The sequence below is a fragment of the Paramormyrops kingsleyae genome, chromosome 8 (genome assembly GCF_048594095.1).
Source record: "Paramormyrops kingsleyae isolate MSU_618 chromosome 8, PKINGS_0.4, whole genome shotgun sequence".
Lineage (NCBI taxonomy): Eukaryota > Metazoa > Chordata > Actinopteri > Osteoglossiformes > Mormyridae > Paramormyrops > Paramormyrops kingsleyae.
In genome coordinates this window covers 10,202,492-10,344,455 of record NC_132804.1, presented here as the reverse complement: position 1 = coordinate 10,344,455, position 141,964 = coordinate 10,202,492, and the positions used below count along the sequence as shown (strand labels likewise).

Sequence of the window (141,964 nt, the reverse complement as noted above, 5' to 3'; positions counted from 1 at the left end):
CTAATCTGTGTGTGTGTGTGTCTGCCCATCAGAGGAATGCAGAGAGGTTCCGGAATTCCACCTCTTGACCTTTCCTTAGAGTTCCCCTTCAGCTGGGATGCTGGCAGGCGGAAATGCAGAGTCAGAAATAGACGCTCACGGTAATGCAAGACGATCTGGCCTTGAGACGCTCGCGCGCCATGCACACAGAGTAGGTTCTGCGTATGCACACGCACGGCATGGAGAACAGACACAAACAGATCAGCTGCATAAAGAGGACCAGCAAACATTGAGGATTAAACGAGGACTTCGACTTTATTTATTAGTTTAATCTTCATACTTTCACTTAGTTAATCTTGCAGTACGCACATTTTTTTCAGCCAGTCCTGACTTTCTTGTTTTGTAAGCACAAACACGCAAGAAGGGCAGAATGAGGTTATGTCTGATTTGTTTACCTCTAATTTTGACTGTACCTGCAAAACCACAAGCCTGTTTGGTTGGACAGAAAGATAAGAGTGTCACAGGTACCTCCTTTCACATGCAGACTATAGAGTGTGTTTTAGAACAGTGCTGGTTTATGACAAAGTATCTGCATGGGCTTTGCCAAAGTTTAACGGCGCTCACTGTGCCTAAGGTAACAAGGTGGCAGCCAAGATCGTTCGGTGGCCTCCCAGGAGTTTGGGATTTAAGAACGAGTTTGATGGGGAGGTGAGAGCCCTGTGGGGGAAGATGCACCCATACAACAGCAGGGAAACATTGGCAGCAGCTCTGTGGATTGTCTTCTCCGTTGTGTGTTTTTTCTATTTGGCTTTAACTATTAAATATGGTATCAGATTAAATATCTTGCACGTGTCCCCGTGACCATATTTAAGGGCTGATAATAATGCTGCTGCACAGGAATCAGACCGGATCAATACATTCCAGAACATTCCAGAATCCCAGAATTCCACAACATTCAAGGATCGTTTGGGTTCTAGTCTAAGCATTAATAATCTCCTAACAATGAGTAGCAGTAGGGGGTTAACCTGAATATGAAGGAGTAAGTTCCTTTGCATAAACTGATAAGCTAAGTGACAGAAAAATACAAAACCTGTGATGTTTGTAATTTGTTAGGGGAAGAAAGCAGCGGCTAACTTTTGACCTCCAATGCGCCACTAGTCTGCATACTGATCAGGCATTATGGGTATCAGGCCTGTAAGGGAAGACACAGCTCCTGCAGACACAATAGGAGACATAAATGAGCCTCGCCCTGCGTGACAGGAGAGGTGACAGGAGAGGTGACAGCCATGACTGGCAGGTCCAGTTGGGCTGGTTACAGGGGACAGGCCCCGAGGATCGCCTGGAGTCCTCAGCTCAGATATGAGCCTAATGTTTCCACTGAATCGGCGGTGCCTTGCACATATGTGAACAATAGGAGGCTTGGTCTCTGACTGGGACCTTAATGCACAAATGGGTGAATGCATCAAAAAAAAAAAAAACGGTCAAAGATGTGGAGCTGATTTGGGGCTGCCCCCCCCCAACAAACCACCCCCCTCACACACACACGCGCCACCACCATTTTCTCCAAAATTGACAGGGACGCGTCTGTCTGTCTGTCTGTGGCCACGCCGGCTGGAGGCAGCCACGGACAAAGTTCAGAGGCTTGTTGCTGTTGGTTCTGCTGAGAAACGCCTTCCAGAAACCCACGTGGTTTGTGCAACCTGCGTCCTTGTGCAAACTAACACTTTGGCATAGACAGGCTGGTGCCAGCAGGCCATAAAATGAGGGATAAGGAAGTGCCCTGCCCTTCTCAAGTGGGCTTTGCTATGCCATTTTCCAGTGCACCTCAGCTAACCAGTGAGGTACAGAGCTGTATGTGGTGTGTAAACAGTAGTGCAGTGTGGTTGCGGGGTGCGTACTCACTGTAATACTGTCAGTAGCAGGTACACAGTGGTGCTGTGCTGCATGTAAAACATACATAATGGCAGGGTCACAAGTGGGTAAGTGCTGTGCCGACAGTTAACATCCATGCAGGTCACTGCCACATGACAACTGCGATGACACACAGCTAGCAGCTAATCAAGCTACCCAGCCTCAGCTCCTTTGAGTCTGGCTGCCCTCAGAAAAATTATGTAAGAGGAAGGAAAAAATTGTGACCTGAGCTGTCAAGGGAACCAAGCACCTTGTCCTGCCTCATCCTGAGCACTGCCTTCTATTTTCTTTGTTGTGAGTAAAGTGCCTTGCATCTGAGCTTAACCCCCCCCTAGCAGACCAGCCTTTCATCTTGCCACAACACTGTAATGCTGTATGTAGTGTGTATGCAGGGGTGCAGTGATGTATGTAATGTGTATACGGAGGTGCAGTGATGTATGTAATGTGTATACAGAGGTGCAGTGATGTATGTATCATGTACACAGTGGTGTGGTAATGTATGTAGTGTATATACAGAGGTGCAGTACTTTATGTAGTGTGTATAAAGAGGTGTAGAGCTGTATGTAGTGTGCATACAATAATGCAGTGCTGGTTGTAGTGTGTACACAGAGATGCAGTGAAGTATGTAGTGTACACACACTCCAATTCTGTATGCTATGTGTATAGAGAAATGTAGTTTTGTATTTAGTGTGTACACGCTCTAATGCTGTGTGTAGTGTGTATACGGAGGTTCAGTGCTGTGTGTAGTGTGAACACAAAGGTACAGTGATGTAGTGATGGTGTGTGTACCCACTCTATTACTGTATTCAGTGTGTATACAGAGTTGCTGTGCTGTATGTAGTGTGTACACACTCTAATGCTGTTTGTAGTGTGTATACAGAAGTGTAGTTCTGTATGTAATGTGTACAGACTCTAATGATGTATGTAGTGTGTATACAGAGGTGCAGTGCTGTATGTAGCCTGCACGTACCATAATACTGGATGAGTAATTTCAGCAGTAGTGAGTGCACTTACGGTAAAGAGTGTCTGACTTACCATCCTATTAGTAACACTGCTTAACGACAGCGGGGCTGACGAAGTGGAAGGATCAGGCCTTGTCTTTTTACCCCCCCCCCCCCCCCCTCTGCCAGCCACTGAGCGATGATGCTGTCCCCATGGCAACATGTAAAACAAACAACGAGGGATTGTGCGTGGGTGAAAGCCCAGACCGCCAAGCAGGGCGCCCAGCGGCATCTTGGGGAAGGTGCCTGAAGTCAGTGAAGCAGCTCACAGGCCTTATGAAATGGGGCAAAACCTCAGTGTGTAAACAAGAAAAGATAACATGGCTGGAAAATGAGTTGGAACTGGATAACAAATTAAAGTCCATTTCAATATTTACTGAAATGTGATGCTGTGTCAACACTGTTCATTTCTCCATACGCCGTCTCATAAATGTGTTTGTGGCCTTGCTACCCTATTCCAGTCAGTGGATTGGTTCAGGGCTCTGCATCCTCTGCATCCTCCATGCCTTAGGCTACTCCAAGCGAATTTCAGTCACTGTCGTTCCCAGCCATACTATGGCTGCGCAGCCTTTCACTGAGCCATTTTGTTGAAGTGTTACTCGTAACTGCTTTTGTTTTCTGGTGGGTCTGTAAAACCAACATAAGAAAGGCCAAAGTGGGCAAATGGAACAGACTTCCCTGAAGAGTTAATCATTCCCTTCATCACCATAAAGAGAGTAGCGGTAATTGTATTTTGAAAAAGCTTGTCATTCACTAAATACTGAACAGCAGTAAAAAAAAAAAAAAAAATCTAAGCAAACTGAACCATAAAGCACTTGGCTCTATGTCAGCCATCTTTGCTTGTATTTATCTGTACTTTTGGGTATAATTAACAAACAGAAACAGGTTCTCACATATTTACATGCAGTAATCTCTCTTAATTCAGTTCTCAGTGCCCCCACACAAAAAAAAAAAAACAACCAGGGCATGTTTCATGATCTTTTTAATCAACTGATTGTGAGGTCCTTGAATACCTGACTGAAGCATGGGGGCAGTGGAACAGAATGTAAATGTGGACTAGCTGAGGGGGACCTGTGGAGTGGGCTGAGGACCTTTGCTTGTGCTTCTAATTGTGAGGTGGACTTCTTCACTGGAAAGCAGGTAGAATACAGACATCATGTGAAAGATGGATGGACAGAACTTGAGGAGGGCATGACAAGGGTGTGAAATCATACTGAGGCATCAGCCCTCGTAAGGGTTAGGTTTAGGGTTAGGTATAGGGTTAGGATTGGGGTTAGGGACCCCTAGGAAATGCCATTTTCTACAGCGTTTTCTTCATTTTTACCTTCAGGCCTCCTGCATTTATGAGCCCTGCTTAACAAAAGTGACCTTGCTCTGTTGTAACTGAACGTTCTCTGAAAGTCTGTTTCTCTGAACAGGGAGCCTTGCCTTGCATTGATCTGACTCTCCTTCTCGGCCTCCCTTCCATGACTCGGGGAGCAGCAGGGCAGTGAGGCGTGTACAGGTCCCACTCAGCAGCTGGCCCATGTACCTGCTTCCAGGGTCTGTTTCTTCCGTAAGCAAGCTCTGGGTGGCAAACCCTCTCTGGCTACTGAGTAACTAAATCCCAGTGGTGTTCCTTGACCTTTTCAGCATTTCTGGTGTCTGCCCCCCCACCCCCCCTTCTGACCGAGTGCCCCCTGTTCTTTTACACCTGAGAGCAGGGCTTTGTTTTTGCCCTCATCCTTCTTTGCTTACAATTTTGAGTCTAGGTAAAAACCTCTAGAAAATAATTGATCGGCCTTATCGCTCTGTCTCTCTCTCCCAGGGAGGGGCTGTTTACATTAATGGCTAGGAAGTCACAGACTGTTCAGGGAAGCAGGAATTACGATGTAAACAATCCAGGGTGAATATGACTTGTTTGGGAAAACAGTGCTGCACTCCTAGCTATCGACGTATTTATGTACTATTTTATGAATAATAAGCATCACATATCCTGTTTTATCCTTGGTCACGTTCTTTGTCTTTCTGTTTGTTTTTCTACTTTTTGTCCTTTGGTAATATTAATGTTATCGACTGATACATTCATTAAATTTGCCCACTAGACATTAAGGTCTGAAATCTACGGTAGATTACAGAGAAGACACTGGCGTAATTATTTCCAGGGCGTTATTAAGCAGATGAAGGGATAATGCATGGACTTACTCATAGTCCAGAAAGAAATCCAGTCCATTTTGTGGAAGCTGCATCCTCTTTCTTCCCGAGCTCTCCCTCTCTTCAGGGCAGATGGACATTTTTTAGCTATGAAGTTTAATATGAGTCAGGAAGACTCCTCATCCAAGCTAATTGTTGCAATAGATCTTCTAAAGATGTTTTCAGCTAATCATGTTTGTTACTTTTGGACATAATATACACTATAATACACATCATAACCATTATCTTAAATATAATAGACCTGACGAATGCATGAGACATATTTATTGAAATGCCATGAAAACATGTCCTGTCATTATTTTTAGGTTATTGTCATATTTTTCTAAAAAGCAAAAGGTAGGAATTGTGCACATGTTGTTTTTTTCTATGTGTGTGGGCGTTCCTCCACGGATGTATAACTGTCAACACTTTGTTCTAATAGGTGCTGTTCCCGGGTGTCCCATTGCATCATGTCCGACACCAGAGGGAACAGCAGGGAACGGTACACTTACGTAACTCGCCTGTGTGACAGGTGGGGCAGGGGTGGGGATGTTCGGCAGCAGGCGAACTCCACCTCTGCAGCTATAGGTTGTCAGGACTCGGACAATGAGAGAAAAATACTGCGCCGTACAGAACAGCAGTAACACATGTAGCCATATTACTGTATTGGTAATGACAGTATATGGATGTGCAAGATCTGCCCTAATCAGAGAAGTCTGACCTCAGCATATACAGCTCATAAAATAGAGCAAGGCCAGGGTAGAAGGGGATATGTGCAAAGTGATTAGGAGCCTGAAGGTTGCAGGTTCGAGTCCCATTATTTGAGGTACATAACCTGAGCAGCCCCAAAAAATAATCCATGTGCTTTGGACAAACACATCAGCGATGTCCAAACAACAATAGTAGCAGTAAGACTAAGGGTAGATCTGTGAAGGGTGTATAGCGATCAGTCTATCAGTAATACAGAAAATAAATAAAATAAGATTAATCTGAAAGGAACGTAGGAACATGCTGACGGCTGAGCAGCATGTGTGTGACCCGGAATGTGAGCTTACAGAAAGGAATTCAAGTTAGTTCTTGTTTTTTTTTTTAACTAGCATGACATCATCAGTCAGAGTTTTTGGGAATTTGCTGCCCCGCTGGGGTGGGGGGGTGGGTGTAAGGCTATCAAGTACACAGACATGGGGAGCCGCCTTTTCCTGCATGTTTTGGTGACTCTGTTACCGGGAAGTCGTTTACAAGTGATGTGGCTCCCCCCTCCCCACTCCATTTGAAGGATATTTCCTAACTGCCAAGGGGGAGGCTTCTGAAGAGGATTGCATTGTTCACCTAGAGATTGTCTCTGTTGGTCATCACCCCCCACCCCGCATCCTCCTAGTGAGTTCATTCATGACACAGCAGCGAGCTCCTCTCTCATCTGACTGGTTTCATCGCTGTAGAAGTACATTTGTTATAGAATTTTCAGTAACACTTTCTATGAAAGCTATGACTATAAAAGTCTAAGAACACATTCCTAACACATTATGATGTATTCAATAAGCATTATAAACTTGGGTATAAGTATTTATTGAAAGGCATTATAGCAAGGTTTATTATGCATTATGAATGCTTTATGAAACTCATTTATAATGCACTATAGATACCTTCATAACTCAGTACAAAGCATCCTGCATTCTTATACTGACCATTATAATGCATTATGAAAGTATCTATACTGCTTTATAGATGTGAACTTCATTGGAGCTCATGAAGTATTATAATCAACACTATAATGCCTTATGACTGTCCGTAGAATATGCTGTAATGCTTTATTAATTCTTATATGGCCATTATAATGCATTATGAAGGTATCTATAGTGCATTATAGATGAGTAAGGTATTACCAAAATTTCTCCACACACTACCAAAGAAAAAAGGATGTGCAATGTAGTGCAATGATAAAGATTTTAATGATCACCTTGGGTAGCCTGGTCACTTGTTCCTCTCTGTATGCCAAGACCAGTATAGTTGGACAGGGGAACTTAACAGGTGATTTATTTAAACCCTTGTGAGGATGAAGGGGAAGGTTAGGGAGAGACAGGAGGTAACGGTGTCTCTCTGCACACTGAATTATTGTCTCATGTGTCTCTCCATGTGAGAGTGGGAAGATTTGCTGGTTCGGCTCTGCGAGTGTATGTTTGAGTACCTGTTTGTGTCTGTGGTCCGTGCAATTAATCCAGAAAAAATGTCTCCGCTTCCGATCCGTCTCTCGTTTCGTCCTCTTCCGTCTAGCACGGGGACGTCAGTAAGGCACACAGACGCACTCTGTCTTCATAGCTGGCACAAGCTTCGCTCTGGGGAAACAGATGCTGTTGTGTTTTCATTTCCCCAGGCTATTGCAAAGACGCTGTCTCTTGCTTTTCACACACTTCCTCACATAACACTATTGGCCTTTGTTTGGAACTAAAACAACTCATGTGTCACTGGAAATGCTACTTATCCCTAATGGGAACAACGGCAGAAAATCTGCAGTTAGGTAAAGTTTTTCATGTTAATAGTCAGAATACCTAATCAGACTGCATGAAGGAAAATATCACCCTGTGCCAACTTGATGGTCGCCTTTTTATCTGTTTTATCTGGCCACAACTTGCTGCTTTTCCAGGTGATTTTATCCATTTTCAGGGTAGAGGCAGGGGGTGGGGGTGGAGTTGAAACGGCGGTGGTGCATGCTTGTGTTTCTGGCACATTTTCACTCACCAAGATTTTTAAATGTGCCCATGACAAAATGGACTTTCCTATTCAGATGCCCTGGAAGTCCCACTGTGGCCCGGTGCTAGAACGGAACTCCTCAGTAACCACTGCCGAGTAAAATCACATGTGAGTAAAATCACAAACAAAACCCAATGTTCTCCCGGAGCCGTTCCTGTGGTTAGCCTAGCAGACATATCTGGCTCCTGCTCATTTAAGTTAGTGTGGTGAAAGTCGCCCGACTTGCGCTGGACTCTTGACATCAAGCACATGTGTTGTGTGTTTGTTCTGCAGAACACATACACAAGCAAAACAGGGCAGAGTCTCTGTCAGAGTATTTTAACCTAATGTGACCAACAGCCCCCGGAATATTTGGCAAACTATAAAATGGGACGTTTATCGGACAAAATGGGTTTCGACACAGCATGTCCCTCATACTCCTTTGCCTCTGTCTCCTGGTCAACCTCTGCTCTTTGAGAAGGTATGAGCAACCGGGGAGAGGGGTCACTTAGTTATGGTAAATGTAATACGCTGTCTTTGTGTGGCATGGAGCCGATCCACAGCCCATAGCCAACAGGCCTTCCCAGGATTCCAAGTGTTCAGACAGAAAATACACAAACACATTTTATTCCAGCCTGGTTGGGGAGGTTCCAGAAACATCTTTTTGTGTTTTGTGAACATTTTCGCATGTTTTGCTGCAGGGGAATACTAGGACATACTGGGGGGATGTTACGACATTAAAACACTTGGAAGGCAAGGTAGACAGCTCAGTGTACAGCCAAAGCAAGACATGGATTTGGGGGAGCATTGAACAAAAATGTCTTGAATTATCCTCAAATTTTTAAAAACTCTTTCACAAAACAGTTTAGATTCACATTGACACATAAAAGAACTTCCTAGACTCTGTTATAATTCTGGTATTCAAATGAATATGCATGGACAATTATGTAATGGGTCTTTATGTGGAAAATGCTGTGTTCCACTGGTTCTGGGAGAGGGATTCGGTTTGTGAGGAGTAAGAGCTCGTTTGGGTCCGGAAGCCGCTGGAATAATTGGACTGAGGTTTTAATTAGCTTATAAGACGGCACCCTGGAGCTCCAGCAGGCCTGGGGGAGCCTTATGTGGCAATCTCTGCAGTTTGATTTCTGGGGGGGGAAACAACAGCAGATCAGAGAGGGAAGAACATCAAAAAGAGAAAAGCGGAAAGTTGGGGAAAGCTTTCTTCAGAGTTGAGGTGAATGCAGGGCACGTTTATGAATTAAGAACAACATGGCCAGGAGTGTATCTAAACATGAGAGGTTTGAAAGATTTTATGGTTTGAAATATGTAAAACGGTTATGACATCAAGCACGCTGAAGGAATTATATTTCTCAGAAGGATACTGCCAGTGAGTCAAATGCCTGCATGTTTGAGTCCAGAAGTTCATATTGCGAGGTATTATACATTATATGAGGTATTACCACAATAAATATGTACAGGAGAACATTTCAGCGTGTGACCATCTGGAACATCTCACTGCAGGGTGTCTGTGCATGATATTGCAGCTACAGCCTTTGCTGATGGAGATGTGTCACATCCTGTCCCACCTCTGTAACCCTGCGATCCAATGTCCAGCCCTGCATATGGAAAACCAGTTCTGTTTGGTGCAGTTTCACACCTCTTGACCTGGCAGAGAGATGTGGGTGGGGGGGGGGGGGGGTTGGTTAAAAACCCATGCATAAACAGCTTCGCCTAACAAACTCGGGCTGAATAATTACATCCTCGGTCAACCGTATCTGTTCCAGACGGGCTGATGTGCGGAAGGAGGAGGGGGAGGTGGGCAGGGAGCAGCCGGTGCCTCATCCACACAGAGCTGAGGTGAGGCCTCTCTGCAAGCCCTTTAACAGATCTCCGAGCCCAGGCTGTAACCTCGTTAACCTGCCTGGCCGCATGATTTACCACGTTAGGAAGGAGTGAGGGGGGGACGGGGTCACAGCAACAGGAGGGGGGGGGGGGGTCATTGAGGCCCCCGGGGCAAATTCTTTCATACCGCCCACCCAGGGAGGTGCATTTGGGATGGCCTGTAAGTGCTGCTCCATAGAAGAACCATTCAGATAATGGGGTCTGGTTGTGTGGGCCAGAGCTCAGAGATTATTGTGATATTTTAACTGGGAATCTTAATGCATTAAGAATGAATTCCAGAAAAAAAACCGCCCAGTTTCCCATCAGTTCACAGATACTTGTATCTTTATAACTTTTCAGGCTTTTACTCGATTAGGATGGATGTATATGAATGTGTGAACTGGTGTGAGTATCTGTATGTGTGTCCATAAGCAGGAACCTTTTGTTTGTATAGCATATCTGGGGCCATACTGGGTCCACATGTGCACTTTTATTCTTGTATGTGTAGAGGAATATTGTTTAACCTTGTGTTTTTTGTGTGTGTGTGTGTGTGTGTGGATTATGTTTATACTAAAACCTGTTGACGTTACGGGGACCATTTTTCAGGTCCCCACAAAGATCTGTGAATGCAATCAAAAAACTAAAAATGCCAAATGTCGTGCACTTTGTTTGGTTACTTATGGTTAAGGTTAGGGCTGGGTGGGGGTTAAGGTCATCATGTTGGGATTAGAGTTTTCCCATAGGAATGAATGGAGAGTCCCTGCAAAGACCTAATTACAAACCAATGTGTGTGTGTGTGTGTTACTGTATTCTCAGAGGTTGGAGGTGCCACAGGTGATGGAGATGGGAGGCAATGGGCTGTAGCCAATGAGAAGTTGACTCCGCCCACGCAGACGCCGCCTCCACACAGCGTGGGCCTGGCGTTCCAGCTGGGTGGGAGTGACAGCAGGCTGATTTACATCCTGTCAGAGCTCTAGTGCTGGGCTGCTGGGTAGTTAATGTCTCCTTCCTCTGCAGGAGGCCCGGAAAGAGAATCCAAATAAACGGTTCCTATGTATGTTTATTTTACAGATGCCCCCCTCCCTCCCCCCGCCACCCCGACAGGAGTCAGCTGCGGCCAGAACATACTTTGCAATGACTCCTTTATGTTCCAGCCAGCGACGCAGTGACATGTTTACATTCTGTAGATACGTGGTCTTCACACAAAGCAGAAGGACCTGTTTTTCAGTAGCTGTCTCATCATGGGTTTCCTGCCATGTTAAGGTGGAATTGGCTTATCATTTAACCACTTCTCCTGCTTTGCAGAGACAGCAGGGCCAAGGGGATCGTGCAGGTGTTTGCAGGTTTGTCTGCAATTGCACTAACGCTACAGTCAGATCCGGAGGGCCAGAGCGTGGCCTTCAACATGACCTCGACGCTATGCTAATTCTTTTTTTGGTTAAATGAGCAATGATTCAACAACATTCTAAAAACATTCTGACCACTTGATTTTAAAAGAGATGTAGTGTTATTCTTGAGATAAGGCCCACTGTTTTTAACAGACCCAAAGTAAACTTGCGACCCTTTCCGAGGGCTCGACACCGGCAGTCACCTGTGCGATGAGCACTGCACCCGCTGTAGGTCCTTTCGCCTGAACGCCTGGCTGATTTTTTTCTAAGTGGAAAAAAGCTCAGCAAGTTTCCAGGCCTGTTTCGGTGCGTGCTCAGGCATATCAGGACCTGCGGCACCGATCATTAAACACGCTTCCCCACGCTGACTGGCACCAACAATGCTGTCGGGAATTAATGTAATTGCCCTTATGCATGCCGATGACTGTTCAGCACAGACTTCTCCAGAGAGGAAGATTAAAGTGGTGCCCCCCCCTCCCCCCCAGTGATGTACACCCGTGATTCAGCCGTTCTCGCCTTTAGGACTGTACTTCCTGCGGCGCGTTGCGGGATCTGTCCTGGGCCTTGTGACATCCTCCGCAGCTGGCTTGTCGCATCAGGAGGACAGTTAAATGCTAAGGCAGGGGCGGCAACGGAATGGCAGCAGCCGTGGAGATCTAGTGAGTGCAGATCTGCTGATCACGCGCAGCACTGTTGCTGGGGTCAGTTTAGCTCAGTCTTCTGTTGGCATAAAATAACGAGGAGAGCTGATGCGTGGTTGAAAAGGTCCTCTCTGGTAAAATTAAAAAATAGGTGAAACTCATGGCGGGGGCAGGAGAAGAAATAGATAAGGGGGCATAATAAAATGGAATTCCAAAGACCACCCATTAGGAACCTCAGTATCACTGGTACAGTTCCTTAAGAATCAGAATATCAAAATGAGAGATGGTCGAAACATGACCTGGAACTTTGTGTAATTGTGTATGTCCCTGCACTGTTTAAACAGGATACATATTACAACATGAAGCATGAGGAAAGCCTTGTTTTCATTTCAGTTTGAGTGCTGTGGAGGTATCCACAGGCTCGACCGTGGTCAAAAATAAACAAACAGTGTGTTTAAATACAGCAAAGTTTAAGTTTATTTTAGGATTGTCTGACCATGGTGAGCAGACCTTAAACAAACCTGAAACCTTTGCAAGTCATCGCTGCATGTGTAAGAGGCCAAACCATCCATGTGAGAGGGGTACACATTTGCAGACCTTCTGGGGTAACCTGAACTAACGACACATCATGAGAAGGTGCTTTTGACATGTTTGAGGACTTACTCAATACCCACACAAATCCTTTTTCCTTTTTCAAGATGGCTGGAGTAGATGATGAGGGAATAGGGGAATACAGGGACCACGGCTCACCATCTCTAGTCTGCCACCCATCATACTTCATCCTGTTCACAGGAATGAACATCTTGCAGCTTCCCAGAGACTCCCAAAGAAGCACCAGGAAGCCTGGGAATCTCATCAGTTCCGTGCCGGAATCGTGGGCTCGGTGGGGACCACGGATGTCGATGTTGAAGGAAGAGGCGTCACCACGGAAGCAGAGGAGTGAGACATCTTCACTGTAAACCAGCTGTTCCTTCATCTCTTCAGTGGTATTCTAGTTTATTTGGTGCTGCGTATGAAGAACCAGTGTATACACAGTAACAATCACTGCAGTAAAGGCATGGTGCATGCAGGGTAATCAGGCACACAAGAGCCACAGCAGCATTAGGCAGTAAGATTGTTTGAAAGTGCAGTGGAAGGGAGTGCCATGCAAATTTACAGTACAGTACATATTTTGTTTATTGTTATTATTTTTCTGGATTAGAGTCCGATAGTTGCTTGTCTCCTTGTCTTGCGGTGGTGTGGATGTTCATTAGCAGGCAGAGTGAAGTCAGTTACCTTCTCAGTAGAACAAACAACGCACAGCAGTTTGCCTTTGCAGTAAGCAGACGCAGCACCAATGCAGAGGGTGTGCGGATGCTTTCCACGGTGTCCCCGCATAGCAACACCATGATGGGTTGGGTATTCTCGAATTTCGCCACCTGGCTCACAGGCAACACACCTCGCGCCATACGTCACGGCAATGACAAAGATGATGTATGCTAAACAATGTCAGTGTATTGCCAGCCTCATTTCCAGGCAATTTCAAGGATTGCACATCACGCCGGGCAGGGATTGCACATCACACCGGGCATCACGTCGGGCAGGGATTGCACATCACACCACTTAACCAGACCATCACCTCATACTCCTCATACTCCTCATACTTTTGGCATTTATTCAGACATTTTACTAGAATAATTCCTGCTGAGGGGCACTATTGCAGCCCCCTCCCCGCCAAAAAAAATGAGCAAGCAGCATTTGGGGATAATTTTTTTAGGGTAAACCTAGAAACAGACTATGCCCCCCCCCCACTCTTGATTTTTTGTTTGACCCATTAGCAGTATCCACAAAGTCGGGTGGGGGGGGGGGGGTCTCAGTCCCTCCCCACATCCTGAGAAAGGGCTTTGAAGCTAAACAAAATCAGCCCTTGGGGCAGAGCAGTGTTTTCTCGACACGGCATTCCAAACGCTATGACAATATTTTGTTGTGGCCCACACTGTGCACACAGACAGTATTCCCCTGCCTGCTTCCCGTAGCTGCTCATTAATCTGTATCACATGCTGGGCCGTGTGCCCTCAGCGACGGACACGCACTCGCTACTCGTGCGACGTGCCGCTCATGCAGCACAGAGTGCTAACCGGGAACTGATTTCCAGTGACTTGCGGCTTGGCATGAACCCTGAAGTGTTGGTAGGCACACACCCTGCATCCAGGAGATTCCCCTCTGCCCTGTCAGAGCCGACCGCAGGCTGGGCATTCCCCTGTAATGTCAGACTGCTTAAGAAAGTGAAGCAATACATCTAAATCTTTTTTTGTTTGTTTGTTTGGGAAATTTGCAATATCACAGCTTCTGAACCTAGAGGAATTGATTAATACTCAGAAATTTGGGGAGCCTGGATCCTCAGCGTATGATCTATGATTATATTTTCTTCCATGCAAAAAATGGCTTCCTGCTACAGTGGAAACAGTTCTGTGTTTCCAAGGCAGGGGAGCACAGACACAGACCTGATTAACTGCTACTATATGAATTAAATGGCCATTATATGTCTCAACTGAAAATACAACTTCTACCTAAACATTGTTTTCTTTTATGTGTAGCTGATCATGTGATGTATTACAGCTGCATTATACCAGATCAGCTCAAGACTGATTCACCGAAGCAGACAAATACCTTCCCCGAGGTGAGATGAGCAGCGACCTTTAAACCAACATACTTCAGTGGACAATTTTGAGTTCTTTAGTCAGCAAAACTTAGGGAAATGCCTTTGTCAGAATGGGGGAAAAGCAAAAGCAATTCCCCTGACATGGGAAGGTAGGGTCAGCAGCTGCCTTTGACAGAAACTCAGGAACGGGAAGTGATCTGACCTCCAACCACCACCCTCAGACCTCCAGGCAGACAGACTGACGGACATGATCCAGATGTCTGACACGTTGGCCTGAAGGGGGCGTCCAGCCCCAGATGAATCCCTCATGTTAAATTCATTGTGGCGCCCTCCCCCATGCGTTACGCGTCAGGCCGTGCCGCGCATCTGCTCTGTTCTGTTGCCACTACCTCCAACTGGAATTGAACAAAAAGCATGGCGATGAAGCTCTAGAGGCACTGGCAGCTGTTTGTGTGGGCACTACCAAACCCTGCAAAGCGCTACAGCACAGATTCCTGCTGCCTCCCATTCATAAAGTTAGAATCACTCAGCAGAGAATTGAGATAAACCCAGTGCATTAAGTATACATGTCCCATCAAGAACAAACTGCTTTCTGTCGTGCCGTGTATCTTACAGGCTGGGAGTGTGAGTCGTTTTTATTGACATGTATCTCTCTGGGCAAACTTTGATCTTGGGTCTAAAAAAAAATGTGCGTAACGTAATTGCGTCAGCGGGTGAGGGCTGTCTGATAGCCACCAACCTATCCCCGCAGCGCCGATGCCTCCCTTTCCGTTCGCTGCTTTTTTTCCCCACCTCACTACCTGGAATCCTTACTAAGAGCTGGGATCATTTCCGACACGGAGCATAGCTTAGAAGAGGACACTCCCAGTGCTGACTTCTCTAGAAGTTCTTGATAAATTTTGTCTTTTCAATATCTCATTGGAAGAGATGTCCCATCATAAAGGAATGAGTTTTTCTGTTGTTGTTTTTAATATGATGCCGTATTTGAATGGTTTTCTTTCTTTTTTGCTCATTCAGCTTAAAATTTATAAGTCCAGTCTCTCGGATGAAAGTTGTGGTGTGGATGGGGTAAGTCCCCTCCCTGTTGGGACCAGCCCCTGGTCAGCTGCCCCGCCCTCCCGCCCCCTTTCCCAACCCCCCCCCCCCCCCCCCCCCAATTCCAAGCTCATTTCTGTCTGTCTTTTTAAGGAGCTTCCTGTGGTCACTGACATCATCACGTTAACCGGTGAAGCCGCGCTACAGCGGAACAGCCGGGGGCGGAGGTTGTGACGCGTGCAGAGGAGAAAAGTTCATGGCTGAGTTACTTTAATCGCAGGGCGATTTTGGACCGGAACAGCCCCGGTTTTTTCCGTCTTTCTTCTCTCGCATCGCGTGCCTATTAATGCCAGTCTGCAAGAGATCGGAAGAGTTCTGCGCGAGTCTAACGTTGTGCCCCGCGTGGCGGTGCCACCCGTGGAGCAGCGCGCGAAAGAGCATGTTGTGCTGCCTGCTCCATCTGGCCCCGAAGAATAGAAGAGATGAGCTATAAATTATGAGCGGGGAATAGGGAAAGCACGCCGCGTACCCAGGCAAAGCTGTCTGCAGGAATTTGCGGCTACACAAATGCTCCTTTTGCAGTCGTGTGTTCCATCTTTACTCATTTCCCGACAGGAATTGGAAACGTGCTGTTGTGATCTCACAGATAAATAAAAGCATTGGTAATATCCAACCTGATGTAACCTTAAGTATTCTTACGTGAGGGAAGTTAAATTATCTGGCCAGATTTCAGAAAATGGACTGTTACAAAAACAAGTGTCAGTGAAATGTTTTTATTTAGGAGTGGCAGAACCATAGTCATATTAAGAATGTACAGACTTGACATGATTAAGTAATATTACCAGTAACAATTCTGAATGAGAAGATTATTTCACAGTAAGTGGTTTGTTGTTTTTTTATTCAAACCTTTGTTTTATTTTTGAAACACATGTATTTCTAAAGGAATTAGATTGAATTGTGTTTTCTTAATGCGCTGGACAAACATAAAGCAACTTGGCCGAAAGCTGTAATCTTTGTTGCTGTACTAACGGAGGATATCGGCAGTGCTAATCTAACACAGAGAGTGTTTATTTGACTCCAGGCAAGACTCAAATAAACATTTGGTGCTAACAATTCTGGTTTAGTTGTGCATGCAGTAACTGTAGGGGGACCATATTTAGTAAAAGGATGTCAAGCAGTTGAGTTAGCATCCGAGCACAGAGATGAGAAATCTAGAGTTGTCACCATTATGGAGAAAGGGTGTCCCTGAAAGATGGCTGTATTTGCCGTTCAGGGTGGGAGCAGGTGACACTGAGCCTCGAAGGACTGGGTTTTTCAAATAAACCGAGGATGTTTTTGGCCTTGTCGTATTACTGAGAACACCGTGTTACTTTTACATTTATTTTATTTAGTAGACACTTTTGTCCAAAGTGATGTGCAAATGAGACACACGGCACATTACAAACATACAGCTGTTGAGCAGACATCTGAGGTTTTACGTATGAAGTCATATATTGACATTACTGCTGCAAAACAGTGGATATGGATGGATATGACCAATATTTGCAGAAACAAAAGCTGCCTTGCACATGCAAACAGAGCCTTGTGTTTTGCAAGTTTTTCAGTAATAGGGTTTCAGTTTAAGGAAGGTTTTCGCAAAAGTCCTAGAGATCACACCATCATATGTAATTAAGTTACATCTTAAAACACATCAAGTGTATCGTATTCTTACCTTTATTTTGTATTTCCCTCAATGAGACCCCAAGTGCATAAAATGTCACTCTTGTATGTAAGGTATGCCTACCCATATCTATGTCTTGTTATGCGAGTGGAAATTGAAATACAGATATTTGTTCTCCGAATATTAAGGATATATAAAGGGGTTAATCTCAAACTAGAATTTAACTCAACAGTTAAAATAAATCATGCTTCGCCATATTTTTAAACGTCTAGACGAAGACCCAGATTAATTCCCCAATGACGTGTGTAATATATCACAAAAACAACATCAGCAGCAGGTGTAAATCAGTCAGGAAGAAGTAGATGGATGATAAAGAATATCATTCACAAAATTTCGCTTGTCATGCGTACAATTTACCAACTTGAAATTCATGACCCATCAATGAGGTAACAGCTGTTCGTAAGCAGAATCGCTGGTCCCAGCAGCCTCCAGACTGCACTGTGTCTTTAAGATGCGTTAAGGGCGGAGTTTTGCCTTTTCACTGTGATCCCTCTATAAAGAGCATCGCAAAACTGTATCCCAAAGTGAATGAGTTTTGCGCAACACGGAGTTTGGAGTACAGCAGTAAAACTCAGCGCGCCTTTAATTGCACGTATTACCGGGGCTTGACAGAACTGACAGGAGACACCGTCGGCTAAACATCGCGAAAGCCAAGGAAGAGTCTACGGCAACATGGGGGAGGCCGTGGGAATAGTGAGTGCGCATTAAATACCGTCCGCTTGTTTTAGGTGAGCATTGATAAAACGCGAATGTAAAGTCTGCTTTCTGTGTATATGTGTGATTTGATGACGACAGCCCAGTATACTTTCGTTATATAGGCATCTGATTGCTTTAAGTATTTTCTTGCCATGTAATTGTGTACGGACGATTGTGACTACAAACGTTGCGCGAAGCTAAAACGTGTTATAGCTTACACGGATCGTTCGGATATCCCACGTTTTGTTCTTTTTTTTATATCAACCAACTGTATTTTCATCGAATTATAAGTATCCGTTTCAAGACTTAAAGCATAAGCCGAATGCATGGTTTTATAGTAAAAATTATGGATTTGCCCTATTAGTTATTTTTTTCTGTAACCGAGGCTGTTCGCGTGAGTACGAGATTGATGGCAGAAATATGTATTGATATTATAAACATATGGTCATTTATGGCTTAAATGTGATCGTACAGAGATGTTGATGTGCTGTAAATGGACAATAATGAGTCCACGTCGGTTATTCTGTTCTTTTATGCTGTGGCCTAATTTCAGGTCACTTGTCAAGGCAGCAGCATTGGAGGGGGTAATTGTATCCGTTTTTAGGGGACATACCCTGCATAGGTCCGGTAAAACCTCCTCGGTCGGTGAGTCGGGAACAGCTGGTTGCCGGTTCGCGCCCCGCGGCGCAGGTACAGCGGGTCTGGCTGCTCGGAAACCGCTGTAGGGGCGAAAGAGCCGGGGTGTGTTTTGCTTCTTTTCTTAATCAGATGTGCAAATCTGAAATGGTACGTTTATTTTATTACCTGCTCCATGCGTGTACCATTTACATACACGGATTAAAGAATGTGGTTCAGAGATTATACACATTTGTGTATAAATATATTGTGCTCTCGTCTCTGTAATACTTTGATTAAATAGCCTATATGTAGAGTTTTCATTCAGATTTACTAGCAGCCACGTGTGCCTGTCCAAAACTGTCATTTTAAGGCTATATTTAGACGCAAATACGATTTATGATAAATAGTAACCCTTTTCATTCAGTTATGGGTATCTTACTGGCAGGCCCTTTTGTAATGCATATTAAATTTGTACATGCGAAGCACTTCAAATGAACGCTTTCACACACTACAGGCTTAACGAAATGCGTCGAGATTAAAGGCAGGTTTAAAGCATTTGCTATTAAGATGCATATGTCGGCTGTCCGTAAATCTGGTCTCCCGGCTGGAGAACTGTGGTTCCCGGGCTCAGATCTGTTTTTGCACCTGTTGCGAAGGCAAAGACGGTTCCTTGCCCGGCTCTGGCCGACGTGGACATGGTCTGAGTTGAACAGACGGCTGACTCCGTGGGGATTTACTGTGCGCTAATCGCCGCAATGTGGCGTTTCTCTGGCCGATGCATTCAAGTTCACCCCATGCGGACGATTTCGTTCAATATTGGGTCTTCCAGCTCTGGCCCCTGGGGAGACAGCCGCCTGGGTCTCCCAGAATTGGGGAATGCGAGAGTTTTTATGCACAAAGAGCCATTCATGAATAAAAGCGGCCCCATTTATGCGTATCCCCTTATTCATGCGCTGCTGGAATTAATGATTGGTTTCTTACATTTGAAGAAGGTCTTCTAGAATTGTAATAAAGTCGCAGATTTTATCGTTATCTTTGCTGCAGAGGGATATTGAGTCATTTTTTTAAGTGTTGCAATCGAAGTTACAGTTCTCTGCCTTTTCTCTCTCTCCCGCTCTTTTACCAGAGGCCACCAAACAGTCTGCCATTGATTGCAGTGACACGTCAGGGAACATTTCGTTCCTGGCTCGTGGAATCTTTCTTAAGCACCGAAAAGATGCGTGTCTGTGTGTGTCTGTGTGTCTGTGTGCGTGCCAGTGTACGATCGCGATCCTCAGTGTGACGGGAAAATGGATCTATATCCCTGCGGACTGTGTTGTCCCTAAACAAGTGCACATAAGTCTCTTTTCTGGAGTGGTCACAGTAATGAACATGAACATGAACATAATTTGCTGTGTGTGTGTGTGTGTGGTTTTTGTCATGTCGTAGTTAATGTGTGCTAAAGATACCGATATGTTTTATAAATGGAATAAATGTGTGAACAAATCATACTTGCATAAGTATAAAGTTTCAAATGCTGCTCATTCTGATATTGCTTGGCTTTGGAAACTGCCAGATAAACAGCTGGATGAGCTATTAAACTCACCCTGTATAGGTTCACTAACATTTGCATCAGCAGTAACATAGCTGTCCTGGTCTTCACCCAGCAAATCGAGTCCATTTACTTTTTAAAGGAGATGCTGATGGATAAATGACAGCATACCTTCATGCCTGATGCAGACACCTGCCGCTTTTCTTCTCACCAATAGTCCAACTTTAATAAGTGACAGGTGTAGGTCACTGGCAGAGCTTGGCAGTGTCACCGTTTCTGAACTCTCCGGAGAAACTGTGGGGTAGCTGTCATACATGATGGGAATCCTCAGGCTCCTTCAAGCTGTGTGGGATGTCAGTGCTGCTCGTATCAACTGGATCTTCTTAATGACGCCGGTTTTAATCTTAAAATGGCCATAAAGTTATGTAATGGTGACACCGCTTCACAGCTGGGCTGCGGCTTCAAGGTCACATTTCAAATTTGGCAGAATTTGCAACAGATGACATTTGATGGCGAATTCCGGTCGCTTCTGTCTGGTTTAACCTGAGATGTTTCCAGCAAACCTGCACCGTTCACTGTGCTGTATCCCAAGCAGGTTCATGTCATGGAGCCCTGCGTGTCGCTCCGGCCTTTCTCTGAACCCTGCATCCCTTCTGCCCTCTAGGCATGCTGCTGGGTGCCCGATAGGAGCGCAGCGTCCCGTGGTTTGAACGTGACCTGAGCGCGGCTGGACCATGTCCACCGCGGGCCTTGCTGCACAGGAGATCCACCTGCCCCCAGGGAGCCTCCATCTGCGGGACATGGCCGGGGCCAAAGCGTCCTGGAGTCAGCACCACGACTTGGACAAGTGAGCACCTCAGGGCGCTTTTTAACTGCGCCTCAGGGCGCTTTTTAACTGCGCCTCAGGGCGCTTTTTAACTGTGCCTCGCCCCGGTCCCTCGGCCGCACTGCGTAGCGCGCCGCTGGGGTTCGCTAACTCGGCCGTTATCTGCTCTCGCAGTTTGTACTTCAGCCTGGACGCCACGGCGATGGAGTACAGCCTCCGGGTGCATCAGCTGAGCCCTGCTGCTAGAGGACCAGAGAGTGAGTACGCACACACACGCACGTGCGCACACGCACACCCCCCTGTCCCTCGTCCCACATTCCCTACAGTGTGCACCCCTCCTGGGTGTGTGTCTGCGAGTCAACAGAAGTGACGCTGTGTTATCTGTGCCACTGCCAGGCCCTTGTGAGTCCTGCCCTGCTCTAATTTTAGCCCCTGAAGAATCCCCCCCCCTCCCCCCCCTCCGGCGGCCTAAGGGCAGTTCCTCTAACCTGCTGAGGTGTATCTGCGCCCCCTCCCATGTGTGGCCCCTCACAGTCGCTATCACTCCAGTGTGACGTCAGCCAGCCAGACGGTCGATCTGTCCTTTAGGTCTCAGAGGTGTTCAAACTGAGACTAAGCTCAATGTTCTGTGTCACCTGTTGCGCTGGGTTGTCTCATATAGTCTGACTTATGAGTCCTTTCTGCTTCTGCACAGGACAGCGCCCCCTCCCTCACAAACAACACAGCTCTGGGGCTCAGCGCCTGCTGTCCAGGAAGTCACACCCCCTGAAGATAATTCTGCCAGGCGGAGCGGAAACATCCAGCCCCAGTGATGGCGACCAGGTGGTGCCCTCCTTCCAGCGCCTGTCGGTGTACGAGCGTACCCCCCCTCACACGCCAGCGCGCAGCACCCGGCCCCTCCCGCCGCTCCCAGGGTCTGCGGGTCTGGACCAGGTTGTGGACAGTGAAGTAGAGTTCTTCACCAGTGCCGATGACAGCCGCTGCCTCGTACCAGAGGCAGCCCCCAAGTCCTCGGCCTTTCGGTACGGCGCACCGGGCCGTCGCAGCTACAGGGGATGTGGCCAGATCAACTATGCGTACTTTGATGGCCCTGGGGGGTCTTCCGTCCTGGAGCCCGAACTGGAACCCGCTCCAGAACCGGAGCAGCCGGCCGTGCTGGGTGGACCAAAGCCCCAGCGACGCCTCCATCGTTCCCACTCGGGCCCGGCGGGGTCCTTCAACAAGTCGGCCTCACGGCTGTCCGGCCACCCGCGTGCTGCCCACGCCCAGGGCAAGCCGGAGGTGCCACCCCGCATGCCTCTGCCTCCACGCCCGTTCAAGTCCTCCGACTCCTGTCGCCGTTGGTCGGCAGAAGTGTCTTCTGGTGGCTACAGCGACGATGACCGCCCCCCCAAGGTGCCTCCCCGTGAACCCTTGTCCAGTGGTGGATCTCGCACCCCCAGCCCCAAGAGCCTCCCCATGTACCTCAACGGCGTGATGCCTCCCACCCAGAGCTTTGCCCCGGACCCCAAATACGTGAGCCGGGCCCTGCAGAGACAGCACAGCGAGGGATCCCCCTGTATCCTGCCCATCATGGAAAACGGCCGCAAGGCCAGCACCACACACTACTTCCTCCTGCCCCAGCGGCCTGCCTACCTGGATAAGCTGGAGAAGTTCCTCAGGGAGACGGACAGCGATGCCGTCCATGATGAGGCCTCTGGCCTGCAAGGTGACTGTCTGGCCAAAACTAAGCTGCCCTTGGACTTTGTGTGAATGTGTTGTCAATCCGATCAGAGTGCGATGGGGGGTGAACGTCTACCAGTGATGCAGCAGCGCCCCCTGGGTTCATTTGACGTGCTGCTCGCTCGCCGCTCTCGTCCCGGGGTTCAAAATGTGAGCGGCAGACTGGCCTGGCTGCTGCGGATTTCTTTGTTCGTATCGAAACTGGCTCGTTTTCATCCACTCTCTTTAGTACATCTACTCAACACTGTCTTTTGTGGGATATTGACTAAGAATTATTTTTGATAATATTACTGTAACTTTTCACTATTATTATTATTATTATTATTATTATTATTATTGTTATTACTATTTTATTAATATATAGGACATGATAGTGTCTTGGTATGAGCTGGTCTTGTACCTCCTGTAATTCAGTGTTGGTTTTTTTTTGTTTTTTTTTCTCTCAACATGATGCAGAAAGCTACAGGCTATAGGTGCATGTTGCTGTTATCTTCAGATGTGACCCAAGATGGGATAGAGCATCAATTTAAATAAATAAATAAATAAATAAATGATGTGGTTGTACAGACTGTGCAGAGACAAAGATTTCTGAAAAGGATTATGAAGGATTTTTCGGCATTTTTCCCTGTTGGTTGCACATGTCCTTGGAAACGTAGCATCCCATTTGGAAGTCCTTTTGGAGAGCTGATCTTCTTGTGATTTTAAAACGACTTCATTGTAGTTTCCCCCCAGAGCTGTTTAGCCATGCGTCATCTCCTCTTTACAGAAGAGTGTACGCATGCAGGCGTGCGTGCATGCGTGCGAGTGCGTGCAAGGTATCGTGAGAATGTTGCAGTGTATTGGTGTGAGGCACGGAAGGACAGTGAGTTTGTGTGTCTCGGTGCTTGTCCTGGGCAGGAGTCACGGGGTGTCTGTCTACGTGCTGTTTGAAGTGCGTAAGTGTAGTCACTGGTGTTTTGTGTGTGCACCCCTCTGGTGTTAGAAAGCACAATAGCACACCCCAACATTTTAAAAATGAAGGAGGATTTCCCCAGTTCATCTGGCTTCTGATCAGTGAAAACTACCTTTTTATAAATGTGAAACATACCAGTTTTGCTTCAGAAAGCTGTTGTATGTTTTGGTCTAGCTGTCAGAAACGGGACTCTAGTTTTGTCCCAAATAGATCTTCAGAATCCCTTAATTGCTATTTATTCAAAATGCTGTTTTATTCTTTTTCATGGTCTTGTATTAACTAAAACCTCGGGAGGTGAATTTTCAGACAGTCCCTGAGCAGATTGCTCAGACCAGGCCCAACCAGTTTTACCCCACAGCGCAGACAGCGAACAAACACCTTCCATCCCACACCTAATCTGTATCTCTGGTATTTGTTCATGTTGTCCTGAAGTGAAGGGATCAACAACCTTGGTCCAATGATTGGGTCAGTTACAGGCCAAAGATAAACACACCAAAATCTACCCTACTTTACCCCCAAGGCTGCTTACACAAACTTGCAAATACGTCTTTTGTTGGTTTTTGGGTTGCTAAGTGTGGTGACACTGGTATCTTATGCAGGAACCCCATGCAGAGAGCTAAAGCTAGACCAGCTTATGACTGAAGAATTGCAGCATGCTTCTCTGGTCCATATCATGGCTTTGAGGAGCCTTCAACTCACTTTCAGGGTATCTGTTTTCACAGATCTTTCAAAGAAGACTTCACATAGTACTTGGTTCTGGTCTGCCAAAGTTCTTCTTGCTTGGTTGAAGATCGTTCTATTGGGAGGGCAGCTTTGAGACACATCCCTGGCTATATGGCTCTGTTTGGTCCTTGCAGCTTCTCTCGTATTGGAATATTCTAGAAACCAAAAGGTCTGTTGTGACACTGCAGGACAGCTTACCATGCTTAATCATACCTTTCTGCTGAACGACGCCGTAGATAGTATAACCTGGATTTGAAAGATGTTACATTGGTTTTTAAGTTTTGTGTTATGGAGGTCTTGAACACACCAGTGGGGTGTAAATTTAGAATGTATTTTTTAAAAACATCCTGACATGCACCATATCATAAAAAGATCACTCACTGTGCAAATACCATGTCTTATTTTTTTTTGTCAGAATATCAGAAAACTGTTTACATTAGAAAACTAATATATATCTATATATATGACATTGTGAATGATTTCATTTTGAACTGTCTCTATGTCTTATTGAATAACTAAATGAAGGCACGTTTAATAATTTGACATTCTTTGTTGTGGTAGAAAATGCACTGATATTACAGTATGTAATGTGTACAGTATTTTACAGAAGTCATGTTGTATTGAAGAATGTTGTACTTAATATTCTGTCTATAATCTTGAGAAAGAAATAATAAAATGACTTATTTATGAGTGAGTCTGGCAGTTTTTCTGAGTATACCAAGAACACTCATATTTGGTGTGTTCTACCTGTGACAGTAAAGTTTATTGTTCCAACATGATATATATTGTGAATATTTCCGTTCCAGCCCTGCCCAAGTATTACATCATTACACCTGGGTTTTTTTCCAAAAAAAGAGATTGGTAGAGACTGGCAAACGGTGTACTGAAAAGAGTCACTTCCTGCTTTCTGCCCGCCAACGATGACGAGCTGGGGCAATCAGGACTTCAAGCAGGTGGCTGTGCTTGGTCTACTGTGAGGTGACGGACCCTTGGAAAGCGGAGGCAGACACATGGCGTGTGCCTCGTTTTGTCATTACTCAAGATTGAGTTAATCTGTGGTGACTCATTTACACTCCCAAACTGACACTGCTGTTCCACTTTGAAATTGTGCCCTCATTAGTCCACCGACTTGTTTGGCAGTGTTTGCGAACATAAATCACAAACATTATTATTTTTATCTGCCACATAAAACCAACCAGTTGGATTTTACTTTCTGGACCTGAACTATTCACCTCTGCACATGGACATCTGTTGCTTTAATACTATGCATCGCTGCCACGTCAAAATAATTCTGTGATTAAATCCACTGCCAGGTGGATCACCCATGAGTAAAATAAATCAATAAAAAACAGATAACGTTTAATGTCTTGCTTTCAAATTTAGAAGAGAACTGGTATGATAATACTGGCACCAAATCCTAGACAAAGCACGAGTAACCTAAAATCAGGACTAGGAAGTCTCTCTAAGTATTTAACTCATCACAACTGAGCCTAATATCACTTTTAAAAAACCCACACTTTAGAGTCAAACTCTCAAACTAAATTTGTGTAACTTTTAGATACCTATTGCCCTTGTATTGCAAACATAGACCATCCTTGCTTACATTTCTGTTTCTGGGCATTACTCAGAGGTGGGGTGACACTAACCTGATTGGAGAAAAAGAATTTCACCTCGGACATGTTTGCTCCTAAACAATAAAACGCCTCTGAGGGCTGGTTGTTTGCTTAAATGAGGCAACAGCCAGTGTTACTGACCCAAGGAATTTACTGAATAAGCTATATTTGGATTTAACTTTGTCTCCTATGCCTGTACTCCATCTTGTACAGTCAGTGTTTACATAGTATATTCCAGATGTTGGGTATTGTTAAAAACCACAAATTGTCCCCAATGTCTGTGATTGCTACACAGTCTCAGACATTTCTCAGCTGCCAAGCCAGTGACCCTAATCCAAATGTGAATAATCACACGGCACATTAAGTGCTCATGCAACACATGTCTTACACTTTGCCGAGAATCACTTTAAAGTAGCTAAAGTGAAGCGCCTCACTTAAATCTACAGCGAGATGTGTCCGAAATGGAATTCCACCTACTGTACAAACCAGGGATTCTAACCTATAACCGCTTTTTGAGTTTCGTAGACATATAGGTCATATAGATGTAATATAGACATGTAGGTCACACAGTAGCCCATGAACCATGTAATAGGGTGTGGTGACACGTAGAAATGAAAAAAGAACTATTTGCATGCAATGATTAATAATAAACACCCCAAAGCACGTGAGAAATTAAAGTGGTCATTTTATCTACAGGAAGGACATAGCGCTTGATGTAACTCGCTACGGTGCTGACTCAGTTTTAAAAAGCATTGATTCTTCTCTTGCCTTTTCCTGAGAACAACCCCCAGGCAATCTCCTTGCTCCACATTAACCATGGCCAAACTGGCCCCGGCCTCTCTCAGGTGAACGACTGAGCGTGACAACCCAGGAAGAGTGCGTGGGCTGTGGCCATGACAACGGTGACAAGGGGCCGTCCTGCTACTCACGTCTCTTAGGGGACTGATCCAAAAAAAGGAAATAAAAACAAATAAGGCTGATGTAGCCTGGAGTGCTGTTTTGAGATTCTGTTGTGCATGAGAAGGTAGCAGACAGTTTATCTTTTCACGTAATTTCTGGTCTACGTATAATTTTACAAAATATCACTCGATTTTTGAAAGGAGGAACAGTGTAATGCATTTCCCCAGGTCCCAGTTTTGACCATCTTCCTTTGCTTGGAGTAACCAGGTGATGTTTTTTCTCAACCAAATAATCACTTTAGTTAATCAGCTGGTACACCATGGAAACCCAAAGAGATCCTTCCGGCCTCTTAGGACTGGATTCCCCAGCATTGTCCTGACTTTGTGTCACACGGTTTTTGAGTCATTTGCACAATACTGTAAATACTCCCCCAAAAGCCCCAAAATTATTCTCTCAGGTGCCGCTGGTTTCCCTGAAACTGACCCAGTCTGTCAGTTCACCTGCTTTGTAAGACCTTATTGTTGGGTCAAGCATTTACAGCAAAAGGCTCAGAGGTCGTCATGGTATAAAAAGATTTCTGAGGCTTCCATCGGAGCACAGTCAAGTGGACCCTTATGCAGTGGAAAATATAAGGTACCACCCAGAACCTGCTGAAGTATTTCCATAATCCCAAAACTGAATGACCGAGCAAGAAACTCAATGGTCATTGAAGTTGCCAAGAAATCAATGAAAACTGTGTCAGACTGCGCCAGACAGAGTTCTATGGCTGAAATAACTATTATTACTCAAAAAGTGGAATGGGCTGTGTAGATCAAAGGTGAAAGGGAAGACAAACATTTTAAGGCTGCTGTTTCACGTCTCAGGGGAATGTGCCTTCTGCTGCTGCAAGCTTGAGAAATATTGTTAAACAGGATTGCTGTAGCACAGTGTTTCCCAAACCATTTCTCAGGGACCCCAATTTTTTGTTCCCGCCAAGCTCCCTGCCAGACGGTCCACATTTTATGGGACAGATAAAAACATCAGATAATACATATATCACAACAATCTATGTCCAAGCTAAAATACATGTGTACCTTCTAAGTGACATGGTATGTATGCATATATGCATATATGTATGATGATTATTATTATTATTATTATTGCCTGCTGATTGCAACAGACTGATTAGAATTCATAACAAGGAACAAGCAAATGGAGATTTATTTCTATTTTCATAGAAAGTTCCGTAAAAGAGCCATGGATTTGAGTGTCCTCTTTACCGTTTTGAATGAAAACATAATTTCCGATCGTTTCGACATGCAAGTAGTGGGCGCCATCAGGCGGCAGAAGCTCAAAACTACACCATGCGTACTCGTGTAATTCATTTGCGCTGTTCTTATAAACGTTTTCAAAAGCTTGCAGAACTGTGCGTTTCAATATACCTTATTAAATACACTGCAAAATACATTCAAATTCATAAAATGCATGTTTCACCATTTTAAAGAATATGTTCTCGCATTTAAATCTCTTTGTGCAGTATAATGCGGCTGAGCATCCGATGAAAAGTCTGGTTGTGGGAAATGAAGACGAAAGACAGTAACGTCTTTAAACATCAATTTATGTAACACAAGTTAAAACACTTGCAAATGTATAAAAAAAATGCACGTTTTATAAACTTCATGCATAATAACATTTCCGCGTGTAGAAAACAGTTCATTACTTGCGTTTTTAATTAAGATCTTATACATAGGCCTACATATATCTTTTAAACCACTTACTGAGTACTGAATCATGGAAACGTTACATTGTAAATACTATAGAAATTAATATGCGTGTACTCTGCCTGATTTTCCCCCAAGTCACATTAAAATCATACTCAGGCATCGAGGAATCAGGTATAGTCTTGGTGGAACCGGAAAGACTCCTCTTTCACTGATGACTGTCTTCTTACACCAAATTTGCTGGTATCCCTAAATGCAATAACAAATATTTAGTGCGATTAAACAACTATCTTCCCATTGCATTACTGTTCTCTACGCTCTGCTGGACCCACCAGAATCTTGTCTTTCTCTTCCTGTTCCAATAAATCCCAATGACCATGCCAATAACGAGTAGTAAAAACAATCCGGATGCAAGTACCCCGAAGAGCACGCCGTAAAACTGTGCAGTCCGCTGGTAAAACTGGCATTGCGCCCCATAGTATTGACCCAGCTGTGGTTCAAAGCACCTATGGCAGGAAACATGGGAGTGGATTTTATCACGGAATTATTTTGACATGCAACTTTTGAATCAGGGCAGAAGAGACATTGTGCACATGCTTATTGAGGACTTCCGCACCCTTTTAAGTGCATCACTAATACATATGATCTGGCCTCATGTTGCATAAATGTAGCATGTTTTTATGCCGAATTTTTTTTTAAACTTTTGAAAATTTAATGTTCTCGTGATGCTTCATTCATGGTGTACTTAAATATTAGTTTTACAAATTAATGCATTAAGAACGTATAAACAAAATGAATCTGATGAACAGTTATTTCAATTATATGATTAGTTTAGTGAAAAAAAGCATTCTAATCAGCTATAGAAAACAAGGTGTCCTTACTTGCAAATTGGCCCGGTCTTGGCGTTGGAGCACTCCCCCTGGTGGTGGCAGTAATCAGGGCTGTTGACACAAGGGCTAACACATTGCCAGCTTCCGTCAATGATCTCTGGTGTGTAATTGGCAAATCCCACATCACAGCTAACGAAGGGCTTTAAGTCCTTTATACCTAAATAGGAAAAAAAGCCAACCAGGTCATCTTTAACATTAGCTTGAAGTAACAGACACACTATTCTTGTTAAGCAGTGGTCTCATGTCATTCAACATTTATGGTCATCTGTTCTTCCAGAAAGTCTTTCTAATACAAAATTAAGGTATTTCTTTGTGGGAATTAAAATTATATACAGACCACTGACAACGTACTCAGTATCACTGGAGGTTGAGGGTAGATGTTGATCACGTTAGCAGGAACTCCCCCGAGGGCTTGACTCAGATTTTTAAAGCTGTCTGTGTTGTTAAAAATAGCCTCGAGTGTGGACACTAGGTCATTGTTCAGGAAGTTAATTTGTGACTGATTGTTGGGGTAGCTATATTGGGCAACAGTTTCTGCAATGATACTTCCATTCCTGTGAAGGAAATTATATTAATTGTAAATACAAAGAAAAACACATATCCTTGGTTAACAGGTTGTATCAATGAAACTAACCTCAAGTCAATGATTTTCACATCCATGAAATTTTCAGGGCTGGCCCCTTTACAGAGAAATTCCAGCTGCCAAAACAAATTATGTATGGTTAGAAAAGATTTAGTCACACTTTACATGAAGTACACCTGCATAATGCATTTAACATGCGTTTATAGAACATTAATTGCACCTTCATAATGCATTTGTAATGCATTCATGGAATGTTAATAAGCTGCATGTAAATATTTCATAAAGGTATACTTACATAGTGCTTATTAATGTTCTATGAATGCAACGTAAATGCATTATGCAGGTGCACTTCATGTAAATTGTTACAAAGATTCTTAACTAAATGGGTGAATTGCTATTTTTCAGTTGTTGACATATTTCACAGTGACGGAAAGCTTTTTAGATTTGTATTAGTCACATTTTCAAACAATCCAATTAATATTTCATACCTCATGAATTATTATGTTGATAAACTTCTGTGATTCGGTGGACGTCAGGCTTTTAAAAGATAGATCGAAATTCTTCATAATTCTCAAAGAGATGTTGAGTTTTCTAGTGGGTGTTACATCTGTAATTATTAACAGAAAAAATGCTGAACCAATGCATTTAAAATATCATGGCAACGTTTATAAAAAATTTAACATCTTCCATAAGACAATAATTGTCATCTAGGCAACATTCCGTAGTCATTGAACTAACTGGAGATCTTTCAGATATCAAGCTATCACAGCGGTATTCTGAAAAATCAATTTGAAATTAATTTGAAAAAGGACTAATGAAAAGGAAGCTCTTACCAATGATGACTGGAATATTGTTTCCCCCAAACTCACAGCTATTTCCAAAAGTGGAATTGTTGCATTGACACTTGCAGTCATTTGAAGTGACATTGAAAAAACAGGGAGCCCCGTTACACCTACAGTCCTCTGCAGTGCAATTTACTGTAGTACTCTGAGTTGAGGAAAAATGTGTAGAAATTGTTGATGAATGGCTGATGGGGGACACACCTTTCTGGTTTGTCGTTAAAACATGAGCTGCTGTAGTTTGGCTGGATAATGTTAAATGGTGCACTTCTGTAGTATACATTTTGGTGGATAGGATTGCATTTGAAGAAATGGTAACACCAGATGATGATGAAGTTAAATTTCTGAATGATGTTGATGTGGGAATCTGTGACATGGAAGATAAATCTTTCGTTACACTTGATATAGAAGCTGCTGTGCTTTGCATTGAGGTATACATTTTGTCTGTTACTGTAGTTATATTTGAGGGTAAATCTGTTGATCCTTCTGGTGTACTCATAGCATTATTTGTCAAAGTTGATTCTGTGTTTGCACCTATAGTTGATTTTGGTAGTGATGTCACGTTTGGTGTTTCCGATGTAGAGACCACAGGTTCTTCCGTTTCACCTCCTGTGGTCGTCTCTGTTCTTTCTGTTGAAACCTGTTCGTTAGTCATGGTAATTTCAGGTGCACTTGTTTCCAAACGGAAAGGTGACGTCAGTGACTCTCTAGTAATCGCAGAATTTGGCATCGAAAATGGTGTGGAATCACTGATTGCTTGGGGAGAAGACGTAGTTGGTTCTTGTGGACTTTCTGATGATCCTTCTGGTGTACTCATAGCATTATTTGTCAAAGTTGATTCTGTGTTTGCACCTATAGTTGATTTTGGTAGTGATGTCACGTTTGGTGTTTCCGATGTAGAGACCACAGGTTCTTCCGTTTCACCTTCTGTGGTCGTCTCTGTTCTTTCTGTTGAAATCTGTTCGATAGTCATGGTAATTTCAGGTGCACTTGTTTCCAAACGGAAAGGTGACGTCAGTGACTCTCTAGTAATCGCAGAATTTGGCATTGAAAATACTGTGGAATCACTGATTGCTTGGGGAGAAGATGTAGTTGGTTCTTGTGGACTATCTGATGATCCTTCTGGTGTACTCATAGCATTATTTGTCAAAGTTGATTCTGTGTTTGCACCGATAGTTGATTTTGGTAGTGATGTCACGTTTGGTGTTTCCGATGTAGAGATCACAGGTTCTTCCGTTTCACCTTCTGTGGTCGTCTCTGTTCTTTCTCTTGAAACCTGTTCGTTAGTCATGGTAATTTCAGGTGCACTTGTTTCCAAGCGGAAAGGTGACGTCAGTGACTCTCTAGTAATCGCAGAATTTGGCATCGAAAATGGTGTGGAATCACTGATTGCTTGGGGAGAAGATGTAGTTGGTTCTTGTGGACTTTCTGATGATCCTTCTGGTGTACTCATAACATTATTTGTCAAAGTTGATTCTGTGTTTGCACCTATAGTTGATTTTGGTAGTGATGTCACGTTTGGTGTTTCCGATGTAGAGACCACAGGTTCTTCCGTTTCACCTTCTGTGGTCGTCTCTGTTATTTCTCTTGAAACCTGTTCATTAGTCATGGTAATTTCAGGGGCACTTGTTTCCAAGCGGAAAGGTGACGTCAGTGACTCTCTAGTAATCGCAGAATTTGGCATTGAAAATAGTGTGGAATCACTGATTGCTTGGGGAGAAGATGTAGTTGGTTCTTGTGTACTTTCTGATGATCCTTCTGGTGTACTCATAGCATTATTTGTCAAAGTTGATTCTGTGTTTGCACCGATAGTTGATTTTGGTAGTGATGTCACGTTTGGTGTTTCCGATGTAGAGATCACAGGTTCTTCCGTTTCACCTTCTGTGGTCGTCTCTGTTCTTTCTCTTGAAACCTGTTCGTTAGTCATGGTAATTTCAGGTGCACTTGTTTCCAAGCGGAAAGGTGACGTCAGTGACTCTCTAGTAATCGCAGAATTTGGCATCGAAAATGGTGTGGAATCACTGATTGCTTGGGGAGAAGATGTACTTGGTTCTTGTGGACTTTCTGATGATCCTTCTGGTGTACTCATAACATTATTTGTCAAAGTTGATTCTGTGTTTGCACCTATAGTTGATTTTGGTAGTGATGTCACGTTTGGTGTTTCCGATGTAGAGACCACAGGTTCTTCCGTTTCACCTTCTGTGGTCGTCTTTGTTATTTCTCTTGAAACCTGTTCATTAGTCATGGTAATTTCAGGGGCACTTGTTTCCAAGCGGAAAGGTGACGTCAGTGACTCTCTAGTAATCGCAGAATTTGGCATTGAAAATAGTGTGGAATCACTGATTGCTTGGGGAGAAGATGTAGTTGGTTCTTGTGGACTTTCTGATGATCCTTCTGGTGTACTCATAGCATTATTTGTCAAAGTTGATTCTGTGTTTGCGCCTATAGTTGATTTTGGTAGTGATGTCACGTTTGGTGTTTCCGATGTAGAGACCACAGGTTCTTCCGTTTCACCTTCTGTGGTCGTCTCTGTTCTTTCTGTTGAAACCTGTTCGTTAGTCATGGTAATTTCAGGTGCACTTGTTTCCAAACGGAAAGGTGACGTCAGTGACTCTCTAGTAATCGCAGAATTTGGCATCGAAAATGGTGTGGAATCACTGATTGCTTGGGGAGAAGGTGTAGTTGGTTCTTGTGGACTTTCTGATGATCCTTCTGGTGTACTCATAGCATTATTTGTCAAAGTTGATTCTGTGTTTGCACCGATAGTTGATTTTGGTAGTGATGTCACGTTTGGTGTTTCCGATGTAGAGATCACAGGTTCTTCCGTTTCACCTTCTGTGGTCGTCTCTGTTCTTTCTCTTGAAACCTGTTCGTTAGTCATGGTAATTTCAGGTGCACTTGTTTCCAAGCGGAAAGGTGACGTCAGTGACTCTCTAGTAATCGCAGAATTTGGCATTGAAAATACTGTGGAATCACTGATTGCTTGGGGAGAAGATTTAGTTGGTTCTTGTGGACTTTCTGATGATCCTTCTGGTGTACTCATAGCATTATTTGTCAAAGTTGATTCTGTGTTTGCACCGATAGTTGATTTTGGTAGTGATGTCACGTTTGGTGTTTCCGATGTAGAGATCACAGGTTCTTCCGTTTCACCTTCTGTGGTCGTCTCTGTTCTTTCTGTTGAAACCTGTTCGTTAGTCATGGTAATTTCAGGTGCACTTGTTTCCAAGCGGAAAGGTGACGTCAGTGACTCTCTAGTAATCGCAGAATTTGGCATCGAAAATGGTGTGGAATCACTGATTGCTTGGGGAGAAGATGTAGTTGGTTCTTGTGGACTTTCTGATGATCCTTCTGGTGTACTCATAGCATTATTTGTCAAAGTTGAATCTGTGTTTGCACTTATAGTTGATTTTGGTAGTGATGTCACGTTTGGTGTTTCCGATGTAGAGACCACAGGTTCTTCCGTTTCACCTTCTGTGGTTGTCTCTGTTCTTTCTCTTGAAACCTGTTCGTTAGTCATGGTAATTTCAGGTGCACTTGTTTCCAAGCGGAAAGGTGACGTCAGTGACTCTCTAGTAATCGCAGAATTTGGCATTGAAAATAGTGTGGAATCACTGATTGCTTGCGGAGAAGATGTAGTTGGTTCTTGTGGACTTTCTGATGATCCTTCTGATGTACTCATAGCATTATTTGTCAAAGTTGATTCTGTGATTGAACCTATGTTTGAATTTGGTAGTGATGTCATGTTTGGTGTTTCCGATGTAGAGACCACAGGTTCTTCCGTTTCACCTTCTGTGGTCGTCTCTGTTATTTCTCTTGAAACCTTTTCGTTAGTCATGGTAATTTCAGGTGTACTTGTTTCCAAGCGGAAAGGTAACGTCAGTGACTCTCTAGTAATCGCAGAATTTGGCATTGAAAATACTGTGGAATCACTGATTGCTTGGGGAGAAGATGTAGTTGGTTCTTGTGGACTTTCTGATGATCCTTCTGGTGTACTCATAGCATTATTTGTCAAAGTTGATTCTGTGTTTGCGCCTATAGTTGATTTTGGTAGTGATGTCACGTTTGGTGTTTCCGATGTAGAGACCACAGGTTCTTCCGTTTCACCTTCTGTGGTCGTCTCTGTTCTTTCTGTTGAAACCTGTTCGTTAGTCATGGTAATTTCAGGTGCACTTGTTTCCAAACGGAAAGGTGACGTCAGTGACTCTCTAGTAATCGCAGAATTTGGCATTGAAAATACTGTGGAATCACTGATTGCTTGGGGAGAAGATGTAGTTGGTTCTTGTGGACTTTCTGATGATCCTTCTGGTGTACTCATAGCATTATTTGTCAAAGTTGATTCTGGGTTTGCACCGATAGTTGATTTTGGTAGTGATGTCACGTTTGGTGTTTCCGATGTAGAGATCACAGGTTCTTCCGTTTCACCTTCTGTGGTCGTCTCTGTTCTTTCTCTTGAAACCTGTTCGTTAGTCATGGTAATTTCAGGTGCACTTGTTTCCAAGCGGAAAGGTGACGTCAGTGACTCTCTAGTAATCGCAGAATTTGGCATCGAAAATGGTGTGGAATCACTGATTGCTTGGGGAGAAGATGTAGTTGGTTCTTGTGGACTTTCTGATGATCCTTCTGGTGTACTCATAGCATTATTTGTCAAAGTTGATTCTGTGTTTGCACCGATAGTTGATTTTGGTAGTGATGTCACGTTTGGTGTTTCCGATGTAGAGACCACAGGTTCTTCCGTTTCACCTTCTGTGGTCGTCTCTGTTCTTTCTCTTGAAACCTGTTCGTTAGTCATGGTAATTTCAGGTGCACTTGTTTCCAAACGGAAAGGTGACGTCAGTGACTCTCTAGTAATCGCAGAATTTGGCATTGAAAAAACTGTGGAATCACTGATTGCTTGGGGAGAAGATGTAGTTGGTTCTTGTGGACTTTCTGATGATCCTTCTGGTGTACTCATAGCATTATTTGTCAAAGTTGATTCTGTGTTTGCACCGATAGTTGATTTTGGTAGTGATGTCACGTTTGGTGTTTCCGATGTAGAGACCACAGGTTCTTCTGTTTCACCTTCTGTGGTCGTCTCTGTTCTTTCTGTTGAAACCTGTTCGTTAGTCATGGTAATTTCAGGTGCACTTGTTTCCAAACGGAAAGGTGACGTCAGTGACTCTCTAGTAATCGCAGAATTTGGCATTGAAAATAGTGTGGAATCACTGATTGCTTGGGGAGAAGATGTAGTTGGTTCTTGTGGACTTTCTGATGATCCTTCTGGTGTACTCATAGCATTATTTGTCAAAGTTGATTCTGTGTTTGCACCTATAGTTGATTTTGGTAGCGATGTCACGTTTGGTGTTTCCGATGTAGAGACCACAGGTTCTTCCGTTTCACCTTCTGTGGTCGTCTCTGTTCTTTCTGTTGAAATCTGTTCGTTAGTCATGGTAATTTCAGGTGCACTTGTTTCCAAACGGAAAGGTGACGTCAGTGACTCTCTAGTAATCGCAGAATTTGGCATTGAAAATACTGTGGAATCACTGATTGCTTGGGGAGAAGATGTAGTTGGTTCTTGTGGTCTTTCTGATGATCCTTCTGGTGTACTCATAGCATTATTTGTCAAAGTTGATTCTGGGTTTGCACCGATAGTTGATTTTGGTAGTGATGTCACGTTTGGTGTTTCCGATGTAGAGATCACAGGTTCTTCCGTTTCACCTTCTGTGGTCGTCTCTGTTCTTTCTCTTGAAACCTGTTCGTTAGTCATGATAATTTCAGGTGCACTTGTTTCCAAGCGGAAAGGTGACGTCAGTGACTCTCTAGTAATCGCAGAATTTGGCATTGAAAAAACTGTGGAATCACTGATTGCTTGGGGAGAAGATGTAGTTGGTTCTTGTGGACTTTCTGATGATCCTTCTGGTGTACTCATAGCATTATTTGTCAAAGTTGATTCTGTGTTTGCACCGATAGTTGATTTTGGTAGTGATGTCACGTTTGGTGTTTCCGATGTAGAGATCACAGGTTCTTCCGTTTCACCTTCTGTGGTCGTCTCTGTTCTTTCTCTTGAAACCTGTTCGTTAGTCATGGTAATTTCAGGTGCACTTGTTTCCAAGCGGAAAGGTGACGTCAGTGACTCTCTAGTAATCGCAGAATTTGGCATTGAAAAAACTGTGGAATCACTGATTGCTTGGGGAGAAGATGTAGTTGGTTCTTGTGGACTTTCTGATGATCCTTCTGGTGTACTCATAGCATTATTTGTCAAAGTTGATTCTGTGTTTGCACCGATAGTTGATTTTGGTAGTGATGTCACGTTTGGTGTTTCCGATGTAGAGATCACAGGTTCTTCCGTTTCACCTTCTGTGGTCGTCTCTGTTCTTTCTCTTGAAACCTGTTCGTTAGTCATGGTAATTTCAGGTGCACTTGTTTCCAAGCGGAAAGGTGACGTCAGTGACTCTCTAGTAATCGCAGAATTTGGCATCGAAAATGGTGTGGAATCACTGATTGCTTGGGGAGAAGATGTAGTTGGTTCTTGTGGACTTTCTGATGATCCTTCTGGTGTACTCATAGCATTATTTGTCAAAGTTGAATCTGTGTTTGCACTTATAGTTGATTTTGGTAGTGATGTCACGTTTGGTGTTTCCGATGTAGAGACCACAGGTTCTTCCGTTTCACCTTCTGTGGTCGTCTCTGTTCTTTCTCTTGAAACCTGTTCGTTAGTCATGGTAATTTCAGGTGCACTTGTTTCCAAGCGGAAAGGTGACGTCAGTGACTCTCTAGTAATCGCAGAATTTGGCATTGAAAATAGTGTGGAATCACTGATTGCTTGCGGAGAAGATGTAGTTGGTTCTTGTGGACTTTCTGATGATCCTTCTGATGTACTCATAGCATTATTTGTCAAAGTTGATTCTGTGATTGAACCTATGTTTGAATTTGGTAGTGATGTCATGTTTGGTGTTTCCGATGTAGAGATCACAGGTTCTTCCGTTTCACCTTCTGTGGTCGTCTCTGTTCTTTCTCTTGAAACCTGTTCGTTAGTCATGGTAATTTCAGGTGCACTTGTTTCCAAGCGGAAAGGTGACGTCAGTGACTCTCTAGTAATCGCAGAATTTGGCATCGAAAATGGTGTGGAATCACTGATTGCTTGGGGAGAAGATGTAGTTGGTTCTTGTGGACTTTCTGATGATCCTTCTGGTGTACTCATAGCATTATTTGTCAAAGTTGATTCTGTGTTTGCACCGATAGTTGATTTTGGTAGTGATGTCACGTTTGGTGTTTCCGATGTAGAGATCACAGGTTCTTCCGTTTCACCTTCTGTGGTCGTCTCTGTTCTTTCTCTTGAAACCTGTTCGTTAGTCATGGTAATTTCAGGTGCACTTGTTTCCAAGCGGAAAGGTGACGTCAGTGACTCTCTAGTAATCGCAGAATTTGGCATTGAAAAAACTGTGGAATCACTGATTGCTTGGGGAGAAGATGTAGTTGGTTCTTGTGGACTTTCTGATGATCCTTCTGGTGTACTCATAGCATTATTTGTCAAAGTTGATTCTGTGTTTGCACCGATAGTTGATTTTGGTAGTGATGTCACGTTTGGTGTTTCCGATGTAGAGATCACAGGTTCTTCCGTTTCACCTTCTGTGGTCGTCTCTGTTCTTTCTCTTGAAACCTGTTCGTTAGTCATGGTAATTTCAGGTGCACTTGTTTCCAAACGGAAAGGTGACGTCAGTGACTCTCTAGTAATCGCAGAATTTGGCATTGAAAATAGTGTGGAATCACTGATTGCTTGGGGAGAAGATGTAGTTGGTTCTTGTGGACTTTCTGATGATCCTTCTGGTGTACTCATAGCATTATTTGTCAAAGTTGATTCTGTGTTTGCACCTATAGTTGATTTTGGTAGCGATGTCACGTTTGGTGTTTCCGATGTAGAGACCACAGGTTCTTCCGTTTCACCTTCTGTGGTCGTCTCTGTTCTTTCTGTTGAAATCTGTTCGTTAGTCATGGTAATTTCAGGTGCACTTGTTTCCAAACGGAAAGGTGACGTCAGTGACTCTCTAGTAATCGCAGAATTTGGCATTGAAAATACTGTGGAATCACTGATTGCTTGGGGAGAAGATGTAGTTGGTTCTTGTGGTCTTTCTGATGATCCTTCTGGTGTACTCATAGCATTATTTGTCAAAGTTGATTCTGGGTTTGCACCGATAGTTGATTTTGGTAGTGATGTCACGTTTGGTGTTTCCGATGTAGAGATCACAGGTTCTTCCGTTTCACCTTCTGTGGTCGTCTCTGTTCTTTCTCTTGAAACCTGTTCGTTAGTCATGATAATTTCAGGTGCACTTGTTTCCAAGCGGAAAGGTGACGTCAGTGACTCTCTAGTAATCGCAGAATTTGGCATTGAAAAAACTGTGGAATCACTGATTGCTTGGGGAGAAGATGTAGTTGGTTCTTGTGGACTTTCTGATGATCCTTCTGGTGTACTCATAGCATTATTTGTCAAAGTTGATTCTGTGTTTGCACCGATAGTTGATTTTGGTAGTGATGTCACGTTTGGTGTTTCCGATGTAGAGATCACAGGTTCTTCCGTTTCACCTTCTGTGGTCGTCTCTGTTCTTTCTCTTGAAACCTGTTCGTTAGTCATGGTAATTTCAGGTGCACTTGTTTCCAAGCGGAAAGGTGACGTCAGTGACTCTCTAGTAATCGCAGAATTTGGCATTGAAAAAACTGTGGAATCACTGATTGCTTGGGGAGAAGATGTAGTTGGTTCTTGTGGACTTTCTGATGATCCTTCTGGTGTACTCATAGCATTATTTGTCAAAGTTGATTCTGTGTTTGCACCGATAGTTGATTTTGGTAGTGATGTCACGTTTGGTGTTTCCGATGTAGAGATCACAGGTTCTTCCGTTTCACCTTCTGTGGTCGTCTCTGTTCTTTCTCTTGAAACCTGTTCGTTAGTCATGGTAATTTCAGGTGCACTTGTTTCCAAGCGGAAAGGTGACGTCAGTGACTCTCTAGTAATCGCAGAATTTGGCATCGAAAATGGTGTGGAATCACTGATTGCTTGGGGAGAAGATGTAGTTGGTTCTTGTGGACTTTCTGATGATCCTTCTGGTGTACTCATAGCATTATTTGTCAAAGTTGAATCTGTGTTTGCACTTATAGTTGATTTTGGTAGTGATGTCACGTTTGGTGTTTCCGATGTAGAGACCACAGGTTCTTCCGTTTCACCTTCTGTGGTCGTCTCTGTTCTTTCTCTTGAAACCTGTTCGTTAGTCATGGTAATTTCAGGTGCACTTGTTTCCAAGCGGAAAGGTGACGTCAGTGACTCTCTAGTAATCGCAGAATTTGGCATTGAAAATAGTGTGGAATCACTGATTGCTTGCGGAGAAGATGTAGTTGGTTCTTGTGGACTTTCTGATGATCCTTCTGATGTACTCATAGCATTATTTGTCAAAGTTGATTCTGTGATTGAACCTATGTTTGAATTTGGTAGTGATGTCATGTTTGGTGTTTCCGATGTAGAGATCACAGGTTCTTCCGTTTCACCTTCTGTGGTCGTCTCTGTTCTTTCTCTTGAAACCTGTTCGTTAGTCATGGTAATTTCAGGTGCACTTGTTTCCAAGCGGAAAGGTGACGTCAGTGACTCTCTAGTAATCGCAGAATTTGGCATCGAAAATGGTGTGGAATCACTGATTGCTTGGGGAGAAGATGTAGTTGGTTCTTGTGGACTTTCTGATGATCCTTCTGGTGTACTCATAGCATTATTTGTCAAAGTTGATTCTGTGTTTGCACCGATAGTTGATTTTGGTAGTGATGTCACGTTTGGTGTTTCCGATGTAGAGATCACAGGTTCTTCCGTTTCACCTTCTGTGGTCGTCTCTGTTCTTTCTCTTGAAACCTGTTCGTTAGTCATGGTAATTTCAGGTGCACTTGTTTCCAAGCGGAAAGGTGACGTCAGTGACTCTCTAGTAATCGCAGAATTTGGCATTGAAAAAACTGTGGAATCACTGATTGCTTGGGGAGAAGATGTAGTTGGTTCTTGTGGACTTTCTGATGATCCTTCTGGTGTACTCATAGCATTATTTGTCAAAGTTGATTCTGTGTTTGCACCGATAGTTGATTTTGGTAGTGATGTCACGTTTGGTGTTTCCGATGTAGAGATCACAGGTTCTTCCGTTTCACCTTCTGTGGTCGTCTCTGTTCTTTCTCTTGAAACCTGTTCGTTAGTCATGGTAATTTCAGGTGCACTTGTTTCCAAGCGGAAAGGTGACGTCAGTGACTCTCTAGTAATCGCAGAATTTGGCATCGAAAATGGTGTGGAATCACTGATTGCTTGGGGAGAAGATGTAGTTGGTTCTTGTGGACTTTCTGATGATCCTTCTGGTGTACTCATAGCATTATTTGTCAAAGTTGAATCTGTGTTTGCACTTATAGTTGATTTTGGTAGTGATGTCACGTTTGGTGTTTCCGATGTAGAGACCACAGGTTCTTCCGTTTCACCTTCTGTGGTCGTCTCTGTTCTTTCTCTTGAAACCTGTTCGTTAGTCATGGTAATTTCAGGTGCACTTGTTTCCAAGCGGAAAGGTGACGTCAGTGACTCTCTAGTAATCGCAGAATTTGGCATTGAAAATAGTGTGGAATCACTGATTGCTTGCGGAGAAGATGTAGTTGGTTCTTGTGGACTTTCTGATGATCCTTCTGATGTACTCATAGCATTATTTGTCAAAGTTGATTCTGTGATTGAACCTATGTTTGAATTTGGTAGTGATGTCATGTTTGGTGTTTCCGATGTAGAGACCACAGGTTCTTCCGTTTCACCTTCTGTGGTCGTCTCTGTTCTTTCTCTTGAAACCTGTTCGTTAGTCATGGTAATTTCAGGTGCACTTGTTTCCAAGCGGAAAGGTGACGTCAGTGACTCTCTAGTAATCGCAGAATTTGGCATTGAAAATAGTGTGGAATCACTGATTGCTTGCGGAGAAGATGTAGTTGGTTCTTGTGGACTTTCTGATGATCCTTCTGATGTACTCATAGCATTATTTGTCAAAGTTGATTCTGTGATTGAACCTATGTTTGAATTTGGTAGTGATGTCATGTTTGGTGTTTCCGATGTAGAGACCACAGGTTCTTCCGTTTCACCTTCTGTGGTCGTCTCTGTTATTTCTCTTGAAACCTTTTCGTTAGTCATGGTAATTTCAGGTGTACTTGTTTCCAAGCGGAAAGGTAACGTCAGTGACTCTCTAGTAATCGCAGAATTTGGCATTGAAAATACTGTGGAATCACTGATTGCTTGGGGAGAAGATGTCATTGGTTCTTGTGGACTTTCTGTTGGTCCTTCTGTTGTACTCATCATGTCAATTGTAAAATCCGATTCTGTGTTTGAGTTTTGGAGTGATGTCATGTTGTCTACATCTTTTGTAGAGAGCATAAGCTCTTGCATTTCACCTTTTGACGTAATCTCTGTCGTTTCTATTGAGACATGTTCTTTGGCCATTTCAGACAAAATCATTCCATTACTCATAGATGATATGTTTGATTCTATGCGAAATGCAGCATTTGACATTGATATTGCTGTAGTTTGACTTCTTTCTGGGTCAGAATCTGTAGAAGTTTCTTGGGATATTACACTTGATCCTTCTAATGTACTCATAGCGTAAGATGAATAAATTGACTCTTTGTTCGCTGCTATTGTTGAGTTTGGGAACAATGCCACGTTTTGTATTTTTGTTGTAGAAAATACAATTCCGTGTGTTTCACTTTCTTTAGTCTTCTGTGTTGTTTCTGCAGAAAAATGTTTATTCGTTATTCATTGTAATCAGATTTGTGTCCAAGGTGATTTAGTGATTTGTGTGATTGTTACCTAATCACGAAGTATGACATTGATAGCAGGAAAGCAGTCAAAATACCCACTAAGACAATGTTGTATTTTTTCTGTACTGTTTGGTGCACACATAGTATAGTCTGTTTGTGTATCAAACACTGTACGATTATTCAGTTATAATGTCTGTTGTAGCGTTTTGCTAAGGTATACTTAAATGCAGCTTAGAAATGTCAAATGAATGCATGATAAAGACTTTTTGAAGGTGTAGTTAATGCATAATGTGAATTGTTTAGTACTTTTTTTGCTTAATATCTTTTTATTTCCTGACTATAATGGCTTATACAGTTTTCCTGCATTTTGTGAATCTTCTTCCACCAGCCAAACACATGCACTTAACCTTATCAAAGTCTCATTGTCCATTGGTTATACAATTATACATGTGAGTGTTGGTGTTTATGTGTGCTGCAAATCCACAGGCATCCTACCCAGGGTGTACTTAATCCTTTTGTCCCATCCATGTGCCTGATCAGGATAAGCAACTATAAATAGATGGATGCCCATATTTTAGCAGCACTGTGTAGCAGATATAAAGATCCGTAGTCTTTTATTTTAAAGTTTTTCTATTAGTCTCTGGCCCCAGTGGATCATGCGGTCATGCTTATCCAATGAGTAGCGTTGGTGGGCGGGTCTCGCGCAGTGAGGCTTGAGGCGATTGAGAGCACGGGTTTTTTTTTTGGAGAAGACGGTTGAGTAACGGTGGACGGGTGCAGTGGGAACAGAGTCGTGCGAAGTTTCCAAAAGGAATCACGGTTGTTATACTTCGAAACCGAGCGACCCAGGTTTGTTTTTGTAAGGACAAAAGTCTGCATTTTTTTGAGTTAAGAGTTATCGAGGCTAAGCCGTCTCAGGCGGAGAGTGTGGTGAGCAGTCCGGTTTACGTGTGCTGGGTGCCATTTTGATCTGCAGCGGAGGACAGCAACGCAGTGGAGCTGTTTGGGTGTGGTCGGTGACAGCGGGTGTGACGAGTGGTATTTTCGGGAGTTCGAGTCATATTTTGGCATCGAGTGGAAGTGGAGGAGCCGAGGAATATCGTTCAGGAGGGCATTCGAATTAGTGATGGGCAAATGAAGCTTTCTGTATTTTTTGACCTCACTAGATGGTGCTCTTGGCTTGCTTTGGGGCATGTTTTGAGCCCTTTTTTTGAACAGACAGCACCATCTAGTGGAGTAAAAAAATACAGAAAATGGTTCATAAGTATCATTTTTCCCATCACTAATTCAAATTAGCGGTGCTGAAGTGGAGGCTGCGTGCGCCATTTTTGAGAGCCTGGGCCCCGGAGCTGTTTTACACAGACAGATACTCGGGCGAGTTCGCTGCGAGAGTGAGTGACCCTGCCATACAGAGGCCGCCTCCTGCTTACCCTTTCGCCCGGGTAAAGGACTCCGCAAGATTGCAGGTTTGGACAATTGTATGGATAAAGTGTGTGTTGAATGTAGTTGTTACGTGCAGTCAAACGGTAATTTAAAGTGTTTGTTTAATGTCATTTATGTACTGGATTTTCAATAAGTAAACGACGATCGGTATTGTGCTATGTTTTGCTGAGGTATTGTAACCCTGAGATGCTTTTCTTCTTGAGTTAAACCTGGTTTTTCTGTTATTGTTGGTGATGGGACAAATTGTGGTGAATTGCAAAAAGGGTATGTTTGAGTTATTTAATTTCTTTTGAGTTATTGTGGCCTAATTCAGCCTTGCGTTCTGAAGTATTTTCTTTTATGCCGTGCATTTTATAGCCTACTGTTTAAGGTTGGAGGACAACGGAAAGACAAGCGACCTTTCCGTTTACAATAAATTGCTCATTTATGTGTTTATTTTGTGTTTCGGGTGATTTATGCGTTAGAACGTTGTGTAACTATCTGGGGGTAGGAGCGTCCCACTTGACGTGCTGGGTCTTGTGAGTGCTGGGCTGTCGGCAGGTTATATCGATACCTGGCCGAAAGCGTATAAACTTAAGGGGGCCACCGTGTCCATTTTGTTCCCTGAACCTGCCTTCCAACACCCTACCACAGCAGGTCAGGTGAAACATATTTGCACACGCAAATACTGGGAACTTGTGGTTTGGGGACTGAGATCCTCTCACTGCTTAGTCTCCCTGGACAGAATAACAGCCGGTTTCCCCCTACCAAGGCGGGGCGAAATCCCCCTGGTACAATTGTCAGTTCATTTAGCATATGAAGTAATTTTGCTGGTTTCTTCCTGCTTCTTCCTTTTCTGGCCACTTTTGTGTAGTTGAACCATATTCCTGGCAATGCTCTTAGTCACACCTTAAGCTCTTTCAAAAGCAGTTTAATCTTTGTTACACTGACAGATAAAACTTAAAAACAACTTCAGATAAATCCATACCAGAAAAGGGTGACACGGTAGCACAGTGGTTAGTGCTGTTGCCTCCCAGGTTCTTTCTGTGTGGAGTTTGCATGCTCTCCTTTTTTTGCCAAGAGCTCTAGGTTCTTCCCACAGTCCAAAAGCATGCAGGGCAGGTTGATTGGTGAGTCTAAATTGGTTGTGTGTGTTGGTTCCTGCCTGTGCACCTTGTTCCTGGGATAGGCTCCATGTGACCTCAGTTGGGATTACGTGGTGATGGATGGATGGTCTCCTCATTAATCCCTTGTATTGCAACTGACATGCCTCTGCATTTTTTTTTTTCAGATTTTCGAAGAATAAATTGATATTAACTAAGTCAGGTAGACCAACATTTGTAATATATGTAAATTAACCAATCAATTCTTATTTACTTTGGACATCATTAAATGCATATATTCTTTCCTCTTAATTTTTATGCTGTGTCTCAGGATCAATATATGAAAAATTATCAGAAATCACAACAAGTTTTGAATTAAATTTTGCCCTCCATTTAAACAAGCATCCACCCTCTCAACATCCATTCTCAGTGGAGACTTGGCACACATTTGAGAGACTAACCACTTGTCCTATACAAGGTTACAGGGAATCTTGACCCTATCCCAGAGGCTACGGGTGCAAGGCAGGGAACATCCCAGGATGGGGCACCAACCTATCACAGGGCAGAGAACAACCCAGGATGGGGCACCAACCTATCACAGGGCAGAGAACAACCCAGGATGGGGCACCAACCTATCACAGGGCAGAGAACAACCCAGGATGGGGCACCAACCTATCACAGGGCAGAGAACAACCCAGGATGGGGCACCAACCTATCACAGGGCAGAGAACAACCCAGGATGGGGCACCAACCTATCACAGAGTACACTCGCATATGCACACCTATGCGCAATTTGGTAACTCCAATTAACCCCAGCATGTTTTTGGACTGTGGGGGGAAACTGGATTACCTGTGGGAATCCCCATGATGACATGCAGAAAACATACAGACTCCACAAACATGGCACCCTACTGGAGACTCGAACCCAGATCCCAGAAGTGTGAGGTGACAGCCCCCTCCTCCTCTCCTGGCTTGTATCATAGAAATTAAAAAGTAGTAATGGTGTCAACACCACGATGAATTCAGGTAGAATTAATTTTACCACAGATGTGATATCTACAAATATAGCCTATCTAGTTTCTTTTCTTAATCAAAATGTTTTGCCATGGGCACGTTTGTCCATGTGCATACAGGTTGACGATTCCTGGTGACAGGTCCCTTCATTCACCTGTGTCTCTCCCATTGGTTTATTAAGCACAATACCCCAATGAAGTCCCTAATCTGTCCTCCTGTCTCTGTGGATGCATTCACAGTTCGGACCAAAGCAAGTGTTATCAGTTTGTGCTATTTATGATTCAGACATCAAACATGTTTACTGAAAACTTGACAATGTAATGACCTCAGAGCTAAAGTGTCACTTATAAAATTATTATTAACTAGACAAGTGACATATTTCAGTGAAAGAGATAAGGTTGTCATGGAGGTACTTTTGATGAGGTAGACTCAGCCCACTGCAGGGCACACTGCCACACTAAAGGCAGTACAGACGTCCCAATTTGCCCAACTGCATGATTTTGTGCATAAGTAACCCATTGGACATACATGCAAAGTGCACACAAAGACCAGCAGGGGTGGGAATTGAATAAAACATTTTCAATCATTTGTTATAAATAGTAAAAATTCTGATATAATTCAGCTGCAACTACAAGAAAAAGCTCTATCTCCTATGTATTTAGTATGAGATTATTTCCAGACAAATATAATTTATATAACATATACAGGTTGTATCTTTTCATGTTTGTGGCAGCTGAGAATATCACACATTTTATATACAGAAATAAGTGACTGTAGAGCATAATCAGCAGATTGTGTCATAAACAACTTGTTGCTTGACTTCAAATCATACACAGAATGGGTACTTACCAGGCTCACACAGCACACATATGGTGACAGTTAATAAGACGAACAGTGGACGGGTCTCTAGGAACCACAGATTAATGGACTCCCTGTGTCCCACCTGGGCTTCCATAGCATCTCAGAATCCAGCAGCCTAATTATAGTTTATAAAAGCTGCGCACAATAAACACAAAGCAAAGTAAAACCAATGAAAACCCCAAAATTTTTGATATCTCCAAAATTCTATGAAGTCGGAGTGACGCCTCTTTCCTGCAGGGCTCAGAGGGCACGTATGGCCGGGGGAAGCTCGCTCTGTCTGCTTCTAGCGACATGAGGGAGGGAGCGCAAAAGGGCACACCTTTTGTAAACTTGATGATCAGCATCAGGTTGCCCTCTTCCTAAGTCTGCTTTTCCGCTTACATGCATGGCTCTTTTGGTAACTTGATCTTTGCTTTTGTGTGTTTTTTTTTTTTTAATCCCTGAAAAAAATATCTGTGAATAATCTTAAGATCTTCGATTGCGAAATTAAGCTTTGACTTCAGCCACATGACCACAGTGTAACAGTACAGGACGTTTTTGCCTTACACCATTTATGGTTTGGTTGAAGCATAAGGATTCTGTAGATGTTGATAAAGGCATTGCGCATGCATGTTGTTTTTATGTCATTTCTCTCTCTGTTTCCCCTTGCTGGTCAAGGCAGAAGTTGACAGAGGGTCACACAATAGTTGGACGCACTAACTGAAACCCGAAAGAGGGACCTGGACTTTGGAAATTTAGGCTGAGAAATAAAATAGGAACTAAAGGTGCTAAACAGGAATTAAAACCAACACAGTAAACTGAACAAACAACAAATAAAATCTACTATGCTCCCTCTCCCCACCAATTGCCCCTGCTTTTCTGACCAACTTCCTCTTACATCATCTGACGTATTTTTTCCATCTGAGGCAGCTATTCAAACTGGCCAGTCCGTCAGCCACTCTCTGTTAATCCCAATGAACCCACTCCCCGGCTTAAGACGTGTCATAGTAGGTGGCAAGAAATTTCACTTGTAGGGGACAATTGGCTCCACTTGGCTGGTGACGCTGGAGTCAGGTGCCATGATTCAGCCTCCTGGTATGTGATTCATTTGCAACTGGTTGTCACTTCTACTGATTGGACCAAGACACTAATTCTAACAGACCTTAACAGCTTTAATATACATTTATAACAAACATTATATAATAATACAGTTATAATGTTTGTTATTATCATGTAATGCTTGTTATTAATGTATATTAAAACTGTTAAGGTATGTTACAATGATATGGTATACTTACATGCTGCTTATGAATGTTCTATGAATGCATTATAATTTTTTTATTATTATTATTATCTATAGCAATTTGTGTTGCATGGTGTTTATAGGAAAAGTACTATTTAAATAAAGTCTGATTGATTGATTTATTTTTAAATGCATTATGAAGGTGCACTGAATGTTCTGTGCTGCTCTGAGCATGTCATCACATCCAGTTCACCATCTCATTCAAGCTCCTCTAGTTTAATGGAAGCCATTAGGGTTGGTGCCCTCATATTTGCATATCTGGGACTCAAACCATGAGTCCTCCAGGGTACAGCTGTTATATGGGTGCCAGAAGTAGGTTAAGAACTTGTATGTGGCTATGCTAGTAGTAGCATTCTCAGGAGAGCCAATGAGAAGGACGCTGCTAAAGGGAGAATGAGATGTGCTTCTCCCTATAGATCAGGGGTGTCAAACTGCAGTCCTGGGGGGCCGGAGTCCTGTGTAGCTTAGTTCTTTCCCTGTTCCAGCACAAATGATTCAGCTCAAGAGCTGTGCTGTAATTAGCACAAGGAGTTGAATCAGGTGTGTTAAATGAGGGGAAACCAAAACTGTGCAGGGCTCCGCCCCCCCAGGACTGCAGTTTGACACCCCTGCTATAGATCATTGCCAGCTATACTTGCTAATTTGTTCAAATAAATACAATAGCTAGGAAGAGAATGCAGGTCCTTCAGAAACTTATCTCAAAATATAACCACAAAACAGGAACTAATGTTACTAAACAGGAAATAAAATCATCACGGTGAATACAAGAAAAAACTGAAATCAATAACAATCGTGAAATTCTCACCAAGCACCCTAGTGCCTTGGCCTTCTCACCAGCATTGTTGTAGCACCCTTGATGTATTTGTTTCATGTTACAGGACTTGCTTAACCAGTTAGTTGCTCACGTTTCATGAGTTGGCTGCAAAGTGCTTCTTAGCTGTAACAAATGGACCTTGTAAACGTGTAAAGTATCTAAGTTCCTAGTTGGAAATTTCAACTGGAATGCCCCCTGAAGTCAGAATTCCGACTCGTAAATTTGGACGGTTCACTGCAACCCCAACCTCAGAATTCAAGATGGCTGCACCCTTTAGCAACAGAAGTGAAAGCTGTAGTTATATACTGTTTATTAGCACGTGTCTTATTTGTGTTTCATTAAATTGGTCGTACACACGGTGCTGTCCGACTGCTATCTGTGGACATGTTGCTTTGGCATTTGTGTTGAAAATACCGTGTAATGTGTTGTTATCAACTGATATTGCTAACAATGGCTAACAAATAATGAACATGGCTAGAGTTGGGATCTGTTTCAGAAATAGGATTTCTTGCTTAGCCAGATAACTTGTTAGATTTAAGGTAGCCTGGGCTAAATGCAAGTGAACGAAAATAAAGACCATTTGAAATGGGGTACCTTACATTAAATAAGTTGTCCAGCTAAGCAAGAAATCCTGCTTTTTGAAGCAGGTCCCTAGTATTGCTAAATGACTTTCCGACTTACTGGAATGAGGTTAACTCGGATGTGACGTCATTCTCAGCGCTGACTTCCGACCTCCAAAGTAAATGGAGCATTATATCACCGCCAAAGAAAATATGTAATTGAATATTGACTATGAGTGAGATCCAAATACAAAAAGTGGTGAAAGAAATGCCTACCTCAGTGAAAAGTATTGATTGTTGATTATATTTTAACTGTATGATATGAATATTAAGGAACAAAAGGAATCATAAGCAGTATCAAAATCTAGAATGCCCAGTGTTTAAAATAACTTTCGTGTTGAAAGGTGGGATCATTTCAAAACTGGCAGCATACATTGGGGGCCGCCATAAACTCCTGTGTAAACACTTCTAGTACATTTGCTCGATTACTCCAGATTGCCATTGTTACATTTTGGTTAATTGTGTGTACATTCGGTGGAAAAGGGAAGAAATGTACAGGGATTGATAAGATACATTCAGCACTCGATAACAGCTCGATACAGTACCAATTAGCGGATTACATTAACTTATCTTTGTCAGTCAGCGCAAACAAATAAAAAGCATTTTGAAGTTTTGGAACAGTTATCATTTGTCTGACTGCAACATGAAAGTCATAAATGTGAAAAGAATAACTTTCTATAGCTCATTGATGTTAAGAATTCTTTAAGACCAATGCGAATACCAAATGTCAAGTGCTTGTGGTACGATGAGCAAAACTTGTGTTAGACTGGCCACCTTATCTCTGTTTCATCTGCAAGTGCTCAGTAACAGAAGTATACAGGTTTCGTGTACGATAAATGCTTTGAGAAAGAGAATAGAAAAAGAGTTCAAGCTCATAAACAGGAAGAGGTGTAAGCGATGGACAGCCTGTCACGCCGCACAATCGCTCTAGTGGCCCTGCTTACAGGAGTTTTTGCTGGGTTTTCACTCTCTTCCAGTTCCTTTATGTCACTCCTAATCAGTCCTCATATGTTCCACCTGTGTAGCTCCTTATTTAAGTTGGAGTCCCTATTTAAGATGTAGTCTTCCCTTTGTTTGTGTCGAGCACTGGGTTTCCTTTGGTAAATCCCGGTATGTCTTTACTCTTGTCCTAGCCCTCTCCGCTCCACAGGCTTATCCATTGGTTACTATATGTCTGTCTTATGTTCTTGTTCAGGGCAGTGCCAAGTGGTTTGGTTCTGTTTAATTACTTGATTAAAATTCCTCCTCACTGATCCTGTGAATGCCACGATAGAATGCTAGAGCATTAACTTGTGGATGCACTAACCGTTTCCCTCAGAGATGAGGTTTTGACTGGCAGCCAGGAACTGCAGGAACTGAGCTGGTTCACCAGCAGGAGTTGATCTTGGCTCAACACTAAGAGACACTGAACGTTAGCAATTCCATTAACAAAGTTAATGGAAAGTAGTTATCAAAGTATGAGGGACATTTAGCCCCATCCAACCCACACCATCAGATATTCCTGTGGCAGTGCCAAGCCCAGCCCCCACTCCATCCATCCATCCAAACTCCATCCGTCACCCTGCCTGAATGCTATGATGGGTGTGCCAAAGCATGCAGGTGCTTCCTTCTCCAACTTGACCTCGATATTGTCCATCAGCCCCCACGCTGGACCGGTCCCGGGTCGCTGATGCTATCTTGCATCTGTTGAGGTGGGCACTCGAGTGGCCGATGGTGGTCTGGGGACATGACAGTGAGACGGTGTCCAGGTATAGTGGCTTTGTTTGGCCTCAGACGTGAGTATTCTGCCGAGGCTGGGGCTTGATCTGGAAGCCTTCTGATGACAGGCACAAAGGCTGCCCATCCCACCTGCCCACCGCCCTCAGACACTCACCAACCCTGCCCTGCACTTGACTTCCACAAAACTTGCATCCCATCTCCAAGAATTCTAGCTTTCCAAATGCATGTACATAATGACACAGTATCTCTACCTGTACGAGACACATAGGTGTCACTATAATATTGGCATGAAACAGCATTTTTAAAATGTGCTGTGTTTTAGGGACAAATTGGACAATTCAGACAAAAATATTTTCTACACTGGACAACAGATGGGTAAAGGCTTTTATTCTTGTTTGTGAACATATGTGTATTTGAACTGGGTGTTTTGATAAATTACGATTCAGATTTAGCGTTATACCCAATATGACATTTTTCGATTACCTTAATAGTCATTCCCCTTGTGGTTAAAGGGCAGCACTCCTGTGCATTACAACAAAATGAAGTGTCTTTGATGTGTACACTACCAGCTTAATGCCATCGGATTCCACATAGCACATAAAATTATAGAGTTTTATTGTCATATGCACAGAAAACAAGCAGTTTCGCTGTACAATGAAATTCTGACTTTGCACATCCTCCTTTAAGCAAAGAAAATAGAATAAGAATATAAATTAACATAAATATGCAACAAAGTCTGCAGGCAGCAGGCAAGGTGTCTCTGTGGGTTTTCAGAGGTAGAAGTGGTTCGTGTTGTTTATAGTGCAAAGTCATTCACAAGCCTGATTGCTTGTTGGTAGTAACTGTTTAACAGTCTTGTTGTCTGGGACGTCACACTTCTGCAGCCCTTCCCTGAGGGTAGAAGCGTGAACAGGCTGTGCTGGGGGTGTGTATCGTCCCTGATGATATGCTGTGCCCTCCTGATGACTCTGGTGTGATAAATGTCCTGTAGTAGGGAGAAGGCTGCTCCTGCGAAGGACTCACCTGCTGGACAGCTTTCCTGTCCTGGGCAGATTTTCCGCTGCTCATACTTTTACTGAGGTGTGTCCCAGTTGACCTAGAAACACCTGATTATATCCAGAGCAAAACAGCCAGAGATCTGACAACAGATCCTGGAATAAGAAGGAAATTGAGTCACATTCTGACTCAATGTTTGAACCTAATATGCAGTCTGTTCTGTGGAAATGGGATTGTTAGTTTTTTTTTTAAAAAGAGACTAATTGTCTTTTAATGTCAGCAGCAAACCTATAGACCAAACACGAGTTTGATTGATGACTATGTATTTAAATCCCCTGCAAAATTAAATATCAGAACTGCGTTTTTATGCCGTTGGTAATGATTAGCTTAAGTCAAGTTACGTATCTAAGAGACATATAACACAAAAATCCACAAGCATGACCTGATGTTAGCAATGTTTTCGGCGGGAGGCTTTGGGCTCAGCAGGACGTGTAAGTGCAAGAGGAACCTTGCATACATGTCAGCCTAGCCAGATTGAAAACAACGAGATGGGTTAATTAAAAACTGTGCAATTAGGTGAGTCATGAAAAAAGAGGTACTGGTTTGACTCCAATAACTGGGGAAAAGGGGGTGGGGGAGGGGGGTAAAGCATGCTGGTCTGATTAATTCTATCAGGTCCAGTCTGCAGCATGTTGGCATTTTATCTTTGTTTGGTTTGGCTGCAGGACCAGTTTAGCCCAGTTGGCAACATGGACTAAAAATGTGAGTCTCACAGATAAACTTGACACCTATGAGGTCATGACTAGTGGCAGTTTTATTAATACTGGCGTGAGAGACACCCAGCATGCACAGGGGCAACTTGGTATGTTTTGGGTGTCTATTTGCACCTGGATGAAAAGTCACATGGCATCTATTCTGCTATTTACGCCTCCTCACTCCCACCCCCTGGCTCCAGAAAAAATGTAAACACTGTTTTACATGCATGATTGCTGATGCAAATAGCACCTGCCTAATGTGTGAGTAAATCTGAAATAAACATTGTGCTTTCTGGATCAGAAAGTGATTCCGGTATTGAAAGCAGGTCACTGAAATGTTGTTTAGACATTAATCATGCCTGGGGTATAAAACCACTCAGGTTTAACTGGCTGTTTGAAAATCAGAGCAATTCCTGCTGCAGGATGTTCAAACTTCCTTATGTCGTACCAGAAGCATTGCAAATGCTATTGTTTGGGAATTACATGGAGTTATTTTTTTTTTAAACTTGGATTACCTATTGGTGCTAGGATTGTTTCAGTGAACAGATCCAAATAGACAAAAGGTATATCATACTAGATTTTAAACAGAAAGTTTGTTTTAATGACTAATATTGACATACAAGAACCAACTGTTGAAAATGATAAGTAATCCATTAATTGTTGTTAAATGTTCAAAAAAAATGTGGCCCTACGACACTAGAAAATGACTCAAAGGCAGGTGTAAGGAGAACAAAAAGGGGTTTTATTAAACCAAAACAGGAGCAGGGAAACAAACAGGACCAGAAGGGGGTCAACACGGAAAGAATAGCACTGGGAAGTGCACAGGTAGCAGAAGGACTGACATTAATGACTGGACTGGAGAACACAGAACTGGGAAGCACGTACACACATGACTAACGAGGAGCTGACACAATGCAGGCGTGGATGGCTAGCACAGTAGGATTTGGGATAACAAGCAAGACACAACCGGGGAGAACTAGGGGGGATCCGGAGAACCAGCAGTGACCATTGCTAGTCATACTAGGGAAGGACAGGACAGGTTGCAAAAGAGTGTGCCCCCCCCCCCCAAAAAAAGAAAAAATCATGCACACCATGCACGGGAGACACCACCACCACAACCAGGACTGGACAGATGGGACCAAAGATAATACAGACTAGGGCCAGGACAACAAATCCCCACACCAAGGAGACACACAGGCTCAGGGAAGACCAGATGTTTTAGAGGATCAGGGACATGAGACAAGACACTTGGCATGACTAGGAGTGAGAAACAAAGGCAAGGCTAGGGACCAAAGGGACAATCGAAGGGATAAACATGACACACTGCAGAAGAGGGCAGACAGGTAAAGGGACAGCAGGTCTATGAGCAGGTTGTCCAAGAAGCACCGTGGAGTAGGGATGAGAGGCCCAGATACCAGGAGGCTGGGTGCAGGGGAAGAGTGCAGGCAGAGATGCGGAGTTCAAGGGGCTCCCTGGAATCGCAGTTTGTAGAGTCTGGTCATTCTGTCATCACATAAGAAAGTAAGGACTCACGGGCAGGCATAAGGAGAACAAAAAGGAGCTTTATAAAACAAAACAAACAGCAGCAGGGAAACAAATAGGACTACAAGGGATCAAAAGGGTAAGACTAGGACTGGGAAGGGCAGGTAACAGGAGGACTAACATTCATGACCAAACTGGGGAACACAGGACCGGGAAACACTTGGATAACGAGGGTCTGACATGATGCAGGTGTGGACGGTGAGTGCAGCAGGGTTGTGGATAACAAGCAGGACACAACTGAGGAGGGATTTGGAGGACCAGCAGCGTTACATACCAGGAGACAGACCAGACAGGTTGTGACAGCTGCATGTCCTATTTTGTTTGAACTTGTAAGTTAATGGTGTGAATCAGTAAGTCAAAGATCCGTCTGTCTGGAAGGCTGTGGGTTTATTTATTTACCTTTATTTAATATGTTTTTATTGAGAAAACTCGGCATGTCATCCTGATGGCCCCAAATACCTTGGAACTGGCCCTGACTGAAGGCAAATAGGTGGGAGTCATCCTGTACCAAACAGGCACCAGGGTATATGACAGCCAAGCCACAACTTCAGAGAGGGAGGACAAGGAGGAGGCTGAGTGGTGAGCAGATGCAGTGTCAGTATTCAACAGCAGAGCCACCACAATGGAAAACCTGACCTGCTGGAGGTGTGAAGAGAGAGGGTGACGTACAGTGTGATAGTGCCAAGAACCTCCAGGGGAGAGATGCGGTGGGCGGAACAATACTAACCAAAGCCACCCCCATCCTAAGTTGCCCAGTTACACCATGGGTTGGTTAGGTCAGCTCTGGAACTCCTGCTTCTCCTGCTACATTGATGGCATAATTTGTACGAGGTCCACCATTTCCATCATGCAGAAGGTGCTGCTACCTAGTACATACTGTCAGACTCCAGCAGGTGGGATGGAATCATTGACAAGCCTGCAGCCATTGACAGGGGAGGTTGTGCAGATGTGGCTCATCAATGGAGACCTTTCCAACATGGCTTTTGGGTTAATTCAAACGTATTAAGTACATCACCTCCCACATCTGAGAAAAACGCATGTGAAGGGCAACGTCTCTTTCTTCCCTTGCATAAGCTATCCATATTCCAAAAAATGGCTATAAAAGGAATTTCAGCTGACTCAAGGGAAGGGCTGGTTTACACTTATTGCAGACGTGCCACAGTGTGAACATCATGGTGCCAGGGTCGTCCACATTCCACGCCAGGGCTGGGGTGGCACTGTAGAACAATGTATTGTTGTTACATTAAGTAGCATTTATGGTAAATGGACTGCATTTATATAGCACTTTTCTACTCCTACGAGTACTCAAAGCGCTTTACAATTTATGCCTCACATTCACCCATCCACACACACATTCACACACCAGTGGCGAAGGCTGCCATGCAAGGCGCCAACCAGCTCACCGGGAGCAATTTGGGGTTCAGTGTCTTGCTCAAGGACACTTCGATGGGGTCAGGAGGACCCGGGGCTCGAACCTGCAACCCTCTGGTTGCTGAACGATAGCACTACCTCCTGCACCACCATCTTTAGATGCTATAGGGTATGGATGTTATATTAAAAATAAGTATTTTACTAGAACTAATCATGCATTTTGTACTTACAGTAGGCAAGGATATTGACAGGTATATGGCATTGCAATTACAAACATGTATTTTATTTTCGTATGCAACCATCTGGGAGTATTTTATGATGAAATTAGGAGGAATCAAATCCGCCAGCCATTTGTTTTCGGTCTGATTAAGGGAGGGTAGTAAAGCTGTTTAAATACCATCTCTGGCCAGATCTCCCGATTTCCTGCTACTTTTCGCCTGACCAATGAACAATCAAGGCGCATTACAGTCACAATATGGACTTTCCATGTTGTTTCGAGTATCATGCATCCTTGCGTGCAGCCCCAAAACGCAGCCTCTGTGCTCACCCCTACGACGATAATTACGTCACAACAGACACATGAACCGGCCCTTAGCCTTCATTTTCAATATCGCTTAACATTTTTGGTTTACACGTAATCTGCAAATTCCTGTGATCTTTCGGCAAGCTCCAAAAAAATTCTTATTTAACTGTTCATTGCCAATTTATAACCTCGAATGGCAAATTTGCAGATCTGGAGAGGTGACTGTACTCGCGTAAATGTAAATTTAAAGAATTAACAATAGGAGTAAAATGTGGGAAAAAGTCTTTTATAATGAAAGTTATCCTTAGAGTGAAATTTAATGCTGATGGATGTTCATTATAATTATTAACTCTTTTCATTAGATTAATTTTGCATACTTAGAGTTGACGTTATACTCTATAATATGTTTTCTGAGGTAGTATTAAAATACACTACTAGAGTTCATTTAAAACAGAATTTTACTGCATACATTATAAATCTCACAATGCATTTCATATTTTAACATGCAAAGGCCAAAGCGTCCTTCAAAGCATTTTGGAAGGGATGAGGAAATGGCTGCAAAAAAAATTCAAAAATCAAAATGAGGATGTCAACATATACAGAAGAGTTCAGACATTTTCGTGGACACATGCCCAGACTTGGTGGTGGTGGATTATGCTTCTTGCCGCTGCTCTTCTTTGCCCTGTCCCTCCTCTGTTCCACTCCCAGAAGCCTCCTGTTCCTTCTGTGCGGCCAGCTTCCTCAGACGCTCAGCTGCGGTCACAGTCATGGGATGGAGAGGAAAGAACCCAGCCAGACCTGTAGGAAATGCCATATTCACCAACTAGGAACTGTGTTGCAATTCTGTTTGCAAACTCTTAATACAAAATGTCCTACAATCAACAGAAATCCTTGCACCTGGTGTGTAATCAGCATAACCTGTTATATTTACTTTGGTATTTATCGGCATAATCGTAACTTGATGTCAAACGAATTTGGATTCTTTACGGTACTGAGTCACAGATAACGCAGTACTTGAGGGGCGCTCGTGCCAACATAGCGATATCGTGTAGTAGCACCTACCTAGGAGTTTGGCTACGGGTTTTGTTGTGTGGGCGCCACAGCCGATCCAGTATTTGATCCTGTCATAGTTGAAGCTGACAAGCTTTTCGTTGTATATGTTGGGAAGGGGGTCGTATGTTCCCAGTTGCTCGATGTATTTGCTGTCCCGCGCCCGTTTGTTAAAAGCTGCCACGATGCGGTAAAATGGTCGGTTTGTGCAGCCACCCAGCGCCAGCCTAATGATGACAAGCCCCCCGTGGTACCGCCTCAGAAGAGCAGATGCTGAATGAAAAAAAGACACAAAAGGAAAACGACCCTGGTTGGCGACTAAGCCAAATCATACGAAGAGACAGGTGGTTATCTCATGCATCGGGGAGGAAACGGAAGGGAGGCAAGATAAGATGCACCAAGCTGACCCTCTTCACTGAAGTACCCAGCTGCGTAAACCACTATGACAGAATACAGTCACCATGCAGTGGCCAACTACATATGCCCCCTATATGCAACAATATTTTCGGACAAGTATGAAGCAGAGGGGGAATTGCCGTTAAACATTTAGACCAGAATAATTCTGTGTGATCTTAATGTAAGTGTAATCGTACCAAAATTAAGCCAGCGGAAAAGGCATGTGTGGCATGATCTGTGAAAATAGCTAATTTAAACTTGACCACGAACACCTAAAATAAAGCTCGAAACCATTCGCTATGCGTGAGCAATACTACGATCTATTAATAAGAATAACAGAAGACTAACCTATACATGTTTATAGTTATTAAAAAACTTACAGAGATGCACCATGGTGGATTAATGTTGCACGAAACCTGAAAACAAATAACATAATTTGATTTCAATCCACTTTAGAATTGCGCATTTGCTTCGCCACTAAATACATCGTATAAATCAGAAACATTTAGGAAAAAATAACCTGCAGTGTACTACCGTCTGGATACCTCCAGTGTTAATTCAAAAATATTAGCTCCCAGGTTTCTTCGAAATTAAACTTCAGCAGCACAAGAAGTCTTAAGAACGTGACATTGCAATGGAGGCAGCCATGTTTATTCCCTTCTTCCTCTGTGTTTTTATTACGCGGCCATGCGCACAAAATGCTCATACTGCCCCCTAATGTACGGGAATATAACCGCGAGAAAAGAAAACGAATCGTGCGCAAATCATTTTGGGCGTAATCAACATACATTTTAACAAGATATAAATATACACTCACAGACACACATACACTATGCGTACAAAGGTATTGCGACGCCTGGCAATTACACCTACAGGAACATTTATGACATCCCATTCTAAATCCATCGGCATCAATATGGTTATGGTCACCCCTTTTTCCCCAATCATTCAGAAGAGTATCTGTGAGGTCAGGCACTGATGTTGGATGTGAATGCCTTGCTTACAATCTCTGTTCTAGTTCATACCAAAGGTGTTTCATGGGGTTGAGGTCAGGGCTCTGTGCAGTCACCAATCTCACCCAACAATGCAAAGGCATGTGGGAACAGAAAAGGGCCTTCCCCAGACTTTTCCCACAAAGTTGGAAGCATATAATTGTTCAAAATTAAGAGTTCCCTTTGTTGAGACTAAGGAGCCTAACCCAACCCCTGAAAAACAGCCCCATACCATTATCCCTCCTCCACCAAACTGTACAGTTGGCACAGTGCAGTCAGGCAGGTAACATTCTCCTGGCATCCGCCAAACCCAGACTCATCCATCAGACTGCCAGATAGAGAAGCATGATTCATCACTCCACAGAACATGTTCACACTGCTCCAGAGTCCAGTGGCAGTGTGCTTTACACCACTCCATCCGATGCTTGGCATTGTGCTTGGTGATGTGAGGCTTGCATGCAGCTGCTCGGCCATGGAAGCCCATTCCATGAAGCTCCCAGTGCACAGCTTTTGTACTGGAGTTAATGTCAGAGGAAATTTGGAATTCTGCAGTTATTGAGTCAACTGAGCATTGGCGACATTTACGCACCTCCGCACCTGGTGACCCTGCTCTGTTATTTTACGTGATCTGCCACTTCATGGCTGAGTTTCTGCTGTTGCTAAATGCGTCCACTTTGAAATAATACCCCATACAGTTGACTGTGGAATATCTAGCAGGAAGGAAATTTAACAAACTAATTTGTTGCAAAGGTGGCATCCTGTGACAGTACCATGCTTAAATTCCTTGAGCTCTTCAGAACGACTCATTCTTTCATGGCTAAACGCTTGATTTTAGACACCTGTGGCAATGGGTCTAAATCAGGGGTCTCCAACTCCGGTCCTGGAGAGCTACTATCCAGTAGGTTTTCTGTCCCACTTGGCTTCTGATGAGCCACACCTGCTCCTGCTATTTACCTGAGAACAAGTGTGGCTCATCAGAAGCCGGGTAGGATAGAAAACCTACTGGATTGTAGCTCTTCAGGACCAGAGTTGGAGACCCCTAGTCTAAATGAAACTCCAGAAACAGGCAATAGACTCAGCACAAGGCGCAGACATACCATTCACACCTATGGACAATTTGGGAACTCCAGTTCACTTTAGCATGCTTTGGGACTGTGGGGGAACCCGAAGGAAACACCACCACGACACGGGAAGAACAATGCAAAATCCAGAGACATACAGCCAGGGCGGACACTGGAATTGTCAGGAGTGTGAGGCAACCATGCGAACCACATCGCCACTGTGTCATCCTTGAATAAGATCATTTAGAAGAAGATGGTCCATTGAACGACAGACAGCAAATTGTTGCCGTGTTTGGACGGCTCGATAATCCAAAGCTACAAGTGAATCTCACATTAGTGATAGGAAAGAAAGTTGTGCAGTACCAAAGAAGTCGTAATTTCACCTACGTCCGCCAGGCGGAGTCAGCGACCTATAAGTCTGACTTTCAGTTTGTGCGTTTTCTACTTATGGATTGAAAGTTTTTTGTTTGTTAAATGTAGTTTTACTCTGTGAAATGGCTAAGACAGACGTTAATTGTGCATTGTAGGCCTACAATTCTGCGTTTGTACTGAGACTTTTTCTATCTGCAGGTTTTCTAAATTGATGAAGTTCTGAGTCGCGAGGGGCCCTGCGCCTATTCCAGACAGCCCAAGGCTGGGGTGCACGCTGTACGCAGGATACCCACGTTCTGCAGGAAATTTAGAGACTATAGTTAGCCTCATTGCATGTGTTTGGGGTGCGTGAGAAAGCCCATACCACACAGGGAGAAGATGTAATATTAGATACACATAGAGTGTGGGGTGACATTTAAGGCACTAGCCATGATGCCTGGAGGTGTACAGCCACCGAGCCCCTGTATTGTCCATACGTAATGACGTCTGGCATGATTTCATAAAGCAATTTCTAAAACCACAGAATATTTTTCTCCAAAATCATCTGACAGATTCCCTGTTGCGAGAATATCTTACTTGTTTGACATATTCCCAACGTCAGAGTACGGGTTAAAAAAAAGTCCCATAACAACGGGGTTAAAAGTGAAGTCTTGTTTTGAACGTGTGTGTGGTTAGACATATTTAGCATCAGGACTGAGGAAAGTGCTCAAACTCAGCTTAAGTAGTTTGATCATTTTTATCGGAACAAACGAGTTTGACTATTAATTTGTCCTAATAAATCTGTTTGTTTTTTAATCTAAATTATGATCCCCATCACTTGCCTGTAAATGAAGTTATGAGCCCCCATCGCGCGACTTAAATCCTTTTCGGACAATCATTTAGCAGAACTTTGCGGACTTACGACCATTTTCGCTTTCTGTGTAGCATTTGCATGACGTCATGGTCGCGGTTAATTAGTTGGGTTCGAAGGTTTGCGGTTCAAATTCTCACAGAAACATTTTGGTTTTACGGTCTGATATGTGTGACTTGTCTCGTAAAAAAACCGCTATTTAAAAAAACGATAGATTTCTTAAATGTGTATTTTGATTACTTCAGTTCGGGTGTAAATAACCTAATCTAAATGATACTCCAAAAGTAGTAGAATTCTTTTTAACAAAGAAATTTGACAATAATTATATTCATTATATAATTGCATTTTCAAGCCCCGTTTAACCATGTATAAATTGTTCTGACTCTAAGAAGATAAGAGAGTGTATATTATTGCATCTTTTGTTAGCTGTTATCGATTTTTGTTTTAGCTTCGGTATTGCTCAGTTAAATCTAAGACACGGTATAGGAATACCTAAAATATTATCTGACAAGCATCCTTAATAATCATACTTACAGAATAAATGTCAAAAATAAATAAAACAGATGATATCGACGATCTATTGGATTAGCAAATAATTTACAGGGCGTACATTTTTTTTGATATGTAGCCTAATAATATTATTGTTAATTCTGTATCTTGAAGAAGATGTCACATATCGAGAAAGCTGCGTTAAAATGACACACCGGCTTCTCCTGATGATGAAGGTCATCCAAAGGCTTGGTTCGCACCCTCCCCACATAAAAGTTCTTCCAAATTTTCGAGATTCCTGCGGCACATTTTCACAGCGGTCACCTGCGCTATGAGCGTCACTTACGAATCAGTCACTTGACAGGCTTTAAGCGCACAGTAAATTCAGAAAGTCAAAGTAATTCTCCCTTTTGAAGAAATATTTCCTATCCATATAAAAAATAAAAACAACTAATTCAGGACAATAATAACAATAATAATAATAATAATTATTATTATTATTGTTATTATTGTTATTATTATATTTTACCATTGTTGCTTCATCTGTTGACACCAAGATTTATTTTTTTTCAATACAGCGCTGGTCAAAATGATCAACAGTGGGGGGATACAAACCATTACACTCAATAAAACAGTGTGAATTCTCACCATTTTCACATGTCCATAATTATTCAATTAATTGCCAAACTGCCTTGTTAATTAGCTATGAATTAATCCGGAGACATATGGCTCTAGCAGTTTGGGTAGATGCTTTATTAGTGAGAAGGCCTCAGAAGCTCCATTTTTGGGCAGCTCAAAACCTAATTTTAGCACATAGACGTTGTAGCGAGAAACGGCTGGAAACGTTATCCTCTTAAAAATGTTGTGACAGCATGGAGCAAGCATCAGTGGAAAACTGGCGGAAGAATATTGGGTTAATGTGTATTTCGTGTGGCAAATCTGTGGCCCGTGCTTCACGCCAGAGGCAGGTCGCACCTTTGCAGAGTCTCTGCTAACCCTGATCCCCTTCACTCCACAGGGAGCCACCCAAACCATAACTGTCCATGACAATACAAGTTAGGGATGACCTGATAACTTACCATCAGCAGGCCGCTCTCCCCACAGACTCCGCCCCTCCCCCCCCGTGTCTTTTTTGCAGAATGAAATTGTTGCAAACAAACGTGTCATGCATTGCCTTATCAGTTATCAAGAAAACATTTCAGAATAAATACGAAAGTTACCAAGTTTTCTTGTTTAATCCAGAGCCGATGGACTCCGCAAATATCTCGTCTCTCGCTAACAATGCATTTACATCAATAAATTGACCAATATTGTTGTGTTATTCTCTGAGTTTTCAGTTTGTGTGGCTTGCTGTTTCTTTCAGAAGCTGGTGCTGAGGTAAACTTACCCATAGGTGGTAGTCCATACGGCTTTTAAGTCATATAATCACAAGTCATGCATAATACACAAAGTGCATATTAATATCAGCTAGACTGTGAAAAGATTAGTGATTCGTAGAAGCAAAGGGATATCAGTCAAGTTATTTCTCGGCAGAAATAAACTGCAGCTATGGCCGGAGGAACATTCTAGATCATACCACTTGTTGACGGCCCTTCTTGGGCTCCAGTGATGGGAACTGTGTCAGGTGCAGAGGGGGATGCGGGGGCCATACCACTTGAGAAAGTTTGCCCTTCCAAGGGGTGCTTCTGAAGATAGAACCGCAAAATTAAAAAAAGCTGAATTTTACCCATTGTCAAAAGGTGCTGAGTTACATCCTGCTGTCTCTGTGTCGAATGTACATTTTATATTTCAGATTATTTAAGAAAATGGACTGGTACAGGTAGCTGAACAGAGGCATCATAGTACCATGACATCCAGCCCTAACAGCATAACTGAGGTACGTTTGCTATGGGAGTATTTCATCGGCTCATCCTGCTAATATGTAAGTTTCACTTTTTTTCATTTGTTAAAGAAACATTTGTTTCAGGATCAGTCCCTGCCATGTCCTGTCTGTTGTTTCCCTCTTTGGCCAGGAGGTGTCGCTGGCTATCCTAATGTCAGTGTCCTTTGTCTTTAGTGATTATGACCCTCACCTGTGTCTTGTTATTCCTAGCCCTAGTGTTTGGATTATTGTCAAAAGCCTGCACCTGTTTCTTGTTTAGTCCTCTTTACCTGTGTATATATGTGCCTGCCTTTGCTCTGTCTTTTGTTGGTTATTGTATGTGTTACCTGCCAGTGGTTTGGTGATTGTTATAGGTCAGGGGTGCCCAACTCCAGTCCTGGGGGGCCTTGGGTTTCCCCTCGTTTAACACACCTGATTCAACTCCTTATGCTAATTACCGCACAGCTTTTGAGCTGAATCATTTATGGTGGAACAGGGAAAGAACTAAGCTACACAGGGCTGCGCCCCCCCCCCCCCCCCAGGACTGCAGTTTGACACCCCTGTTGTAGGTGTTTAACTTGCCATGACAAAATTTGTTAATTTTGTATATGTGCAAGCTCCTGTTTGGATAGCTTGTCTTAAAAAGTTCTGAAAACATCAAGTCTATTGAATTGAATTGCAAGGGGACAAATTAATATGTATATTAATATCTATATTACTATATTATTTACATAATAAACTGCATACTTTTGTAATGCTATAATTCTTTTTCAAATAAAGACTGCTTACCTGACAGTGCATGTGTTCTTGCAAGAATGAACATTTGAATTAATTTTCCCATCTGCTGTACTGTCTGTTCCACATTTTAAATTGCATTTTTTTTCCAATTGATTCTTTTAACCGAAGTGAATTAAATATCAAGCCATTCCTCATTCATGCTACAGGAAATTTTAAAACCAGACAGATTAAGCTCTCACTTTTTGTGGTGGTGGGGGGGCAACAATCCTCTTCCAGTGATATGACACCCTTGGTCCATTTCCAGAAATACTACCTACTTCCATTGTGTAAAACTACAACCATGCACATTTTTAAGGTCTCTCTGTGTCAATGTCCAAAAATGAAATTAAATCAGTTGTCATGTCTTGGCCTCCTTAGCAGAAATGAGCTCTGACCCTGACTGACGAGCCAGAGGCACAGGCACTGGGACACCGGCAAGAGGCTAGCCATCGAATTATCCCCCTGCACGGGCTGGCCTCGCGGATCAATTTAGTGAGACTAATTTGGATGCCGTGTTAAATGTAAACCATGTTCTTATATCTTCATTCAACTGAGTTCTTTCATTCGTTTCTTTTTTTTTTGCTCTCAAAGGAAGGCGACTGTAACCTATTAAAAAGAAATCAGAACAGTCAGTCCCATCACATGCTATTGAGAGCTGAGGACTGTGCTGTTTAGAACGCAAGACATTAAATGCTAATATCAGCTCAACAATCGGAGCTTAAAAACAAACACACACACGTTCTGAGTATGACCCCAAGGTACTGCTATACTAATGTAGTTTCTATGAAGGCATTTTTTGAATTTTGTCATCATCTGGAGTGACATGAAAAGGGGAAATTCAACCAATGCCATTATTTTCATTTGGTTATTTCCAAAATTTCTTTTAAAAGATTTCCCTTGAGTGGTATTAAAACCATGGGTGGTATGGAAAGGTAAAAAGTGGTGTAAATTTTGTGTGACCAACGTGAAACACATTAATTATGAAAATGAGTCTTAAGCAATGTATGGAAATGAGTCTTTAATAAATATATAGAAATGAGTCTTTACATAGAAACAGCTGAACAGGGTAGAGAGAACAGCTGGGAAGATCATCAGATCCCGTCTCCCATCCCTGCTGGAGATCTTTAACCAATGGATTATGGCCCCACAACCATCCTGCTCCCAGCCTGTTTTCCCTCCTGCCAACTGGGAAGAGGTACAGGAGTATTCGAACCAGGACCACCGGGTTTGGAAACAGCTTAATTCCCCAGACTGTGAGGGCAATGAACACTTCTGCTCACCCCCACTGAATCACTGACCTTCCCACTGTACCAGGAACTTCTGGTCACTAGTGCAATCTTTCATTTGCACTTTTCTTCCTTTGTACAGATAATCTACAATTGATTTACTTATTATTTCCCAATGCATGCTGCAGCACCCTTAAAAACACACTATAACACTATAAAAGAGATGTGTTGCTACAAAGGTTTCTTGATGCTGCTAATCCCTCCGAAATGCACCATGGATCACCATGGATACGGGTTGTTTGTGTACCATGTGTATTGTCTGTGTATGTTACTTCTTAATGCTCCCCTAGTTTTTATTTTGTTATTTATTTACACTGTTGGTCTAGGAGGAATATCATTTCATCCTTGATTGTACAGAAGTGCATTATAAGATGACAATAAAGATCTATCTATCTATCTATCTATCTATCTATCTATCTATCTATCTATCTATCTATATCTATATCTATATCTATCTATATCTATATCTATATCTATATCTATCTATCTATCTATCTATATATATCTATCTATCTATCTATCTATCTATCTATCTATATCTATCTATATCTATCTAATCAATCATTAACTGGATCCTGTGGGAATTTCACTGGATTTCCCACATATATTTCATGCAGTACTTCCTGTTCCCCAAGAGTATTTCAGTAAACGTGTCTCGAAAACTTTGCAGCTATGCCGCTGTCTGTAGCCGCTGTCTGTAGCCGCTGTCTGTAGCCGCTGTCTGTAGTGTCCCTGACTGGGCGCTGCTTCCTCTGCCAGCCGTCAGACACAGACACCGAAGAGGCCCCTCGCACAGCACTTACGGAAGCAGCCCCATCCCTTGGGTCGTGAACTCTTGACGCTCTTTACATCAAGCTCCCACCCTGAAGGAGAGGACGACCTGAGATTAAGGAGATGGCCCAAGTAAGCCTGGCATGAATAACCCAAGCAGTGCATGGAGCGTGTAGGGTGACAGAGAAATGACCGTGACTCCTGAGGACCGCAGCGGCACCGCCTCCCATAATGCAAGTCTAGCCTGTAACCACTGGTCTGCTTCAGCCTTAACTGGGCCATCGACAGCTATGTACACGTGATCTCCTGCTTCAAACCTCATCACTCTGTGTAGCAGGACCTAGAGCCTCCTATGCCCCACTGCTCTGTATCCTGTCCGTCACTCTTACGTGCCGAGTAATTGTGCACAGGTAATAAATACCAAAAACTACAGTTTTGAATAAACAAACTTATTTTCATGCTACCTGTTACATGTTACCTTGGCTTCATGAAGCATCAGTCCTTTTTATTCAGAATTAGAAAGCAGGAATTATTTAGAAACTCCTCATACCAGCACCAATTCTACTTGTTAAAAAAGTCCAATCAGGTATCAGGCTTAACCAGAGGGCACGGTACAGTTTTATCGCCATGGTGTTAAATCTTAACCATGCCTATAAATGGCCAATGACAAGCAATTCTTATCTTTCTGCATTTTCAATAAATGTAGGCATAATTTCAAAAATGATCTTTGCTATGAGAAAGTGAAACGATGAAAAAAAAATAGATCTGGGTGGGTACGTGTTTGTACAGGTGGCTGGTTAGTCGGTGCCTTGCCGTGCCCACACTCTGCACAGTGCTCTTCTGGAACATTCCACTCCTCACCCTCGAACCCTGCTATCGCCAAGGGCTGTGAAATGTGAGCAGCCTTTACCCTGACAGGCAGGGGAGGCAGATCGGTGCTGCTGTGTAGGTGTTTGTTTTGCAGAAACTGGAATTTGTTGCTGATTTGAACAAATATTAGAAGACTTAAGGTTTGTGTAGATTGCCGCTTCCTCTGAGGCCAAGCTGCTTTCTGCTGGTACCGTTACTTCCATAAAATTGCTTTCGAGTGGATTAGTTCAAACAAGTTACATGCAGGATTTTGACGTACTTCACAGGCAGTCGACGTACGGAGGAGTTTGGCCGAACTCTGCGGCCCTGACCACTATTAAGTTCGATCCCTACGGCCAAGGTGAGCATTTCAGGTCAGAGGTCAGGGTTACCGCACGGCACCTCTGTCATCCGTGGGCCCCAAAGACTCGGGGGCCCGCTATCTCAGCGCCCCAACCGACTGCGGGGGCAGAGTGCAGTAATCCCAATCGGACACAGAGCGGCGGATCAGGCTCTGCAGGCCCCCTTCCCACACTTCCCAGGGTAGCAGAGAGTCCCGTCCAAGGCGCCTCCCCCCTCAGTGGGGAGATCAGCCTCTCAGCCCACACTCTCGCCAAGTGTGGCCCCCGCCGACGGCATGAGGATTACGGCGCAATACGGAAGAGCAGATCAATTATGCAACAGTATCTATTTGCGGCGATGCCTGTGCCAAGCAAACTGAAACCCCCCCCCCCCCCCAACCCCCTTCCTATTCTTCGCTGCACCTCCCCGGGCTTTGGGGTGAGAGGGTGAGCTGCCTGGGGTGTCATTAGCACTGCCTGGCTCTGTTGGGAGAAAGGGGGAGAGTGTATAACGTGAGCAGACAGGTGAAAGCTGCAATCAGGTGATAATGGGCTTGGATGAGGAGACGACATCACCGCCACCCACATGGCTCTCCCGCCCGGCCCCTCGACGCGTCAGCAGGCACTCAGCAGAGACTCCCCGCCAACAAGCCGCTCCTTCGCCTGCTCCCAACCAGCCCATGTGCTGCCAAAGTGGGTCCAGCCCTGAGCTGGACATGGCCGATCAAGCAGGTCCAAAGATTGCAGTCTTTGCACTGAGAGACATTTGGGTCACTAGCAATGAGAACGTTTAACCAGTGTTTCTCAACCCAGTCCCCAGGTACCCCCCAGACAGCCCACATTTTTGCTCCCTCTCATCTCCCAGTGCACCTTAATCAAAGGATGAGGCGATCAAGGACACCAAATCCTGGTTTCTCCTGCATTGGGAGAAACACTGGACTAGATGGATGGATTCCTAGTGCAGGTACAACACTGTCTTTTCATTTGCTGTGTTTACTGTGTTTATCAAAGCAAGTGAACGTCATGAAATGTGTCATACCATCTCAATCTGTGGCCCGTCATGATTCCACCAAATTCAAACATGGCTGCTCTGGGATTTACTGGTTGCCTCATCTCATAAAGAGTGTGACAAGGGCACTAAGTGCTGCCCCCTGCTCTGTCTCTCCAGAAACCGTGGTGTCCCCAGGGCTGGTGTCCCCAGGTCCCCCCCCCTCCCCCCCCCCAGAGGTCTGCGCTCTGCTTTAACACCCCAGTATCACTCAGAACAGATGCACGCAGGCTTTTAAGGTAAACGAGCATGGGTGTGGTTGTCAGCGTCCCACAAAACCCGGGGGCAATATAAAAGCATTTCTAATTGACTGGAAACACTGGGAATCGTCTTCTGAGCAAAGCCTGAAGTCGACGAGTGAGAGGCGTGACAGCCGTCCCAGGTATCTTCTTGCAGGCATGAGGTCAGGCATCATAAGTAAAGAAAAGTTTTTAATACACCGCCGGGCCAAAAATAAGTGGCACACTTTAATATTTAGCTTTGATTATAGTGCACATTCGCCAATGCATTGTTTCCATGTGCTTATGCAACATCTCTGTATTTTTTTCATCCAGATTTGCATTCATTTCTCTGCGAGATCTTGTATTGATGACAGGTGAGTTGAACCACTTGGTAAAAATTTCTTCAGCACATCTTAAAGACTTTCAGTGGGGTTGAGGTCAAGACTCTGTGGTGACCAATTCATGTGTGAAAATGATTCCTCATGCTCCCTGAACCACTCTTTGACAACTCAAGCCCTATATATCTTGCCATTATCATCCCAGAATATGCCCGTGCCATTAGGAAAGAAAAAACCCATTGATGGGATTAACCTGGCCGTTCAGGAGAATCCGGAACTCAGCTGACTTCACTTTACTACTGCATAACAGGGCCGAGCTGTAATAATGATCCAATCATTGGCTCTTACGTATTTGCTGATTTAAATTCAAATGGAGACTCTTTTGGCCAGGCAGAGTATGTTATACAATAGCTTATAATAATTAATAAATAATACTATTTTCTGATTTTGATCATTCATCCTTGCACACATGCATAATAAACTTTGGTCTGTTCATTTTGAATAAAGAATATTCGGGATGCATTTCCTGCTAACAAACAATCTTAACAAATGTTGAGCAAGATAACTAACGACATACACTATATGGACAAAAGTATGGGAACAGACCTCTTGAATGAAAACCAACTTAAGTATCATGCAAGGTGTCCCCTCCTGCTGGAAATTGCATATAATTCTGCACATGGTTCATTATTAATGTGGTCACTGCGGGGTCGATTCTCTCATGCACTTAAGTCAAAAATCCGCATAGCTGCATGCTTTTTCGACTTGCGCTATTCTCCCATCGGCTTAAGTCTGGGGTTTAAATGCATTTAGGCGATTTTTCGCTCTTTGGGTGGAGAAACACCAAAATATGGGCGTGTCGCATGTAAATGACCCTTACGCACATTCTGCCAGTGACTTAAGTGCATTTTTCGATATGTACTCCGGAGAGATGCATTAAGTCACGCGCCTCTACATGGCCAAATGCAGTACTGCAGTTTTTAGAAAGCCAAACAAGTAACAAGATGAAACATTTTACATGTATTATACACATGGAAGTAAATGTTACAGTCCAAAACACAACTGAATTGTTTGTTTAAATATATAAGATAAAATATAGAAGAATGATATAACAAATAGCATATAGAAATATATCAGTTTATTACCATTAGGCAGGATTCAAGTGATATCTGCCTTGTCAACAAAAATCTTCACCCAGCTGCGAGGCAGCAGACAGGAGTCCTCGCTCCTCTCCACAGGAGCAGCTCTGCTGCAGCCGCCCGCAGGACGGCTCCAGGCATCGTGAAGGGGGTGGGGGAAACCCCTCGGAAGCCAAAACTGCCAAAGGGCTAATAGGGTCAGGTGTGGTGCCAAGCTGCACTGTGGGGGAGCGTGGTAAACTCCGCATTTCAGTGGTGGCCCTCTCTGAGGTACCCACACCTACTTTTGGTCTGGTCATTCTGATGGCTGCCATACTCAGGGAGTAGCTGTCGCTGCGGTGGATCGGCTCCTCCTGATGGTGTCCGACGTCACTCCTTTCAACAAGCGTATTATAAGACTCAGATTAAGGTGATCTCTGGGTGTCTTGTCTGTTGTCTCACTGATGCTCTGACCATGGTGAGAGATATTTTGATGTGGGAGACATTTTATTGGGTGGGTGTCCATAGCGAGACACTCCTCTGTTTATGGGTGACTTCACTGCGACCACTGGCACTGGCAGGGCTGGTTTTGAGGGCTGTGTTGGTTCCCATGGGTCAGGAGACCGTGACGAAAGTGGCTCTATGGATCCTGGTTTGACTTTATGTCAGACGAGCGGGTTGCTCAGGGAGTCCCAATTGAGGCACATTACCTGCATTTTGAGGGAGCGTCAGTTACAGCACTACAGCCATGTGGCACGATTCCCTGAGGGTGATCCGGCTCACAGGACCCTCACTGCTAAGGATCTGAGCAGCTGGAGCAGGTCAAGAGTGTGCACATGTAACACCCGACTGCAGCATTTCCAGAGGGTGGGACTGCACCGCATGTTGGCCGGGGGGGGGGGTCGCCAACTGGGATCCCAAGGTGTTCTGTTATATGGTGGCCACAGCTATTCAACCTCCCAGTGCTCCCTAACCTGACCTGAACTGGCACAAGTTAAGGGAAAGTCAGTTGCTCTGCACAAAATATGAAGAATGTCTTTCGCTATAACATTTGACTTTTTCTCAAAGGATTGTCACATTTGTGAGAATGACCAAATATAAGCGTAGTAGGATTCCGCCATGCTCTCATCCTCAAAATAAACGAGTTTCTGCGGATTTCAGTTAGGTTCACAATGTCAATGAAACAGTCCGTGTTCCATGGTTTGCTTGCTGCCTAAATCATCGAGGGCATGACCAGCTTTCCTTGTTTGATGAAATAATTATACTTCTTGAACGGCCATGTCTTCTCTTTCGGGTTAAGTGTGGTGGACTTGTTCGCGCTGAAGAGGGAAGAATATACTTATAATTCACACACTTAATTTTTTAAGGGCTTTTTTGACTATGCGCTTGAATGGAGAATCATGTATGACAGACGCCTGCATGCACAGATTTGGACGCAGTAGGTTTGCTGAGACTATGTGCCCAGTGGCGCAGAAACGGAGAATTCTCAGAAGCAAAATTCTGGTGTGTCTCTCTATTTAATTCATCCTGCACCAGGCCAAGGAGACTCATTATTTCAACCCAGGCCAGCCTGTACTTCTTTATTAATTGCTTATTACTGAGATATTCCAAGAGGGTTCATGTCCTCTCGCAAAACAGCATTTTGACAAGTAACTTGACTTCTTGGATGGCGATGTCTCAAATGCGATTCACCTTCCCACCTTAAAAGATGTGACTGAATACTTAGCAAGTTTGATTTGTTAGCTCATTGTGTACCAGGGTTGTACAAAATTCAGAATTTATGAATTATGCCCTATTTCATTCATTAATTACAATTTTGATTTAATTAGTCGCATCGCATAGCATGTTAAATTGGAATGACAGGACGAAGAACTTAATTCGTGTAAATTCCAAGAATGTCTCTGAAATCACACAACAGAGAAATGTCATTTAAGGTTGGTAAACATAAATAATTACGTTATACATTTACTTTCTTGGTGGTAGAGTCGTATACTGCCTCTCACTTTATTCTTCCTCGCTTTATTCTTCCTCGCTTTATTCTTCCTCGCTTTATTAGGTAAACCTTGCTAGTACTGGTTTGGACCCCCTTTTGCCTTCAGAACTGCCTTAATTCTTTGTGGCATAGATTCAACAAGCTGTTTGAAATGTTCCTCAGAGACTTTGGTCCATGTTGATAAGATACTATCACACAGCTGCTGCATATTTGTCGGCTGCATCTTCATGATGCAAATATCCCATTCTACTGCATTCCATAGCTGCTCTATTGGTTTGAGATCTGGTGACTGTGGAGGCCGTTTGAGTTCAGTGAACTCAAGAAATCAGCCTGAGATGACTTTAGCTTTGTGACACGGTGCTTTATTCTTGCTAGAAGTAGCCATTAGAAGCCGGGTAGCTACACTGTAGTCATAAAGGGATGGACATGGTCAGCAATAATACTTGGGTTGGCTATGGCATTTAAACGATGCTCCGTTGGTACGAAGGAGTCTAATGTGTGCCAAGTAAATATTCCCCACACCTTTACACCACCAGCAGCATGAATTGTTGATAAAGACTGGAGGGATCCATGTTTTCATGTCGTGTATATCACATTCTGACCCTACCATCTGAATGTCACAGCAAAAATTGAGACTGATCTGACCTGGCAAGTTTTTCCAATCTTCCACTGTACAGTTTCGGTGAGTCCATGCGCACTGGAGCCACAGTTTCCTGTTCTTAGCTGTGGTTTTCTGCTGCTGGAACCCATCTGCTTCAAGGCTTGACGCTTTCAGAGATGCTCTTCTGCATACCTTGGTTGTAAGGAGTGGTTATTTGAGTTACTGTTGCCTTTCTTTCAGTTTGAAGCATTCTTCTCTGACCTCTGCCATCAACAAGGCATTTTCGCCCAGAGAACCACTGCTCACTGGATGTTTTTTTTTTTCACCCCGTTCTCTGTAAACGCTAGAGATGGCTGTGCATGAAAATCCCAGTAGATCAGCAGTTTCTGAAATGCTTATACCAGCCTGTCTGGCACCAACAACCATGCCACGTTCAAAGTCACCTTTCTTCCCATTCTGGTGTTTGATGTAAACATTAACTGAAGGTGCTAGCCTGTATCTGCATGATTTCATATATTGTCCTGCTTGAATTCTCAGTTTAGTTCTGAATGGTGCACAATCCTGTTATGTACTAAAACTGTTTACATTTTGGGCTACAAAAAAAAAAATCATTCTTATGCTAAAGTATACCCTACAATATAATTTTATATTATGAGATTGACCAATTAATAATAATTATTATTATTATTGCAAAAAAGAGCGTCAGTGTATTTTTTATCTATTTAGGGCGACCTCTGTGTTTCTGCGACAGAATAGCATGCAAACCTTCAAATAAAGAACGACGTGGAAAATAACGAACTTGATTGCGAACTAAGTTAGTTACCAAGGGTTTCCGGAAATAATCACTAATTATCGAATAAGGTAAAGAGTATTTAGTGCTACAAAGCTTTTAGGAAACGCACCCCAGATCAATTTCAATGAAACATATGCTAATTAAAACGTACGTTTCATTTAGTGCATATTGTTCTACAATCTGTACACTACTGATCTTTAAGCATTTTACAGATGTATATAAATAAGTCAATTCGCACTGTCATTTTCATAATAAAAACTAATTAGGCCTTCTATAATTACAACATTGTAGTTTTTTTTCTAAACGGGGCTTATTATCAGATAAAAGCTGACATGCTGATGGCCCCATAAGGACTTAACCTGTTTTTGTACTTATATTGGCTTTTGGTCCCGGTCCGGCCAGATTCAGCGAGATTGTACCGCACGTTTGTATTTCCTCTGACTGGAATCTCCACGCAGGACCCCGTAGAATCAAAAACACCTGCTTGCATATTTCTACGAGTTTTCTCTGTTTTGGTGCGTTAGTCGGCCGCACTAAGATGTTTGGCTGTCATAAATGTCTAAGAAGTTTGCTCTTCTGCATGTGTAAATGCTGTCGGATAACCCTTACCTCCTTAAAGGTAAGTAAATAATGGACTTTTTTCTAATTACTGTGATATGTTACTTTAAATAGCATAAGTGAAGACAGCCTTCTGGGTCTTTTGAAGTCTCCTACTGTTATTTTCACGTTTCTGCAAGCATTGCATCATTTTCCCGCCTTCTCTTCCTTCCAGTCTTAGCATTAAACGGTTTACACTCAAAGTGTGTTCTCTCGGTTTTATTTTATTTATTTTAAAAACTAAAGTCAAAACATCCAGACGGCAAGTGATTTTAAAGTGAGATTTGGCGTCGGACTTGAAATGGTGTCTTTCTCACCTTGCAGCAGAAACTGCGGAATCATAATTAGCATGCCACGAACTAGCGGAGGCTATTTAGTAAGTCGTTTGAAGAAAGTGTCGCAGATGGAGATAAGATTGAAGGCCGCTCAAAGAAGGAAAGCACTTTGTGCCCAAGCCCGTAAAAAGTTTAGGCAGGACCCCGAGGGTGGGGAATCACCCTACCCAGACTATGTCTCTTATATAACGCACGGGCCATGTACAAGAAACATAGATTAAACGCATTCATGGTAATTAAAACGATGTTTTCGATTATAATTAACGTAGCCTAATCTCTTATTGTTAATATTTAAAGCTGAGGGGAAAGGACCACTTGCTTCTACCGGCAGATAACAGCAATAAAGAACAAAATGGTCAGGTCAACAAACACACCGAGGCCGAGAACAAACATCACAAAAATCAGTCGGTCACGGTCATCCAACGGAACAAATACACTTTATTTTAGGGCTCCGCCTGCGTTAAGCGTCTATGAATGTACGGCGCACTGCGGCTTTCTGTTGACTTTACACTGGAGTCACACGTTTATAACTCTTGGGGATTAGCGACGCCCCCCGGTGGACTTTGCATCGCGATTTATGTAATGGATACTTGTAACATAAAATATTGGCATTGTGTACGTGTAGCCAAATGCTCGGTCCTATTAAGTTGTTAATGTTATAGGAACGTTAGACTGAATCTAGAGTAATTAATTTCAGATGTATTAACATTTACACTTCATAATAATACTGCATTTTAATTATATAATTTAGAGTAGGCTATTAAATTCTGTGTACAGGATCGATTTTGGACTATAATCTGTTTTACAAGGAAGTTGTCGCAGGAGTAATTTTACATTTGTTAGTTTGGTAACAGTAAGCATTAATTTTACTTTTATAGGGTTTGTAAATAGCGATGCATATCTTTTGTCAAACATACTGCGCCGGTAGCGATTTACACACTTTTGCCGTCGTCACGGACGGGATGTGTAAACAAACATATTGTGGGGAAAAAACGGGCATCTAAAACACATTTAAACATATGTTTAAACATGCAAAGAAAGATGTTATACTAACAGCATTCGGTATCTTAATAGGCTTCGGCCTTTTGATTAATGCTCATCACATGTAACAATATCCAGTTCATTCAAAATGTTACCACGACAGTTAAAGTATGCTAATAACGATTAGACCAAATTATAGTTTCATCCTAAAAATGTGAGATTAACGGAGTAGCATTGCAGTGCTGATATTTTATAAAATATTACCCATAAAGCAAGCCAATAACAATACTTTTAGTTTTTTTCCCACCATTTCATTGATGTACACGGAAATGTGTTTGATCATTAAACTGCAGTCACGTAAAAGAATAATTTAAAGCTAAAATTGGTAACGTATATGTCAATTACAAAGAAATACGCAGCATATGAGGATTTCTGAGAGTGTTATAGTTCCCGGGGCTGATCCCGGCTGTGAGAAATCGATTTATTACCTACGATGGGTTCAGTGGGAGACGCCTGACGCACCGACAACTTCTGCTCTGCGTTATTTTGCGTTTGGTTTGTTCTTAAAGACAGCTGAACAAGCACGGTTTGACTTCCGTGAAGTTTAGGAATGGCTCCAAATGAATGTACCACTGTAACAGCTACCTCTGAGAGAGCAGATAACAACAGGTGATGCAATGCTATTGCAACGAGACCGCCGGTTTACCGCAGCATCAATTCAGAGAAAGGAAGCCGTTCGGGAGGGGGATTTAGGCTGGTGTTTTAACATATTCCACCTGTTTCCGAACGGAACATTTAAGTGTTACGTGCGGTTCCATTTGCAGAGAAACTTTAAATGAATTATTAAGTTTGAGAAGGAGCTGTGAGTGTAAATCTGGGATACTAATTGATTCGTAGAATAAAAAGCAGACATGTTATAAATTATGAGGCTTAAAATGTCCATATTTAATATAATACACATTTAGAACCTAACATTCCGATTTAAATAATCTGCATAGACAGGTAAAACCGAATAGCATTGCATATTCGTTTCCTGTCCATTAATCATCTATTTTGGTTTGTCAAATAGTTTTAGCCGGACGACCTGTTTTCAAAAGGTAATCCTATCTCCATACTGCTTTTTACAGTACACAAAAAACCCAACAAATAAGAATCTTGAAAATGATAGCTCTAGTTTAAATTGTTTTTGAGGATGTCGTGCCTTGTACTACGATCGGAAAAGACATTCTGTATAAAAAGGAGATATACAATTTTAAGTGCTGAATGTCTGAGTACATCGAGCCCCCTTACATGGAATTTATTACGACGCATTTTCGCGAGACTGATGTATCCGCCGATCAAAGCTTCTATGTTTTTCACAGGAAGGTGGCGATTACATTATTATACCGTGAAGGCAACATTCTGTGATTTCTTTTCAAATGTGTTTAGCATTTAGCTAAGCTACCGTTTGCCTTGACATAACCTCTGTTTGACTGACCTTCTTCAGAACCTTGGGGGCTCTTGCACTTCCTCTTGTCCCGCGGTCTTATTCAAAACGGCGATTGCAAACAATTCAACTAGTGGCCTGTGACAGTCTCCAGGCGCCCTCTCATAAGCTTGCCAGCGTTAACCCAGTTGACTAAAGCATCAAGGGGTTAACAAAGTTAAGGAAAATGATCTAATTTACCCGCTAAAAATCAAACGCGCAACTTTTTCATTCTTTGCTAATAGTTTTATTCAAATTATTCGTCCCATGCTTCAAATCATTAAATGTTTAACAAGCATATAAGATTTAAAAAAAACAGTCGTCTTTATTAATTATTCAAAAACATCTCTTAAATTGAAAGAGATTACTTGAATTAAGAAAATATATATATAAACACAATTCTCTGGATTAGAAATCAACGTTGTACCGTCTCATATTGCGTGAGTTTTTATGTTTTAACTTTAATTTTTGGTAAGGTTTGCAATAAGTTAACACAAAAGAAAAAATAACAAATTTATTTTAACGGTCTATATTCAGTTTTGTAATACTCTTAAATGATTTTCCATCATTATTGGTACTTGGACAGTTAACTGACTTTTAATTGACTTTTAACAATGTATACAGTTCTCGTTCTCTAAGTCCAGAATTGTGCCTAATTAACATCAAACGTATATTAAAAAGTCAAATGCAAAAAAAATCTAAATTACAGAGAACTGATGTGTATGTATAATAATCCATGATTATTAATTAATCTTGGAGTTTGTGGAGACGTAGGTCTATATTCTCTGGTTCTGACTACGAAATCACTCCGAATCCTTAAAGGAAACAAAAATGAGCCGTGTGCTAACGTTTAACTTAATCTACAGCGCGAAGCAAGCCATTTATGCCGGATGACTCTGGTTTCCTGATGAAATTACTCAGTTGAGCTCTCGAGTTGTTAGTGCCGGCCAACAATTGATACCACACTTGGGTTTGAGGTCAAGTGGTCCCAAACACCACCAAACCCATACTTGACAGAAAATGTGTGCATTTAAGAAGTTTATTAATGAATTTATATGATTGTTAAAAGCGTTGACATTAAAAGATACGGATGAGTGTAACTATGTATCTACTGTATGCATGTGAATCAACCGGAGACCATGCAGTTCCCTGTATGTGTGAACATAGTTGGCCAGATAAACCGCATTCTGTTATATGTTGTTATTGTTTCGTCAGTGTTGAATTAGATCAGTTGGATATTCTTAGCTGATTAACTGAACCCCCTAAAAAGGTGAATGTGCTTTACATAGCCTATAAATGTAGCGGTGGATTACTGCTTAACCAGAAACGCACCATATACATTTTCTTTTGGGATGTATAGCAAATTTATTTACGAACCATGTAAAACTAGCCTAGTTTTGTATCGTGAAAGCTCAGTATTAGCAACGTGCTTTCTTAAATTCTCCGCAAGCTGTTTTTCTACTAGTATTTTCATGGTGTTTTGTCGGTGTCGAACATGTGAGTGTCGTTCTTCATTTTTATGTGTACCCTACCAACTAGCTCACTGAGTTCCCAAACTTTTGCAGAGCACGTCTCCAGGTAGCTTGTTGCTCCAGGTCCGTTGATACATTTCTCACAAATTAATAATATAACTTTCAGTGCGTTCGATCTTGGCTTTTGCTTCAGTGGATTCTACCTGAAGACTGATATGTATATATATATATATATATATATATATATATATACTGTGTATGTATATACTGTGTATGTATATACTGTGTATGTATATATGAATAATATATATTTGCAAAAGGAAAATCTAATTGGTTCACCATGAAGTAAAGTTTTAAGCAGCACATCTACAATATTATCTAGATAGTTAAATAGTAAATCAATAATAAAACGAATTTAACAGCAGGTCTATACAGTACATCCACCACTTAATAATTCTAGCCAAGTGTCCTGCTGCTGCTTAGATATTGTTTGCTTGTGTATTAAGGCCTCCATAACTGTTCCTACCTGACAACATCGAAGCAGATATTTACCCATGTAATGCGCACAGACTACTTCACAATGCTGTGGGGTGTCCATCGCACCGTTTTCTAGAAACGCATCTTCGGGCATCCTATACGGCAGTGGTCAGCAGTTGAAGGACGGAGTGGACTTTGAGCTGAGGATGGAAATTGGCCCTCTGGGTAAAATAGTTGGAGACCCCTGCTATAGGGTGCAAAGGTTCACCCACCACCTACCTGGGAGGCGCTGAAGACACTATGGTTCGTCAGCTCACATGAAGCAAGACACTCTTGCCAAGGACGGATCGTAACTTTGAGGCAAGCTGCCCGCCGTGTCTGCATGTGAAATTGCCATTTCATCCCTCCTTACACCCTAATTGTCGAAAAAAACTATTTGTGAAATTGCTCTTCACCAACGGTGGAGTCGCCGCACAATGGCTAAGTACGGCAGACTCACCAAAAAAATCAACAGCGCCCCCCCCACCCCAAAAAAAAAAAAAAAAAGAAGAAGAAGAAATTAAATACGGCAATTTGCTCTTAAGATAATACCAATACCTGTCATCAATTCAATTAGAAGCCGCTCTTTGGCTTGAACAGATCGACTCTTGAAAATATTGACAATATTTACAGCTAAGGGTATTCATTTTATAATCAGCCAATTGTTACGTCTCTAACTAAAGACGGTCAGTGTTGCTTAATACTCTTGGGATGTTATGCGTAAGCAATTTTCCACAATGACACTGTTATAATGCCTGTAATATTCGTTTCTACAATTAGGCTACAGTATATGTCACTTAATGATAGGGGGGAAGGCGCAGGCGCAGCTATAACGTATACGCTTATAGTCTGGCACACAAACGATCGATTTTGGAAGAACAGCTGCATGCTGTTCCAGGGCAACTACCCGTTCTAGAACCGTCGTAGTCTAGTTGAAATTGAAATTCATATTCCTATGAAAAACAACTAAACGCTATGTCAGATTTGCTTTCTGTAGCTGAGTAACTCGCCTTTTTGATTCGTTAAGCAGCGGTGTGGCTGGTATTCGAGAATTTGTTTTGAGAGGTCTTGACAGCCAGCTTTCACCTGTTTTAGGCCCCTCTAGGCAGTCCATAAAACATCCACCTGCGGACGTAGGTCTATGCGGCAAAGTCAGTCTTGCATTTATTTCTCTCTCCAGATTGCGTCACAAAAGATTTAAATCTCACACAATCCGTTTCTGTATGCTACTTCTCAGGCGTAATTGGTAAAGGTGATATTTATTTGAATATTCACGCAAAACTTTGAATAACCCGAAAATAACCTCAAGTATTAGTTGACAGCTTATGCTAGACTGAGGGTCGATTCTCTGTTTAAATTCAGACGTTCAGAACCTTTAATTTGCGTGACGACACCAGATTTCACAACTTTTGGAACCTCGACCAATCGTTTCCTCGCATTGTTTCTCCAATTTAAACATTTTCGTGCGACCTATTGAAACAATGAATGTAGTAGGCTATCGTTAATGAGGGGAAAAACTTACAAAAGGAAAATAAAAGAGCGCCATCCTTATAAAACATATTAAACAATGGTAAACAATGTGCGTGACGGAAACTGGGAGAGCTCACTGACTCTGATTTTTAATTAATTATGTTGTTGTTGATTATTATGGACAGGTGGATAAAAGACGACAGTTCCTGAAAGTTTGTATGACGAAAATACGTTTTTAATTAGGGGTTAGTGGGGTTTAATTAAGTTCTTCCCGAGTTCAAGCGACACTGAAGGTGGGAGTTCTCCAAAATTAATGAAAAGGGTTAAATGTGGATTGGCATCATAGCCTGCTGTGATAGGCTACTTTTTCCACAAAAAAAACGAGATAGATTGTGAATCCATGCCAATCAGCGGGTGCCAGAATACTATCAAGTTGATTAATTTCATACTATTTGAAACACCAGAAATTGAATTTGAAATATTTTAAAAGTCATTTCTGACGCGCTTTTATATAAAAATTTTAGACTACGTTTCACATCTTCTGGTTATTTGTTTGATTTAAGTTGCCTCTGTTCATCTGCGTAGTGTTACTGTTATTCTACAAACGTCAGTAATGAATCAGCGGTATGACAGACTAACCGACAAGAATTGAAACAGCTGGACATCTTTTTTGCAATATCGATCGATATTTTACGTTTACGTTTGGACACTTTATGAGCCTTTTGAAATGAAAATATACCCCCATACTGAAGTTTTTATAATCATATTTAAGACTCAATAATATATCTTTGATAAGCGACGACTTCCACGTGCATACACAACGGAAGAGCTTAAGTTTAGTGCTGACCTAACTTTACGCATGCTGACATGAAAAGTTAAATACATTTCATCTGTGTTTTTTTCCGCAGATTTCAGTTGAAAGCGCGCACGGCCACGGTATGAATTAAAACAAACGGAATGCGCGTTCCCATCCCACGCCGTGCGCCCTGATTGGACGGCGGGCCAGCGGCTATTCCCCTTCTTCCCTTCATGAATAAAAGAAAGGCCTTGGAACCTATCGCCGCGCGCTGCTCCCACCTCCTGTTTCTTGCCTGAAAGTTCGCCACTTAAACTACCCCCAACCTCTGGCGTAGACTTTGCCATCAAAACTACGAGACCTAGAAGTACAACACGACAGAGAATATCACCTTTGCCCACGTCTGCCTAGGAGTGCTATATACAATCTCCCCCCTCCCCACCCCCAGCGTTACTCAAACACAGCACCTTGCATTCAGCGGTTGTTATAATTTTTTTCCAATGCCACCTGCCGTGCGATTTGCCAAGTGTTTTCTATTTTCCTCCTTTTGTGGGGCGTAGTGTTTTTTTTCCATTAAGCCTAATCGGATCTCTTCTGATTTTTTTTTTATTTTTTGAATTTTAAAATTATTGCAAATCTAGTGTTTTTTCCCCCTCTTATTTCCAGGGCATATAATTGCAAAATACGGACCTGTCTGTGTGACTAAAACTTTACATCGTCAGTGTGATTTTTTTTTTCGGTGTAGCTACGATGGCTACGTTACCAGGAACTGTTCCTCGAATGATGCGGCCGACGCCAGGGCAGAATTATCCTCGGACAGGATTTCCACTGGAAGGTAAGTTTTTAAAAATATATTCTAGCTTTTTAATTGACAAATATGGCAGGCGTTTAGCATCTAAACGTATTGATCCCGTTTTTAAAAGTATTGATATATATATAGCCTAACAGCTTAATGTTTCAGAATTCACATCCGAGAAACAAAAATTTCACTCGCCCAAAACTTGAAGACATCGGTCTTTCATAAAACATGTGTTTTGACTGTTTTTGTCAACCTTTAAAACTTTAACCTCAATAGTTTAGAAACATATAACATTAATCCAGCAGTTCAATGTCACTTGAAGTAGTCGATTTCTAGTACATGAGCTGATCACCCATTACAATTTGTAAATGTCATTTTTATCATTCTCTTTATTTTGCAACATCAGCGTTCAAATGTGTCGGAGACTTTGCAAAGGCCTGTTTTTAAGCGCGGCAAAAGATTTATGTTAAAGACTATTCATGGGAATATCCAAGCGCACCGCATAAATAAACCTTTTTATTTTTATGTACTGCGTTTATTCGGTTTGAGTCCTTCCGACACACGACGTCCGTGCTCAAGTATCTGATACACAATTGTCCAAAAAGAGCGACGATAGTTGCCCATGCTGCTGGATTTGCTGAAGTACTTCACAGGCGCAAATCAAAACAAAATTCGCAACAAAGAGATGGCTCAAAGGATCACATCAATATTTGTATAGCATGACTAGGAATAATGGAGATGGAAACAATCTCGCACTTCATCTCATCTTGAATGCAAAACCGGCCACTTAAGTGTCATCTCTCTACAATGATACTTGTAGCAAAATTCTCGCCAACTCGACCGGGTTAGTACGTTGTATTTGAAACGCTGAAATTGGGCGGCAGAAGACGGAGATATGCGTCTAGAAAATGACATCAATTAATTCTCATTTCTAGCAAGAACAACAGCTGAAACGTGTGTGTGATGCGTGCCAAACATTCTTAAATCCGTTCTCTTTTCAGATTTAAAAGTTTTTATCAAGAAACAACTGTCCTGTCTATGTACAGTAATTTCAGCCAAAAATAATGAGTTAGGGATGCATGTTGAAATTATTATTATTATTATGTTGTTGTTGTTACTATTGTTATTGCAGTGGTAGAGGGAAAATTCCTGTACACTTACTAAAGAGGCCAGTAGTATCAATAGAAATCATATAAAACTATTACTAAAACAGTAGCTACAAGATCAAATGTCTTTTTAATGTATTAAAATCTAAAATATTAAATCAACAAGTATATTTTCTGAAGGAAATACTTTTCAGATTGGCTTGATTTATGTTAATGTAAAAATTATATATGTCTAATAATTTTATAACAGTTCACAATTGGGCAAAATTGAAAAACAGTCCTAGTGTCTGTGATGTAGCCGATGTAGACGGCTGATTTTTTTCAACATTAAATAATTGTATATAGATGGTGATGAGTGGATTCCCATACAACACCGTTCTCTTGTGACATTTTGCTGCTCATTTTATATCCAAATTTTAAAAAGAACGCACACCGCCATTTCCTCGAACCTTCATTCAGTGACTGCAATTGGACGTGTATTTCCAGCTGCTGAAACTAACTATGTGCTCTCGCGGTACAGTGTCAACCCCACTGGGCCAGGGCCGCGTGAACCAGCTCGGCGGAGTGTTTATCAATGGGAGGCCGCTGCCGAATCACATTCGACACAAGATAGTGGAGATGGCCCATCACGGCATCCGACCCTGCGTGATCTCGCGACAGCTGCGAGTTTCCCACGGCTGCGTGTCCAAAATCCTCTGCCGGTACCAGGAGACCGGGTCGATCCGCCCTGGGGCTATAGGTGGAAGCAAACCCAGGGTGAGTGCAAAAAAAGTTCGGGTTTGAGGAGATACACAGCGACAGAGGCAGAACCCCACGACTCGTGCTCTAGCTATTGGTTTCCTTAAGTAAAACTAAAAAAGAAAGCAAATGATGTCTAATGTCTAGAGATTACGATGACGTGGGTTATTATTATTATTATTATTATTATTATTATTATTATTAGGAAGATAGTAGTAGTTTTTTCGATATTTTTATACCAAAATTTAACTTGAAATAGTACTGCTAAAATGAATCCCTTAATGTTAGCTGTCTTAGGCCTAATTGATATTATCATCCACATTTTACATATAGATGTATGAGTATATAAAAGTACATAGTATACAATTCTTAACATGGCAACGCAACAAGAACTTGCATTAACTTTTAAAATGGGTATCTAAATTAGTTATACTTGCGTTTAGATGCGAGGCTTTGTGATCATAAATTAATACTTTCTTCATGTTGGGTCTTTAAAACTTTATTTTTACAGACATCACGGAAACATAACGTCTTAAAGCGAGACAGTACTTTATCCGGGTCATTTTTAAAGATATTTAAATATTTTAAATTGTCATAAAGATAGTGACATCGAAACAAACTTGCATTACGTCGTGCGATGACTGTGGTGATTTATGACTGCGGAGTGAAGCGCTGATTCAGCGCCATCGATGTAAGTTTAAAGTTTTTGTGTCCTGTCTCTGTGGTTTTGTTCTGTGTAAATTTAAACCAAAAGCAGGTGGCAACGCCTGACGTTGAGAAACGGATAGAGGAATACAAACGGGAGAACCCAGGCATGTTCAGCTGGGAGATCCGCGACAAGCTTCTGAAGGACGGGCTGTGTGACAGAAGCACGGTGCCTTCAGGTGAGGCCTCTTCTGGTAAGCACACTTTTTTCTTGTTAACATATCAGGGCGTCGCTTAAAACGTCACCACACGAGCGCGAACGTGCACGGACACAGAAAGATAAGGCCAAAACAATTTCTTAAATAATAATGATTTTTAATATCTCCCGGGCACATAGGCCTACGTATACATTTAAAAACGCAACACTAAGTTATAACATTGTGCAAACGTTAAAAAATAAGGTGAATATGTCTGAAGATAAATATAACTTATATCAACGAATATAAGTTAAAACAACGGTGACTTAGGTAGGCCTAACGTAACTTGTGTTTACCTCTTTGTGGTGGGTGACTGATATGTCTTCTGAAAACCGTTCGGGATCCATCTTGACAAGTAGCATTTCCAAACGCAGATAATAAATTCTGTCGTGGTTCTGTGTGTCCATCAGTGAGCTCAATCAGCCGAGTTCTCAGAGCCCGGTTCGGCAAGAAAGACGACGATGACGACTGCGATAAAAAGGACGAAGACGGAGAGAGGAAAACTAAGCACAGCATTGACGGAATTCTCGGAGATAAAGGTAATCCAGTCCGTCCACTGTGCTTTATAATTATTGAAATTTAAAGAAAAAAATAAAATTACAAAAGAACAATAATAATGTATTTGAAAGTTAATGTCATTCTACGTGTTGTTTCATTTTTAAGTAATTTATTTTACAAAACTAAAGTCCAATCAAAATTATTCATTTTATTTATCTTACGTCCTTTTCATAATCAGAGTCAAATTCTTTGAGTCTTTTTTTTAGTCTCCGAGTCTGCAGTTTAATTATTTATATGAGCAATGACTGAAGGGATTTGGGACTAGTCAATTAATTTGTATAACAAACTCGCCTTCCGTTTTTGCATGGTTATTTTGAACGATATTTGACAGTTCACCGATTTCACAATTAATGACAGCAACCACACCTACCCGGTTTGTCACAAAAAATAAGAACAGACGGTATTTAATTCAGTATCCATTTCCAGTCCGTAATCAACAAAGTTACTTTTTAACATTTTTTGTAAATGGTGTATTTCCGCTAGAATTGTTGCTCATGCAGTGTGATGTCTGGAATGTGATATTTTTTTTTATTGGAAAACAACTTTTAACACGGAGCTAAACAGAAGGAGATGGAGAGTGATAGAGCGAAGGAGAGAGGGAGTGGAGGCGAGATTTAAAACACGCTGTTGATTTTTGTCTCACAGCCAAGCGCATAAGAGACTCCTTCCCAGTCATTCACTAAACCGTTTTCAGAAGGAGACAAATGTTACCAAATAAGGTGATCAAACATTTGTGTATAGGGTTTAAATAAACGGTCACAAGAATCTTTTCACTAAAAGTAGACCTATTCTTTTTTTCCAAACTTGAAGATGAACTTCAGTCGCAAAAAGCTTATATTCCATTGAAGGTTTTTTTAAAGCAAAGATTCCGCGGTACAAAAGCGCGTAGCATAAAGCGGGCGGCTAAAAGGGAAACAGGCCTGTCCTTTCTCATTCAGAAACTGGCAAAGAAAAAAAAACTCTGCACAAAAGGCCAAGAGGGGAAATAAAGGGAGATGAATTATTCAATACACCCTGCTGTTAGATAGTTTTGTAATACTATCGAATCGTCTGTTGGAAGGGAAGAAGCAAAACGGTCCATTCTTTTTTGCAAGTGGCATGTACTCATTCCGAAATCGCCACATTGTGCGAATTAACAGGAAATTTGTTGGTGTGCGCCCTTAACCACCACTTTCACTTTCAAAATATATATGTATTTTGTTTTCATATTTTGTCAGTAATTAGTAAGTCTTTCTTTCGTTTTTAAAGCCTCCTGCAGGACTCTGATTGAAACGAATGTATATCCCCCTGTGATTTAACTGAGATAATTCTTTATCACTGAAGTTGATATCGGTCTGTCATGCCCTTAGTTCATTCTGTTTGGGATTTTCCCAGATGTATGTATACATGTATGTACGCATGATTTATTCATTCGTTAGCTTGTTTGTTTGTTTACTTAATTGGTGTTTATAGTGTGGGCTCTATCGCATATTTTTCACCACGAATGTCTGTCTCGGCTCCAGCACAGTATGAAGAAAGTAGTTGTCTCTAGTCTGTTGACAGGTCAGGAGTGATTTAAATTAATTTAATTTTAGCTATAAATAATTCATTTTAACACTCAAACGTATTAAACGTATCAGTCTTCTAAACCCACGCGCTTGTTATTGGGTTTTATGGGGAAAAGAGTGTGTTTAAGTCCGCGTTTTGTCTACTTGTTTACCTGGTCTTTCTATAAATGTATTTCACTGTTTGGTAACGGAGGTATCTGATAAACATTCCGTGTAGCCTACCAGTTAAAGCCAGCGTAGTAAATACCCATTTTTAATTCTCTGAAAGATTCGTCCTTGTGTTTGTTTTCATTCTGCCGCGTGAGTGACATTTAATGACGTTAAGTCTTTTAGAGTTCGTAATGAAAACGCTGTCTTTTGAATGGGTGGCTGTGGTGGAGGGTGTTTCTGCTCCGAGGCATAGTGGGAAACGCGTTTATCCCCGGACAACTCTCACTCGCGGAGTTTCATGCACAACCGTAATGTTGAAGGGTTTTAAGGCTGATTAAATTGAGCCTTTTATTTATTTCCACTTTCATCTCTAAACGGCTCACTCTCGTTCGCCTCAGGCGCAGATTGGCGATATTTTAGGTTTCTTTTATAGTTGCTCAGATTTTATTTATTTGTGTTTATTCATTTAGGCTACTTACTTAAGGTGTCAGCTTCTAATACAAACCTAAGTAGATGCTGAAATGATGTAACGCACAAGACTGGGGAACAACGTTACTTAATTCACTTACAGTTACCAGTAGTTTATATATCACGTAACCTATATGCAGTGGTTTTGGTGAGAAGGGAGTTTTGTTTTGGGGAGGGGTGTAAATTTGAATTAAAACAGATAATGCTGTCAATTCCAACTTTTCTCTTTAAATATATGAGTAATATTACAAAAACCCCGTACTAGTAATTTGATCAAGCTTTCACTGTCACGAGTGGTATCAGTGAATGCCGACTTGTATTTCTAACAATTTCATTCCGATGCTGCCCGTTTCTAAATTTAAGGTCATGTGAGTGGAGAGTTACATTTTGGGGATGCTACACCTGCGTCTGTTATATAGAACGTGTAAAGTGTTTGCTGAAACCTGCCAAGTTTAATTGCGAGCCGGAGAAGGGGAGAGAGACTTGACCGCGATGAGGAAAAAATATACTGGGCTCCACACCTGGTGGTGGTTATTGTTTGGGGCAGCGGGCGGATTGAAAGGGAGACTATCTGTTCATTTATCGTGTGGCATCTGCAGTGATTAAACCAACAAACCGGCTTTTGTAAATACGTGTTGGAGAGAAGGAGGCAACGGACACTTGAGCAAATCGTCGGATTACCTGAGGTTCTCAATCTAATCAAACAGAGGCCAGGCGGGATTTGGGACTGTTGTGAGGTGGATCAGAGAAGATAATAGAGGGCAGTAGAAAGATAGTGGGGTGTCAAGCAAACCCGGGCTTCGGGCTCGGATTCCCTGTGAATATTCAATTAAAAGGGAAAGTGCCGTTGGATAGTAGTCGCGAAAAAAATGCGAAAGAAGACGGGAATCTTTAGAAAAACCGGAGATAACGCTTCTCGAATGTGATGCTAACCGTCGAGCTCATAAAGAAATTTATCTGCGTAAATAAACAACCGTGATAATGAAGGAACGCAAGATATTGGCTTTGAAATAAAAGCTCTAATTTTGCTGATTATAGCCATATTAAAATATTTTAAAGGGGATATAGAAAATCGAACAGCTAAACGGAACGGAACGCCCCCCCCCCCCCCCACACACACACACACTACTACAGACCACAGACCACGTCTAAGCAGAAGTTAATGTGTAGGCTATTTAAGTCTAAAATAAGGCTCAGTCGAAGGAGAAGGCGGTAATACAGGGCTGGAGACCACTTCAAACAGATTCATCAGGAACGGCGAAAGAGATTTGGTGAAAGTATGGGGAAGTTCTTCGGCTATTAATAACATTTTTTCCTCGGGCGCGCGGAGTCACTCAATCTGCGCGTTTCTCGAAGCTATTTGGCTGGGTGGAAATTCAGGGAGACCCAAATGTTGGGGAGAGATAACGGAGCCATCACAGACGGTCCGCGTTCAGTGCGCTGCTGCATTAAACTCGGATTAACCTCCTCTTTCCGCCCTCCGCGTTTCAGTAGAATGTACATAAGAACGTTTCGTTTAGAAACATATAGACAATCTGGAAGGTTTCAGTGAAGTGCAATGCATTGGATAAAGGCAATCGTGATAATAATCTCATTTAAAGTATTGCACGTGTTTGTTCTTTATTATTCAGTTTTCATAAAATGTGAATACCTAAGCTATATATTATGTTTAATAATATTTGTGAGCGACAGTACATGAATTGTTCTTTACACACATCATCGATGGTGTGACATTGTAAACCTTTTGCAGGTTATACATTGTGTATGACGAAAAATTGCGCCCGAATTATTTCCCTATGAAACGTATTGTGATTGCTACGAATTGCGAGTAATTAATTTCTTCCACGTGACATATTTATATGAGCTCACTGTTGTATTGAAAATGGGTATGGGGGGTGGGGTGGGCAAGGACACGATGAACTCCATCACTCAAACCCAGTGACGTAATTCGTGGAACAAATCAAATTAGCCAAACCAGCAACAAATGACCGTAATTTGGATTTTAAAAGGCATTGTTAAACAAATTCCATCGTTTTTAAAAGGAGGACAATACGATATTAATTTATAACAAAAATACTGAATGTGTTTTAGAACTGATGCCTATATTAAACATGGAAAGGAAATTAAATTCGTTTTCATATCATCCTATTTTTGAAGGTTCGAGATTTAAGAACCGAAATAATCGTTTGTAATTTATGCTAAATTGTGTTTTGTTGAAACTTGTGTTTTGATATCAAACCTTATTTATACTTTCATTTCACATGGGGTCTTGGATTGCAAGCTTTCAAAGCCCAATTTAATAATGCCTGTATTTGTTGCTCCTTTGGAAGGTCTGGAATATGATTTAAGGCGAGCACATTCACCTTACATGCAGACCGTGAGGCTAAAATCGCTTTTCGATTAAGTAATATGATTTGATTTATTTTAATATTATAGATGTTTAACATTATAGATGTCCTAGTGAATATTTAATATCCGCTTTCAGGGCGACAAAATAGATTTCAAGGCAAAGTAAGACACGTTAAGTGAGTCTGTGTTGATGTGAGTCGACGGATTAAATTGCAGAATCGTGGCAAGTAATGTCAACTAATGCCAATTTATGAAGACATTAGTCATCTTCAGAGAGCAGAGTGTCCACATTAAACCCTCTCGTCGGACGGAATATTAATATGCAATTATATCTGAAAGGCTCGGCTGACCGGTGATCTTGGGGCGAACCCCGGAGTTGTCAAGAAAGGGATTTTGGTGAGTGTTTCGGAGTTTGCACAAAAGTGGAATAAGGAGGGAAAATAGAAAGTAGGTGAGAAAAAATAGAGGCAGTTAGACGAAATTGAGAGGCTTATAGTCTTTGATCCTTGGGTATATTTGCTTATCGGAAACATTTGTGGCGACACCAACACAATGGGAGTTCATCATATTACAGGCCGCCAGTGCCGCTTTCAGGCCTGTCTGCCTATTAATTAAAGCGATTCTTTCCATGTGGGACAAGCTCTATCTGCGCACACATATTACTTACCAGAATGGTCTCTGGTGGGCTTTTCGGAAAGGGACAATCTCCCTTTTCGGGCTGCTTATGGGAAATTCAAAAGTGTACAGAAGAAGACATGGGGATTTCGCTTTCATATATAAAGGCGAGTTCATAATCCCTTTTTTTGCTCAATAACTTTAAAGGATTTCATTTCTCTTCTCATTTAAAGGTTTAGGATCTTACAGTGTTTCGAGAAACGGCTGTGGTACGTGAATGTGAATGCTAAATTCACCACACTATCCAGCGAAAATAACTATCATTCTCTACAAAATTTTACTACAATTGTCAAATCCAAATAGCTCAAACGATTTCACGCATTCACGCAGTTTGTTCGTGTTTGGCCAGCTAGTAGGTCTTAACCCCAACAGGCAAATGATCAGTTTATTTGCCCGTCGTTTCGCAGCGGCCACAATCTGCGTCTCTCCTCTAACTCCGTGCGATTTATTTGTGGCTGGGCAGCAGCGTGCTAGATTTCATGAACAAAACGAGCAAACGACCCGGGAAACGCCTGCTGACACAAATTAAAAGGAAAAGTTCTGGCCTCCAGGCGTCCCATTGCGCCTCAAAAAATATTTTTGATACTGGACCATGGCCGTAATTTCAGTGGGTGTTAAGTTTTGTTCTTCCTAAAACAAGAGAATCTCTTCCTGACCCCAGTAAATGCCAAAAATAGCAAGTTTCACTATTTTTGTGACGCGGTTTTAATACTGGTGACGGGAATTAAGTAGACCGCATTCGAATGAGCGAATTATCAATCGCTTAATTTTTTGGAATCACCATGACTTTATTAGTCACATTACGAAACACGCGCGATGACTGAATGCTACGGTGTTAATTTCAACCATCATATTTTTTGTTAACTAGCCCTATGTTAAATTGATAAAAAACGCACAACTGACCGGGGATTTCAATTTGCCTGTGAAGCGCACAGCAAATGCTGCTATTTAGGAAGAAACTCAAAATTTCGTTGCGTTTGCGTCTTTCGATTTAGTTAGATTAAATTTGAATCGGATCATGCGCGAGTCTAGTTCTGTCGTAGAGGATTGACCAACCCTATGTGAAAAGTTGGATTGCATTAAACGTACCGGGGACAACAAGCCGTTTTTGCTCACGTCTTAGAACCAGTTGTAAAGGTGCAATTTCGTGCTGCGATTTTTAATTTTATTTTATGTGCTTTATATAGGTCTGTGTGTTTTTATAACGAATTTACAGTTTGAACGAATTAGGCTATTTCAAGCAATCGTTAGGTAAGCTCACTTTTCCCAGATTTGCCACTTCATCAACGCCCAAGAACCTGTGGCAGACCTTGTTTGGAAGAGAGGCGGTTACGCGCTCGTTTGCAGTCCGGTGCTCAGAAGTCCATTTCTAATCCGCCTTTCATTTTTGCCGACGAATGCCGGGAATCTTTATCTCGGTGGCGACCCAAAGGGGGCCTGATTAGCCAACAAAAGACAGTCATTACACAGTGCATGAAAGAGCAGTAGCAGCCAGAGACTTCCCCCAAATTAACGTTTAGCTTTCCATGGGTCACTTGTATGAAAGCCATGAACAGACAGACGTTTCTCGAGACGGAACATTGGACTTAAAATTTCATTTCGTTTTTGACAAGGTGGTTTCCATCCAGTTTGGCCTCACACTTTTAGCCTATTTCACCCATGGCCCTCCCTAACGTGAATAAGGAGCACGAAACACGCACGTTACCCTATTTCATAGGTAAGGTAACGATGCTGATCGCAGCGAGGCATTTTCCTGTCTGAATGCCCTTCTTCTGTCAGTTAATATGCCCCTTTTGATCGAGGTTGCAGTCGGTAAACGTGACCATTTATCGTTTCTGTGTAACTCATCACAGGTAGGGAAGGTTTTCAAAAAATCTTTCATCCCACGTCCTACAAACGCAAACAATAACATTTTACTGATACACTAACTTTTGCGCCAGCTCCTGTAATTTTGCTCCAAAATAGCGTTTGGCATATGTAAAATTTACATATAAGTGTAAAAAAGTGTTCCATGCAGCAGCCTGGGAAAATATATCAATTTGTCATAATCGTAGATGAAGGCGGTTAATTTTCATCGGAAATAAACTTGGATCATCGCAAACTCACTTCATGGAAGATTTTTAAGGTAAGAGTAATAGTAAAGTTATAGAATTAAATACGGCACTTCTTAAAAAGACGCAAATATCTGGTTTTATTTGAAAGTTTTATAAAGGTTTATTTACCTAACACTTACAGGATTATTATAAATAAATTTAAACAAGTGATTAATACATAGGTAGGCCTAGCTACATACAGGTAAACCTATAAACAGGATTACATATAGTAATAATCCTCATCATCAAATAGATTATAAAAGTCTGAAAAAACCGTTTTAGGTCTGTTGGCATGACAGCCCCTGAATAGCAGATGATAAACATAATTGGACTGAATTTTTAGTGTCGTTATGTACTAATCTTGCTATTCTATTCCGATGAAATTCAATTGTTCTAGCGGTGAATGCCGTTTATCAACATTTGCTTTTCCAAATAGGGCCTAACTGTTTTTCCTCTGTTGCTAACGTTATGTCCTTTGACTAATTAGACGCCATTAATATGTTTTACCGCGCTAAGATTTGATCCATGGACCTTTTGCGGCTATTAAGCGTATGGCTGTCAAGAGCTACCAGTGGGCATTTAAATCACATTCGGTTCAAAAGCTGTTTTATCATTGGCCCTTGGAGTCTGACAGCTTGCTTGAACGGCAACCTCGGGGATGAGGATATATTTTTTCAATTCCGTTTTTCTGTAGCCTCAGATTAGCAGCGGCAGCTTCGGGGATGTGAACAATAAGGAATCCCATGCTGCAGTTAAATTGGAAGGAGAACCCGAGTCACCTTCCTCCTACAGCAAGTCGTCTTGCGCAACTTGGCGCAACTTTACGACCACCACTCGGCCTTGAGAGTAAAGGCGGATACATTGTATGTATGAATAATTATACGTATGGAATGTGTTATACGCGCACGTAAACACATGTGACGGACGTTAAGAATAATGTAATCATTTAATCTATTGGGCGAAATACGTAAGAGACGGTAATAATGGCAATACATTTGAATGTGTAAATAAACATAAATGTCATCAACCATATTTTCATGACAAGGGGATCCTCAACTTGAAGTTGAACACATTTTTTTTTCATAGTTTTCGCTCAATGACAGATTAGACCATAACATTCTTTATTTTCTGTTTTACACGCCGTGTTATCAAATGACCGGTACACGAACGAAACTAGCGAGCGTAGATAAGATGGAAAAGTGTCTCGGCCATTTCTGTAGACTCCCCCCTCCCCCCGCAGGTTTTTTCCCCCGGTTTAAACGGTGACTAATGGGTCCGTTCCTGGGCCTCCACGGAACGCTCAATTAAGTCGGAAAGCCGCAGCTGACAGGAGAAAGCCATCCAGGGATCTCCAGATGAATCTGACTCGGAAATCATAACTTGACCAGCTTCCCCCCTCTCCTTTTCTAAAACTAACTCATTGAACTTGTCAGATCTAATTAGGGCATTTAAACGCCTATCTGTTTTGCGGGGAAACAGTGGGCGGGTGGGTAGCGGCTGCTGGTGCGGCTTTGGGGACTTTTTTTTTTTAGTGAATTCCCGAAAGAGAAGAGCAAGAGGCGGGGTGGCGGAGGCTTGGGCTGCGCAGGGCTGGCGAGAGAAAGGGCTTCTCTGTGTGCGTTTTGCGGGTTTGTCATTATCGCTTCCCACCCCTGTGGGCAAAACAGGGGAGCCGGAGCGCGGAACGTGGCAGTCCGTCCTAATTAGGTATGAAATTAATTAAAATATACATCAATTAAAGGCTTTAAAGTTTTGCGAAAATTTTCACACTGTTTAAAGGTATAACAGTGGATTAATGGCTTACTGCCAATACTGAAATTTATTGCGTTTATATAATTCGCGCTGCCTGTCTAACGGGTGTCAGCCGGTTTTAAAATCCTGAGAAAATTAGGAAAATACCCGTACTGCTCCAATTATTTACTCCAGTGAGTGCATTGGTAACTTCCAAATCAAACAAGACAATCATGGCTCCTCTCAGTACGTTTAATTGACAGCAAGTAGGACGATTCCACCCGATCGTCTCATTGCGCGTTGCGCTGAATTGCTGCTCCCGGCATACGTATCCATGTGTCTTTTCAAATAAGATGTCGTTTGCCGCGAATCCTTCTCTTTCTTTGTTTTGCTTCAGAATAAGTGAAAATTCAATTGTCTTTTTTTCTCTCTTGGCAGAGTATTTCATTCTTGAAAAGGAGTGCCTTTTTCTCTTGTGTTTGGCCTAAGAATCCTCTGATCTCTGACAGCCCACTCTCCCCATTGTCAGGTCAAATGGCTTCCAACAAAAAAGAGAGAAAGAAATGGGGGGGTTAGAGAACCGTCTGTTGTGTCTTGAAGCCCGCTGCATCGGCCATTCAGGCAACTTGATGAACTCCTCCAAAAAGTTTATTAAGGGGGGGAACAATACGGACTAAAGCCTTTGGATGAGCAGGCAGACAGTTTATAAACTCTGAGACTATTGTGCCTTGAAGGCAGATGCATGAATACTTCTGAATGGGCTCCTTTCCAGTGACACGATGGAGCCAGACAACAGCGTGTTCAGAAAGGTCCAACTCGCGTCGCTGCATTCTCTGTGTTCTCTCACATTCATGTGCGTCTGTGATGTGCAGTGGCCGCCCCCATGCCCCCCCGAGCCCAGAACCATGTGCAGTGGGACCTGGCTTACCTTTCTCATCCAATGACAGGTGTCTGACCATATGCAGTTTTCCCCACTAAACTTTTAACGCTGGTTAAAGACAGACCGAGATTAAATTGTCTTATTTAGTTTTGCTTTTTAACTTATTTTACAGTTGTTTTTCACATTGTTTCCCTTTCCACCTCAAGCGTTACAGTTTGTAGCTGTTCTCAGTGCTGACATCACAATTGCTGTTGCATATGACAACCAGTCAGTTGATTTTCATCTTTAAAAGTTTGCCTTCTGAACCACTCCCCATTCACTCAAATAATTTTTTGGCAAATATCTATGCTTTTGGCCAAGTGTCTATTTTTGATGTCGCGCTGCGTCATGAATGCCATCAGGAATGCAAAAGATATTTATGTCTTTGTGTGACTGTGATTCATCAGCCAAATTTATGACGCTTTTCAGAGGAACAGACTACGGTATAACTTTTATATGGTAATTCTCTGAAGGGGCTTGCGGACTGACAGGACCAGAACCTGTACGACACTTAAGCAATTAACAGAAATATTAATCATCATTCTTTTGTCTGACTCGTTCAGCTGCTTTGCAAGTATGATTTATTGAGAATTTGATCATGCAGGAGTTGGGGGCTTAGAATGGTGATGTTGTGAAATAGCCCGACAGTCTGGCTGGTTAGTGCATGTGGCACAGACACTGCGGTGGGTGTCAAGCGGGGAATCTGTCATACGCATCATCAGCCGCCTGGCCGCCATATTGAGAGTCACCACCCCGCTCCTTTTGTTTAGCCAGTCATCCGAGAATAATGAGTATGCAGACTTCACTTTTGTGGCACAGTGAGACTCTGGCTATCAGGGCCGATGACAGAAAGGTCCCACTTCTCAGTTGACGCTGCGATTGTTATGTGATGTTTAAGTGATGAGATGTGCCATTTGCAGACCAGCTGAATTGTGTATTCTGTTACGGAAGCAGAGGAAAGGCTTAAAGTGTCATTATGGCCTGTCCTATAATACTGATAATATTGATGGAGACAACACACTAAAATCTCCAAACTCCTGCTAAGCTTTCAGTCCTGGAACCCTTCCCAGAGGAACCTGTTTTTTTTTTTTTTTTGAGTTCCGTGACCTGCGACCCCTTCCTTGACCTTTGTGTAGAGGTGTCCAGCTCAGGGCAGTGGGGGGGGGGGAGGGGGTCCAGCAGGTGTCACCATTAGCTACACAGTCGCCGCCCTGAGCAGAGTCCCAGTGAGATTGTTAACCAGAGTGACTTTGACGGGGGACTGGATTACACTCTTAGGCCGCGGTTATACGGGATGAGGCCATCCTAAACAGACCACAACAAAAAGCGGAAACAAAGATCAATACTCTGTTAGTGTCTCTAGCCATTACTTATCTGCCTTTTCCTTTCTTTGCTGTCTGGACAGCCAATCCTCTTTAAACTGCAATCGAAGAGGGCTTGTTCCATTACTTGCCCAAAATGTGTTAATTAGAGGCTCTGCCAGTTGCATTCATGCCTTTGAGCAACCGCGAATTCACAGCGGTACGTTTCTTAGTGTCCGGGATGACGGAGGAATTCAAGGTCACCAGAAGCAGTAGCACAGAGGCATGATGGGATTGGTGGTACTTTGGGACTGTGGGTTTGGCGTCTCCTTAAAGAAAAGCCCTGGTAAGAACGGGGAACGAGGGATGGGAGGGGGCTAAAGTGGCCGGCCTGCTCATTGGTAGACTTGAGTGGGTATCTGTCTAGACAAGAAAAACAATTTATTTTCTGAAGAGGCATTTAGTTCTCTCTCAGCAGTAATTCTGAGCCATGCCACAGGGACAGACAAGGGCTCTCAGTGCGGCAGATTATTGCCTACAGGTTTGTGTTGCAGTACAAGAATAGTCTTGTTTAATGAACCCCAGTCTTGGTGCCCCAGTCCGCTGGCCAAAGCATTTCTCTGAAGACCTGCATGAACAAATGGGCCTTCTGTGTCATTCTACCACAGCAGTGTCACTTTTTCAGTCATGGCAGAAGTTGGATGGAGAGACGAGGAGGGGATTTTCAGTCTGTCCTCGCATCAGACACTTTCCTGTTCAGTGTCAGGATAGTTCCCGCATAATTCTGTTCGGATGTCCTTGTTTTATAGGATTTATATCTAACTGTGTATTATTATGGTGTGTTTACCATGAGACAGACTCATCTGTATATAAATATGCACATACATTTATGTTATTGATATAAATTCAGTTATATGTATATTTGTGTATGCGTGTGTGTAAATCTATATATAAAGATTTTATGTGAGGCTACTCAGGAGAGGTGGGTGGATGGATGGATGGATGGATAGATGTCTGAGATCTATGTGTAACCGTATCATATATATATAGGTGCATGTTTAGACACAAATCCTTTCACACTTGCACTTGGTCCCCTTCGGAGAAAAGCTGCTCTGTGATGGGGAATGTGCTCCGTGATAGGGAACGTGCTCTCGTGACGGGGATTGTGCTCCCTTTTGGGGATCATGCTCATTGATGGGGATCATGCTCTCGTGACAGGGAACGTGCTCTCGTGATGGGGGTCGTGCTCTCGTGACGGGGATCGTGCTCTCGTGATGGGGAACGTGCTCTCGTGATGGGGAACGTGTTCCGTGATGGAGAACGTGCTCCGTGACGGGGATCGTGCTCCGTGACGGGGATCGTGCTCCGTGACGGGGAACGTGCTCTCGTGACGGGGAACGTGCTCTCGTGACGGGGAACGTGCTCCGTGACGGGGAACGTGCTCCGTGACGGGGAACGTGCTCTCGTGACGGGGATCGTGCTCCGTGACGGGGAACGTGCTCTCGTGATGGGGATCGTGCTCTCGTGACGGGGAACGTGCTCTCGTGATGGGGATCGTGCTCCGTGACGGGGAACGTGATCTCGTGACGGGGAACGTGCTCTCGTGATGGGGAACGTGCTCTCGTGACGGGGATCGTGCTCCGTGACGGGGAACGTGCTCTCGTGACGGGGAACGTGCTCTCGTGATGGGGAACGTGCTCTCGTGACGGGGAACGTGCTCCGTGACGGGGATCCCTTCAGAGGATCCAGCCTTCAATGATGTGACATGCATGTCTGCCGAGCGTCTCTGCAGACGAGCCGCCAGCACACAGGCTTTCTGTCATTTTTACTATACATTTACATGGCGTAGAAGGAAAAAACAACTTTTACTGAGGAACTGTGACAGTATCTGATAGTCCAAAACTAAATTTACAAATTTCTGTGTAAACGTTTTTCTGTGTGTAATCCACTTAATTAATTAAGAAATGTCTGTAAAACATCCCATGACAGTTTACCCCCCTTATCAAAATCACCTCATCGTTCAACATATAGACTTGGCCTATATTGGTCTATAACAAATAGACGTGACCTCTGTCTGCTCTACTTCTGCTGAATACTGCCATTTTTGCGTGATGTTCGTGGTTGAAGGAGTGGACTGCAGCCACTGCTAGACCTGCCCCAGTGTTTTCCAGGCCACTGTCAGCCATTGTCTGTCATGCCTTTTGTTAAGCCAACTTGCTGGTACTTTGAATCATTCTGATCCACATGCCAGTTATTTAACCCTTTATGGTCTGCAGCAGCCAGACAGCAGCGCAATCTTCCTCGAGAGATGCTTTAATACATCTAAACATACTGGATTTCAGAGGGGAGAAATACTTGGAAATGTACTTCTTCAGAAAAATCACCGAACACATATCTTAAGGCAGGTTACCTTAGACAAAACGAGCTGTAATTCATTAGGTAATATTCCTATATCACCTGACACTGTTAGTAAATCATCAGCTGTTAGTAATGGCAAATGGACACATTTGTAAACCAGTTGGTCGTAGCTGTATGTCGCCTGGCAGTATGTGTCAGCTGGCAGTATTTTTAACCTACTTGGCAACCCATAAATGACAAATCATTTGTAATCAGTTGCCATGCAGTTTCTACAGCTATCTGGCTGTATTTTATAGTTTTTTAATAGTTAATGTTGGCTAGCAGTGTCTCAATCAGGAGTATTGGTCATTGATGAGATATGTCCACTACCCCTTTGGTTTGTTTTTTGTGTCCTTTTATGAAATGTCTTGCTGGAATTATATTTAAACAAAATATATCTAAAATGTTAGCGGCTGAAACTGAAATATATTCAGTTTGAGAGAACGTGATAAGGTAAGACAATCAGAATCCGGTCCCAGACTATTTTCGTGAACAATTTCACTGTAATACGGTCATTTATTTAGTGAATCAAGTAAATCATTCTGAATATGAGAAGTGAGGGAGGAAAAAAGCTTCGAACGTGAATTAATGAAATGCGGCATCTCTCCCTCTGTCTCTCTCTTTTCTGTTGTAATGTTAAATAGGCTGCAGAGAAAGGATGATCCTGTCTAATTTAAAAAGGAGAAAAGGTAGCGTAATTACACGCAGCGTTCCGCGACGCGCCGAAATTATTTCAAACTTTGCGTCGGCCGATTTTCTGCGCCTGCCAAAGCTGTCAGCCTGCGCTCCGCGAAGGGGAGGCTGCACCGGGCGGCCGGATTACGGCGACACGCCATCCACCGCAAGCGGCCACGTTGGTGGGGGGGGGGGGGGGGTGTGCAGTAATTTATAGCTAATTTCATTATGCCGGATGGACGGCCGAGGCTACGCGAGGCGGCGATTAAGCCCGGAGGCGCTAGTTGCGTTGCTTAGCACCATGATCGGCTAGTTTTAAAAATCACCCGCAGCCCATGCCACTTAACGCCATAACATTTCCCATTTTATGCCTTTCGTCCCTGAATCTTCATTAGCTGTGTTTATATGTTTTCCTCCCCCCACCGCTATCACCCCCACAACGACGACAATAAATATGTCCGTACAGTGTTGCAAATTAGAAATTTGTTCGGATTTTTTCCACCCAGTTAAAACGTACTTGGCATGGGACGCGGCGGCAGAGCGGCTGACTCCCTTTATTATAAACTTGCGGGCTCATTTGCGGACACTCTGCCCTCTTATCATCAGGCCAAACGTACAGTGTTATATATATATATAATATATATGTAATCTCTTTAAAATGCTTTATTTCCTCTCCGATCGCACATCCGCGGTGCGCAAACAGAGCCCGTTCGTGATGCGAAACTTGTTGCGTCCAGGGATTATACCGCAAACCGGGATCACGTGTTCTAGTTTTGTACTTTTCAGTCGGAATTGGAATCTGTTCATTTAAAATAAAAATTACTTGTTTAAGAACATTTCCGATGAACTCGCCTCGCCTCCCAAATGACAAAAACTGTGTTAATTTGGATTTAGTGGTAGCTTACTGCAGCACTCTGCCAGATCCCATTTGTCTGAAAAAAGTTATATATTCCAGCTAAATGGTGATTTAAAATCGTAGATTAAAAGGAGAGTTAGTTAATTTTCTGTTATTCCATATTTTCACTAACAGGAAATATGAACTACTCTTGTGAACACCTCCGATGCTCATCTTGATTTCTTTTCAGTCAACACGTAAACAGATTTTAAAGGACTTTGTTTGGGAGGCTGTTATATCAAATTTAATTTGATAAAATTGGATTAGACCTGAAAGTGAGCTGGAGCTGAGGGTTGAGAACAACTGCATGATTTCCTTTCTTGTGCCTTTTTGTTTCATTTACGGTTTTCTGCTAGGCTTTCACAATGTGGAAATTACACGGCACAAATCATTCCATCATTCCACACCTCATCCCACGCTGTGGGGTCACTGCAGACCTAGCTGGCCAAAATGCACTAATAGAAGACCAGCTGGCAGGAATAGGACGAGTCGCAGTTAGTATAGCTACAGTGAGCCATGGGATCTGCTAGGCAGAGATGGAAAGTTCAGGTCCAGAAAGAAAAATCATACACCAAGATTTTGTTCCAGCCAACTAGTTGAGTACTCTGTTACTGTGACTCTTTAAGATTTAACTAGATGGTTGAAACAAAATCTTGGTCTGGGTTTTTGCTTTCTGGATCTGGACTATACACCACGGCTAGAAGGAACCTTCAGTGTTTTTTTGTGCTGCACTCCTGCATGTTGCCCTTGTTATCTATTGAACTGCATCTTTGCCCATCTCTCATTTTGACTGTTTTGAGACGTGGATTAGCTGGGGTTTACAGTCAGGAAAATGAGCACTATCATCACCTCGTATGACATCAGCCAGGCATGGGAAGAACTCAGCTGCCACTGTTGATCGGTGCCTTCCAAGTAGTAGCTCATGAAAACTAGAGCGGCTAGTCGTTGGTACACAGGCTAAACCGCTGTGTCCCTGGGATCTATGCTAAGCAGATCTGCGCTGAGCAGATCTTTGGTGCCTGTGAAACCACTTGCATAAGCTTTTTGACAGAATCAGGGGGATGTCATCTTTGGTCGTCTGACAATACAACTCAAGTCACCCATAGGGTTCGGCCAAGCCCCACACAAACAGAAGACACCAGAAACTGCCTAGATCTCAGGAACAGCTCGCGAGCAGGAATCTCTGACCTGCACACCTGACAGTAAACACCTGTTGAATTCCCTTCCATCACGTCTCCGGATCTGTGAAAACACAGGCGCCCCTCACCTCCCCAACACACTCTGTTTTGCTGCAGTCCCCTTCCCAGAAGCCCTTGCATCCAAAGCGCCTGGCTGTCAGTGTCGTACACACACCTCCACGCTGCTATCCAGGCCTGACAGGCTTCCTTTCAGGGCCAAGGCCCCCTGTGGCGTCCAGGCTGAAGGCCTGAAAGAGCCAAGAGGCCCTCCGGCCAGCCGCGGGGGAGGGGGGGTGTGCCACACCTCCATGCGTATGACAGGCACTCACAAAAAGGCCAGCATCTCTCCGGTGCTTATCTCTCCTCTTTTTACCCTCTGTCCTCTTTCCTTTTTATCACCTTCAAGCATGAAGCAAATTATTTGTTGCGGGGGCCAAAGATTTTGAGGCTTGCCTTTCTTGTTTCGTTCCTTTTTCTCTCCCCTAACCTTTCTCTTCTCTTCCTGTCCTTCTGAAGGGCTGTGAATTGGTGGGGGGGGGGGGGTGACAGTGCATGTCAGGTTCTGCCCCAGGTGTGCAACCCACTCTGCCACCCGCCCAAGCTAGAGCGTACAAAGCTGTTTGTCACTATTGACATCATGATACCATTGTCTGTGTTTGATTGGTGTGTCTTTAAAGGTCACATGACGGTAGCGTTAGAGCTGCCGGCGTAGCGCCGCAGCCGTTATCTGGGCCCTCCGCAGACAGGAGCAACAGGAGCGGTGGAGGAGAAGCGGCTTATCTGCGCCTGGAGAACACGTTTGTTTGCAGAATTTCTCTGAAGCACCCAGTAGGGGGTGTATGGTGCTTCTGGGGCACCTCGGATACCGTGATCCCATCCATTCCCAGAACATGCAAATTGAGCCGTCCGTCAAAGCAGAGCTCTCTGCCCCCAACCTCGTGCCGATCCCAGAGATGGGGGGGGGGATGCCAAACAGAAAGAGGTGCTTATATCCAGCCCCAGAGCTAGAGAGATCGCAGTAAGACAGATGGATGTCAGAGATAGCGAATCAGATTGCAGGCATGCCGCCTTATTATGGGATGCTTGCATAATGAGTTTTTCTTCTTCTTTTTTTTCCCTTCCTTCTCGATGACTGACAAAAAAGGATAATCACAAGTTCACAACAACAGTAGCAACAAAGAGCGTACACAACGTTAGCAACGTTAGCGCGTAAGCCAGGGCAGGGGGGAGGACACGGCGCCGCCTGTCTAACAAGCTTTTCTGGAACGGTCCGTTAGGAGCTGAACCACTGCCGCTGAGGTTTGCTGGGAAGGCTGGTTGTGACACTTTGCTGAGATTTGGTTTAGAGATGCAGTGGAAGGCAGTGCTTAGGGTGGACACAGTGTTGTTGTAACTGCGAATTTGGCCACTGTATAACCACGTGGTTTCTAATTGGTTACAAATGAACATACATCCACACACACCTCCTTCTGTTGTATATGGGCATCATATCTGGGTGGGCCAGCCAGTTGACCTTGAGCCCCCAGTGGTCCTTCTTTCTTTTTTATTCTTACCCCGCCGCGTCCCTCCTTTTTTCCTCTTGCCCTCTTTCTTCTCCATCTTTCCATCTCCATCCTTGACACTGTCAATGATTGCCTTAAATGTCTCCCGCCTGCTGTTCCTGTTACCTGCTCTCATCTGGAATGTTTTTGGGCGGTCATGTTGGGGAGGGGTACTATATCCACGAAAATAGAAATATACTCGGCAGTGGTGGGCATTTCATATCCAGAAGCTATAAATCCAGACCAAGATTTTGTTTCTATCAACCAGCTGAGCATAAAGGTTGGTAGAAACTAAACCTTGGTCTGGATTTGTAGATTCTGAACCTGAAATGCCCAGCACTGATTATCAGACAGATGTGGAAACACTGACCACCATTACCACCAACACAGGCAATTCTAGACCTTATTTATGGGGGCTCCAGCCACGCTATTTTTTGTCTCAACCCCCCCTAAAAAATTATTTTTCTAAACCCAGTTAGCAATTTGTCCTGGAAAGGTAGGAACCTCACTGTCAAATCAAAATGACCTCTGACCCCTATGTCATGTACACTCCCACTACACCTCCATGTGTGTTTGTGCACACCTGGGGACTGTTTGGGCAGCAGAGAGGGGTCAGAGTCGCAGTCACACATGATACAGTCCTAAAATCACGACGGTCGGTCTGCTGCAGCAGTAACGCACTTTACCATTTATATGCATGTGACTAGCCACAGTGGCCTCTGTCTGGTGCACATTTCCAGTGGCTTTCTCGGGATAAACCACTCCACCGGGACAGGAGGGGGGAGGGCTGCTGGTAATTAACCGGATTATTCAATTAAGAAAGTCCGAAACGGGGCGATCTGCCGTGTCTGCTGAGAAAGGGTGCGTTTTGCCAGCCGTGGTCAGTGCCAGCATTTGTGTGTGTGTGTGTGTGTGTGTGTGTGTTCTGTGAAAAAGTCATTTGCAGACGGCACCCTCTCAAACGGAGCGTATCTGTAAGCCAAACACGCCTGAATTAGCATGGAGCCCGGAGGAGCACACATTACCTCAGGTCTGCGTGGCGGATACTAGGTAATTAGGCTCTAATTGTGTAATAAATACTGAGCCTTTTTTTTTTTTATCAGTATGTCGGGCACCTGAGAAGGGAATTACGTTTGTATCATTCAGCTGAGGCCTGCCAGGGTGTTTCTTGTTGTTGTAGGATGGAGCAAATTACTTTGGAACAGACGGGGTACCAAATTGTTAGCGTTAATTATTTCCAGTTTTATCACCTACATTCATGAATGGGCTGTAATTGTCTAGCTAAAGGAATGTAAAGGGATGTCTGTAACACGTGATTCTGAGGCTTGGTATCTCCTTATAACAATAAATGACAGACAATTAAAAGCCGTAGGTCATCCATCCATCCATCTTGCAGAACCGCTTGTCGACTACAGTTTTGGGGAGGTCTGATGCCTCTCTGAGGAAGCACAAACCCAGAGGCACCCTGAATCCATTGCAGATGTCATAGGTTAGGCACTTCAATATATATTACGTTCTTTTACCAACCTACTGAATCTGGCTGTTACCGATTGCTGTCTGGTTCAGAATGATTCTTGAGAATCTGCAGGCGGACGGGCCGTGCCGAGGTCTCTGAGTGCCGTTTCATGTCTGAGTCCACGGGCGCTATTAGCCGGATCACGAGGAAGCAGAGATTGAGTTGTGCTCATGCCTCATTCATTCATTCTCAGTGCTCCTTACCTATAACCCCGCCCTCATCACCACGACGGGTCTCCGGCCCCACGCAGGAGGTCGCCGCCAAATTGCCCAGTCGTGCCGTGCGCTGGCACTCCGCCGTGTCATTTCATAATGGTGATTTAGCGACAGGCCGTTTGGCTGCATCCCCCGAAAACTAATGACGGACGGTGGACTGTGCGTCTTCAAGGGCCCCCGGGCCAACGCTGGGACGATCTGTCTTCATTAGCGGGAATGGCGAAGGAATTGATTTAATGAATGTGGCCTCACGGCTGGCGTCCACGTGTAATTCCGTTGAGAATTGCTGAGCGTGAGCTCCTGGGGGGGGGGGGAGGCGACGGGGGCAAAGCGAAGACTTCTTGAGTGGTTTGCAATGATAGCCACTGCCTAATCCCATAATTCCTTGTTTAATTAAACTCTGCAGTTGGCTTGAAGGCTGGAGACGTATGGCGGGTCGCTGCTGGTTATTCTGAAACTGTGGTTAGTGCCTTTCGTCCAATCCCAAGTCACAGGCGGTCATGTGTGTAAACACTGGCAGCCACTCGTTACCACTCGGGTATAACTCACTCCCAAGCAGACACTCATGGATGGAGCCACTCATGTATGAGGCCTTGTTAACGTGCAGGGACTCATGCATCATAAAACCAGCTGTGTGTTTGGCCTATCACTGTCCGTTACACCTCATCTAGGCCTAAGCCTAGCTGCAGGATACCCAGGGCAGCATCCTAAGGCCAGCTGCAGGACACCCAGGGCAGCGTCCTAAGGCCAGCTGCAGGACACCCAGAGCAGCGTCCTAAGGCCAGCTGCAGGACACCCAGGGCAGCGTCCTAAGGCCAGCTGCAGGACACCCAGGGCAGCATCCTAAGGCCAGCTGCAGGACACCCAGGGCAGCGTCCTAAGGCCAGCTGCTTCACCTTGCTTCACAGCTCTGTCTTTCACTAGATGAGTTCACATGAAGCATCTTTCTCTAAGGTCCAACTGAAAGGTCAAAGTTGGGACCAGAAGCAGCCTCCTGGCTTTTCCCTGTGTTGGCGCTGTCGTGTACTGGGAGTGCAGTATGACCTGTCCTGCTGTATAATCTGTTGACATACAGTACAAGCTCCTATATCAGACTGATATCTCAGTTTCTTTATGGAGAATTCCATCCAAAATACATAAAAACAGAGTCTCCCTGCAAATGACCTTCCCTTTATCAGAATATTATAAGGTTTCACATGAATCCTCGGTGCTATGAGAGTATAATGAAAAACTGATTAAGATACATTGCTATCTGCAGACAGGAGACAAAGCCCAAAACACTGTTTTAATGAACTGATGTGTAATAACAATAATTTGCTTTCTATTTATGGTTTTTAGCATAAACAAGATGTACAGAACTTCTACGTGTAGTGAGCCACTTACGTGTGCCTTGCCTCCTCCTCACTGTCTTTGAGTGGTGGGCCTCCTGCTTTCTCTCTTTGGTGTGCTGGACCTCCTCCTCCTCCTCACAGTTTTTGAATGGTGGGTTCTCCTCCCTCTCCATAACTCTGCTGCTCTGTTTTAGCCCATCTGTCCATGTCATGGATGCAGCTTTAATCAGCCCACCAATGCTTCACACGTATGACAGTGATGGCTCCCTTTTTCGCCTCAGTTTCAGTGCCAGTGGCCGATGATCAGGTATATGAGCTCACAAATGCACTGCTATTATGGTATTTGACAGTTGGGTTCATTATAAAAAGATCCATCATGGTACTTTATCTTTTGTTCTCATCAGTACCAGGTTCTTTCTTCATAATTCCAATTTTGTGCCATGATGCAAACACATTTTCCTTCCGGTTAAAAGCGAGCACTCGTGTATGTACAAAAATAGGACAATGTTATCAGCTGCTGAATGTAGCCAATGACGAGCTGACACCTAATTAGCTGTGGCAGTCTTAACCGCGTGCTGCAGACGTGGACGCTGAGATGCGGTGGAACTGGCTCAATATTGTTTTGTGAATATTTACATGTTGCCCCTGTTGTTTCTGCACCCCGGGGGCTGTGGCAAGAGAATAGCAGGACACGGATCTGCAAGGTGGTCTGAGTAGATTAAGTCGAGCCCCCTAACCCACCCCCCCCCACCCCCCCACAGCCACATTTTGAAGCTCTGGGGGAGCCGTGGCTACGTTCCGATACGGGATTGTCTTCTCAGCGGGCCTCTCATACATAAATAACCACAGATTAAAATAATATTTGCTCTCAAGTACTTGCCAGCAGTTGAAGACACAAGAGTAAACAGGCTCCTGAAATCCCTGTATAGTTCCTCCCCTCTCTTTCATTTTTTGTCGGTGTCTCCATGGAAACCGTGGAGGACCCAGATATTGTTTCTGTGGACTTATTTGTTAATCCGTTTGACCCTTTGAACTTTTTTTTTTTTTTTCGTCGCTCTTACCCTGGTCTGGTGCCATTTGGTTAGCATCCCCCGTAGCCAGAGCCACCGGTAACACGAGTTTGATGGCAGGATTAGCTTGGCAGCGGGTTTGAAGAACAAGGGGCTGTGTTCGGGATGCGAGGAGCTCGCTTGCTGACAGCCGGCGGATGTGAGCTGGCATTGCGCTGCTGCCGGGGGCTACGAATCTGGGTGGTTATGCTACATCCCATTGTCTCTGCCCCCTCTGACCCAGCATTCCCACTGGCCGGTCTGGTGTCACTGGTGATTAGCTCAGCAATCCTAGTGGTTGACACTTTCCCCTGTGACTGATAAAACATACTCGGTGGCTGTCACTCTGTCCCTTATGACTGACATTCAATCCCCATCTCCCTGACTCCCACCTTGTCCCTACTGACTCTGTCTGTCCTCAGTGAGTGACACTCCGTCCCTGTCCCCTTGACTCCCACCTTGTCCCTACTGACCCTGTCTGTCCTCAGTGAGTGACACTCCGTCCCTGTCCCCTTGACTCCCACCTTGTCCCTACTGACCCTGTCTGTCCTCAGTGAGTGACACTCCGTCCCTGTCCCCTTGACTCCCACCTTGTCCCTACTGACTCTGTCTGTCCTCAGTGAGTGACACTCCGTCCCTGTCCCCTTGACTCCCACCTTGTCCCTACTGACCCTGTCTGTCCTCAGTGAGTGACACTCCGTCCCTGTCCCCTTGACTCCCACCTTGTCCCTACTGACCCTGTCTGTCCTCAGTGAGTGACACTCCGTCCCTGTCCCCTTGACTCCCACCTTGTCCCTACTGACCCTGTCTGTCCTCAGTGAGTGACACTCCGTCCCTGTCCCCTTGACTCCCACCTTGTCCCTACTGACCCTGTCTGTCCTCAGTGAGTGACACTCCGTCCCTGTCCCCTTGACTCCCACCTTGTCCCTACTGACTACCGCTCTGTCCCAGGTGAAGAATGCTCTTCATTTCCCTGGTCTAGGCAGCCGCTCGGACGAGGGCTCCGAGGTGGAGTCCGAGCCCGACCTGCCCCTGAAGAGGAAGCAGCGCCGGAGCCGCACCACCTTCACAGCGGAGCAGCTGGAGGAGCTGGAGAAGGCCTTCGAGCGCACGCACTACCCCGACATCTACACCCGCGAGGAGCTGGCCCAGCGGACCAAGCTGACGGAGGCCCGCGTGCAGGTACCACGAACCAGCATATCTGGGGGTAACCTCCCCCTTCCCTGGTCCATTTCATGCCTTCTTCATACCAGGAGTTAAGGTTAGAGGTCACCTTCAACCGAACCACCGTGATGTGGCGTTCTGTCATTCGCTAAATGTTGTTTTGTGTGCTGGCTTGGTCAAGAAGAACCATATTGAGTTACGTTTCAAAAGGTGCCGTTTTTAAAGTTTCCATTTCAGAAGACCAGTTCATAAATATTACAAATAATACAGCATTATGTACCCAAGTCCAATTGTCTATTGCCATGATTCCTGCAATTTCTCCTTTGGGGCCTGTAGTCAACAACCTGAAATGAAGAGTTGTTCTGATTTTTCTGATTTTCTGATTTCTGATTTTTCTGATGGATTTCTCATTTAAAAAAAAATACAGTCTCGTCCATTTTTGTTCAGGGTCAGTATGAACACACACAGTCACTTAAGCATCATACAGGAAATACACACTGGTCTCTTTGAGACACTAGTTACCAAACAGGAGGAACACGCAGCCTGGTGACAGGGGAGGTACTGTATGAAAGCTAAGTTTGCAATATTTCTCCAGCGGATTCTATGCCTGTCTCTGTGATTTCACAGGTAATACACTGCTTAGTTAATTAGGTTATGTCAATTAGAACAATCACTCATTATTTTTTTTCTTGCCTGCTTTGAAGTTCTCACTGTGAATTTGTGGCTCTCCAAAGCTATGAGAGTAAGTCCTCATTAATTATCCACTGCCAAAGATCATTTAGTCAGATGGGCTGTGTTTGACGGCTGCACCGAGGAGCTACATAGCGCCAGGTCTCGCGGGCTGGCTGATTTTCACCATGCAAGCTCCGGCGTCAGCCCTTTGTTCTTCTAATTTGTGTCTTCGGTCAAAATGTGTCTTTGGCATTGGGGTTCTAACTGGGGTTGGAGGGTCCGGACCAGATGTGTGGCAGAACAGATGAGGCTAAGGGTACTGAGTGGTTTGTTCAGGTTCCTTATATTACCATAATTTGTAAGAACCTGGGAATCTCACATTTTCTGCATGGTATCACGGGCATAGAAGATCTCCTTTTTCGAAGCTTTGCCCGCTATGATAACATACTTTATCTGCCTTTACTGTTCACTGCTAACAAACTTACAGGGAAAATTTTTATTTTTCTACATTTCCTTTAATGTTAACTATTGTCATTTTTAATGGTCACTATATCCATCCCTTTTGACGTTTACGGTCCTTTACTGAACTTTTCATTGGCCTCAATATTCCTTTATGTTTGGCATTTAAAGTCTCTGGGGGTCTGGTGTTTCCGGTTTATAAAAGTGGGGTGTCCCCGCCATCCTGACCAGGATAAGCAGTTAGAAGATGGATGGATGGATGGATAGTCACATAGATGGATGAATAGAGGACAGGGTGCATACCAGAGGCTGTAGATTTTCCGTGGAGAACCTGCCCCCCGCCCCCCCAGCCTGCAGCAGTTGTTTGGAGCAGTCATGTGAGCCAGAGTCCTGAGAGCTGCATTTCACGTGCCAGGGTCCTCACTTTGGGGGCATAAAACGTGTCTCAGATCCCTCTTCTCCTTGGCTCTTGTGGCCCACGAGCCGCCAGAACATTGAATTCGCCCTTTGTTCATTCGTTCCCTTTCAGCAATCAAGGACCTCGCTCTCCTTGGATGGGAAGCCCCACAGCGGTCAGTGTGCACCAACTGTGATATAATGTGACAGATAACCTATGCAGCCAGTTCAGCATAATTCGCTTGAGATGCTGTTGAGCTGCTTTGTCTGGTTCTCAGTTATAAAGGCTTGGCCTCCCGCGTTCAAAGCAGCCGGCCGAAGTAAAACAGCTGACCTGGGACCAGCATTATGTCTTGTAATTTCCCCTCGTTATTTTCTCATGAGCGCCATTTGCTCCCCTTTCTGTGTTACGTAAAACTTTTACTCGAGCTCTAGGGAAACTACATTCATTTTAAGATGCTCATTAGCTGTTCCAGGCCCAGAAAAGCAAATATCCTCTCCTGTTAATTCTTTATTCAAGCTGTGGTCTGCGGGACACTTTGGGCAGCTATCCCACCGTGCAGCTTCATGTAATGCTGAAAACAAAAAAAAAAAAAAGAAAAGAGTTATAGCAACAGCTGTTGTGGTGCGGATGGGGGGGGGGGGTGGATTCCTGATGGATTTCTCATTTAAACCTTTGGCTGGGATTTCCCCTTCCCTCCGCTTTCAAGCTTGCCGGCCCTTGTAAACTGCTCTGTGTAACACAGAGGATCTCTCCTCTCCTGGGATCAACACCCCCACCCGCAAATTGCCTCCCCGCTTCACCAACCACATTAATCAATCAGGAGCCGCTCTCCCCTTACCGGCGTCCCTTCTACTCCACCCCCCAGCCCTTGCACCCCTGACCCGTGGCTGTATCTCCCTCCATACCAAGCCAGAAGCCGACATAACAGCTTCAACATATGTCTTTGTCTGTCTCGGGACCATCGGGAAGGAAGACAGATGTCAATAGATCCTGCCTCCCTCACATCCCAAGTCCATACTGAAAGATTTATTTTAAGGGTGATTTTCCTAAAATATATTGTATTTTAAAATGTTTCAGCCGTACTGGCGGAACGATTTGGGAAAAGAACAGGGGAAGGCTTCGGGATTTTAAATTTATTAGGATGCAGATTGTCCCGAGGAAAGGTTTTCTCTCCTGAGGTCAAATAAATTGCTCAAGAAACTATGGGCAGTGTTTGTTTTTGCTTTTTTTTCCATAGCACTTTGTGACAGAAAGTAGATGTCTGTTAGTATCTCAGTCACCTGTGCAGCCCAGACAGTAAGAATTGGTCTGGCTTTGAAAGGAGTCATCAGCATTTTACATGCAAGACTGGATTCTTTGGCAGAAGCAAAAGGGACAGTCATAAGGGACAGAGTGACAGCCACCGAGTATGTTTTATCTTGGTCTGTTGCGAACCATGTGACTTCAGCACATGAATTTGAGTCCCCTTTGACGTCAGCATTTGATCTCTTGCATGTGTCAAAATGTTTTTATGACTTCCTACATTTTGGCAAATTGTGCAATTTAGAAAACAAGGCCAGTGTCTAAAGAGACCGTATTGAACAATCTTCCCACAGGATATGAGGCTTGGAGGCTGAAGCGGGTGATTTTACTAACACCCTTGGGATGTGAAGGGCGGGTCGACTCAAGCAACATACAAAACAACCATTTTGCTCTCCGACATAAACGAACAAAACTGTGAACTTGCAACAGCTGGATTGCTTGTGGACACTTCCTAAGGCACAAACAGCAAACTTGCTATTGATAGATAAACAGATGATACACTTTATTCATGCCAGTGGGAAATTCACTTGTGTACAGCAGCAAAGGAACGTAAAGTGCAATTTGTCTTAAAAACACAAGACATACTCCATGTTACAATAAGTATGTGCAAAATCAATAAATCTATAAATAGGTAAGAAAGTATAAATTACAAGGGGGGTACATGTTGATATTCGTTGTCATACATAAATACTCAGTATGTCATTCTCTGTTTTATAATCGTTATACTGCCACACAGTAAGTTTCAGGTGAGTAGAGGAGCTTGTCCACAATCTTGTCTCTTTATCTTAACTTCCACACCCTTCCTGGCTCACAACCATGTTCGTAGCTTCATTCATAACATGTCATGTGAATATCTGAGATATTTGAGTCATAGATAAAATTTGTTAATGGGATTCTCCTCGTAATCCAATTTCTGTAAGGCTTTGAAAGCCTGCAAAGGTCGACCGAAACTCAATTTAGTTGAAAATAAGGTCTCTATGATAAAATGGCTCCAGTTAACCAAAGAAAATACTTGCCATTGGTCCTCAGTTTCAGCAGAGCCAATGCTATGGGGCTTAGTGTTCATTCGCTCCTTTCCTTATTCCCGGGCGTGTCACATGCGTGTGTCCGTGTCAAGGGTGACTGTCAGCTGAAACACGGCGGCAGATTTGTGACGTGCAGATCAGCTGGACTATTCGAAAGTCCTTTAAAATGAAAGTGGGTCACTCCGCCTCATCTTCAGCACTAAGCAGTGATGAAGCCGCGTGGCATTTGTGACACTCTGTACTGAGGGAGAGGTGAGGTTATTCCTGCTGGTGCTTTTGGGGACATTTCTATACTGGTTTGTGCATGGGCCATAGGTGTTGGCATGGAGGACAGTCCTCCTCCATACCCGCTCAGACCATGGAGACGAGCTGGGTTTGGCTGACGTGGGGATTTTTAGGAGTATTCATAGGAAGACATCACCAAGAGTGTCAGACTATGGCTCTAGTTCGTCAGTTAGCCTGGGCCACACTCCAATAAACCATGGTCACGCATTATTTGTATCTGATTCAATCCAAGTAGCACTTAGTTGTCCTAGTTTCAGTAACGTTGACGCGGTCTGGGCACATGTTGCGGTTGCGGCGGCTCCGTAGAAGCCGTACATGTGCTTGTATTGGCTGGGTCTTGCAGTCCCGAGCTTCCGAAAGCCAAAAGCAGATTGCTGATCGTTCATTTGGCTGCTGTGTAAAGACACACCACACACAAGGGCGAAGAAAGGAATGAGTTTAAGTAGGGAAGAGCGGTGGGGGGAGGGGGGCAGTAAATCAGCTCACCCAGATGAAGTGAATTATGTCCTGCTGTCCTCCTGTAAGCTGAAGTTTTAAGAGGCAGAAACCTAACCTTGACGGAAGAGCCGCCATCCTCTGCGAGTCTGTCCCATAGATCCCCATTCATTACCAATAAACATCTTGTATGCGGCTATTATATTTAGCAGAATCTAATAACATCCAAGCATTGCTCTTAATGAGGCATAAAAATCAATTTGGCAAGAAGCCTTTCTCTGTCGGACTGGAGCACCCAGTGTTTGAGTGCAGGAGGTCTGCGTAGGCGCCTGCCGCTTTAACAAAGCTTATAGATCAATGCTAACAAAGCTAACAATGCTTACAGTGCTAATGGTGCACACACCCATCATGGCCTTGCATCTCTTAGCTCAATGCTAACAAAGCTAACGATGCTTACAGTGCTAATGGTGCACACTCCCATCATGGCCTTGCATCTCTTAGCTCAATGCTAACAAAGCTAACAATGCTTATAGTGCTAATGGTGCACACACCCATCATGGCCTTGCATCTCTTAGCTCAATGCTAACAAAGCTAACAATGCTTATAGTGCTAATGGTGCACACACCCATCATGGCCTTGCATCTCTTAGCTCAATGCTAACAATGTCAATGCTCACAGCCAAAGCATGATCAGCATGTAGTTCCTCGGAGGTAGTTCCTGAATGTTTTTTAGTTCCTACGCTGGAGTAGATACTTTTTGCTTGACCAACAACTGCTGGCTCGGGCTTATAGGAACAGGCTTTGCTGATTGGTCAACTACAAGTACAGGCGCTAACTCGAAAGTTACACGGAGAAAAATGATTGAAGTAGTGGAGCAGAAAATGAGCAGATGGAATTATTTTTGCATTTCAGTTACATTAAATGCAGTAATGAATACCTTTTTTTCTTTACTCTCCATATTCCTGCATCTGAAAATTCGATCGATAACTGATTGTCTGATGTTGCTGCTGCCGGCAGTGAAATTCAGTAGCGCTCGTTAGCGGTAAAATGTTATACGGTTTTTTACTCTGTGGAAAATGAAAGATCAAGAAAGCTTCCAGTTTTTTTGTGACAGTGGGCAGGAGAACATGAATCTGAAGCTGGGGCAATGGTTTACCAGTGTGTCAAGAAGGCACATAAAGGAACCAACGGGATTTATGTAGATTGGGGAGGCAACATGGCTGTGGATCGTATGTGCAGATGTTTAAACAGTCGGCCTCTTTGTTGGGATTCAGATGGACATGTTTAAGTTTGCCTGTTTCTCCCAATAGTTATCACACTAATCCCAACCTCCGCACCCACATTCCCGCTCCAGGCTACTTAATTAGCATAGCGGTGGGCAGGCTATGGAGGGGCGAGTAGATAGAAGGAGACCATCAGTTCTGGCTTTTGTCGAGTCTCTGTCGCTCCCATTCTTCCCCTTCCGGTTACTGATATTCATTTTGACTACCTGGGCCACACACATTATGATGAAGTGTTAAACGAGTGCAACTAAATGAGTGCAACTAAAGCTCCGTCTTGTGAAGTAAATGTATTTTGTTAAACACAGTCATGCATCTTAAACACAGTCATGCATCTTGTGACCTGAAATCTAACCTCGAAAAACAGTCTTACAATACATTACTTTAATTTGGAATGTATGACATAAAATTTGCCTACAATATTCCTTACATGTGAGCTGATTTTTTTTTTTTGATAGTTTGTTATTCATATTCCCAAAAGGGTAATTCACGTAGAGGGGCTGAAGTTCTACGGAGTCATGTAAACAAAGACAACTTTTTTTTTTTTTTTTACAGTAGTATTGTATTCAACTCCATTTCTTAAACCATGATTGCTAATGAGGAAATCAGACCTCACATTTATCATGCGCCGTTAGCGCATGTGATGGGGAGAATCGGAAACATCCTGTGTTAAAGGAAGAATTTCATAGATGCTTGTGTGTGTCATAGATGCCATGAACCTGTTTATCTTCAGCAGCTGCATGTTGTAAATGTGGCCCTCCAGACATCTCCCAAACTGCTCTTCGTTGGGGATGCTTGCTGTCCCATGTATGGCTTGGACGCCTGGTCTGCCAATACCTATCGCTTCCAAGTCCTGGGATGGTATCACCAACTGGTGCTAGATGGCTGTTGATGGGCTCTTTTGCCTGACGTTGTTCTCTCCTGCTCTCGCTGACCTGTGAAATCCAACCGTGTTATCTCAATGTTCGTAAATTTGCTGTTTCACAACCCTACTGCAAATGGTCAACGAGACCATTTCCCAAGTATATGTCCCTCTAGCTACCACTAGTATAACTATGGTTTCTGGGGAAAAATACTCACCCAAAGATATTCTGAAAAAAAAATCACGATGGACCCTTTCAAAGAATTGTGTTTTTTTTTGTTTGTTTGTCCTTTAGAAGAAGACAAGCTGACCTTTGTGTGTGTGTGTCTCAACCACCAGTTCACAATGGACTTAATGCATTCCAGTGCACAGGAACCCCCCCCCCCCCCCCGCCCCCCCAAGCCGCTTACCTCCACTCTGGCCCCGTCGTGTGTTTCATTTCACATCGGCTCCTTCCCATTATCTGCTTATTCCACCTCGTTTATTCCCGCTTTGCTCGCTCACCTGCTCCAGCCTCTCTCCATTTCCCCGGATTTAACGCAGACCATCTGCGCAGTTGGACACATGTGGTCGATTCATTCTGGCTAGGAAAGAATGTGCTGATCCCGTGATCCACGGACATGGGTAAAATCCGCATCTATTCTTGTTGTCTTCTCGAGTCATAACAGTAAGGTATAGATCATTAAACGCTACACATGCCTTTGATGTATAAATATTTCATCCTAAAATACAGTAAAAGTTCTCATATCCTGTAACACCAAGCCAAGGAATTGCTGGAAAGCTGGGTAGAATTTCCTGGTATAGTACAATATTACTCTTGAAAACACTGAATTATAGCACATCTCTTATACTTCAATCCTTTTATACATGCGCATTAATGATAATTGTACTCTTATTTTAATATTTTGCAATGTCGGAGATCGCAAGGTAAACAATAGCGGAACAGGTACGAAGATTGCTGAAGTACGCTGCTCCATAGGCAAGAACTGACATGTATTGTACAGTTCTTCGTTATTTTTAGTTACTTTAGTGTACATTTCTAATAGGATATTACGATGAATTTTAAATTTTCGTACAACTTTTTAAAAATTTTGCTCGATACTTGAATGCAAGATATGATCATTTTTACCATAGATGGAAAAAACTTATTTTTGGTCCAACTCAAGTTTGTTTGGCTGGTTAAACGCTGCTCTGCAAACCAAAACGTGACATGGGGAACTACAACCACCTGCAAAGCCTTTTACTCTGGTAACAAGAATGGCGATGTTATGTTACATGGTGAAACAGGTCAAGACTGTGAGCGACTTTGTTCATTTTGCTCAGCAAGGACATTCCTGCATTAGAGTGGGTTTAGAGAGAAGCAACTCCTTGAAGGGTGGCCGAGCAAGGACAGATTAGAAACACTAAATCTCTTTACTCCTGAGCAAAGACTGAGCGGAGGCATGATCCATGTGTACAAAATCTTGAGGGGAATAGACAAGGTCAATGCAAAGGACTTCCTAACTGCTAGCAGTGACTCAAGAACTTTGGGCCACAAGTGGGAACTAGCCAGATAGCAAATTTAGCTCACAACAAAATAACATATCTCTTTACTCACATGGAAGCAGAAGTCAGGCATCAGCTTCCAAGTAATGTAGAGAAGCGGTATGTTCTTCTGCATTCAGTGAGATTGTAACCAGCTAATTGTGGCCACATTTTTAGAGTTGGGTTCCAAACAAGTTGAGTTGAATGGTGTCTTGCTTGCATTTTTACCCATGATCTCAGAAGATTCTGAGAAAATCTTCTAGATCTGGATTTTCAGAAGATGCAGTAATAGATGCAGGAGTAACACTAAAACTAGCAAGGGTGTTCTTTTCCCTCTTTTGCTCCATTTCATTTCCATGGTGTTATGTTGATACAAGGACTTGACGTTAGCCAGTCTCAACTCACTTGGTTCACCAGTTGAGTTGTCCCACGTATTTCTGCTGCGACCTTACCTCAGTTGGGTTCATTCTTTTACACATATGTTTCTGATGTAGAGAATTGATGTGGCTGATGTATTGGCCTGATGTAGAGCGCTTCTTCTGAAATTCTAGTATCAGTATTTAGGAAAGCTTAGAGGTAACCTGAGGGTGGCTAGGGCCAGTAGCATCATGCTTCTCCCTCATGCTGGGCTCCTGTTTCCTCTGAGCTAACAAAGAGGAATGAGCTCAATGCTTCCTTTGAGAGGGTGTAGGTCTGTCAGACTGATGGGACAGTTGTGATCTGCTTTTTCATTGACAAATTGGTTTCATTGATTTTTTTTTGTTTGCACCCCACCTGGCTGCCTGTTGTTATATCTTAAACACCACCTGATTTGTTGGTGCTGACTGATCTGGGATCAGGTCATGTTGAGCTACAAGGCCAATGGCCAGTTGAGGATAGGAAGTATACTTTTGATTTGAGTGTCTGTATTTTTTTGAAGGCTTAATCCGTGGCTGAACCTCACTATGCATTCTTGGCCGAACTTGTGTTCATGTACCCATTTTATGTCATCTTCCATTGCCGAAGACCACTTCCAATAATAAAAACACAAGTACAAGAGGACCGTTAAAAATCCCTGGACGATGGTCTTGCTCTACCCCAAATATCAAGGATACATCGGTTGTATCCTCCCCAGATGGCAAGAACAATCCCATGATTCACTGCGCCCCAAGTTCGTTCTTGGAAGGCAAGTTCGCAAGACCAGTCTTACCAAGACCACAAGTACGGTCTTTGTGTTCTTGGTATTGAGATTCACACCATAATTCCTGTGAACCCAATGTGTGCAGTTGATAAAACTTTATTTATTGATATCTCTAGCATCTACTCAGCAGACTAAAATGACTGAATGTCATAGTACTTAATACCTTGTTGAGATGTGGGTTGGGTGTTTGATACAAGACGAAGGCATGGTTTGTCTTGTAGGCCTGTGTGTGTGTGCATGTGTGTGTATGAGCGTGTGGCCTATCTCTTCCTTTCCTATCACTTGATCAAACCTGCATCTTAGCCTGCTGTTCGTAGAAAGCCTTTTTTTAAAATAGACACCCCCCCCCCTCCCCGTGCATAGTGTTTAGCGCAGTGCATTGAGGAGACCATTGTCCGCCCCTCAGCCCCCCTCACCGACACCCCACCATTGAAAGTCACAATGGGCCAACCGTTTGAAACTCAGCAGAAGATGAAGTGTGTTCATAGTGTATTAAGCCGTGATGAATTGGTACATTGGGCCGCAGATCGGTGTGGGTCAGCCCCCACACGCAAAGGCGGCAGGGGCCTTGTCCCCAGGGCCGTGGGCTTCTCCCCAGGCTGCCTGGCCGCCCCCGTTCCTGGGGGCCTCATTACCATCACACTCCTGCTAAAACACCTCATGACTCATGGTGGAGGGGTGGCGTTTTTAAAAAGTCTGTCTGTCTGTCTGTCTGTCTGTCTGTCAAAATTCTCTTATCTTAGTAATGTTCCTGTACGTGTTCCAAATACATTTTTAAGAAAAATGTTATTCTTTCAATTTCATATTTTTTTTTTACTTTTCTGCAGTGGTGTTAGGAAGATACTGCATGTTTTAAAATGTGTGTGCGCGTGTGTGTGTGTGTGTGTGCGCGTGTGTGTGTGTGTGTGTGTGTGTGTGTCGTCGTCCACAACCTGTTCTCTGTCCGCCTTCATGGGGCACAGCGGCCCGCAGGTTCACAGATGCACTCGAGATGTCTGATGTGCGCCGCGGGGGTGACCTCTGGCCTTTTCACGGCTGCCCTTTCTGATGGCTCTCAGAGGGGATCATTTACAGAGATCACAGCCCGGGCCTCTTAGGAAGAATAATGACCCCTGGCCATTTCCCTTGGGGTGCGCGGCCCCGCACCACACTGAGTTGCAGTTAGGCGGCTCACTGCTCGTGTAGCTAGTTTGCGCCGCTTGCCCAGTATGGGGCTGGTTTTGTCCCTTGACTTAGTCCTTTTGATGACCCCATTGCTATTCCACATATTTGTTCTGTTGTGTCTCTTTCTCACTAACTAGTCAGAGGTTCGTTCACCAGTTAATTGGTCCAGTCATGTGCAGGCAGGGCTGCTCCTCCATCACACCAAAGTTACCATTATCAGTATATCTTATGGCGCCCTCTAGTGTCTGGGCCCCTGGAAGTCGTGGATGTGCGGCTCTGTGTGCCGGTACTAGAGAATGACAGATTTGTTGAGGGTGTGGGGGGGGGGGGGGGGGGTTCCACTTGGCAGGCTTGAAAAGCTGTTGTTTGGTCATAGAGCTACAGGACATAGAGTTGGCCTTTGGATCAGGCCAGATCTTGACTTCTGGCTGATCCTGCCAATTGCCAAACGTTTACCATCACCACTCCCCCACCCCCCCATTACAGGGTGAAAACTTCAAGGGGGGGAGGGGGGCACTGGCAGTGGAGCTGGCATAGGGCACCACATCGGCTTTGGCTGCTACTGCTGACACCCCCCCCCCACCCTCCACGGTTGACTCCTCCCTTCCTTCTCTGTCCAGGTGTGGTTCAGCAACCGGCGAGCCAGGTGGCGCAAGCAGGCAGGAGCCAATCAGCTAGCAGCTTTTAACCACCTGCTGCCAGGGGGCTTCCCGCCCACCGGCATGCCCACTCTGCCAACGTACCAGCTGCCCGAGTCATCGTACCCGTCCGCCACTCTGTCTCAGGGTAGGATACCTGGCTCTGCACCCACCACACAACTATTCTCTGCACTGCCCTCCCACTGATGCGAACTATCGCCCCCTGCAGACGTGAGCAGCACATTACACCGGCCCCAGCCGCTTCCCCCCTCCACCATGCACCAGAGTGGGCTCTCGGCAGACAGTGGCTCCGCCTATGGTCTTTCATCCAATCGGCACAGCTTCTCCAGCTACTCGGATACTTTCATGAGCCCCTCAGCATCTACCAACCACATGAACCCAGTCAGCAATGGACTCTCCCCACAGGTAAGTCTAGTTCCAACAGACAGGGCAAAGATGCACACATTGAATTAGCTAAATGCCCCCCCAAGTATGATGACAACGGTCAAGCCATTTTTATACTCATATTTTATCATATTCAGTATGAAGCACAGTGACACCCAGGGTTGAAATATGCAATTAACAGATTTTCTCCTGCTGAGACAACTGTTGCCCTTCGTATAACCAATTAACAATGCAGGTTTATTTTTTAATGCAATTATTTTCCAGTGTTCTCAGTAACTGGAATAATTAAACAATTGAAAAATTATCACCAAATTACATTTTATCTGTATTCTGCTGAGCTTGGCAATGCGATTGTGGCTGTAGGTTCCCAGGGAAAGAGTAAAATTGAATTCTAGCTCTGAACAGCAGGGACAGATCTATGTCTAAAAAAAAAAGATAATAAAACATTTGAATTTATTATGCTAAGCTAATGAGAACATGCACCTAATCTTCTATAACCAGGAGATAAGAGGCAGCAGTTGTATGGTGTTATTTTGCCTGAAGTAGGAGCTGTTTGGCTCTGAGCAGCCATGGCAACCACCAATCAATATGAGTGCCGGAATTACATCGTTTGGCCTCTAGGGCGGCGCACTTTGGCATTCTGTGGCAAAAGTCCAATCGTGAATGTTGAGTTCATCTTTTTGTGTCTGGCTTCCCCAGGGAGTATAACCAAATGTAGTGCATTACTGAATGTAATTATATGTCATTGGCACATAATTGGGTACAAATCAATAGGAGGAACTAGATTCTCGCGTAATTTCTGAGGTGTGTGCCAGTGTGCGAGTTTTATGCTAATGTGAGGGTCCTTTTATTATAAGAAAATGTGTTGGGGGTGGGAGTTGAGAGGACTGTATGTTTTCCTCTCTGAGTACCTTAAATAATAAGATGAGACCTTCCACTGTGGGTTGATTCTTAAACACAAAATATAACAAAAAAATATAAATATAAAAATGAGCGGCACTGATGCAAATCGCTGGCGAAGAATGAATTACATGCAATTACCAGCCAATACCGGGCAACCTTGCCCCCCCAAGCAGCAAGGTCTGGCTAACAGGCAGAAAATAAGATTGAAATGGTGAGAAAAGAGTCGAAAATGAATTTCAATGCTGCATTTGTCCGCAATTACCCCCTCGTTCACACGTGTTTTATTGGGAGTATTTTATTTTTGTCCTCCTCCACCTTCCTCCTCCTCTTCAAACATCTCTCAAAACAGATTGGAGACATTCTGGTATAGCCGTCTTTCACTGGGGAAGAAAGAATTAAGGATTTGGTGACAAAAAAAAAAATAATAAAAAAGGAGATTTCTGTCCTGCTGGAGAGCAAAGGGATAACACAGGATTCTCGCAGCGTGTTTTGGCTGCTAATCGTCATGCTGTGGGGGGGCTTAAATTGCTAATGCCCCCCCAGCAAACCGACCATTTAACAAGGAGTGCTGAAACGGATCCGCCCTTTGCAGTCTCCCTCTTTTCAGGGGATGAGACAGTTATAAACCTTTCATGTTTAGCTTGGCGGATTTGAGCACCAGGTACAGGGCAGGGGATTACAGCACTTGTTGATTAATTCCCCCCCCTGCCGCCCCCCCAGCAATTAATGGGACTGGTGGATCTTGGTATAGTCCTTGTGCTGTTTGATGGAGACATTTTGAGTTTGATTTTCATAAAGGCAGTGAGTGCAAACTGGGCCATAGCCAGAATTTTTTAAACACTGAGTTAGTCCTTCCTAGGTGTGCCCTGCAATGGATTATGGGTATTGGAGTTTCAGAATAAATACAGAGATGGAAGATACAGGCATGGGAGCTTATTAAGTAATAGCTTTATGACGGGGGTTTGTGATTTGTGAGGGTGTTTGGAGCCGGTGTTCAGTGTGTGAGAAGAACCTCAATACGCGTGTCTGCAGGCCCCTGGCCTCAGAGATTAAAACTGTCCTTCCCACTCACTCAACCACTGCCCCCCCCCCCCTTCCCCCGCCCAAAACCCACAGACAGAGCCATGTGGCTTTCCCATCAGCCTCTTATTGTGAGAGATAAATGTGGCCACTGACAGGAGAATCGCAGTTAAAACCCAGCCTTTCACAGCATCAGTGTGCATAAGCCACCCCCCATAGCATCCGGTGCCATCACTTTCACCTCTGTCTGTTCATATATCAGCCTCCCTCGCTGCCTCTCTCTCGCTCTGTGGCGCTGCGTCTTTGTGGGGAAGGCAGCTGCCCTTTCCTGTTTCCCTGGAAGCGTGACCAGTGTTAGGCACATCCCCTTTTAAACACTCAAACACAGGCACGCTTGAGATACACATAGGAAAATCGCATGTAGCATTCTGATCCGCCAGCCTGGAGATTCTCCAGAACATGGAGTTGGTGAAAACCAGACTGGACCTGTACTGGGCCCAAATTGGAAATAGACTCGGCCTTAGTATCCCTCTCTGCTGAGTATTCTGTGATAATAATGTCACATTTATATAGCGCCTTTCACAATCCCAAGGTCGCATTACACAAGGGGGAAAAAATCAAATCAGTAAAGGAGGAAGAGACAGTAGAGAAATGTTCATGGAAGAGAAATGTCTTTAGCTCAGATTTGAAGATAGCAGTGATTGAGAGATTGTGGAAGAGAGTTCCCCCATCTGGGGACCTGCGATGAAGGTCACAGGTAGCACTTCATGTTATTATTTCGTAATATTTACCCACAATTGTGTACTTTACCTATTTATGGAATCCCACTGGTGATATTAGATTAGATTAGATTAGATTGACTTTATTAATCCCACAATGGGGAAATTCCTTAGAAACAGCAGCAATAATAAAAAAGACAGTATAACAGGATCCATAGGATCAGCAAAAATAACAATATAGGAACAATATAGACAATAAAAACAATAGAAAACAATTTCTAAAACTGTATAAATATATAAGTAAAAATATAAAGAAAAAAAAACATATACACAATGCTAGGTATATGGATGAACAGCTGCTGAATATATATATACATACATACATACATACACATATACATATATATATATATATATATATATATATATATACACACACACACACATATACAGGGATTATATATACCGATTATATGGCCACTGCAGTGATGTGTTGTGAAGTCTAATAGCTGTGGGGAGGAATGATCGACGGGATGATTACCCCACCAAACCAGCACCAGGCCCAGACGGTGCCATGTAAGGGCTGTGATCCCAGCTTGGTCAGAGGAACCTACTCCTTTGCATGTTGTTCAGCTCACTTTTCATGGACTGCGTTACAGTAGCCGAACACTATAAGGGAAAAGGGAAAATGTCAGCTTGGTGGAGCTGATTCCCACTGATTTTACTTAGTATCAGAATCGGCCATGTATTTGTTACAGAGTGTTAATCAGGAGTGATTTTAGTTCATCAGTTGACGTGGCTGGCTGTGGGTCTCTCTTCCACTGGAATTCCACTACGGATTAGGAACCTCTCCAGTGAGGCCAGGGGTAACATTTTTATCAAACATTTGAACCTGTAACAGGAGAAATGTGGAAGGAGTGCAAATTCTGTGAATGGGGTGTGTTTTTTGGACAGGGTGTGGCCCAGATGCTCCTCAATATATGAGCCATGCTGTCTTGTAGTCATGCTGGGTCCTGAGGGTGACTATAATAATGCCTGATGAAAAACAGGCAAAAATGTATTATTTTTACAACAGTTTAATTAAGCATGCAAATGAGTGCCTGTAGATTTTCGGAACTTTTCAGCTGCTAGAAGCAGCTAAATTGATGTGGCCACCCAGGATATGGGAGGCGAGGGTAACCCAAAACAAATGGGCTATTAAACCTACTGACAGTGCACGTTTCATACCCCTTTTTTCACGTGGTTCTTGGAAAATGCTGCAAGCAAATTGGCCATTTTCACCATTACCATATTATATGGGCAACTGCAGAAAACCTGTAAAATAAACAGCACCGGGAAAGGTGTCCCTTATGGGTCGGCTAGTTTTTACTGTCATTTAATGCAGGAGGCGTGCAGTAGCACTGCCAAGTGCTGCCCCGTGCAGGAACAGCTCCAAAGTTCATGCTGCCATGAAAAGATGTTGCGTAGAAATACAAACCAGCACAGATCTGCCCCTGACGTTCAGAAGCCTGACACTCTGCAGTAAGGCGCTCAACTCACACAGATACCGAACTTAAAACCGCTGGAAACACTCAACCAAGCAAAACCACAGGCTTTTAAAATTGTGATTAAATTGCTCATTTTCCCTTAAATTGTCTGGAAAATAATTCATGATTAATTAATGATTAAATCCAAACATATAAAATATAACTATAGGATAGAACATGGAGATGGAATCAATATAGATATGCATGGAACTCACAAACATTTTTATAAAACCTTTGGACATGCCTAAAAATTACTTTTGCACAACTTACATGAGCAATGTATGGGTCATTTTATTAGGTACACTTAGTACTGGGTAAGACCCATAACTGCTTCAGTGATTAATGAGCTATTGTTCAGAGAAGCTTTTCATTTGTGTGTATGTGGCCTGGCCATTCTCCTCTGATCTCTGTCATGTCAATTTTGGCCACAGGAATAGCATTAACTGGGTCTTTTTGTCCATCACGCCATTCTCAGAAACTGTAGACACTGTGAAAATCGCATAAGGGTGGCTCTTTCTGGGATGCTGGAACCTACTGCACATGGCTATGGCATGAGGCATCTCCGCCATCCTAACGCCGGGCCAAACGGAAAGTGGAGCCCTTGCCTGCTTAGCGGAGCAGGCTGTTTGGATTGGCAAGCGGCTCTGCCTAATAAACTGGCCGCTGAGGGTGCATCGCTTTAATAGTGCGTTAAAGGGAATCAGGGTGTATCAAGTGTTAATGACGCATCATTTTATAATCACCCTGTCGTTAGTGTTTCCACGGCCTGTGGCAGGCACGGAGAAACGGAGCAGAATTTTCAGGATGAGTGGGTGTGCGGGGGGGAGGAGGAGGTGGAGCTTGGAGCGGAGGGGAAACGACGGCGACTCCCTGCTGTGGTGGTGGGGAATTGGAGCTGGGGGGGGGGGGGGGCGGGGAGCGGGTGCGAGCAGAGAGGCACAGGGGATCAGAGGCGGCGAGCCACTGCTTTGCCTTTGATCTGTGTCCCCAGGCCTGCCCGTCCGCTCTACACACGCTAACCGGCCTGTGCAGTTCTCCCACCGCGACTGTCTGCTGCAGATAAGGGGGGGGGCGGGGAGGGGGAAATATGCTGCATGCCCCGCCCCCATTGCAGCGGGATGAATTCTGGCTAAGGAGCCTGGGCTGGCCCAGTCTAACATACATACATACATCTGGGTATATTTTCATATGTGTGAATTCACGTGCAAATCATGCATATAAGCAGATATATGTAAACATGAACAGGAGATATACTAAAACCTTCAATAGTGTGTTTCCTAAAGGCAGTGACTCACTGAGGTCATAAATATGAATGAGGCAGTACAGAGTCTGCGGACGTGTGCCACATCCACTGGGGGGCCTCGGCGAGCAAAAAGGAAGAGTGTGTGAAATTAAAGACGTTGGGGGGGGGGGGGGTGTCATTAATTAAGACATTTCATACAGATACTGTATCAGTTTGGCAAAACTGCCACAAACATGGTTACCCAAAAACTGGGGAATTTTAATCAACCACTGGCGAGTCACTGTAAGCTCTGTAGCATTCTGCTAAAGCGCAGACTGTCAGTCTATTGCTGGATGTGAAGGGGACACATTTCCTGGGTCTGACAAAAACAGATAACAGCAGCTTCCAGAAGCTGGTACAAGGAGATGCTGCATAGTGAATGGGCCATGTCTGTTCTGGGATGTGGTCAGGGGGGCTGAGATGGCCCGCTCTGCATGGAGCGCCTCCTTGTGGCAGTCAAAGGTAATGTTCTGACTGCAGGCTGGCAAAGTCACGGTTCCCTTCCCTGGACAATGGCTGGTCCATCTGAATACGAGTGCATCTTGACATGCTGCGAGTGGACTTTTCTGCAAAGTGGGGGGGCTGTGGCTCCACGATAAAACAACCGGCATAGGCCGGACTGGTGGGGGGGGGTGGGTCTTCCTCCTTTATCTCTCCCGGGCAGCCGACGCGAATTTTTCGGCAAATCCCGGAAGACCGGCGCTTAAGCAGAGAACAGGCAGGGGCCGATTCGCACGCTGTCTGTCCCACGCAGCCCAGTGATGGAGCGACCCCCCCCCCCGTTCAGGGATGAGGGTGGGCTTCAGGTGCTGGATATGTGATTCCATTATGTAGGAGGATTTCAAATGGATTTTACTTTGATTTCACAGTTTGTGAAGAAACTGGGGGAAAAAATCTGTTTCCTCTGAATAGAACTCTGTCTGTATAAACATAATCCATGTGAGTTTTTGTCACTCATCATCGCAATTTATATTTTGCATATGAGGAATCCTGATTACTGTGGCATTTAAGTGTGCCCCCCCTCCCACCCCCCTCAGGTGCTAATTGTTGATGACAAACTTAACACACAGTTAGCAGGTGAGCGTGCTGGGGGGCCTAGTTACCCCTGACAACCAAACTCCAGATGAGGGGTCACCGGAGGCTGGGGGGTGGGGGGGGGGGGCAATGCCCACATATGCTTTCTGTTAGTTCCGGATGCCACTGTGGCAGGTGCAGAGGTGTGATTGATGTCCCGCTGGCACACTGCCGGCTCCATGGCGTTCGCCTTAACATCCCTCCCTGGTTCTGAGCGGACCTGCTTGTGAGCTTCGGATCAGGCCGGTCCTGTATTACTGTCTTTGTCAAATCACGCGTCTCAGGTTCACCTTCCTGACCGCCATCTCGCTCTCCCTCTCTTTCTCCTGCTCCTCACCTCTCATCGCCCCCCCCCACAGAATAATAATATAAACTGTAGTTAAGCCCCCAGCTGGCCGACTGCAGCGTCAGCCGGCTTCTGTCCCACCCCCAGCTGCGAGTCATTTCGCTGTTTATTTACATCTAATTATCAGAATGAGGTGCTGATATTAACACTGTCAAGAACAATTTGACCTGACATTTCTCACTGCGGCTGCTCCTCGCCGCTCTCAGCAAACAGCCCCCCCAAACCCCCCCACCACCCAATTCTCGGCCAGCCTCACGTCACTCCTGGACGTCGCTCATGGGATCGTGGGCCCTGCCGCCAAATCGTTAAAGCAGCAGGGTTTAATTTCACTAGGCGCAGGAGCCAGGTGAGGCTGGGTGGGGGGGGGCGCTGTTCCTGGTGGCTGAATTTATCCCGGGGCGAATGAAGTGCATTGGCGCTGCAGGATAATTGGATCGGGGTGCACACGTTCTTCTATCAGACCACCGTTCGTGGCATTAACCCCCGGTTAGCGCCGAGCCCTGCTAACAGTCTGGGGGGGGCTTTTCTCCAGCGTCACGCATGGGCGGCCCTCGATGGGCACCTAATGGGGAGTTAAAAGCCTCAGGGCTCATTTTTTCTCCACGTCTCACCTTTGTTTTGTTTTTTTTTTCCCATTTCTGCCCCACTGTCGAGCCACTCACAGACCTCACACGGGCTGTGGGGCCCCTTTCGGACTGGCACCGGGCCCCGGGCCCCGGCTGACATACAGGGTCTGATAATCATCCGCCGCTGCATGTCCAGGCTCCTTCCCTGTCGCCGCTAATGCAATGTCTAATTGAACGCAATTAACTGCCTCGTGCCCCCCCCCCCCCCCCAATGCTGCCATCTCCAGGCTGTTTTCTAGCCCCGGCTTTATCCTCTCCTGCCTCCCCTCCTACTGACCACCCCCCTTCCCCCACAGCCCCTGTCGGATGTCGTAGGTCGCTTTCGATTAACGTGCCGCCAGCCAATTAGCTCGCTGACACATGGCTGGGGAGGGGGTGCCGCCCCCCAGTCTGTGCCCCGCCCCCTGCAGACCATGACGGGGACGGGCTAATTGAATTTATGCAGTCGTCCTTATTTTTAAATGGCTCCCTTTTGCAGTGTTGCGGGGGGGGCGGGGGGGGGGGTACCTTGTGTGGTGACCTCGCAGCTGTCCTTCTGCTGGTCCCAAACGGGGAGCACTGGAGAATGAACACTAGTGGTACCTTATATAATCATTCAGAGCTAAACACTGTGATTTAGTAAGTCAGGGAGATGTTTAAGTTCTGAGGCGCTTCAGCGTGTGTCCACCAGTGACGCCGAACTGCACTTCCTGTGCGATCACAAGCATGCGGAGGTGCGGCGTGTTTCCTGAAAGGTGCTGTAAAATTACTCCATGCCGTTTGCATCTCGTGCCTGTGGAAATGTTAGAGAATGAGGTGCATCGGCAAACCGGCCAGGCGCGTGGACTGCTTGTGTTTGTCTTCTTCCCACTTCCCCCCCCCCCACAGCCATGACCTTTGTTAACTTAAAGGTTCCCCCTGGGGGCTTTTGGTTTGGTTGGAACCCTCTGTGGCACTGTGCTAATCCAGTCCCGCAAAGATAGAAGGAAGTGTGAAGAGTGGGGCCAACTGGGGGGGGGGGGGGTGTCCCTATCTCCTCTGCAGACAGGCGTGCCCCCAGGCCCTCCTAAAGCCCTCCACCCCCCTCCTGTCTTACGCTCTCCTTCCTTCCCGTCTTTATCTGGCCACTTAAACGTCTATAGGAGTATGAGGAAATCCTTCCATTTCCCGGTGAATTTTGCAGCGGCCGTGAGCAGAAGCACAGCTGCATATTTATATAGCTGCAAATTTTAACTGGAGGAATTCAAATTTAGCACTTTTAAGCATGGAACAGTGCAGCCCAATCTGGGCTTTAAACCTGCAACTGAGACTGCAGCCTCAGTCACCGAGCAAGCTGTTACTCCATTCACACGTGCAGTGCATGTGCACAAGTACACTTGTGAGTGTGCATGTGTGAGGATGGGCATCTCACTGTTCTATCTGCAGTTTCTCGGAACTGGGGCAGTGTGGGAGGAGACTCTCCAAATGTTGTAGGCCTGAGGTCTCAGGAAGGCCCGGTTGTTGATTTGTCAATATGATGTTTATATAACACCAAACTTTCATTTTCTTCTGAAAAAGACCTTTTATAAAGGTGACTAACAGCCCTTCAGGGAGGCCCGTCTCAATGGTGGATCCGTTGCAGTGGTCGGATTGAAATGGTCCCACACAGGCCCGTTAGCACGACGCTAACATCCAGCTGGACCCGTTTCGTTGTTCTAGCACAGAAACTTAACAATGAAGCAAGTCTCATCGAACATTTCTGCAGACAAAAAAAAATGCCATTTCACTTTTAGGGAAATTGGGATGCAGAGGAGAGCCTCTTGTTGTGTGGTGGTGAGTGTGGATTTATCTGAAAGGACGCACATTGTATCAATTCACGGTCTTCTCGAAAATACCGCCCCAGGCTCCAGGCTCAGAATTCGAGAGAATTAATTACTTTTTTTTATTATTATTTATAAAGTAACCTATCTGCAGAGAGAGACGGGAAGTGCCCGGGGGCGCTGTCCTTTAAGAGCGAGTCCTGGCTCGTATTATCTGCTCTGCCAGCGCCCATGAGCTCGCCAGCCGACAACAAACAAAAAAATCGAGCCACTGAGAAGGGGGGGGGGGGCATTATTGTGAAGGGGGTTGGTGGGGTGGGGGGGGGTCTATGAGTAAGGGAAGAGGAGGGCTGTATGAAGTGGCTGGTTGTCAGGATGCCTGGGGTGCTTAGGAGGGAACAGGATTCCACTTAACAAGCCTCCATACCCCATCAGATAAGTAGGAGGCTACGTTACACTCGGGAAATGAGCATTGATTTTGGTTTACTGCCCCCGACATGGCGGGAAATGACAGATCATCAATATCTGAGTCCAACTGCAGGCCTTGAGACTGTAAAGCTTTCGCTGTGGTTCGCCTCGGGCCAAGAGGACACCCCAAGGTCAAGGTCTACCAACTAGAAGAACCAAAGTTTGAGAGGAAAAAGTAAAAAAATGGGAGAATCTCCTTCAGATGGAGGTTTTAGATCATGGGATAGTTGTGGAGTGTAGTTTAGATGAGGGGTAATTTAGTTGAGTTTAGATAGTGGGGTAAAATTGATGGTTGAGTTTAGATGGTGGTTTGTACAGCTGTCAAGGCTGATGTCACAGGTTCTGTTTCGTCATGAAGGCTTCTCACGTGAATGTTGGAAAGCAGTTGGGGATACATTTGGTTAAACCTTTGTATTGAGTCCAAATCTCATTCTGATTCAGCTTCTGGCCCTCAATTCTGGTGTGAACGTGTCTCAATGGGTCTTGCCTGTTTTTCTATCCAGCTGAAATAGTTTTTATGCAGACATGTAAAGATGTATTATGGGGAATTGCGGACTGCTGTCCTCGCATGAATCCGCTTCTGGATCATCCTATCAGCTGCATTTTGCCATGTCTCCTGGTTGAAGGGATGCGGTGGAGACTGTGTCTTCATCTTCACTCAATCTCGATCACTCAGGATGACACTAGCCCGTAAATCTGAGCCTCTTTACGTCTGTGGGTAGGGCTAACTAGATTTCACGAATTCCCACGTCAGATTAAAGCTGGGCCATGACTAACAAGAACAACAACCGAAGTCTAGGAGTCGAAAGCTTCATTGATCACAAGCTCTAGTTTGGGAGGAGGGGTGACACAAAGGAACCCCCCCCTCCAAAACACACACAAATCCCAAGCTACCTCTCTGACCCCGAGCCTTGGGTCATGGCTCTCGCCCCTCATTCAACAAGAAGAGTCGTAGACAAAGACTTATGCTCCAACCCCCCAGCTCACTAATCCAGCTCCTAATCAGATGAAGTACGAATCTCTCTAGTGATGCCTATTGCAAGGTCTGCTTCCATGGTCTGCCTACATGTTTCTCATCATCCTTAGGTGGTTTTTTTGTGGCATGTTGGATATACCTGACCAACAATTCTCACCTCAATCCTCATGGCTACATGTGAGCCTATCAGTGCACTGGATCACCTCTCTGGAGAAAACTCATGCTAAAGCAGGATTTTACCTCCACAGAAGTACTACAGCAGCACCCATTCCGCACCCTGGTAGCCTAACCCTACGATTGCTGGGCTATGTCTATGTAAACTACACCACCATCCTTTGACCAGAAAGTGGTTCTGTGGTTAAAGGGACTCTTGGTTGAATGGTTGAACTTTGCCCAGGACCCTGATCTGGGATCAGCTTGTTCTTGTCTAGATCTAACCTTCAGACAAGTCAAGGGAAATGCCAGCTGGGGAGAACAACAAATCCAGAACTAATCCTATATCGGCATGTACAGGGCCAAAGGCAGCAGTGTTTGACAGCTAAAGGCTGAGAAGTGAACTCTTGTGGCCTTATTTACCTTGGCGAGTGAGGGGGTGGGGGGTGCATTACACAGGTGGAAACAGACAAGAGCTCAACTCATCATCACAGACGGAGTGGCCAAAGCATTCACTCGCAGACTTGTGGGAGTCTAATATGTTTTTCTTGGCTGGATCCTCCCCGCAAACCATGTCTGTATGTTTTATTATGTGACACTGCATGCAGCGTTGGTTCTTCTTTGTGGATAGACTCTTTTCTAATTTCTTTTCGAGGTGCCGTTGGTAGGTTTTTGCTTAAATATTAAATCTGAATTAATTTGTAGTGCTTTACAGTTAGTTTGGCACAGTGGCTCAGTAGGTAACACTTTCCTCACGCCTGTGTAGTTGGGATGTAAATGCTGCCCCAGCACGATGTGTGTGGAGTTTACGTGTTCCTCCTCTGTGGGCAGACATGCAGTTAAGCAAACCGGTGTTACTAAATCGCTCTGAAAGCCTGTGGCCTGTGATGAGCTGCCTCCAATCCAGGACCCTCATGTGCTGGATAAGTGTTCGGAAGATGGATTTGCAGTTATCTTCAAATTTATATTCCAACTGTACAAACACTGTCCTTCTTTTTTTACTAATTAAAAAAGTTTAAGCATATTTATTGGTTAAGAAGTTGAAATGACATTCACAGGGCCAGACCCGCCAGGAGTCGGGGAACATTTGGCTGAGAGAGCACATTGTATGTTTAAATCCCGGTCCGTGGGGAGGGTTTAACGGGAACATTTATTACTCTCAGTCCCATTACTATTCATGAGCTGGAGGGCCCTGAGGACCCAGGGCGATGACAGCCATTCCCTCGGTGGTTGTTGGGACATCAGCCTGTGGGGGGGGGGGCTCGTTTACATGTGGCCTTTCAGAGGGGTGGAGCGGTGAGGTCATGTGGGTTCATTGCACGGGGTAAGTAATACAGATGATTGGCAGGGGTGATTCTGAGCAGGCACTTTTCTGGACGACCCCGTACAGCCTCCTTTTATTTCAAATGTGAGTGGCAGGACCCAATACCTTTGATTCTCAGTGTGATTTTCCTGCCGTACAGAAGTAATGTGAAGTTAGCTTCTGGCCTGGCAGAACTGGCTAACAGGGCCTCCCTCCCCCAGGTGATGAGCATTCTGGGTAACCCCAGTGGCGTGCCCCCCCAGTCCCAGCACGACTTCTCCATCTCGCCCCTGCACGGCAGCCTGGAGGCCTCCAGCCCCATCTCGGCCAGCTGCAGTCAACGCTCGGACTCCATCAAGAATGTGGAGACCTTAGCGTCCTCCCAGGCCTACTGCCCCCCCACCTACAGCGCCACCAGTTACAGCGTGGATCCCGTCACTGCCGGATACCAGTACAGCCAGTATGGTCAGAGTGAGTGTCCCCTCACGCCTTAATGAGATGTTTTCAGCATCCATTTCATTTTCATCCATTTTACCTTCTCCTTTAACAACCCTTCCTTCTGTCTCCACAACATTCCTCATGTCTCCATGACCTTTCCCAACATTCCTGGTGTCTAGATTTGTGTTTCCCTTGTCTCCATTAACACTAACTGCATGTATATGCAGAGTTGGGTAATTCAGGTCCAGAGAGCAAAAATGGTCTAGACCAAGATTTTGTTTCAACCTACCAGTTAAGTTCTCTGTGACTGTGACTCTTCATATTCAACTGGTTGGTTGAAAGAAAATCTTAGTCTGGACCTTTACTCTCTGGACCTGAATTACCTACCTCTGCTTTGCTAATATATAGTAACTTCAGGCTTTGTAACGGAGCCTCATATGAGTTACAGTGTTTTTTTCCTTTGGGGTGAGAGACGCCCCATCCTTCTTGCCTTACTGCTCCCTCACCCCTCCTTGACCTGCCGCTCGTCTGCCCCCGCGACCCCAAGCCCCGTTCAATCGCAGCGTTAAATTGAAGCCATGTGAGGTGTGAGGCTGGCCAGTGACCTCTGACCCTGGGCATGACCCCGCCCCCAGATTAAACCCCCCCGACCCCCCCTGTACTGAGACGCCACATTCCGTGTCCCAGTCCACAGCACACAAACACACACACACACACACATTCAAAAACACAGCCGTTCCCTACTAACACTGAAATGGATTTTTTTTTGCTGTTTTTTGTTAAACCCACACAGTTCACATTTTCCTATCTTCATGTGAACTCCCCATTCATTTCTATGGGGAAAAGCTCTAAGCCTAACCCTAACCCTAACCCCTACCCAGCCCTAAACTCAAGTAATCAAACAAAATACACAACATAGACATTTTTAGTTATTCGATTGCAATCATAGACTTTTATAAAATTGAGGTTATCCTTGTGCGGACAGTTCAGAATAACAGGTTTTTTATCACATTGTGGGTAAATCTGGTCCCCACAATGTACTAATTGCAAAAACACCCCCACTGTCACCTCCTCCTTCACCACCCCTGTGTCACATGGTTCTGTCTGCCATCTTCTGTCCCATCCATCCCCTTATATATCACATATAATTGCAGAGGATGTAGGTGGCGGGGGGCTTAGAGGGAGGATGTGACCTGTCGCTTTGTTTACGTTCCTTTATGACCCCGAAAGCAGTAATCGAAGCAGTTGTTGGTAAAGAGAGGGAAGCAGATGCACGACTAATGATGATGGAGTTATGGCTGGAGGGGTACCAGAGATGGGGTGGGCAGCCAGGCGGGAAAGACTGGGGGCAGGCGGGCGCGCGGGCAGGCCGTGAAACCTGAGACGACAGGCTTAACGAAGAGTGGCACAGACGCCCCCCCCCTGGGAGCAGTGTGAGGGACACCATGGCGACACGCTGAGGTGGCACTGGCTCTCGCATCTCCCGGGCTGTGCCAGTCTATGGGGGGTGGGGGGCGGGGGATTTGGGGCAGGGTGGCAAACAGAGAACAAGTAGGTCAGGGAAGGGGAAATGGAAAAATGAGAATGAGTGTTATGTAGGGAATGTAATCCTGACAGTCTATTGTGTGCATGCATATGACATGTAAAGACACGTGTGTGTGTGTGTGTGTGTGTGTGTGTGTGTGTGTGTGTGTGTCTGAGTTTTTCATCGCCTCATTTGTGTTTGGATCCACAGCAGCCGTGGACTACCTGGCCAAGAATGTGAGCTTGTCCACACAGCGGAGGATGAAACTGGCCGACCATTCCGCTGTCCTGGGACTGCTGCAGGTGGAGACTGGGCAGGCCTACTGATTTACGTCTCCCCCAAGCCAGCAACCTCTCCTGTGGCCCCAGGACACGCCCCCCAGCAGTGGTAGAGCGACTGAGGGAAATGTGTGTTTCTGTATGAGAGAGTGTGCGTGTGTGTGTCTGTGGGAACTTGTTTAAGCATTGGTCAGTGCAAAACAAAAAAACAAAAAAAGATCCATCCAGTCCAGTTGCTGGAGGGGTGGAGCCTGAAAGCCACACCCCTCCCCCTTCTGACCCCACCCACTATCGATGATTAGCCCCAACCCCTGTGACTTTCTTAGCCGGCACGCCAAGAACCTCTGGTTAGGGCCCTTATGATAATAATTCCTGTTGTTTTTCATTATCGTTGCCACTGTTTTGGTTGTCGTCATTTTTGTTGATTCGTTTTGGTTTTGTACGTTGCTTTTTTCTTTACTTGACCTCGTTGTAAAGCGCTGGTGGCTCACAGGAGCCGGGGGGGGCCAGGGGGGCAGAGACGCAGAGGCCCCGTGACACTGTCTCTCAGCCATCTTGGACATAAGCGACTCGACTTTCCCGCACAATCCCAATTGTCACATTCCACAGAAGGACTTATGTACCCCCAGCTTGTGTACCCCCAAGAACCACCCCCCCCACATGTGTTTGTAATGTGAATGTTAGCCCCCAGCAGATCTTCGTTTGACGTAGTTTGATAGAGCACAAAAGATGGACCTGAGCACTTCGATTGACAGTTGCCGTGGGAACAAGGAAGTGCCCACGAACCACAGAGCGGCACACCAGGCCCTCAAGGAGCGCTGTCCGGTGCCGAGGTCTAACTGCAAGCGCCGCGAGTACCGCCTGAAACACGAAAGACTTCCGATTTTAAATAACTGTTCTTAAAACGCCTTGTTGGATGATTTTCCTTCCTTAACACCATTTCTCGAAGACCGGTTGTTACACTGGATTCTGACTTCATATGCATTCCAGAATGTTCCTCCAGCATCCAGCAATGGCAGTACTCCCCTAATGTGATCCCGGACATCACCGCTGGCCACAGACTGGTTGCAGTCCGGATCGGGTATAACCCTCTGCTTCGAGAACGTTAAGGACCAAATACAGCTTTGGTCCCATCAAATCCGCATTATGCTTTCCAGTTGGCATGGAAAAAAAACTGTAATAAATTTTTTTAAAAGGAAAGTAAATAAAGCACATTGGTGTAGCACTCGTTGTTGTATTGGACATAATCTATTTAGGCTTGTAAATGGACCTGTACAATAGACCCGACAGATTGTGCATCGTTTGTTTATAAAGAGTATGTTTTATACTAAAACATGTCCTGTGGTAGACTGAGTGAGGAAAATGCGAGCGTGACTGTGTGCTTTTTCTTTTTACATTGCCTAATTGTTTTTCTTTGTTTTCTATATTTGATTTTCAGTACGATAGGTTGATGTTGTTTTTAACAAGATCACAAAGTCCATGCCGGGAAAAAAGGATTTAAGCAAATGTCAAAATGAGTCTAATTGCAGTCATACAGTTGTCTCAGTGGAAGTGCAGCAGCCTCCGTGTTGGGACCTGGCTCTCAGAGTGTCGCATTTACTGGTGCAGCAGCCTCCGTGTTGGGACCTGGCTCTCAGAGTGTCGCATTTACTGGTGCAGCAGCCTCCGTGTTGGGACCTGGCTCTCATAGTGTCGCATTTACGGGTGCAGCAGCCTCCGTGTTGGGACCTGGCTATCATAGTGTCGCATTTACGGGTGCAGCAGCCTCCGTGTTGGGACCTGGCTCTCATAGTGTCGCATTTACGGGTGCAGCAGCCTCCGTATTGGGACCTGGCTCTCATAGTGTCGCATTTACGGGTGAAGCAGCCTCCGTGTTGGGACCTGGCTCTCATAGTGTCGCATTTACGGGTGAAGCAGCCTCCGTGTTGGGACCTGGCTATCATAGTGTCGCATTTACGGGTGCAGCAGCCTCCGTGTTGGGACCTGGCTCTCATAGTGTTGCATTTACGGGTGAAGCAGCCTCCGTGTTGGGACCTGGCTATCATAGTGTCGCATTTACGGGTGCAGCAGCCTCCGTGTTGGGACCTGGCTCTCATAGTGTCGCATTTACGGGTGCAGCAGCCTCCAGCATGGGGCCTTCCTCAGCCCACAGGCAGACTTTCCTAACCTGTGTATTCTTCCCTTGCGTGATCCCGTCCGCCGAACATTCCCATTGCCGGCTCCCCCTCCTCTCCAAAATAGGCCTTCAGAGTCAAAACGAAATAGGCCTTCTTCGACATGTGGCATGACCCAATATGCCGCATCTTCAGAGAATAAAACCACCCAACAAAAGAAAAAATGACAAAAAAAAGATCCAGGCTATATTTATTATTATTTTTTACAAAGCAGATGTAAAAAGGAAATGAAATTGATTCTAGCCTATAGTACCAATTTCTGACACCAGTGTTAGATCAACATTGGGATCTTTATTGGAAGACCCGCAATATGCGACCAGTTCGCTAACATGGCCCACCTTGAACCTTGACCCTTGAACCCTGCTTACCTGCTTTTGTTGCCGCTGTGTTCCGATTTGTGACATTTCTGTTCAGCATGTGTGTATATTATCATGGTATAATTTATTCTGCTGTATGAAGTATTAGAGTAGCGGGAATCTGTATTGGTATTTACCATCTTCAGCCTGTTGGTATCCTTATTGTAACACTGGCTTTACTGTTATCAATTAAAGTTGTAAAACTGAAACCAGTGTCCTGGGTCATTCCTACATCCGATGTCCAGTGTTACTTCTGTGTGCTAGAGAGAGACTGACACTGATTGCTTCCCCACTCGAGCCCCTCTCAGACATGCCCTGCCACCCTGAACTTTTCCATACATTACCCGGAGGTGCTGTATGTATAAGTGCAGATGTGTCAATCAGCTGGACCAGACATTAAACAGATTTACCCTTCTAGCTCCATAGTACAAAGTCTGGGTTATTTCTGACTAACCCACTTGTATGGGTGGAGCAGGGAGAATTCCGGAAAGTTGACCGTGAGCGAGTGGGCATGTTGATGACGTTTGTATCATGTGACTGGCACAAAAACAAAAGAATACAAACATCCGTGGATGAAGAAGGAGGGTCGTTTACACAAAGAAGACCCCAACGAATGCGACTGGCTGGAGAGACGTCGAGATTCAGTAACTTCTGTCTGTAGGGCTGTAAACAAAACACTGCGATTCCCGCAGCGAACTTTTTTGTGTCATGTCCCGCCTTCTGCATGCTCAATCCAAGTGCCACCCCTCATCTAAACCAACCAGACAATTTTTAGCTGGTGTGAACACATCTGAAACGGACAGTTTCCAGTTGTGTGTCCCATGTGTGAAAGTGCAACTCCGGAAGATGTCCGGACCTAATTCTCCGGACCATGTCTGAAGTTCACGTGTGAAAACTGCTTCAATGTGTTTCAGACATAAGCCCACACTTCTGTGTCACTGGCCTGCACTAAGTAGGCAGTTTGTTCATTAGCCAACAGGTATGTGTTCTCAGGGAATCCATATTCATTTTTCCTTCACAATAAATGGACCTACAGAAACCTTTTAATTTTGCCGAAGCTTCTTTAAAACTCACAGCAGCTAGATTGCTTCTGCACTCATTCTTGGTTGCATTTCACACTTGCTGTTGATGTTGTGCCCCTGATTAATTTTAACACCCTTTATAAATTCTATAGTTGGAACGTTCCAAGAGAGCAGACTGTTCAACAACGTACGTTTTTCTGACATTGGCCCCTTGATGTCACATGATGCCGGTGTCCCAGGCATAGGTGTGGCACCCCCCCCCCCCGAATCCCCCTTTGAAGCCCTAACCGATTTGCTGTGGGCATTGGGGTGGCCGTTCTGCTCCCCGCCGGCACACAGGCCTTGATAAAGAATTCCCGTTCTGGGCGGGCTGGCATGGGAGGCCCTCGCTGTGCCAAATGGGCACGCTCACGGACTCCCGTAATGGGCTTGGGTCACATCAGAGGGGTGAAAACGACAGAAATTGGACTCCTGAGCTGCCGCACCCACCATGCTAAATGACAAGACGCCCCCCCACTTTCCCCACATGATTGCCAAGTGAGATGCAACCCTCTGCGGATTGAGTCCCAATTTCTCAGAGCTCCTGATGGCCCTTGCCTCTGCGTTTCAATGAACTTTAAATGAAAAAGGTACTTCTGACGTGATCTAAGGCAGCCGGGTGGCTCAGGTGGCAGCAGAAATGGATGGTTTTCTTATGCTTTTATCATGCTCCAGTTAGCCTCCCTCCCCCCCCCCCCACTCTGGACTTCTGCCAGGACAAGCACAGGCCACCCCAGGTTACATGATCATGCCCTTAAAAGGCAGGTAGTCAGCCCCACCCCAGTACCCCCCACCACTGCCCACCATAACTTGGTCGTGGTTGCTCCCTGTCCCCCTGCCCATGGGTCCGAACGTCCCCGCATCACGCAGCCTGGCCGTGTCAGGTTTCCCCTGCCTGTCCCTCCAACAGTCACACACCTGCTCCCCTGTCCCCCCCCATCCATTTTAAAATGAAAGGATTATAAAAAAAAAAGGGGGGGGGGGGTCGAGAAAGTTGCAAATCTGAGCGATCAGCGAGATAAACATCACTAAGGAACCTCTCTAGATTTCCATATAAAAATCCACTCCTGGCCTGCAGACTAATTAATATTAATTAGAAATATGCAAATGAGAGGGGGAGGGGCACGGTGAAAGCTGCATGCGCTCTGTGAGGTGAGGCACATAAAGCCCTTTCTGACTGGGCCTTAAACAGGCGTGACGACTGGGCATAAACCGGCACACGCACAGACAATTTTTGTAGATAATAGCCTATCGCGGAGGATACAATTTAAATTAAAAAATGCAATTTTCACCTTGAAATGAACAAATGATTACAATTTCTATACAAATTAAGGCATCCAGGCAACGCCTCAACACTGGGCCCAGGCCATGAAACTTGACATAATTACCATGAAATACATTTTCAAATATTTGTATTTTGTCCGCCACTTCAAAACACGCGACTTCTGTGCTTCTGCGGTTATGTGATCTCACCTTCGGGGTGGGGGGGGGGGGTACACTAAAAAAAAAAGAGAGAGCGAGAAAGAAGGAGGGTGAAATATCATCAGAGATGAAAATAAAACTTCAGCAGGCGAGATAACGACGTGGAGAAAAATGGGCGGGGGAAAGAGCGGCAAATTACCGCCGTTCAGCCCGGCAGCACCCAGAGCTATCTCTAAAAGCCAAATTACGGCAGCTTATCGGGGCGGGGGGGGGGGGTGGCGATCGCATCTAACAGATATCTGTTTGCGCGTTAGCCTCTCTTGAGCCCAGAAACCTTATTTACCCGCGACTACGACAGGCTTCCCAGTCTGGCCCTGCGGCTGTCTGCGCTTCAGATCCGTGGTTCTGCTGAATTCCCGGGCCTGGCGCTGCCGGTGAGAGACGGAGCCCATCGTGAGGGATTAACGCCGCAGTAACGCCACACTGTCATTGTGCACGACACTGAGTTTGCACAACGGTCCCGCGCTGCATGGCGCTCATTTAGGAGTAGGCCTTGGGACACCCCAGAGAAACACAATGCGTTCCCTGGAGGATGTCAAAATGCCAAAACTTTATTATACACTCCCAGTAACACGCACCCTAACCTAGATCCCCATCCCAAACCTTTCGTCTGCCTGGATTTTTACATTTTTATACCCATGGAAGCAGCACTTGCGTTTTGTGTGTTTATGACATGTTCGGCCCCCTTTTCTTACCCACATATCGTTAATTCTGAAAAGAACCCCCACCCCCCCCCCCACCATAACCCCTGTCTAGCCCTGTCCGGTCCCCTCACTCCATGCTTCACTCCTCACACAAGGTCATACATCACTGTGAAATGCTCTCCCAGATGAAATATTCACTATTATTATTATTAGAACATTTGTTTGTATAGCATTTGCCATTTCAGTTAAATATCTGGCAAAATTCCCTTGCAGCGGAGTGAGTCTGAAGCCCAAATGATCCGTTTCACGACTAGAGGGAATTGGGAGGTTGACACACAGTGATAGTTTCCGTTTCACACCGGCGTTACTGGTATCATCGTGGGAGGTGTCAGCCCAGGAGTCCAAAACAGTCTTGGATGGACGAAAGGTGGTTCTGTTCTGTTCTGCTCATGTGACCCACCTTTTTTGCCTAGAAATAAACAATGGCACCTTGCACTATATAGGTAAATTGGCAACATTATAATAGCCATCAGCTAACTTTGGGGAAAAAAAAAGTTGCTTTTTTTTCTTTGTGCCAAATCACTATCGTGTACAGCTAACTATAGTTAACAATAAAGTAGATATCCTAAAAAAGAATTGTTTGTTTATTCTTTTCTTAATACCACATGACAATCATCAATAGAGCCTGCTTCTGTTAAATTCCTTTTTAAGACAGCGACGCAAAATGAGATCGTTCATGCTTTCGATTGCAATTAATTTCGTTTCTATTTACTGTCTAAATATAAACTTTGCTTTTGTGTTTATTTAGAACATCTCCTGATAAACAGGAGAGCAGACGATGAAGAACAGCAGTCCATCTGGTGAGGAAACCAGCCTTCCTGGACTGGGGAGGGCTGGGACCAGAGGCAGGGGGGGGCTCTTAGCACTGCTAACTCTATGGAACTGCCATCAGACCATGTCTAATGTATTCCTCAATGCCCCCCCCCCCCCCATCCAGAATGGCAAACATCAGAATATATCTCTTCTTAACACCTGAGAATCTCAGCTCGCAGTTTCACTGCAGCATTGATTTCACGTGCAAGACGAGAATGGGGGGGGGGCGGGTGTCCAGCTAAGGTGGCAAGTTCTCTGTCCAGGGCTGAGCATCCAGCACCAAACCTCCCACCCTCCACGTACCCCCGAAAGGACCCCTCCCAAAATGTACCTACAGCCATTGACTTGAAGGAGCTACAGTTGACTTCTCAAAGTCAACCACCCCCCCCACACACCATGAGACAATCTCCCGCCTCCTCTGAGTACAATTATTTTCAATAAGTTGTTTCGTGACTTTGTTTTTCTTTCTCCCCCGTGTGAATCTGTTTCTAAAATTGACGTAATCCGCAATCCAAGCCGCGCACAAAGCAAGCTCTCAATCACCTGCAGCAGCCCTCCGTAAGAGCATCACGCCGCCCCGTCCGCGCGCACCGTCGCTGCGCCAGCCCTAATCTCAGTGACACGCGCGTGGTGCTTCTTCCCACGGCTTCTCGTGCAAACGCGTGCCTTATTGTGTGCAGATTTCCTGCATAAACGGGAAAATGACAACA

The 141,964-nt window shown here is 44.1% G+C and overlaps 4 protein-coding genes across 10 annotated transcripts; 2 read left to right on the top strand and 2 right to left on the bottom strand.

The window, feature by feature from the left end:
• Positions 1–17,425: 17,425 nt before the first annotated feature.
• Positions 17,426–24,858, top strand: errfi1a (ERBB receptor feedback inhibitor 1a). 2 transcript variants are annotated; one of them, XM_023837595.2, is made up of 4 exons: positions 17,426–17,789; positions 20,606–20,788; positions 20,942–21,024; positions 21,462–24,858. In XM_023837595.2, the coding sequence occupies exons 2-4, from the start codon at positions 20,676–20,678 to the stop codon at positions 22,517–22,519; spliced, it is 1,254 nt and encodes a 417-aa protein (XP_023693363.2). In that variant the 5' UTR covers positions 17,426–17,789; positions 20,606–20,675; the 3' UTR covers positions 22,520–24,858. The 2 variants fall into 2 exon arrangements, with proteins under 2 accessions (XP_023693363.2, XP_023693362.2); XM_023837594.2 differs by having other exon boundaries at positions 17,428–17,824.
• A 3,492-nt stretch (positions 24,859–28,350) lies between these two features.
• On the bottom strand, positions 28,351–46,920 carry LOC111857097 (mucin-3A). Its single transcript, XM_023837608.2, has 7 exons — positions 46,850–46,920; positions 30,339–30,457; positions 29,902–29,966; positions 29,619–29,821; positions 29,259–29,424; positions 28,710–28,883; positions 28,351–28,626 (listed from the first exon to the last, which is right to left on the bottom strand). The coding sequence occupies exons 2-7, from the start codon at positions 30,414–30,416 to the stop codon at positions 28,548–28,550; spliced, it is 765 nt and encodes a 254-aa protein (XP_023693376.1). The 5' UTR covers positions 30,417–30,457; positions 46,850–46,920; the 3' UTR covers positions 28,351–28,547.
• A 10,003-nt stretch (positions 46,921–56,923) lies between these two features.
• On the bottom strand, positions 56,924–58,609 carry mrps16 (mitochondrial ribosomal protein S16). Of its 3 annotated transcripts, none has more exons than XM_023837361.2 (4): positions 58,450–58,609; positions 58,310–58,345; positions 57,546–57,806; positions 56,924–57,281 (listed from the first exon to the last, which is right to left on the bottom strand). In XM_023837361.2, exons 2-4 carry the CDS (start codon positions 58,320–58,322, stop codon positions 57,136–57,138), a joined length of 420 nt encoding a protein of 139 aa, XP_023693129.1. In that variant the 5' UTR covers positions 58,323–58,345; positions 58,450–58,609; the 3' UTR covers positions 56,924–57,135. The 3 variants fall into 3 exon arrangements, with proteins under 3 accessions (XP_023693129.1, XP_023693130.1, XP_023693131.1); XM_023837362.2 differs by having other exon boundaries at positions 58,464–58,609; XM_023837363.2 differs by having other exon boundaries at positions 58,475–58,609.
• Positions 58,610–81,588: 22,979 nt separating this feature from the next.
• Positions 81,589–137,403, top strand: pax7a (paired box 7a). Of its 4 annotated transcripts, none has more exons than XM_023837291.2 (9): positions 81,589–82,157; positions 83,748–83,983; positions 84,720–84,849; positions 85,278–85,406; positions 108,438–108,637; positions 119,827–119,992; positions 120,074–120,270; positions 132,645–132,894; positions 134,597–137,403. In XM_023837291.2, the coding sequence occupies exons 1-9, from the start codon at positions 82,073–82,075 to the stop codon at positions 134,710–134,712; spliced, it is 1,509 nt and encodes a 502-aa protein (XP_023693059.1). In that variant the 5' UTR covers positions 81,589–82,072; the 3' UTR covers positions 134,713–137,403. The 4 variants fall into 4 exon arrangements, with proteins under 4 accessions (XP_023693059.1, XP_023693058.1, XP_023693057.1 ...); XM_023837290.2 differs by having other exon boundaries at positions 84,720–84,864; positions 134,600–137,403; XM_023837289.2 differs by having other exon boundaries at positions 84,720–84,864.
• The last annotated feature ends 4,561 nt before the right edge of the window (positions 137,404–141,964 follow it).

Bases quoted from the DNA above. Each gene is read 5' to 3' on its own strand.
- errfi1a (XM_023837595.2), top strand. From the start codon at position 20,676: ATGTCCACCGCGGGCCTTGCTGCACAGGAGATCCACCTGCCCCCAGGG. The intron at 20,789-20,941 runs GTGAGCACCTCA...CTGCTCTCGCAG, and splicing joins CAGCACCACGACTTGGACAA to TTTGTACTTCAGCCTGGACG. The intron at 21,025-21,461 runs GTGAGTACGCAC...GCTTCTGCACAG, and splicing joins TGCTGCTAGAGGACCAGAGA to GACAGCGCCCCCTCCCTCAC.
- LOC111857097 (XM_023837608.2), bottom strand. From the start codon at position 30,416: ATGAAGAATTTCGATCTATCTTTTAAAAGCCTGACGTCCACCGAATCA. The intron at 28,884-29,258 runs GTAAGGACACCT...TTCCTGCCATAG, and splicing joins AAGACCGGGCCAATTTGCAA to GTGCTTTGAACCACAGCTGG. The intron at 28,627-28,709 runs GTGGGTCCAGCA...TATTGCATTTAG, and splicing joins AAGAGAAAGACAAGATTCTG to GGATACCAGCAAATTTGGTG.
- mrps16 (XM_023837361.2), bottom strand. The intron at 57,282-57,545 runs GTAGGTGCTACT...CATTTCCTACAG, and splicing joins ACCCGTAGCCAAACTCCTAG to GTCTGGCTGGGTTCTTTCCT.
- pax7a (XM_023837289.2), top strand. From the start codon at position 82,073: ATGGCTACGTTACCAGGAACTGTTCCTCGAATGATGCGGCCGACGCCA. The intron at 119,993-120,073 runs GTAGGATACCTG...CGCCCCCTGCAG, and splicing joins GTCCGCCACTCTGTCTCAGG to ACGTGAGCAGCACATTACAC. The intron at 132,895-134,596 runs GTGAGTGTCCCC...TTGGATCCACAG, and splicing joins GTACAGCCAGTATGGTCAGA to CAGCCGTGGACTACCTGGCC.